Source organism: Argiope bruennichi, chromosome 7, assembly GCF_947563725.1.
Source record: "Argiope bruennichi chromosome 7, qqArgBrue1.1, whole genome shotgun sequence".
Classification (NCBI taxonomy): Eukaryota; Metazoa; Arthropoda; class Arachnida; order Araneae; family Araneidae; genus Argiope; species Argiope bruennichi.
This window is the reverse complement of record NC_079157.1, coordinates 93,229,676-93,373,854: the sequence shown is the minus strand read 5'-3', so window position 1 is coordinate 93,373,854 and position 144,179 is coordinate 93,229,676. Positions and strand designations below refer to the sequence as shown.

General features: G+C 28.1%; 3 protein-coding genes, 1 long non-coding RNA gene and 1 pseudogene across 8 annotated transcripts in view; 3 read left to right on the top strand and 2 right to left on the bottom strand.

Annotated features, from left to right (window-relative positions):
* Positions 1-20,323, top strand: part of LOC129975948 (dnaJ homolog subfamily C member 5-like) — a 21,993-nt gene extending 1,670 nt beyond the window's left edge. Inside the window, exons 2-8 of one of the 2 annotated variants that reach the window (XM_056089248.1) lie at positions 569-667; positions 4,685-4,766; positions 5,695-5,751; positions 10,451-10,603; positions 11,474-11,602; positions 14,098-14,163; positions 15,887-20,323. In XM_056089248.1, coding sequence (XP_055945223.1) covers positions 639-667; positions 4,685-4,766; positions 5,695-5,751; positions 10,451-10,603; positions 11,474-11,602; positions 14,098-14,163; positions 15,887-16,072 — 702 coding nt within the window. In that variant the 5' untranslated portion in view covers positions 569-638 and the 3' untranslated portion in view covers positions 16,073-20,323. Of the gene's footprint in view, positions 1-568; positions 668-1,869; positions 1,969-4,684; positions 4,767-5,694; positions 5,752-10,450; positions 10,604-11,473; positions 11,603-14,097; positions 14,164-15,886 lie in introns of those variants that run through there. The other variant, XM_056089249.1, reaches the window with a different exon arrangement.
* A 16,836-nt stretch (positions 20,324-37,159) lies between these two features.
* LOC129975694 (protein suppressor of sable-like) lies at positions 37,160-68,989 on the bottom strand. 3 transcript variants are annotated; one of them, XM_056088826.1, is made up of 11 exons: positions 68,785-68,989; positions 52,045-52,154; positions 48,214-48,335; positions 47,868-48,049; positions 46,529-46,688; positions 46,309-46,422; positions 45,441-45,551; positions 43,898-44,205; positions 42,739-43,007; positions 40,129-40,634; positions 37,160-39,427 (listed from the first exon to the last, which is right to left on the bottom strand). In XM_056088826.1, the coding sequence occupies exons 1-11, from the start codon at positions 68,862-68,864 to the stop codon at positions 37,574-37,576; spliced, it is 3,816 nt and encodes a 1,271-aa protein (XP_055944801.1). In that variant the 5' UTR covers positions 68,865-68,989; the 3' UTR covers positions 37,160-37,573. The 3 variants fall into 3 exon arrangements, with proteins under 3 accessions (XP_055944801.1, XP_055944802.1, XP_055944803.1); XM_056088827.1 differs by having other exon boundaries at positions 68,733-68,837; XM_056088828.1 differs by lacking the exon at positions 68,785-68,989 and adding an exon at positions 68,346-68,365.
* A 231-nt stretch (positions 68,990-69,220) lies between these two features.
* On the top strand, positions 69,221-82,697 carry LOC129976403 (uncharacterized). Of its 2 annotated transcripts, none has more exons than XR_008785140.1 (6): positions 69,221-69,288; positions 70,351-70,568; positions 73,696-73,820; positions 77,270-77,327; positions 79,556-79,646; positions 82,407-82,697. It is a non-coding gene; the product is annotated as an uncharacterized LOC129976403 (long non-coding RNA). The 2 variants fall into 2 exon arrangements; XR_008785139.1 differs by lacking the exon at positions 69,221-69,288 and adding an exon at positions 69,295-69,430.
* Positions 82,698-101,047: 18,350 nt separating this feature from the next.
* Positions 101,048-142,379, top strand: LOC129975477 (transcription elongation factor SPT5-like; annotated as a pseudogene).
* LOC129975646 (nascent polypeptide-associated complex subunit alpha, muscle-specific form-like) lies at positions 134,059-136,218 on the bottom strand. The gene is made up of 2 exons (XM_056088744.1): positions 135,537-136,218; positions 134,059-135,432 (listed from the first exon to the last, which is right to left on the bottom strand). Exon 2 carries the CDS (start codon positions 135,390-135,392, stop codon positions 134,064-134,066), a length of 1,329 nt encoding a protein of 442 aa, XP_055944719.1. The 5' UTR covers positions 135,393-135,432; positions 135,537-136,218; the 3' UTR covers positions 134,059-134,063.
* Positions 142,380-144,179: the final 1,800 nt, after the last annotated feature.

Genomic DNA, 144,179 nt, shown 5'->3' with positions numbered 1-144,179 from the left:
TTTATTTGCAATTTAAAATATTTTTTAGACTGATGGACCACAAAGTGAAATCTTGGTAATCAGTTAAAATTACTGTTCAACCAAAAAGTAGAAAATGATGCATATGATATGCGCTACATGAGATGGAAACTTGATCTATTAGGCTTTGAAGTTTTTGTTATATTATTCTTCTTGCATTAAGGCTATTTTGTAGATTATATTTTACTTGTTTTAAAGTATTTTGTTCTGAATGTATTATTTAAATAGATAAATGCAATGAAATCAATTTAGTTTAACCAATAAAAAGAATCAAATTTTAATATTGTTTTGATTCTTTTCTTTGATTCCTCAGGTATCATTTGATATTAGTTGCTTTTAATGATTAGATTTTAAATATTTACGCTGCAAATGCTTAATATTTGAAATTTTGAATAAAAATTGACTTAACATGTTGGAATATATATATTCTTTTAGATTAGTGCAAAAACTTCAATTTTATAAATTTTAAAATGCTGTTAAATTCTCTATCTTATGATGAAAAATTAATAAATATTATGAACTCTTAATAATTTTTTTTTTAAATCCTTAGATGAAGACATACCTCACTTGACTGTTGAATCTTTTAATTTCACTTCTGTATCTCTATATTACTATACTTGATGGCAGGCCATCCCTCTCGTAAACTTAGGTAAGTAGTCACATAAAGATATTTTATCATCACTGTATTTCTTAAATGAATTGTTTAAATTTTAATATTTTATGTACTTCTTTAAAGAGACACAATGCTTCTTTTTTAGGTTTCTTTTGTACACGTAGTATTGCTATTTTATAAAATGTATTTACTGTAATTTTTATTTCCTGGAATTAATTATAGAGTAGCAGATACTGGAAATTAAAGATAGTTCCTTTTTTACAGTAAAGGAAGGGGATGAGTTTTATTCCATTCATGTGGCAATATTTCAAATGTATTTTACCCTGTGGCTATGGCAGATTGAATGCTATCCACATGGAATAAGATATATTCTAAGTGCTGTTATGGAGAGTGAAAATTATAATTTCAAAAGTATATTTATATTTTAAATACAACATTGTTTTTTAAATAAAAAAAAATACTCTTATATTAAGGTGTTTTTTAATGGTATTATTAAAATGGATGATCACTTAAGCATTTCAGATTGGAATTACTCATGTCACAGAAATGAGTGCATATATTGCAATATTAAAAGGTTTATATTGTTAAAATTTCATGGCATTACTGAGTAAAACTGTTTTTATTTAATTTCTGTCAAAAATTTTTCTTAATAATATACCTATTTTAATAATAAATTGAATTTTTTTATATATTTGAAGTTGAAAGATATTTCAATAGAGTCAGAAACTGTAGGATTTCTGTCAGTATGTTTGTTTCTGATATATTTAAATGTTTCTGATGTTTGTTCAAAATGTATCTGATTTGTTTGTCTTCAAAACAAAGAACTTTCTGCATCTGAGTCAGTTGCCTGTTAATGATAGTGCTGATGGTAGATGTGATAAAATCCTTGTAGAAAGCTATTTCTATCAATTGTTAACATGTAAGAATTTGCATTAGATTTTCTGTTTCTGTTGCCTGATCTCGCTGCCTAACTTTGATAAATTTAGTATTTTTTAACAGACCTATATAGATTATATCTTGGGGGGGGGGGGGAAGTAGATGACAAAAAGATTTAAAATATTTCAAACATAGCCAAATGCTGTGTCAGTTTGAGTAGTTGATGTTAAATTTAAAAAATATTCTAATCATTCTTTGAATTTAATTTTATTGAGCTATAACTTGTTTTATGTAAACTTTTTAAAAAAGTGATTGAATCGGTTAACATGTTTGTTGAGAGTGAATGTTGTTAATTCTGTGCTTTAGGATATACAATGCTAGTATTTCCGTCTATTGCATAATTTTCTACTCTATTTAACATTCAAAAGAAAAGACTTAATGACGGACACACTATCATTAAGGTAAGATTCCTTCTCAAAACCTGGCATGAATCCATAGATTATTTAGTAGAATTTGGTGTTGGATCTCCCTAATTTATAATTTGGAGACTTCATTTTGATTTTAAAAATCTTTGATCTTATTGAATATTTAATGAAAACAAATTTTTACTAAACTTCATCAGGTTTTGGTATTGTGGTGAAAATATTTTCTTTATATTGATTCTCTTAGGGAGGAAGGTATAATTTTACTGTACAAATATAGATATCAAAAACTTTAAAAGCTATGTGTATAAATATTATGATGTTTAAAATAATTCTTGGTAATATAATCCTAATGAAAATATTTCTTATAAAGAATAATACAAGTTTGATAGTTGTGAGGTATAAATTCATTTTTACAAATTGTGATAGAATTGGATGCATATAAATTTTTCTTCTTGAAAGTAGATTTTTAAAAAAAATATTTTTTCATACTTGCTTAGAGCTTTTAATAGATTAATTATTTCAATATTTAAATGTAGATCAATTTTTTTTTCCTCTGGTGGAGCTACGTATGTATTGCAAAATCATCAGGATTTATTCTTCACTCCTCTTTAAACACTGGTCTTTTACAGTCTAATCTTTCTATATATACTTTTTAATCATGATTTTATATTTATCACCATTTACATGATAGCAGGGTCTATTACAACTTAAGAGAACAAGGATACATGCTTCTTTTCCTTCTATGCCACCAAAAGAGATGGCAAATCACACTTTCTAATGAATTGAAAAGGAAGAAAATAACTTTACTATTTCTCCCTAAAATAAACATTTTTTATAGATATTTTGAACATTTACTTATATTGATAATTAATGATTTAATTATAATCTTTCACTTGGTATGTGGAAAGATTCCAGTTTAGAGTTTCATATTGAAAGTATTTTATGGAATTTGCAGAACTAATTTGAAATATTGTTGAGGTATTTTGGCTTTAAGTTTGATAATCATGAGGTGGTTAATTATGAATTTTGATTCATTTGTTTCATTTTTTATGCAAAATATGTTACTATTTATTCAATATTTCATTTTGATGTATTTTATTCAATGGCACTGATACAATAAGCATGATAAATTTTCTTCTTGAATTGGTTTTTACTGCTTTTCTATTTTTCAATTGGAAGTACAATATTTATATTTTACTCATTTGATCTTGGATTGAAAATTTAAAGAATATATATTTTCTATTAAACTTTATTCTACTATGTTGACTAACTAGTTCTGAAAGATTTAGAAATAGCTTTTGCTAATGTAATCACATTATGAATTAAAATTATTTGTATGCTGTTTCATTTCTTTGTAGATGTTTCTTTAGAAATTTCTTATCTAAGATCATAAGCCTTTATTTACTTAGCTGTTAATACTTTATAAAGTCATGTCTGGTCAAAGATTTTGGCTTAGTGTTGAAATCTCAATTTCTAAGTTGATACTTTGTTGCATCCGAAATACTTCACTATGTACGCTGAGTTAATGCAGCATTGAAGTTCGAAGTATGGGATACCAACTCTTATGTCATTCTCATCATCTAACCATGATTATTTCCTTCATGATCAATTTTTTTGTATCTCACACCTATGTATCATGTTTGCAACTCACTTATATAGCTTCAAGTTGGTACTTAACCTATCAGAATCTAACGTAATTAAAATAATAAAAAAATCTTGAGTTATTTCTACATGAAAAACTAATATTTCTAATCAAGTCATATCAAGGTGAATATTATTTAATGGTTAATATAAATTAGTTATTAAAACACTGTTATTAAATAACTTAGCTTTGAATCTCCTGGAAATTGTATAGATGAGAAGTAAAAATGTAAGCAAATTGTCTCCTATTGTGTGTGTGTGTGTGTGTTTGAAATATCATGGTTATCATGATTTATTAGTTTTGAAGAATATGAGAATATTCAAGGCTTGAAAATATCACTGATCCAACACTAAATAATTTTATCCCTTTTTTTTTTTTTTTTTTTTTTTTTTTTTTTTTATTCTTCTATTTAGAATAGTCTTTATAAAAGTATTAGCTGTTGTTTTCCTCTAATATTTTTAGTAGAATAGTGCCTTTGCATGACTTCTATTTTGAAAGTTTTTTTTGCAAAGAAAAATTATGTATTATTTAAAGAAGTTTGAAACTGGCACAAGTTGTATCTTGATAGACATTAAAAAAAAAAAAGATAGATTTAAAGAAAGATAATAAAAAGTCTATTAATCAAAATAAATTGATTTCAAAAATTTATAAGAACTATATTAAAGATTTTATATATTACCACTATTTTCTGATTTTTGTTAGAAGTTAGTTATTGGGAACCAGCTAATTCCATTTTTGCCCTTGTTAAGTAATATGTAATTACAAAAGTGTTATATTTTTAAAATTTATTTTTAGCAGCATTTTAGGGAAAACAGTTTCAAGATTTAAATAAATTCACATTTTAATTCTTTTGTCATTTTTAATTTAAAATGTCAAAAGAAGAGTATAAGAGTAAGTAATTTCTTGGTAATATTGATAATTTGTTGCTCAACTGTATTTCTATAACTATATCATATTGTCAGAAATTGTCAATGAAATTTGTGTTATCTGTTTTATTTAATGGCTTATTTTTGTAAACATATTTATTGGTTTATTTATAGATTCCAAAAAATTTATATAGTATTATTTTTTTTTTTTTTTTTTCCTTTACCATCATTTTATTTACTTTAGCACAACTGGTGATAGTCTGTATCAGATTTTAGAATTACCAAAGACTAGTACCAAAGATGAAATCAAAAAGAAATATCGTCAGGTAATAATGACTAAAATCTATTCTTAATTATATAATATAAATATTCTATTTGGTATAATATAAATTTGCTTCTTTTAAGCATTAAATGCTTGTTAGCTTAAATTACAAACCATATATTTGTAATATTAAAATAATTGATATTACATTATGAATGATGTAATAAATATCAGGTTTTTCTCATTGTTTTATTTCTACTTCCTACTACCCATTCTGTTTCTTTTGTTATTAAACTTATTTGATTTGTTTACAAAATTAAAATTTTAATTATAGATGGAGAAAAACGAGCATTTAATTTTTTTCATGAGTGATTACATTTAATGAAATTTATTCTTGATATGAATGTCTTGTAATTTTGACATATATTCTGTAGAAATTTTATGTATATGATTATATTTCATTAATAGAGATTTTGCCAAATAATACACATTAGATTAGACGCTCTAATAATACAGGTTAGGTCTAAGATAAAACATTTTCAAACACTGAAACGTTTTTCCACAAATTCTTATGATCAATTTTACTTTTAAAAAAAAACTTATTTTTAATATTTTCTCTGAATATCTCAAAATACTATATCTGTTATTCTAAGTTACTTATTACTAAATTATTCGAGACATTTTCACTGTAAAAAATCCAACTTATAATGAATTTTAATTCTGCAATTTAATTTTCCACTTTGTAGAAATGCTTCTTGATTTTCAAAAAATATTTTGAATTTTCTTGTTTAATGTTCTGATAAGCTGGGGAGTTTTAAATAATTGTGTAAGCATTATTTTAGAGCATTTAGATGAAATAATGAATAAGAATGAATGATAAGAAATAATGTTCTAAGAATGATGAAATTTCACATTCATATTTTAGCAAAAGTGTTTGTTCTGTTTATATTTATACTTCTATTTTGCTATTAACTTGTTAAATTTTATTTCAGCTAGCTTTGAAATATCACCCTGACAAAAACCTTGAAAATCCACAGGTTGCAGAGAAGGTAATTTGGCTTTCTTTTTATTTACTATTGAAATTAAGTAAAACATTTTAATTGGATGTTTACTTATTAGATTATTGTAGTAATCTGAAAAGTATAAATTGCTTAATGAATCTATATGCAGTATATTTGCTCTTTTTAAAAATTTGGGAGTTTTACTGAATAATCTTTTAAGCTTTAGAATTATATTATATAGATTATTATAGATTTTCTTTTATTTGTGGTATTTTACTAGTTAATTTTTGCCTAACTTTCTATTATACAAGTAGCATCACCATAAAAGAAATATCATAATTATTACAAAAATGTGAAAACTTTATTGAGCTTTATTGAATTTCAACAATTCCAAATGCGAATTTAAAATACAGGGTGTCTATAAATGATGGACCCGATTTTAAAAAATCATATTTTCAAAAGTTCTCGACGGAATAAAATAATTAATTCGTAAAAATAACGAGAAAAGCACGAAGTTTTTTTTGTTACTAACAGATGGCAGCCATTTACGATCGCTGAGAGTAAGAAGCCCAAAATGGCGACATTGAGTGAGAAGAGTTTTTGTGTGTTGGAGTACGCAAGGGTTTTTTCGACTACTACTGTTCAACGTGCTTTTAGAATTCAATACGGTAAAGAATCACCAACTAACAAAAGCATTTTGCGATGGTATAAGCAGTTTAAAGAAATAGGTTGCTTGTGCAAAAAGAAAAGCAGCGGCCGGCCAAGCCTTACGAACGACGCCGAGAATTAGGAATGCCACATCAAACGGTATGGAAAGTTTTGCGTACAAAATTACAGTTTAAACCGTATCGTTTACAGTTGCTGCAACAAATAACAGAGAATGATAAAGTGTGTCGATTAGACTTTTGTAAACGCATACTAATGGAATTACAAAATCCAAATTTTGCCAAAAAATTGGTATTTTCAGATGAATCGACATTCCATTTATTAGGACATGTTAATCGTCACAATGTGAGAGTGTGGGGAAGTGAAAATCCTCATTAATTTCAACAGTTTACGAGAGATTCACCCAAAGTAAACGTTTTCTGTGCAATGTCGTGAAAAAATTTATGGGCCTTTTTTCTTCGGTGAAAAAACTGTCACAGGTGACAATTATCTCGACATGCTGGAAATTTGGTTATTTCCGCAACTGCTTGAGGACAGTCCCGATTTTATCTTCCAACAAGATGGAGCACCACCTCATTGGTCTTTGACGGTTCGTAGTTACTTAAACAATGTGCTTCCACAAAGATGGATAGGCCGTGTGGGTGACGATGATTTAACGTTATTAACATGGCCACCAAGATCTCCTGACCTAACCCCATGCGATTTCTTTCTATGGGGTTACGTGAAAGACCTTGTTTTCGTACAGCCAATGCCGAAAACACTCCCAGAATTGAAACAACGCATTTCTGCAGCATTACAAAACATTATTAGAAACATGTTACAAAATGTGTGGAATGAACTAGATTATCGATTGGACGTATGCCGTGTGACAAAAGGGTCCCATATCGAACATGTATAAGGTAAAAAAACTATCTGTTGGTAACAAAAGAAAAACTTCGTGCTTTTCTCGTTATTTTTAAGCATTAATTATTTTATTCCGTCGAGAACTTTTGAAAATATGATTTTTTAAAATCGGGTCCATCATTTGTAGACACCCTGTATTGTGCTCCTAGGGCAATATATGATGAAGCAAACCAAATCTCATTTTCATCAACAATTTGATTTTATATATATATATATATATATATATATATATATATATATATATATAATATAGAATTTTAAATGAAGTTTTTATATTTTTTGACTGCAATATTAATTCTTTCTATAGATAATATCTAATACCCTTCTTAGTGAGTTACATTTTTTTTTTTTTTCAAATATATTAAATGTTCAAAAAATTAAATCTTTAAATGGCAAATTAGAAAAAAAAATGCAGTTTTAAGATTGTATTAGTTTTATTTTATGATTGTAATATATGAATTATGTTTAAAAGGACAAGTAAAGTTAGTGGTCTAAATCATTATAGGAACAAATATAAAATGTTATATAAAAAGTTTATTGATAACTGTTATAATGAAAAAACCTTGGAAAATTACCATTTTTGTTGATGGCAACTGTCAAAAGATGTGTTTTTATATTGCATGTCTCTAATATTAATATTTGCTGTAAGAGTAAAAATTTATTTAAAAAATGAAAAATAATTGCTGGTTAAATTGTTCCATTGTAATACAATTTCAAAGTGATCTAAAAAAATTTGTGTATTATGATAAAAAATAAATTAAAAATGTCTATATAAGGTTCTGATCTTTATATGTAAGTTTTATAGCAAAGTTAATAATAAAAAAATAGAAATTAAAAAAAAACTTACCATGTAAGTTTATATATATATAACTTACTTACTTAAAAGAGAGAGAAGACACTCTTTGAAATTTAAGCTTCACTTTTATTCTATATTGGGAGGCATAATTTATGTACAAGAGTGCAGGAAAACTGACATTCACAATATCAGAAGAATTGAAAAAGGAGAAAGATTTATTACCAGTTTTTATATACCATAGGGTTCTAGTGAGGATTTATTTTATATCCATGTCAATTTAGAATTGGGAAATCTAGGTATCTTAAAAAGAATGTGCTTAGCTCGACAATTTCGTACAATTTATTTCATTGTTCAGACCTAAATGATTTTCATTGTTGCGCACCTTTAACCTTTTTTGATTAACTATAGATATTTAGGGGGGTTTTTTGGTTAAATTTATTTATTTTAAAGTTTTTACCCATTTGTGATAAATGAGGCATACTTATAATAAAATTTCAGAATGTTGTCACACTCATAACCAAGATTTAACTTCAGGAATAAGTAATTATGAATATTCAATTTTCATTCTTTTTTAGAGTATCCCTCTTTAGCTTGAAATTGTTTCTTATTGTAGTGTGCTTAAAATTTTTTAATTAATACTAAAAAATATTTTAAAGAAAGAATCTTTTTTTAATTTTTTTTTTTTATTGAATAAGCCGTTAATATATTTTGTAAACCATGAAATATATTCTGCAAAACTACAAAAATGACTTTTCTTTCTGTTTTTAAATTTTTTATAAACAGCTTCCATTTCCTGGATTTGATGAAGCTTTGTCACTTTCTTCATTTAAATTAAAGTACAAATTTTACCTGAAACTAAAAAAAAAATGAAAATTTAAAAGAATTATGCAGCATTATGAACAGAATGTGTGAGACTTCTAAAATAGTGTAAGATGCATGGCCATCAAAATTTGAAGTTTATAAACACTTTGCTGAAGAAGTTATGTATGAAAAATTAATTTGAATTTTTGTAGAAACTAATTCTGCCAAAAGAGGCTAGTGTATCTTAAATGCATGTTTATAGTCAAAGAATAAAATTTGATATTTATATTATTCACTTGTATTCATAAATAAATTTTATGCATCATAATAAAATATTAATATGCTTTATATTGTTTACAAATAGTATTTGAGCAAATATAATTTATTATTGATAACAATTAAAGCATGACTGAGCCAGTTTCATTATAACCAATTCTGACATAAAATGTTTTATATTCATTAATTTCAAGCAAAATTTAGCTTCAAGTTGTAGCTGTGTTTAAAATTTACTTGCAGTTTCATGAGTAAAAATACAATTTCACAGATAAAATTGCTTACCTTTCTAAAAAATATAATTGCTTCCTAAACCTCATTTTTAACCAAAATTTGCATAATTTTTTTAACCCATTCCTGAGATTTTTATCATATAGAATAGCTAAAAACTATCCCTTTCTTGTTTCAAAACATTTTTTATCTTAGCATACAGTTCCAATTTAAAGGGTGCAAAATTAAAAAAAAGAAAGAAAAAAATTTGTATATATATATCTGAATTATAAGCATTAAAAAAAAATGTTAAATGGGTACTATTATACATTTATTTAAATTTTTTAGTCTAAAAATTCAGTTATTATAAATCATTTATGTACACAGGCTAAGAATCCATTGTATAAGCATTAAAGCAGGGATAACTCACTAATATTAATTGTAACAAAGAAAAAATGAGATTAAATTATTGCATATGAACATGTCTAATTATAGATTGATGAATTCTTCCAATTTATTCCTGGAAGGAGTTACTAGAAATATTTAGGGTTAAAGCTATTCTATATATTATAGTTTGTATTCAAAACTAATAAAATTTTATTTTCTGCAAAAAAAAAAAAAAACTATTTATAGGTTGAAGATCTTGAACCAGAAGACACCTGCTGCAACAGTTAATTGCTTGTATTTGTATACATTTCTACAGATTTGTCATATGATCACTGAACCAAATGTTTTAACTTTTTTTTATTAGAATCTTTATAATCGTTTAAAAAAATTTAAAGAATTTTCCAATATTGTAATATTAGCATTTATCACCAAAATATATTGTCCATTGCAATAATCTTAAATGAATCTACTAAGATTTTCATTTCATCTGAATTTTTTAAAAATTTATAGGTATTAGAAATTTGTTAACTATATTTAAATGTTAATAGATAAAGCCTTTTTAGCTTATGCTATAGTCATAATTGCAATTTAAATAATCAGTATTAGTTATATGTGATATTATTTTTACTTTTTCAAAATAAGAATTGGATTACTTTCTACCGAAAATAAGTTTGAATAAAACATCCTATTTTAATATGAATATTTTTTTAGTTCAAAGACATCAATAGAGCACACAGCATTTTGATAGATGAAACCAAAAGAAATATCTATGATAAATATGGATCTTTGGGATTGTATGCTGCAGAACATTTTGGAGAATCAAACGTGAATGCCTATTTTGTGCTTTCCAGTGGTTGGTTCAAGGTGAGACTTAACTTCTTTTTTTTTTTTTTTTTGTCGTCTTTGTAAATTTTGTGGGATTTATTATTATTATTTGTAATCACTCTAAAATAAAGGAGCCATTATGATTTTATGTGCTTTAAATGTTACTAAAATTACAAATGGATTATGATTGTAAAGGATTATTTTGAGGTTCAACTGTGGCTTTATTCAGTGTGATATTGCTTCCAAAACTTAGCACTTCATTCCACTTTTACATGTATTTCTAAGATTGAAGATTTTGTAAACATAAATTAATAATGTGCAAAAAAAAAAAAAAAAAAAAAAAAAGCAAAGATTTTTTATTATTACTTTCTCCTGAATATATTTTATTCATAAATTTTTATTTTCTGATTGTCTGCATTTGAGTTAGTAAAGATTAAATACAATAGCAGATATTTAACCTCATTTGGATTTTGCTTCTAGCTTGCAAAAGCAATTTAATCAACTGGTTCTATAAAATTTTTAGTAAATATTGTGAGATTTTAAAATTGGTATTCTATGGTAAAAATTACAAACAATGGATTTGTTTTTATAAAAATTGCAGTTTAGTGGTAATAAAAACTTACTTTTTCAATAAAAGACATATTTTTTTCTAAAAAATAGTGCCGTCACGAAAGGCATTTAATGTGTAAAAATTTATCATTTGCTTTAGTTACAATTAGGAATTTAAAAAAAAAAAAGAAAAAAAAAACTGCTCAGATGAAGGATTGATTTTTCTGATAAATTTATCATTAACAAATAATGTCATTTGAAAAAAAAAAAAATATTTTCATGTGATTATAATGAATCTTAAAATGAAATGCATTTGTATCTAAAACCTTAAAAAATATAATTTCAATGGCTTTCTTTCAGGCATTCTGTGCACTGTGTGGAATAATAACAGGGTGTTATTTCTGTTGCTGTTTTTGCTGCTGTTGTTGCTTCAACTTTTGTTGTGGTAAATGTAAACCTGAAGTGGCCGATGAAGATGAATTTGAACAGGTAAAGTATGTTTATTGTTAGGATTAGGAAGCATTTTCTATTGAAATCAATGATTTATATTTAAAATGTTATTGATTAGTATTGTATCTTACTCTTTCATTTTTTAAATTTATTCTGAATACTATTAATTTGATAATTACTTCCTAAAGTATTTTTAATATCAAGCTAGTTGAATTTATAATCCTATAATTTATTTTCAATTTTAATATGAAAGATATTGGTACAATTACAAAATCTATTTTTACTAAGAAATATTCATGTAGTGAAAAAAAGAATACAATATTAGACTAATTTGTTTCTCCCGATCAGCAGATATTATTCTATTCATTATAAATGTAGTATTTGAAAATTTATTCATCAATTCTGGATTATAGCAGGAAAAAATCTTAGTTGAGACATCTTGTTTGTATTTACAAGTCTGTGTATAAATTCTTATCCCTCTCAATAAAAATAAACACAGGTTGTGTGTTCCTTTGCAAGAATAAAGCAAATGGAAGTTTATGTTTATGACTCTCTTTTTGCATACCAAAAAAATTGTCTTACTTCATGTATGTGTAAGCATTTTTTGGCTACCTTCAAATCATTTGAATAAATGTTATCAAGTGAATTTTATTATAATTAGACATTTCTGCCATCTACTGGCATAAAAGAAAAATGTTCCTACATTATGAGTCATTAACTTCTAGACTTTGCTATTTTTCTGAGCAATATAATAGTAGCAGGCATTTAACTTATATATGTAATTTAGCAATATATATATATAATTAACTTGAATATCTGGAGCATTTTTTAAGATTATCAATTGTTGTTATTAATACCAGATGGTTTTGAATTCATAGATGATCTAGACCGTCTCTACATTCAAATACTCCAAAAGGTTGACAAATAAAATACTCCAAAGGAATACAAAAACTCCAAAAGGTTGACAAATAAAATTTGATTCTTTACAATATTACCTTTGCTAAAACCCAAACAAAATATATGAAAGGGGAGGGACAGCTTTACACCAGCATTCCAAAAAAATATTCCAGTCTGCAAAAAAAAAAAAAAAAAAAAAAAAAAAAAATTAATTACTTTGCTGCTGTTTGACATTTCTAGGATCTTTAATAGAGTTTGACGACAAAAGCTAATTACAAAATATTTTGGCACATTTAGTTTTAAGAGAGGAGCCCTATATTGAATTTTTGATTTTCTTCAATGCTGCTCTATAAGAGATGAAATACAAAACATTGTCTGACCCCTTTAATATAAAATATGTTATCACTTAAGAATTAATTTATAGCCAGGCATGGTTTTTATTATGCATTACTGGTGATCATTAAACACTATAAAGTTTGATTTTTTGTTGTTGTTGTTGATGATGATGACATCTTATAGGTGTCATAATATATTTACTGAGAAGTAATAACTGACTTTTAAAACCACATTTTTTTTAATTACTTCTAATAGATATCGAACGACCACTCAGCAGTATATCTGAATGGTAATAATTTAAAATATGCTAAAAACTCTCAATACTTGGGATGCATACTAAATCAAATATTAAGCAGCTATTATATTGAAATTCTGGCGCTTAAATGTTGAAAAAGTTTTACAAACCTTAAATTAGTCTCCAGTTATGATTGGTATCTTGATATTAACATTCTACACTTATGTCTCTCTAGCAAAATCAGTTCTAGAATAAGGCTTTCCCATTTATTCTTATGTATCACACTAATTGGAATAAACTGAAAAAGGAAAAATTAAGTAATGCTTGAATAATTACTTCACTTATGATTGCTGAAGTAGCATTGTACTTATAAATGTGATATTCTACCCTTTTCATTGGGAAGAAGTTACTGCCTTTCAAAATATGCAATAAGCTTTCTAGTTACCACCATCAAGACAGAACTTCTGCTCGTCTTCTTTCTTAGCACAATCATTGACTAGTGTTTGAAAAGTCGTAGTCTTTTTTCTTTGGTGCCTTTAAGTAATTTGGAATGAAACCCCTTAAAAGCCCTTTTTGATCTTGGTAAAATATACTTCCATTTTGTACTTTTGGCAAGGGTGATTAAAAAGTTGGAGGACCCTGAATTAATCAAATACCTTCACAGATCCCTCAATCTATTCTTAAGATGTATTCTGTTCTAGAAGGACTGATGGTGTGTTTCTGGCAGTGATGTGCACATGAGTAAACTGGGGATATGTTTTGGTCTGGATAATTTCATACTAGCAAAATATTTTTAGTTTGATCTTCAAAAATTGTAAAAAGGGTTCAGTTATTTTATTGATGAAAACTTATGAATTACAGAACTTGTACACTTAGATTAGTGATGTTTATGCAATTTAAATCTAGCATATTTTTTAAATACCCTTAGGCTTGCTTATATTCATATTAATATGAATAAAATAACTAAAATATTTTTGATTCACGAATATTTTGTAAAATGCAGATAAAAATATACATTGTTATAAAAATTATTAAATAAAATATTTTAATGTATACTTTATTATAGCAAGAAGATGGAGATGCATCAAATAATGAAGAAGACCATGACGATTCCAAATCAAAGTTAAATGAGGTATTTATATATCCACATCTTTTCTGTCTTAAAATAAAAATTTTCCCAGTATTAATTCTTTTAATTCAAAACTTTTATTAAAAATAAAATGCTTTATCTGATTGAAATATATGATAAAGTATATTATTGAATAAAATATAGTATTGAAATATGAATTTGAAAGATATCTGATAAATAATGTTAAAGTAAAAAAAATTCATTTTAACAGTTTCTATAAAGTTCTAAACTTTGTGAAAATTTTATTTTTGGTATTCTAGTAACATGAAAATATTTTTTCAAAATGTAAACTATTAATGAATAATACTGTTCATATTTTGTTGGGGGGAAAAATAAATCATTTAAAAAAATGCATTAAATAAAAACTAAACTTCTTGCTTGTTTTTAAGCAGTTCTTTTTAATATTTGATTTGCAAAATTATCAGAAAGAGCAAACAATTTATTCTTCTGTTCTAAAATTTCAAGTATCCAATATTTGGTTCCCTGTATTGGCTAAAACACACACACACAAATTGTTATTGTTATTTTTCTTTATCTAAAAATTGAAAAAAAAAGTTTTTTTTTATAGATAAAATTATTTTTTCAGTTTATTTCAAAAGATCTTTGCTTAGTTTATGCATAGTTTATTATTTGAATCATATTTTTGTTCACACTTTTTTTTAATGGGGCTTTTTCTATTTATATCATTTTCAAGTACAAAAACCTTCTGCATTTTGTCAGAAGGTTTTGCACCAATTGGTTTTGATTTCACTGAAATTGTAGTAAGATGATTGATGTAGTTGGAAATATTTTTTTACCGAACATCATGGAGAAATCTTTCACAATTTCAAATTAGAACAAAATAATATAATTTAAATTACAAAAAAAAAAATATATATTGTGATAGAATGACAAAAATAGAAAATGTGTTTAACAAGGAATTCAGAATAATGATAGTTGAGATTTTAAAATGAACAATACTTTATATAACTTCTGCTAACATGATTTCTTTTATTCAACTGAGACTAATTCTACATTGTTAATATCAGTAAGCAGAGTTATTTTTTAAATAAATTTTTGACTTAACATAGTCAATTTGTAATAAAACACATTATTTGTTTAAAATTTAAATTAAAAATACTGATATTGTCATATACGTTTTAATAGTAGTCTGCAGACAAAATCATGTGCAGGGTTATTTTCATATTATACTTGAATATCCTATATAGTGTTTCTATTATCAGCATCTTTTTTTTCAATTATAGTCTGTAATTTCTGTAGGCATTTCAAGGACACTCGTTTTCTCAACTTTTCATTCTTTCTCCTTCTCCATCGTCATGGTTTCGACAAAGCTTGTGTTTTTCCCACGCCAGTACATTTCGGGAATACCTTACCTTCTTTAATACCTTAACAGCTGTGTAAAAAAAAAAAAACAAGTGACACTCTTATCTGCCTCAGCGTTATGAAGTAGAAAATGTGACCAACTGCCTACAGAAAATACACAGACTATAATTCAAAGTTTACAGTGCTGAATAAAGTATTGGTAGATATGGCATTTTATAGACTTCTGTTATAGCATACTCAGTGAATTTTAAAAATACATTATTTATAGGATTAGGAGAGGGAAATAGAAAATCAGATGTCTGAAACCTCAGTGGTGGGTTTACTGATCGAAATAAATCTAGTTTAAATAATGAGATCATTAAACAACAACAGCATTCTGGATGAAATGTTTCTTTTATTACAGGGTGCTTCTAGCTCAAATAATCCAATTACAACTCAGCCATCATCGTCTGATAAACCAGCAGCTATACCACTGCCCTACACCGATACTCCTTATACAGATTCACCAACTTCTGAAAAAACTAGTCTGAGCAAATCCTCGCAAAAGACATATGCTACCAATCAAAATACAGATGAAGGTGAGAGTTAAGATATACATTCCATGTATTTGTCTAGGACTTCTCATGTTTTACAAATATATCTGACTGGATTTATATTTGTAATTGGTATTCCTCTTTAATGATTTGTGATTTATTCAGTTTAGATTTATTTTTTACCATTCCTACTTGAATCTTTGAAATTTATTATATTTTAAAATTTGAGCTCTAAGATTAAAGAAGTGGTTTGGAGTTTCTTTTGTGGTTCTGCATGATATATATAGATGTTGCCATCTATCAGTTTTAATGTTTAGTCAAATCAAACAAAAAAAAATTTATTTTCGAGTGAAAAGTAATTGTTGCTGTATAAAAGAAATGTCTAAATTTATGCGCATGGACTTTGAATTAGTTCAAATATTTTAAGGCAGCATAAATAACATTTTTTGCTTATATTGATGATGAATTTTTTGCATTTTGCAACTTTGATTGATAATAGAATGAATGAATTATTTTTAACATTAATTTTTTTCTCATTTAAATTGTTATTTTTTTAATTAAAGATTTGCTGTCCCCGGTGTTCACCAACTAAATACTGAAATTTCCTTATATTATCATTCTTGAAAATAGTATTTAATCTTCTCCAGCTTCAAATTTTTTAAAGTTGTCATATTTTTTAAAAATCTTTTTTATTATGCATGTATGGTAAAAAAAATTTTTTAGACAATGGCAGATTAGAATTTTAAAGTTTGTTTTCACCTCCTTTCCCCTTTCCCAGTTTTATCAATCATTAATTTTCCGTGTTTTGTTTGTTATTTAAATATGACAACCGAAATATGCATTAAATATTCTACTGTGATCATAGAATGAAAATGAGCAGCTTGATTTCAATATATCTTGAAAACAAAAGGATTCAGTGTCTGTAGGTTATGGGCAACCAAAACAAAATTTGAGTCAGTACATTCTATTAAACTGGTAAACCAAATTAACTCTTATATATTTGGCATATCTAAACAAAGTGAGGAGATGCCTTAAATCTAATATAATCAATTTACAATTAGTAATATTTTACTTATCTTATTTGTATTTAGATTAATTAAAATTAAATATTGTCTTTTTTACATAACTGACCAAGATATTTTAAATGTGGTTTTTATAGTATTGACAACAGCTTATGGAGGAAATGAATAATTATTATTTTCTGTTGATCCATTACATATGATTGATTTTTGATTTCCAACCTATTGTATCAGAACAAAAATACTTCGATCCCAGTTTAAATGCCTTTTTGGAAAAGTGAATATTTCTTGCTTTTGATTTTTCAACTTGAATAACTTCCTCTTAATTAAATTTTTTTTTAATTGTCTTTTAAGGTCTGGCCATATTTTTGTCATAGTTGGTTTCACTAACCTTTTAATTTGCCAATATATGAATTTTACTTTTCTCAATTTTATGCATACACTTTAATTATTAATCAAATTTGGAAGAAGTGAATTTCAAATAATTTGCTTTGTGTTTAATTTTAAAATATTTTCAATATCAAAATGCCATTTTTATTTACATTCCTGAGACAAGTCCATAATAAATCCAGACATTTCCCTGAATCTGAATACATATCAAGATTTGTTTCACTGCCTATTTTTTTTTTAGTAATTTTTATATAATTTTTCACACAGAATTGGATTCCTATGTTTTATGATGAACATTATTGAAAATGTAAATTTTTTTGCTGATATTTCTGCATTATCACTATTTAAAGAATACATAAATTTAAATGCAAATTTCTTAAATGTTTGACCATATGTTGTGGAAATCTTTCTGGAAAAAAGCATTTCAAAATCCTTATGGATATTTTCACATAATATGAATAATTAAATTTGCATTTTCAAGCTAAATGTTTATATACTCGAAAAATCTGTTTTTAAATTTTTCTTCAGTAATGTTGGATACAAAATATCTTGCAATAGGGTATTAACAGAAAACTCAGTTATTTAATATTTTATTAGTTTTTCATATATAAAGATGCTGACTTAATCTTGAATTTATTCCTATTATTGTGTCATTTTAATGATAAAATGAATAAGATTGTCAAACTCTGTTCATGATTTATCCCTAGTTAAATCTGATTCAAAACAGCCACCTCTATAAAAATAGTTGTTCATGTGATGATAATTTTAATTCTTTTCCTTTTTTAATACTGTAACTCTAATACTGAGTAATCTTAAGAGTTGGAAAGAGTCCTTTGCTTTTCAAAAATAATATTTAAAATGAAATAAATTTTGTTTGGTTATTAAAAGTTTGTGTTCATGCTTTTATAAAGTATCAAATCTAGATTTTAAATTCTTTTTTTAAATTATTTGTAATTTTTAAAAAATCATATTTTAATTTGAGTTAATGTTTCAGGAAATTGTCCATATGTATTTAACTAGCCTCTCTATTCTTTATTTGTCTGCATAAACTGATTTTGTTTTCTTTTCATATATTTACACATATGTGAATTGTCATTTTAACCAATAGTCTTTCACTATGACGCCAATAGTAACTTTTCCAAAGCAACAGATGAAAATGTAGTATTTTCATTAGAATAAGAAAGTTATTTGCAACAATTTTCTTCACTGTTAACTTTACTAGTATATAGTGATAATACTCCAGAATAAACACGTTATTTTTCTATGTTATTTATAATGAATATTCTTAAAATACTATGCCTCACATGCTGCTATTTGGTGTGCCAGTTTGATTTTTGGTTTGCTCTTCTATTTCTATCTAAACAAGAATATTTTGCTTTTAGTCCATTAATGCCCAGTTTGATTTATTTCAACTATATTTTAAAAACCAGAATTGAAGTAATGAAAGTTGAATGAAATTCTGAAGAAAGAAAGAAAAAAAGGAAAAGGAAGAAATTTAAGTTTAGTAGAAAACCATTTTCAAAGTTTTTTTATGGCTATATATTAAAATACTTAAAATATTCTTAAAAATCACTATCTTATTACTTTTAAATTTCCTGTATTACTTCAGAAATAAATAAAGGAACAAAATTATAATTATTTGGTTTAATAATGAAGCTAATAGTTAGTGTATTCCATTAGGAAATGATTGGGCAAAGTTAAATAGACGCAATAAAATTTGTTCGGTTTAGCCACTGAAGTAAAATATAACTATTTTATAAATTAAACTCTGGGCATTATTGGGTCAAAGTTCTCTTTATTGACATGATATTACTATTAATTTTTGTTATTGAAACCCTAAGCAGCATTGTTGTACTTGTAAAAATCTATAATAAAATAGAAACTGAAATCAAATTTTCAATTTCATTGCAATTTTTCGATTATTGTGTGTTGTTATTATACTATTCTTTTTTTTTATTGAAAGTAATTAAAGAATGTATAAAATTATTTCAAAAACATTTTATAATATATTTATACATGCTATAAAATACTGTATTTTTCTGTCATTTTGGAGATCTTAAGAACGAACTAGCAGTAATGGATGTTATGTTTTGAAACTCTTATTCCTTAGTAATATTGTAATTAAGCTCTGTTTTTGTTTTTAAAGTCAAGTAAAAATGAAATTTTGATGGCTATCTTTAATTTGACTTAATTTTATTTGTTTTGAATATCTGTATTGGCTGTAAAACTTCTTTCATTGTAAAGTGCTTTTCAGTACATCTTTATGTATAGAAAGTATAAGTAACATTACTAGTCTTAGTTCTTGTATGAATGGTAAAAGTTTAGAAAGACATTACATCTAATGCATAAGGTAAAAACAGAAATTTTGGGTAATGAGATTTGCTAATATGCTTTCATTTTAATTGTGCTTAATTTTGCATTATAGCTAAAGAGAAAAAAACTGGCTAGCCAAAAGTCACCAACTTGTAGATCCTTAATAAATGTTTTTAAAATGCTCAATCTTGCATTTTTTTAATTGATTTATTAAGTACTTAAAGAGCTTGTAAGAATAGACTTCAGGTATGGCAGCGTTATTAGATCTCATTTCATGTTTTAAGGACTGTTCTCACTGAAGAATATAGGAACAATTCTTAGTTACTAAAGCAGTATCGTTAAATACCACATCTGCTTCTTGGTGCTTGATTTAAAACTTTTATTTGTATTCTTAAAAATGAAATGAAAGTAGGAGAGTTTTGTAAGCAGTAGCCATTATAATCCATACAGTCCACATTATTTTATTGTAAAGCTAATTTGTGCATGGATGTATATAAATGTTCAAAGATTTATTGTAAAGTGTTTTATATTTTTTAACTGTAGTGTTGTTCATATTTAAATAAAATTTTCTGTAATCATATTGTACTTAACTTGTACTTCATTTCAATCAAATGCATTCGTACACTAAACATTTGGAATCAAGGCTACAAATCTAATGTTAGTCTGCAAATTGGTCCCAGATTTTAACAACAATAAAAGAAAAAATCTGTTTTTGTTGTTTCCTCCTTTTATAATCTGTAGTAGGCTGGGATAGCCTGGTTGGTAGGGCGTTGGATTTGCATCCCTTGGGTTATGAGTTCGAAACTGCCAGCCAAAGACTCTCCGTGAGTGGTGGTGGTTGGTGCACATTTAAATCTGTCGTGGTCACAAAATCCTCCATGTCGAGATTAATACTACTGGGGGTACTGGATCAGAAGTAATCAATCTCTGGTTCAGGTCTAAATTACAATCTGTGGTTGAATGAATGAAATGCATGAATGAAATCGGCCTCGTAAAAAGCTTTGTTATTCATGAATAGCTAAGTCACACAGTCAGCGGGCTTGTTTATGACAAGTGTCATCAGAAATAACATAATCTGTAGTGAATCAGTTTTTCAGCCAGTCATGAATTCTTAATCTGAGAAAAAACAAATATGTTATTATATACAAAATAAGATTTTAAAATGTATGTAAAATAAAGAGAAGTTTTTGAAAAACTTTGAAGAAAATATTTTTATTAAGTAGAATTCAGTATTTTTCAAATTTTTATTTGATGAAATCTGTACTTGATGAAGTGCTCTTACTCAAAACAAAAAATTAAAACAAGCTCTTAACTCAATGTACATTTGTCCTTTTTTTTTTTTCTTTCAAGTTATTGATATTTTATCAATAATAATCAAATTGTTTTGATTCTCTATTGTTTGACTAAAGACTGTGAAATTTTTCTCAAACATATAAGGGAAGATGGGAATATGCTTCTTAGAACAACTTTTAAAAGATTTTAATTACAAATTAAGTAAAAAATTAATTGCACTTTTCTGCATTAACTCCTGAAAATATTGTTGCACATAAATAAATTTATACTTAAAATTAAAATATTTGTATTTCTAATAATGCCAATTTAGTTTTAATTTTTTTTTCAGAATTTTCATCAATATTTTTTATTAGTGCAGAAAAATTAGTGAGAAGTTACAGTATTATTTTCATCAATTATTTACAGTTGACGATTTTCATATTGGCAGTTTCACTGCCATTGTTAAGAAAGGATGGTTATGTTTATATTTTTATATAATTTGGTGTGTTTTATATAAGTGTCTTAATAAGTTTTATATAAGTTTTGTGGTTTTATATAAGTGTCATAATGAATATTTGCTTTCTTAATAAATGTTACTCATTTTTTTGTATGAATAAATAAAGCTCATTAATACCGGGTGTCTCATAAATTTGTAAATACTTTAAAAATTCATAAAAATTGAAGAACTGGGTATATTTGAATGCAGTTTGCGAAACTAAGTCTCATGAACTCTCATAAAGGGGGATTTTTTTTTGATACAGAAAAAAAATAATAATTCAAAAATTTGTCTATAGAGGGCGCTGCACTCAAGCAAATCAATGGAAATATGCACATTAAAGTCTTATGAAAGGCAGAGTGAGCGATTGACTCATCATTTCTAAAGGTTTGTATTAAGATGTTGACACTGGTGGATAAAGCACTATTGGCAAAGTTGTTTTATGTCAGCAACGAATCGGCGGCTGAAGCCTTACGAAAGTTTAGGACCCAGAAAAGATTGAAGAAAGGTTCAGGTCCGATCACTCCTGCTGGACTTGTTTCCCTAGTACGCCGTTTTGAAGAAACTGGAAGTTTGTGTCATCGGCCACGCTGTGGTGCACCTCGTTTAACAACAGTCCGTACCCCCGATGTCTCTTCGCAAATGGACACGCTAAGGGAACAGTCTACAAGTGCAGTCAGTAGCGCACGAGAAGTGGCACGAATAACTGGTATACCAAAGCTAGCACCATCTAAGGAAAAGAGTACGTCTTAGTTACTCATGCATCACAGCCTTTTTCACGGGGAGGATTTCATTCACAGATGATATTTTAGTCCTGAATCAGAGAATGATTGCCTCTGATCCAGTACTTCCAGTGGTATTGTCTCGAATTGGAGGACTTTGGGACCAGGAAAGATTTATACGTGCACCAGCAACCACACACACGGGGAGACTTCGTCGAACTCGCAATCCAAGAGATGCGAATCCAACGCCCTACCAGCCAGGCTATCCCTGCCCCTCGATTTTTTTTTTTTTTTAATTTTTACCTGGCAGTGTTAAATGTTGTGATATTTATAATTTAAATAATGTTATTAATATTCTTCCTTCGACTTGCCCGCGCTTTATTCACTACTGTCATATAGTTCTTAATAATTTCGCTCGGAATAATATTAAGGTCCTGAAAGTTTCTGTGGCATTTTTTCTTTCAGATTTTACATATTTATCAATGATAATCTTCTGAAACATTATTCAAATTTAATTACATTAAACGGTTATTTTATTTTATTTTTATTTAACTTTAGTTAGTCCTTGGATTTCTTATATAAATAGTTTTTGGACTAGTAAAACAGTTTTCCGCTCGAAAAGGCGATCGAAGTGCCGCTCAATGCAAAATTTGCCATTCCCTCATTAGCCCAGATGATGAGGAAAATAGCATTCCAAAACCGGGGGGGGGACCATTATGTAAAAACCATTGTTCTTTACAGCTTGTTTTAAGAATGATTTTTACCATTTGTTTTAGAACGAATTCTTTAGACTGTTGATAATGCATTTAAATATGGCATACGAAATTCGCTAAAGTATTAGTAGTTAATTTTATGCAATGAAAGCTGTTCTGAAATGTTTATATACGAATTATCCTTGGTTTGATGAGATTTAGTGGCATATCTAAGGCCATCCGAGAATTGGAGCTTCCAAAGACGAGATTATTACATACAGCCGCCTTTGGCGACCAGCCGGTTCGCCAATCTTTATGTTCGTTAAAATTTTAATAATTAAATATTTTATGCAATTTCTACTTTAATAGCTTCTTCATCAAAATATTTTAAAACTTCAAATTTTGATTATCATATAATTCATTCATAATATTATAAAGGCCTTCAGTCATAACGTAATATGTATCTCTCTCATTTTCTGTTAGCACCCGTAGAATTTATGCTTTAAATTAAAGTGGAAAGAATTTATCTTCAATTAATATAATAATATTTTTTACTGAAACAAAGCATTTTTTTATAATCTGATTACTGAAAATAGAGTCACTCAGCGTTTAAACTTTATGGGCACTAAAGAATATCTTTTTAAATTTATGTAATATCTCAAGAGTTGGTCAACAAAATTTTCTTAGATTCATTATGAGCAGATCGATTAATTAACAATGTTTAAATTTAAATGCATCAAACATTAAGAAAATAAAACGAATCGTTTAAAACAAACGGTTGAAAACGGTAGAATTTATGCTTTAAATTAAAGTGGAAAGAATTTATCTTCAATTAATATAATAATATTTTTTACTGAAACAAAGCATTTTTTTATAATCTGATTACTGAAAATAGAGTCACTCAGCGTTTAAACTTTATGGGCACTAAAGAATATCTTTTTAAATTTATGTAATATCTCAAGAGTTGGTCAACAAAATTTTCTTAGATTCATTATGAGCAGATCGAATAATTAACAATGTTTAAATGCATCAAACACTAAGAAAATAAAACGAATCGTTTAAAATAAACGGTTGAAAACAGGTTTTAAAAAAACTACTTAAAAAACGATGTACTTAAAACTATAAGCATATACAAAAATAATATAACATAAATACAATTTACTTACAAAAGCATGCAACTAACCCAAAAATAATTTAAATCATCCATTGATGACGTTGTCATGGCAACAATCAGAACAGAATGCGCATGCGTGAATTTTCTTCGCCGGTTACGTAACGCAAATACGTGATTTTTTCTACGCCAGTTGGGGTAACGCTATGCGGATTAGAAATTTTTAATTTCCTTTATTCTGTTTTATTTTAATTCAAAAGTACTTCAGAATGAATCTGAATGATTGATTCATTAACAATGTTTAATTTTAATTGCATCAAACATTAAGAAAATAAACAGAACCGATTGAAATAATCCGCCGAAAAATTTTAACCCTAGCCTCATTACTGTTGGGAGAAAAAAAAAACTGAAGCCTTTCTCGTTTGGCGCTGGGGATAATGGAAGATTTTTTTGGCGGAAAAGTTGGCGGTGGGGAAAATGGAAGATTTTTTTTGGCGGGAAAGTTAGTTTTTAATTAATAATTAAAATTCGAAAAAAGAAACCCCAGGTGCACATTCCCAACCTCCAAGGTATACATGTACCAAATTTGGTAGCTGTATGTCAAACGGTCTGGCCTGTAGAGCGCCAACACACACACACACACACACACATTGAGCTTTATTATAAGTATAGATTTTACATTATTAACAATGAATCTTTCACATTTCACAGCAGCCATTATATGAAAAATATCATGACAAAAATCTTCTTAAAGATATATCTGCGTCCTAAACATGCTTGCAATTTTGTTACCAGCAATACTTTGATAAAGTAATGAGGGTTGTCATTACATTCTTTTTATAGTTTAGTCTGCTTACAAAACGATATATCCCAGATCATCATGAAATAGACAGAAACGTCACACAGCATAAGATTAATTTGCGAGAGGTAACGCACATACGTGGGAAACAAGTTGTCTCTTAAATGGCTATACACATATGCATGTGTTCCATGAAAATTCCATTAAGTGTACACATTATATCGAAACAACATCTTTGCACGCGCAGAATTCTTGAGAAAGATGTGCATAATTTCTTCCCATATGAGATAACGTCCATCTTGTCAGATCTTGAAGAAAACTACCTTGGAAACGAAGATATTCGTCGAATGGTCTATTCTGTTAAATCCTCGGGCGACAGTGAATATTTGAACTGCCTCTTCAGAACAGAATGCCACCCCATTCCTTGAGTCTCTAAACATTCTGGTTGGTGATCATTTGATTTTGCATGAGATGGACAATATTAGCCAAACATCGCACAGGTCGCACAAACGCTCCGAATAGAGTCACTTGTCTTTCTTCAGACAAACTGTTGTTAGCATTTCCACTATTCAGGTTGAATTAAAAAGCATACTCCTCCAAGAATGGGACACCTTGCAACAAGATGCCATGTTCGAATGTATGACCTGTCGTTAGCATTCTCGTTTAACTTAAAGAGGTGATCGAATTTAATTTTAAAAGTTATTCTGTTGCTTTCTTTTTTTCATAATTTCTCCATTTGGCAATTTCTACTTAAAATTTTTTATGTTTTCGTTAATCTGTTATGATGAAATATTAAATACAAGATAATGAATTGAATATAAATTAATTATCCGGTTAATAGGTTAAATGTGAGATGATTCACTGATAGTTTCATTCCGCAAAAATATTGTTACGAAATTTCCGGGGATTCGTTTGGATAGTGGGAGTTATATGGTGTGGAGAATACTCAATCAGCAGGCGGCAGTAGAAAATGAAACAACGACGTTTATTTACACGAAGACACACAGGACAGCACAAAGACGACAACTATATACAGCACAGAAGACGATTATCTTCAGCCGAGACGTGCAGCATACAACAAAAATCTACTACAGACAGTAGCGCACAGCTTAGTTCAGCACTAGCTTGACTCCGTCGCTACTCCGCTTATCTCTGGAAGGCCACTCTTCACCGTCGATCCCGACTATTTTCCGATCTGGTTCACGACCACCGCGGCAGCTGTAGGCTGATCCTTTTATAGGTCTCAGGAGGCGGGGCTAGAAGCCTCTCAACCAATCAGGAACGTTCGAGGCGTAGCTCGGTTCCTACTGGACGGATCGGGAAAATTCTCGATGTTTCGGGAATAATCTATTTTGGCGCCAAAGTCGCCAAATGGTCGCCAAGCTCTGGGACCTCCTATGGAACCAACTATGCTGGGAAGCAGCATCACAGGTTCGTAACAATATTATTTATGCCCTAACATTATCTGGGATAGAAAATTGGCGATGAGTTTAAAATTGCTCCTTTCTTCATGATGTTAAGAAAAACGAGCAATTTTTTAAAAAGTTCTTCATTAAATTCATAACTAGAAAGAAACATACACCGAACAGGAAGGCAGAAAGTAAGAAGAGGTTTTGGAAACCCATTTAGAACTGATATAGATCCAAAAGGGAATTTTTTAACTAAGCTAAGATAGTCTTTTAGATATGTCTAGATTTAAGAGGGTAGGAAACAAAAAGGCGTGTAATTCAGAAGTTTGAATTCACATGATTAGAAAATAATTATTTTTATGACCACGATTAAAATCTAAGTAATTGTGTGCACATACATATTCATATATATATATATATATATATATACACAGGGTGTTCCAAAAAGACTGAAACGCTGTTTAATTCTTTACATATTAGAGATAAATGGGCAATGTAAATTACAAAGTTTTTCAAACTAAGGTACAAAATAAGACTACGTTAATAAATAAATTTTCCCGTTAATTTTCCAAAAGTTACACTTTTTAAATTTTATGCGGCCCCTCTAGACAAATTCAGTTAATTAGAAAGCTTTGATTTTTTTATGCAACAAAATCATTACAAAAAAACCGCATACTCGTATCTTTAAAAGTGAGTAAGTTACACTTAATTGAATATCAAACGCACAGACCATATACCAAAAAAGAAATAAAATTTGTTACAAATTATAAAAATATATAATAATATTCACATTAAAACCCTTTTGGCTTGTGTAGGGTATATTCGCAGCACTTTCATATACTCTTAAGTTTTTTTGTTTTTTTTTAAATGTTCAGACTGTCATTTTTATTTGTAAAAATTAAAATACAAAATAAATACATGTAAGTGATTTATTGTCAAATTTATAATCTTTCAAAACGACATTCTAACAAATAAATTCACAGACGATTTATTTTCTTTCATTTAACTATAATTTAGTCGTTTCAAATATTTATGTTAAATGTATTTTTAAAAACCGCACAGTGAAATGCCGACGATTTTCTTTTCTCATATGATTTTTCTAAAATGCATTTTATAAAACATCCTACCTATTTGTATGCATGATTCTCATATTATATACCCCAATCGCTAGACCGCATAAAATGAATTTGAGAGCCTCGTGCATCGCGCTTCTCGCATAAGCAGATCACTGTTTATCTATGTTTATTGAAGCTTGTGGTGGTATGTAGATTATTATGATCCATGCAGGAAGCAACAGGACGAATGTTTTTAGGAACATTTCTTTTAATAATCACATTCACACACTAAACAAACACAAAGACAAGACATTCACGCGCGTGGCTTCACAGTTCAGCATCACATCTCATTCTAATTACAATCGCAATGCACTATGGGATGGCCTAAACAGGCATCGCCATCTAGTATCCAAAAGAGAAGATAAGAGTAATGCAACTGCTAGAAGCTTAATTTAAGGGCATTTAAATTTTTTTTCACCCTATCGCATTTTTGATTTAAAAATCTGCACTATCAATTCGTATATAGCCTCTTCTGCTGTTTCGCTGTTTCTTCCACCGAATAAACAGCGTTTGACGTAATATGAGAAACGGCATAAGTCATTTTTTTGTATCATAATTCATTAACTTTTAAAATACAGTTATGCGGGGGTTTTTTTTTCTAATGACTTTGTTGGATGGAAAAGAAAAACTTTCTAATCGCCCAAATTCGTCTAGAGGGGTCGCATAGACATTTAAAAAAACGTAACATTTCGAAAATTAAAGGCAAATTTTTTTTTATTAACGTAGCCTTATTCTGTACCTTATTTTGAACTATTTTGTCCATTGTCCACTTATCTCTAATGGATAAAGAATCAAACCAGATTTCAATCATTTTGGGACACCCTTAAAGTATTCAATTCTCAATTCTGGTATATTAATTTCATTTAAATTTTCTTTTCTTAATAGGAGACAATGTAAATATTGTTATGAATGAGGGTTTATTTTTACTAAATAGAAGAAAATCAAAAATCAGTACTATTACGAGAAAATCACTTTATCCGATGGTACCACAAGTAAGCCAGAATCAAAAATCAGCGCTAATCCAAGTAAATCACTTTATTCAAAGGTACCACAAGTATACCAGACTCAAAAACCAGTACATCTGCATAAATCTCTTTATTTAAGAGCTTCAAGAATATCTCAAAAACAAAAACTAGTATATTTTTGACGTTAGTTGTTCCATTTTAATATTTCATCTCCAAAGTGATGCATCAAATGGCGTATGCTTCATAATTTTTTTGTTCCTTTCTTGTTCTATAAAAATGTAAAATAATAATAATAAAATAAAAAAATAAATAATTAAATACACTTTTATTTTATTTTTATGGTACTAAAAAAATCTATACCCTTCTTCCAATCATAATCGCAAAATTTCTTATCTTTTGCTTTTATAGAGTAAGATGTGCTGGTACTAAAACCAATACCTTCCGAAACAGTCGACTTTATTACATAGTCCGCATGTAATAAATACAATATTGTATCTTGTATATGATAATATTAATAAGTCAGCCCAATTTCTTTTAAAAAACTCAACATCAAAATAAAATGCCACCCAAATACAATGCACTTGCTACTTGAAACACAGAACATTTATAACAGAATGCACAACTGCTGATAAATTAATTGTCAATCATAAAAAGTTTCACTTCGTAATTGTTCTCATCTGCTATTAAATGTGCATTTCCAACACAACACCCAAGCCGAAAAGTCAGAGTGTGAACGAAAAAATGGTATAATAAGTCTAGACTCAATAGAAGCTTTTAAACTAACGAAAAGAAACATGAATTACTTGCACATGCTTAACACGCATACATCGAACTCAAAGTCGACTGGAGAGCCTAGAAATACTGGGCCACTCCAAAAAGTTGCTATTTTGCTCCTATTTAAACAAATGCCAAATCTTCAAATCTTAATAGAATTGTAGCGGATTGTTATGAGCGAAGATAGAACCTAGGACCTTGTGGTTCGCAGCCCAGTAACATGATCACGATACAAAAGCAATTGCACGGGTAGCGTAGTTAACTGGCTTAAAAGCTATTCACTACAGACTCTCCTTCCAGTGAGACGAACGATATGACTGTTGAGTGGTGAGTATTAGCTGTTGATTCTAATGCGCCTGTACCCATTTGAGTAGCACCAAGCGTTATGGCGAACTTGTGTGGGTGAGTGGTTGCAGATGCTGCGTCAAGGGAGTCTGACGACTTTGGGTTGTTGTGGGTAGATGGCGCCACAACTGTATGAAGTTTCATCGTCCGAGATCACCAACGTGGCGGATTGTTATGAGCGAGGATAGAAACTGGGACCTTGTGGTTCGCAGTCCAGTAACGGGACCATGATAGAAAAGCAATTGCTGGCATAGCGTAGTTGTTAACTGGCTTATAAACTATTCACTATAGAATAAAGGGGGGGAGGGGGATATTTGCAGCAATAATGAAAACGATTTGAGTTTCACTTCAGCGTGTTGTGACTTATGGCACTTTACAAGCTCGCTGACAGTTATCTGTCAGCGATTTAAGCAGAGTGAGAGACAATATTTTAAATAGCACCAAGGAAGGCCAAGAGTAGGATTTAGCTATTTCATGCGTCACATTCGCTTGCACAATCCCTTTTTACAGGGGGGTATACTCACACACCTGACAGATAGAACACAGAAGAACAACCATGCCCGAACCGGGACGTCCAGACCACAGGGAATACGCGCTACACTTATGCCAGGATGCCGCCTTCACTTCAATAATGAAATATATTGTTTAAAATTCTTAACTGATAAAAAAAACTTATTAAAAAACAAAAAAGGAATGATAAATGCAATAAAAAATTAATATAACTTAAAAGATAATTTTTTTGAATCGTATTAAAATTAATTTTGTGCTTTAATATTTTTAGAATTTATAGCAAAAAAAAAAAGTCAAAATTTCGTTCACTTTTTAATTAAAATTCGTGATTAAACTCAGTTTGGTCTGTAAAACAGCTACGCAATGGAATTTTCTTTTTATTAACGGCAACAATTGTAACAGGAATTATGTCCAAACTATACAAGTCATGTACACATTCAAGACACGAAATTCACTGTCAAAAGTCACAGTATTGAAATTTGATCGATTATTCAATAATTTGTATTCATGAATTTTTATTTACAGACACGCGGAATCGTAAAAACATCGTTTGAGAAAAATAAGGTAGACATAGGAAAAGCTTTAGAAATCAACCAAGTAATTCTGCTTCTTCGGCAGAAAAACTAAATTATTCATTTACAAAATTATGATTAGGGCCGTTATCGCATTCACTCCTGAATCACTGACAAAGATCGAGAAAAATTAAGGGACTCTTGCTGTATTTGAAAGAGGAATTTTAAGACGCATATTTGGTGGAATTAAATGTGTGAAAAACAACCAACTTGCAACTTTACAACTTATTTAAAAAACAAGTTATTAACCCTTTACACTCGGATGGTGCCTCTCGCTCACCATTGAAGACGGTGCATCATTTTGACGTTTTATTTATTTATTTTTCAATTTTGATTGTTGAAAACGCCTACAAAAGGAAGTAGATTCATTTTTTAAGAGAAATTCAATATATATATATATATATATATATATGTAATGATATTTTAGACTCTTAATTTAATCCAAATTAATTTCCAAAACTTTACCTTAATTTAGCCCTTCCTAACTTCATTCTAAAATATTCTCTTATTTCGTGATCCAATTCCACTTTCGGTTTAATTAATCCCTTTGTAAAAATAATGCGCCATCAGAACTACGTTTCAAATGAGAGTGATACTTCGGTACCCTTGAAAAGGTGTCAAAGGTCATTCCCTCGGCACGTGGCAGGAAATCCTATGTTATATAAGGCAACTCATCATCCGTTCGCCCCTTTTTTTTGCTCTTCTTACTTCTGCTTTGTGGCACACTGTATTTTCTTGTATATAATCATGCCTGCCACTCGGAATAGAATAAAAAGATAATTAAAAATAACAAGTCTCTTCACTGTTTCGAACCTGCATTCTACTTCAATCAAAATATGTTACATATTATTTAGTCGACAGGGTTCCAATATATATATTTCGGAACAATAAATAAACCCTTCCATTAGATGAAAAATTTTGCATCGAATTATTTTTATGAGTGGAAAGGGTTCAATTCTACAGAAAGCAGGGCACTTTATAAGATTGGATGATAATTCAGTCACCAGAAAGATGTTTTTGGATAAACGATTTGGTACCCGAAAAAGACCAAACCTTGACTCGATTTATTGCCTGGAAAAGCCTTGAAGACTATTAAGGTGGCAAATTAAGAACATTTTTGCCAAGAAAGGAAGGCATAGAATGAAATTCCGAGGATGTTTAGAGCTGTTGTGCTAGTGAAGAATTCTGTTTCTATTAATTTATTGTGAGAAAATATACAATAGTTTTATATTTGCATTCAGGGGACGATTGTATTTTACCACTAGCCGCTTTTGGAGACTAGTTATTTTCTTGGGAGTTATGATTGATTATAGCTTCAATTAAAAATCTTGGATAACATGGTCTTCATGGTTTTATTAGCAAAGCATTCTTAGCCTCACATTTTAATAAACATGTTACAGATAAGAATTTTAGGTCCTACAGCGTTATGTTTATGATGCTTTGCATCACCCTATTTTTCTATTGTCTCGCATAAAATTTGAATCTGAATTTCAAATGAAAATGATTAACATCCAACACAAAAACTTTCGCTTAAACGGAGCAGCAAAATTTTCACCACACATTAAGTAAAACCTTAATTGTAAGGTAAGTACAACGAATTTCCTTAACTTTATTAAAAACGTGCTTTAACAAAAATTGACTTACCGCGGAAATATAAATTGATCTTCATGCTTTCAGTATATCCACTTTGGAGTTTGGATTCTTTATCGTTGATACTTTCATCATCAACAAGGGAAGAAAAATCCAAGATAAAATATATGTAACAATAAAAAAGATTGGCGTTTCTTTACAACACTGAAATATATTGTTATAAAATAAGATTTTTTTTAAAAAAATTAATTAAAAATAGACAAAATATTGTACAGCAATTAAAATGGCGGAAAATTCATTTTCAGCAGTTATGGTAGTAAAACGTCAAAATGTTGCTTAATTTTTAACTAAAATTTCGAAAAAGAAAAAAAAAAATCTCCGAGATGCACATTCTATCCTTCAAAGTACATCTCTGCCAAATTGGTACGTGTAGGTCTAATGGTCCTATGAAACTTCAACATACATACATTCTCCTTTATTATTAGCAGGAGATAAAAAACTAAAGGTAAGACCGGATCAGTAAATTCTTAGTGCATCCATCCAAACATCTACACAATTCTATAAACTCGATTTTGTAACAATTAAAATTATATTTTCTATATGAGAGGCAATGTTTCTAAATAGAAAATTCAAAATTATCAATTAATTATTAAATAATAAAATTATTTTTTAAAGTTGATTAATTTTTTCAAATTTTTGTATCAGTATAAAAGATCAGAAATACACATATTTCATAAAATAGTAGTTATCTTATAAAATGTATATTTTCTGTTTTGTTATGAGGAAGAAAAATTCCAAAGTATAGAAAAACAAATAAAAAGTATCATTTATTGAGAGAAATATATGCAATATAAACCCATTTAAATAAGTTACATACACACACACATAAAGGAATATTTATATATGTACACAATTGAGCACATTATTCCAAAAACCAGTTTTGGTGGTTACTTTGCAACAACAACAGTCAGCTTTAAGTATATTAGATCACAATGGGATATCTGAGTTTTATATTAATAAGTACAAACGAAGTTGGGTTTTTTATTTAATGAATATGTATAAAAAATTAATAAGCTGCAATATTTATTACATGTCAATAACACATTTTCATGCACATATACAATAAAAAAGATATTCTTTAACAATAACAAATTTTCTGAGAGAATTTCACAAACTATGTGTAAATGAAACATTCATTTTCAATTATCAATGAATTCAAAAGCATATTTACATTAGAATGGTTGTAATCAGTTTCCTTATATACTTACAAGTGAAAAAAAATTAGGACATTAAAAAAAAAAATTAACATTCCATTTATACCATTTTAAAAGAATTTCATGATTTCCAAACTCGTCAAATAATGAAAAAATTATTCCTCTTCTACCTAATACAAAGCCTGAACTTTATTATAAACTTTATTCCACAAAAATATTTTATATAAATCGCTGCCTCGTGTTTCATAGCACATTATAAAAAAGGAAAGACTTTATTCTTTTTTAAATTATGCTACAAAATAAATACATATAAACAGTGAAGTATAAATAAAGGTGCCCAGTTTAGTGTGGAAAAAATAATAAAAATAGCAAATGATTACTTTACAAAATCTGTATTTTGTAAAATTTATAATCTTTGATGCCATAATATTTGGAAATCATGAATTACTCATTTTTGAAATTAATAGATTATTTTTGTTTTTAACAAGATCTTCAACAATAATTTCTTCAATAAAAATATCACTGCACAGTTTTTTTTTTTTTTTTTTACAAAAGTATACTTCCTTATTGGTATTAATTCTAAAATCAATTCCCATACATGAAGTCTGTTAAAATCCTATATAGTTAGAATTTTTTTTTTTAGTAATTGGTTCCAAATTTATTAATATTTTTTCCAGTAAAAAAACAAAGTCTGCAATTCACTTGTGATAGTTTAGAAATGTATAATATATCCTCTCAATATGTATATATATATTTTTAAAAAGTCTATAACTAATATTTGTGACTCACTCAGTATAAGAACAGTTTAAACTTTTTCATTTTATGATCCCATTAAAAAAAAAAAAAAGGCAATGATATCAAAGTTATAAAAATAATTAGGAGTTGACATAATAATTAATGAAATTTTTTCAAGAATAATTGTGAATTTAGGTTATTTAAAATGGAATCTAATATCTCCTTCCATATTTCACCATAGGATAAATTTTTATAATTTTTTAAAGTCATTTTTGCACACAATTGCTAAACGGAGAAAATAAATATGAGCTTCCATGATTTTTTTTATAAGACCCACTGTTTAAGAAGCTCTGACATAACATAAAATGAGCTGACAAAAACTTCCATGTATTTTCCTCCAAATTTTTTTATAATATTTAAACTCTTGTCATAAAATTATAGAAAACAGTCAAAAACAAAAATTCACAATTCATACAGTCATATTAGTTTGACCACCAATTCAACCAATATTGAGCTTTCCTTTCAAGTTTTGAAGCAAAATTTATAATTGAAAATTCTGTTCTTCTTGTATTCATAAAAATAAAAATGTCAACATTCAAAAAGTAATTAGAATAATTCTCTATATATTAAATATTATATTCCACGAACATAAATGTTATATATATATATATATATATATATATAAATAGACATGATACAATAAATTAAACTGTGAAAAAAAATCAAACAAAAGCATTCAATATAAAAAAAAATGGCCTTTACTCTTAGAAATGTAAATATTATATATAGCTAGAAATCTAAGTCTTCCTATTAGAAGTAAGCTAAATGTCCCATCAAGTTTATAAAAACCTCATTAACATTTTCAGGTAAAATGTTCGCAAGGTTTGTGGAAAAACTCCTATAGATTTAAAAGAGAAGAAGATGCAGACTAAGCAGTCATGCTGGCACTTGTTGTACAGAGAATAATACGAGGGCAAAAATAGGTCACAAACAATAACAAACATGAGGGGTGAAAATAAAAGTACTTTTCTGAGTAGTTGGAAACTAATATTCCTAACATAGTGCTTAGGCAACTTTTCTTGATACAACTTTTAAACTGAAATGAAATATGTTCCATGGTCAGACCTCACTTAAAATAAGCAGCAAACATGTTATCACAATATTAGAACACAATGCAAGAAATGAGGCAGATTTTTGGATTTTGGTATGTTTTGTAGTCAAAGGATCCAGAATTCGATAGCATAGATTCTTTTAATCAATTAACTTTATTTGATGAATACACAAATTAAACCTAAAATCTAGTTTTACATGCTGTTACTACTGTGCTAAATAAGAATATCATTGAACATTTCAGGTAAAATCATTATATCTGATTACTGTATCTTACTTACGAATGCTACTATTTTATTGCAATTCTGAAATATTTATTTTCTAACAATACATTTTTAATGCCTTTAAATAATAATGCAAATTGGCATTATTTTAATTTGATTGTAACATTTGCCATATAATTGCTTGATTTCATCAACATACTTAAAGAGATTTTTTAAACTTAATTCTAAAATGTAATACTTATTAATGCCATCATTTCCACTGAGGTTACAAACCATGGAAACATTTATGTCTGTGAAAACTGCTGCCAGTACTTACTATTTCCACACTTCTTAAAACTGGATTTTAAAAATGAATACAGAAATGCTTCATTAGTTGTGACCTCAATTAAATTTTTGCCTAAAAATCCACAAAAGATTCTTGATAATATTTGACTAGCACACTAATTCATTTTTAGGGGGAAAAAAAAATGCAAATTTTAAAAATAATAGTTTTTATTTATTTATTTAATAAATCTGTAAATGAATGTAGAAAATCTGACTAGCTTTCTACTCAGTCTTGTTTTTAATTTTCAGCTAATAATTTTGTATATCAAATATATATCAAACCTAAATGTCATACCATTTTACTTTTATTTTCCCATATATATATATAATATTTGAAATGAATGATAAAACATTTTTATTAAGTCAACTTATCATTTAACAAATATTCCCCATTAATTTCTGCTATATGAAATTAATGTAGAAACTTTGCCTCCAAGAAAAATATTTAAATTTATAAAAACATGTTACCAATTACTCAATCTTTTTCGACAATGATTTTTTTAAACCATGATGGCTTAGTCAAATTTATGTTAAATATTTATATCAAAAGATTTTCATTACCAACACAAGCTTTTTCTCATATCACAACTGCAAAAATCTTTTTAAAATAAAAAGTTTTAATACAAAATTTTTCATACATCCTTAGAATTAAAAATACATTTCCTGTCAGATAAATAATAATTTTTATTGAGAACTTGAAAAGAGTTGAAAATTCAAAATAGCTCCACTATCCAGTTTTGTATTTCATGTATAAATATAGATGATAAATTTTATGCTGATCTGCAAAACAGGTCATAATCTTGTACTTGAATTTAGTCTGAAATAATCTTTAAAAGTATTTTCTATGGAATAAAATCCTTTTTAAACATTTACCAATTCAAGTCTAAATTTTCAACTAAAATTTTGGTCAAATTCTTTTTATACTTAAAACTATGAAGGCTCTTTCTGTTTCTTTACAATGTCATCTCTAATCAACAGAATGCACTAATCATAAGAAAACAGCAAATAAATGTTAAATTCATATTTTAATTCTTGTGTTTATAGCTTAGCTTTAAAGTATAAAATGCACATAATGACATATGGTGGAGAAAATAAAGCCATTATAAAAAGATCAGTTTCAAATTACAATTTAATGTAAATATAGGATTTGTAAAAATAATAGTTGATTTTAGTTCATTTCTGCTGGAACAACCCAATAGAGACAGAAAATTAAAATACTTCAATTAATAATTAAAGTAGATAATTTATCCAATGAACCACTTGAAATAATCCAACAAAATGTTTTAAATTTTTTTTTCAAATATAACTTTCTCTTTTTTTTTTTTCGAATTGAGAATAATATTGTCAACAACATCGATAAAATTAATTTTTTTCAAAAAAAAAAAAAAAAAAAAAAAAAAAAAAAAATTAATGACAAAATTTACATTACATAATCAAGGTCATTATGACATTACATAATCAATGTCATTTAGAGGATTCCAATTAATTATAATAAGAGTAGGAATTCATAATAATCAGAACCAAAAGCTTCACACAGCATGTATAAATAACAAATGATTTACTGACTACATACTACATTTTTGGAAGAGACTACATACAGGTTTAATATAATTATTATTAATTAAGTCATCCAACAATAACATAATCATTACTGTAACTTCAGAGAATTCAAAAAACTGTGATCGTGTTTTTTTAAAAAATATAATTAAGTTTCATATCACAAACTTGCACAACCTACAAAGTTTCTACATGGACATAAAAATATAAATGGTATAAAAATTAGCTTCTTTTGTTTTTTAACAAATAATTTATATACATTATACAACAGAAATTAAATGAATCTGATTCTGGTGAGGTCAGCAAAATGGAGAAGCAGTGGGATCAATTGTTTTAAACCTATCTCGTAGGTTCACATCACTGCTATTATCACATTCAAGATTGGAACTATCACTAAGGACAAATTCTGGCATTGAATTGTCTGACATCTCCAAGAGTGATGACGACACACCACTGTTAGGAGATAATCGTTCATTATGAGGTGGAACAGTACGTTTTGGGCGTTGATTGTAACTGTTATAACCAGAGCTTTTACTATCCTTCAATGCATCGCAAGAATTAAGTGGTGAGGCATAATCCATACTACTTTTTCTATTACGATGCACTGTCTTTTTCTTTTCGTCACTCTTGTCTGAAAGCCTACGCTTCTTGGGTATACTTTTGGCAGACTTTGGTTTTTCTTCCTTGGATGCTTTTTCAGAAGTTTCTTCTGGACTTGCTTTTTGTGATTCTGTGGGATTCACAGTTTCAGGAATTTCAGAAGAATTTGAAGACTCTGCAAAAGTATTAACTATCATTTTCGTCGATTCAGTTGGTACAGTTAATTTCTTGCGCTCTACTATGGATTTGGAATTAGTATCAGATGAAACAAGTGGTCGACTATTACGATTATGAAGTCTAGCCATTCGAGGGTCAGCAATGGCTCTAGGAAGATGACTTGCAGGTGGAGTTGGCTTTACTTTCTTGATAATCAGAGGCGGAACAATAGGATGAGCGCTGTTAGTAGTCACTGGTGATGGTTCTTTTTTTATTACAGTAATAAACTCTTCTTTGGTTGATGGTGGTGGTGATGGTGATTTTTTAGGTGGAGATTTCTCACTAGTTTCCAGTTTCAATGGTTCTTCACTGATTTCTTTCACTTCAGTTTTTTCTACAACAGATGTCCAGCTCCTCTCAAGAACAGGTGGAGCCCAATTTCTTTCCAACACAGGAGGAAGCCATTTCTTCTCTTCAACAAACTCCTTCTCATTTTCTAGAACAGGGACTGATTTTTCCTCTGGAGCAGTATCAACTATTGTAAGATGTGGTGGAGTATCAGAGCCAGAATTGCTTCGAGAATCTCTTCTTATTCTACGTGGATCATATACAATTGGAGGTTTAGGCTCTTCAGTTTTTACAGCAGGTTTAGAGGAAGAACTTTCAAATATATTAATGGCTTTGGATGGCTCATATTTTAACAATAATTCTGGTATAGGTGGAATGCCTTTGGATTGAACGATAGGTTTTGGGACAACAGAATCCTTCCCATTTCCAATAACTTCATTATTTGTGTTAGGATTGAGGTGTTTACGAAGGCGAGGATCTTTGAGTAGGCTGGGATTAGATTGACTAGCATGTATTAGTGGTGAATAATTAGGCGGCTTTGCACTAATTCCTCTTAATTTGTAAGGAATACTTTCCTTGGAAGGTTCAGAAGAGACAGCAGAAGGTTTAACTGCGGCTGCATTTTGTGGCAAAATTGGAGAAGCACTAACAGAATCATTCTTTTTATCCAAAGGAGTAATTTTCGGAGCAGGCACAGGCACATTCACAAGTTTACGAGGATCACGATTCTTCAAGCGAGGATCTTTAATTTCGGGAGCTTCTTTAGGTGCTACAGGTTCCACTTTTGTGGAAGGTAAGATAGGATCCGGCAACAAGGTTCGTCGTTTTGGCTCAGAGGGAGGAGGATTGTTAGAATTTTTACCAGGTAATGGTAAACTTGGAGGCTTGCCACCAAATAAATTTTCCCAAAACTGATTTTGTGATTGCTTCTGCTGTTGGACTTGACCATTTGAAGATTCCTGACTCTTACCCTTGCGCTGAATGTGCTCAAACATGTCTAATATTTTTAAAGAAGGCTTTGTTTCTTGAACTACAGGCTTTGAAGGTGGCTAAAAGAAAATAAAACAACAATTTTCATTATTTAACATTAAAAAGTTAACTAAAAATTGTACATTAATATTTAATTGTAATATGCATCATTTGCCCAAAATGAGATTTCCCTTTTTTTTCTTAACACTTCTTTAAAGGAATTATGCAAATGGAAGATAAAACTATATATGTAATGATATTTTAAACTCTAATTCAACTGAAGCTTTGTAAAAATTATTGTGTCAGCAGTTCCCACGTGCCGAGTGAAAAGATAGAGAATTGCTGATGTAAACAGATTCTTATAAAGGATCTCTCTGTTTCTCTTGTCAAGGTTGACACATGTGAGAAATTCCAATTGGAATTGACACATGTCAGAAATCTTATGTTATATAAGACCAAGTATAAAATGTTCACCAGCTTTCCATCAATTCTTTTCCTTTGCTGTGTGTTGTATGTGTGCACTCGTCGCTCCTGCTTGTATATAATGCATGCCTTTCCATAATGAAATAAATTGATGTCAAAAAAAAATGCAAAGTGTTTTCTCTATCGTCAAACCTGCCTTCTGCTTTTAAAAATTATTATGTTTACATTATATATATATATACACATAAGTATAGAGTTTATGTAATTATTAAATAAATAAAGCACACAGATTTTTTTAAATGTTCAAAAAAATAATAAGTAAATAAATAAAACTTAGTAACAACTAAATTTCACATACATCTTGCTGAATCCTTTTCAACACAGCTGTCAATGGCTGGACAGTATCATCATCATCGTCCTCATCTTCACTACTGTACCATTTATATTCTTTTGGTTGAGATTCCACCTTCTCTTCAACATCCGATTCTTCCTTTTTAATATCAGTTTCTGTTCCTTCAGTAGCACTAGGGCTACCAGGTGCATCAGAAGTTGTTTTTTTCTTCTGATTGTTATGTAGAACACGCTTTAAGAGTTCTCGCTGCTTTGGTGGCAAATGACTGGGAATGACAATTGGAGGTGCAGGAGCTTCCTGATTGGAAGAATTAGCTTCTTCATCAGAAAATTTTTCCTCCTTGATCTTGATAGATCCTTGATTCGAGGCTTCATCATTATTAAAATCTATAGTAGAAGTTTGATTAGGAGATAAATTTGGAGGACAATCAGTGGAAGACTCCATTTCGCTAAACTGTGTAGTTTCATCAAATTTAACATCACTTGTGAAATCCAAATCTTGCTGAGAATTTTCTGAAAATTGGAAAAAAGAAAATTTAATAAAAAATATAAAACTTACATAAAGAATCATCTGATAAAGTTAAGTATACAAACTATAAAAAGCCACAATTTCATTGTATCATATCAAATACATATATTTCTAAAAAATCAAGCTTGAATAATTCATTATTAAACTAATTACATTTTACACATACAATCCAAATGTATGAACTGCAAAATGCTAACAAAATTGAATGCAAAATCAGAAAATATAGGATTATTCATTCATATTATGTAAATCCAAACAGAATAGCAAAAACCATACATATCTGAAGTGTATTTTAAATAATAATAATAAACCCCAGCAATGGACTAAATTAAGCATATTTGTATTAGTAATTAATATTAAGAATGCACGATAACCGATTAAACTCATTGATTGGAGATTATCTAGCATCTAAAATTTCTCCGAAATAAAGATTCTTGAATATAAAAAGAACAATTTTCTACATTCCAACCATTATTGATGAAATTCATTGGGAAGACTTCTACTTCCAGCTCGTTAAGGCATTAAACATTGTAATATGGCACAAATCAATAATTTTTTATAACAAAGACTAATCAATAATTTTTTATAAATCACAATAACAGTTACATCATTTATAAATTTATCATTATTTAAAATATCCTATTAATTGCATTGACTTGTATACATATAAAAATTGCAATAAAATGGATTTATACATAAAAAATATTATATAACTTTATGTTCTAATAATTAATGTGCAATAATATGAATTACATTATTATTATTTTAATATCAGTAATACAAATATGTAAATAATTCCATTAAGAATTATTATAATATGCTGCAAATTCTGACTGCTATTTTCATATAATGGTATTTTTTTATAAACTGTAAGAAACATAAAGCAATAACAAATCTTTCACATATACATAAGGAAAAGATGAATTAAATAACCCCATACTGTATGATTTCTAATATAAATTCATAAACTTATGCTCTATTAGCTACTTTACACAGGAGTATATTGCATATTATAACACCAGAGGAACCGATTTAAAAACTACCACTACAAATCATTTTGATCATAAATGTGGAATAGCATATTTTGATAAAAATATGAAATAAAAATAAGATTCTTTAAAGATTACACAATTCAAAAGATTAAATTATGTTTAAAATTTTAAAAATAAAATAAAATAGTAAATTTATTTGAATGCAATTTCTCCAATTTAAATCAAGAGACAAGGTTTGCTTTTTAAAAACCTGATTTTACAAACACATTGAAAATTGTTGTCTTCTGGCTTTGGCTAACAGGTAAACCAAGTAAGCTCAGAACTTATACGTATACGGAGACACTGCTCATTCAAAAATTCTGAGGCTCATTATTTGAAATGTAGATCTAAAAGGAATCAAAAGCAGTTGCTTTCCTGATCACTGAATTAGTATCATTCCTGCTCATACTAAGACTAATGAGTAGAAATAAAACAAAATATGATTTGAAAGATTGACTAAGGCCACTCAGCTAATTTAACTGTCAACTAATCAGCTGAAGTGAAACAGACCCCGACAGACTACTAGATTATTCTTCTTATGCTTATTTACTGCAGGCTCTACAATAATGTTTGAAAAGGGTATTCATAAAAATATTATTAAAAAAAATTAATGATTCAAGGAAGTTCTTAATTTTTTTTTTTCAATCAAAGTGTTATATAAGTAGTATTGATTTTAAAAAAAGGATATTAAAAGAATCAATTATTCTGAAATGCTGATTTTTTTTCTCTCAATAAACTAAAATTAGGCTCAACCCTAGTAAATACTAAATTACAATTTAATTTCTTTTGATAATATTTTCTAATACAATTCTAATTTCATAGATAATTAAAGTTTCTATAGTTTAAAATCAGCACGTTCAAATAACATTTAACTATAAATTCATCACTTAACTTATTTTTGGAGTTTCACAAAATAAAGAAATGCACTAATTATTTTACTTGCTTAAAGTTATAAGTTAAAGTAAAATTATGATTAATGTTATGCTTAAATTTCTTTAGCATGTTTTGCATCTTAGAATGAAAAATATTTATTCATATACTAAAAATAAAAACATACCATGAAATGGTTTTAAGTGATTCTCTTCATGATGTGTCATGCTCCGAACATTATCCCAATGGAATTCTTCAGGAGGTTCTTGTTTAGTAGTCGGAGGAGGCAAATCAATTTCTATAAACTCGTCATCATCATATATATATACTTTTGATGGAGATTCATGATTATAATTATTGGAAGTACTGCCATGGAAAGAATTAGGAGCTTCTGAATTGGGTGGCCTTTTTTTCGGGCTGGGAGAATTCAGTAAAGTTTCTTGATAAAAATTAGGCCTGCAAAAATAGGCAAACATTTACAAAAATTCAAGACAGAAGTACATAAATTTATTAAAAAGTAAAAGTACAAAAAGCATCAAAACACTTAAAATGCCCACCAGAATAATTAAATTTCAGAAAACAATTGTATAATATATATTTGATATAAAATATATGTTTCTAATTAATATAGGATGAATAATATTAATATTATATAAAATTACAATAATTTATCAATTGTACAAATGTTAATAATAAACTAACATTTTATTAATATAATTGTGGTAAAAATATATCAATATGAAATATTGCTGCTTATACTTAATTAATACACATTCTTCTGCAATTTTTTTTTACTCATTACCACTATTTAAACAGTAATAGAATTTTTTAACTTCAAATGTCCACATAAAGAATGGTAAAGCAAACTGAAATATTACAACAGAATTAATAAAAGCAGCACATCAAAACTGAATTCTTAAATTAATAATACCTAAGACAATGATATTTTGATCATTTTAATTTTTCATGAAAGTATCTCAGAAATGGAAGTCTTAGATGTTAAATGTCCATACTGCATTAGCATTGCATAAACAACACTTATACAATTTTAGTAACTATCAAATGCACACTATACAGAATTTAAATAAATGTAAATAATTAAAAAGCGATACACTTTTATTGGACAACAAGTAAAATAATATATGCCAAAAAAGCACCATTTTACTTAGCAAACATTACTAGTTCCAAATCTAGCAGCTTTCCATTGTGAATCATGAGAAGTAAAATTATTAACACACTTTAGAATATTTCAGCAGCTGGTATGTTAATTAACTCTTTTCAAAGCAGCATTAAAGCTTATTAAGTAAAAGAAGAAAAAAAGATACTGACAAGAAAACAATCCTTACTTAAAATGAGCTGAAGAGCCTTCTTCCCGATCAGGACTTAAATGTATTTCAAAACCAGGTTGTTGCTGCTGCAACATTTTCATCTCCTCTTGCCAACGCTTTGTTTCTTCAGCTTCTCTAATGTGCCTGGGAGGAGAACCTAAGAGACAAGTACGTTTAGGTGGCTGAACTCTGGGCTCTGGACTACAGCTGCGACGTCTCTTTCTATCCCTATCACGATCTCTTTCTCTATCATTTCCACCTCTTTCATCGTCTCTGTCATCATCACATCTTAATCTCACATCATCTCCATGGGATATTCTCAAGTACTAGAGTATAAATCAATTACAGTTTGAATTTATAACTCAAATAATACATATTTAAAAAATATATATAATAAAATGTGTTCACAAGATGGGAAAGCTACAAATAATATAGCCATATGGATTTAAAAGTAATTGATGTATTTGAATAGAATGAGACACAAATATTTGGAATTCCACATGCTAAAATTAATTGCTATTCTATGCATCAAAATGAAATCTATATGCTAAATTACTGTAAAAAGGATGGAAACTTTTAAGATGGATATATCATCATTATGCTATTAATCATCAGTAATGCCACAAAAGTTTTGCATGTGTTGACAATTTGATTACAGAATTATTTTCTTTTGAAAAACTAATCTGAGTTAGGTAGACAATTAATAGGGTACATAAATATAATTAAAATGAAAATAATGTATCGCATGAAAATCAGGTAAAATATTAAATAATATATGAAATTAAACTTCTCCTTTAACTTTGCAATTAATTAAATACATGTTTACATTTACATACTACCATATTAGTTAATATAGTAATAAAAGGATTTATAATAGTTACAAATAAAATATACTGGTTGGATTAATCTCAAAAAACATAATGAATGCCAATTAAAGTAACAAATTTTCAGAAATGTTTCAAAACTTTCTTTCAAAAATTCTCAAACTTTTTATTCAATCATAGCAGGATGAAAAAGATAAAATTATTATTATTATTAAGGTATGCAAAAACAAAAATAATAAATATTCAGATCAAATTCTTTAAGCTGAATTAAATGGAAAAATAATCTACAAATTGAAATAGTTGAAATTCATCATACTTATAAGAGAAAAACTAAATATTCATAAATATAACAGTTAAATTCCTTTATTCTAGTACATATTAATCTTTGAAATAATCAATCATAAAAGCAGTATTTAAAACCTTAAATTATTATATTTATAACTAAATAGTATTTATTGATTATTACAATTGCCAAAGGGTTGAAAATAAACCATTCTAATTTTACTTATATCAAATTTTTGACAAATAATTATTTGCTTGCTTATAACTAACTGAATAAACATAAATGAAAGAAAGAAATCGTGAAACTCGCATGATTACAAATAAAAGTAATGAAAGTTGAGAATTAATCTAAAGTTCAGATGTGTTGATTATTATTATATAACCACAAAAATCTTACAAAAGCATTAAATCTTTACATCAAGCATCTCAAAAGCATTAAATCTGCTTTTACTTACATCATGTAAAACTCTTTTCATTTCTTCATTAAGGGGAGCATGAGAAAATCTGCAGTCTTCCTTAGCATAGCATTCTGATCCAGTGTGATAAAACTTGCAGGGAAATTCACTTAAAATAAAAGTTAAAGAAAAAAAACAGAGCAAAAAAGGTTACATGAATACATAGTTATATTCTAAGCAACAGCTATATTATAAGAGCAATAAAGCAGGCAACATAGTTTAAGAACATATATACTATGATAAAGATTTAGATTAAATATTTATAGCACAAAATGGAATGAAAATTTATACTTTAAACTATTTGATAAAATTTAAGACTAGACCATATAGCTTATTTAGTTAAATTAACATTCTGTTTTGAAATTGCATAAAGGCTATTGGGAATATAAACAATTATTAGTTTGAACAATAGATAGTCTTCTAGACAAATTTGCATAACACACCAGCTGGAAAATCTTTAGCTTTGATAGATTTAATATACATTAGGCATTTGCACACAACAGACAGTTGGAGGAGTTATTTCTTAAGCAAGTAACTTTCTGGTGCTAAAATTAAAACTGTTACAAAATTACTCCCCTTTAAACATCAAGATCTTGTCACTGAACAAGAATTTTAACAAAATCCGTATCAAGAAAATCTACAACTACAAAGTATTAAAAAAGAAACTTTCATAATGTGAATAACTTTGAAAACTTTTAGATGTTAATTCCAAATGTTAAAACTTAAAAAACTTCTAACACTGTAGCTGATTAAAGATCTGGTAAAAATATTAATAAAGAATTCATGTGCGATAATAAATATCTATGTTTATTTATTAGGAGCATAAATTTTTCATAATATTCATAATAAATATTTTTAAAAGGATATTGTGCATATATAGGCAATCTTTTCCTTTATTGCAGTGACCATTCAAGTAGAACTTGCAGAGCTCTTTTTTCTTAAATGGAGGAGCAGAATGATGAGAATACATACAATCAGATCCCTGTAAAGAAAAATTAAAATAAAAACAAACTTTAATTATCAATGAAAATTTTATCAATCTCAAATCTTTAGTTAGTTTCAATGAAATTATAAGATTTTGATTTTACCTTTGCACATTTTCCTTCCTTGAAAAATTTGCAAATTCTACCTCTGGCAGCATCCTTCTTATACTTTGCAACTCTTACACCTTTAATGTCCTTTCGTCTGATTGTTTTCCTAGTTTTCTTTGACTTTTTTGAAGATTTCTTTTTTCTAGACTTTTCATCACTAAAAAGATGTTTATAAAGTTAACATTAAAAATCATCAACTGGTCGGCTAAAAAAAAACATTACATCACATACAAAAGTAGAACTTGATATCAATAACTGATACAAAAAAAAAAAAAAAAAAAAAAAAAAAGATAATTCAAGTTATAAGATCTGGATAATCACAAATAAGTAATTAACATAATATACTGAATTACAAAGATCACATTTAATATTATAACTTTCATAAATGTAACTATATTTTTAATAATTTTCTATTAATTTCTTTACAAAAATTACTAGAAAATTAGAAGCAACTAAGATTTAAAAATTCCTCTGCATTTAAAAATTAATTCATTAAGTAAATATATAAAGATTTTCTTTTTCAGACTAAGGATTAGGAAAAAAAAATCCTACAAATGTATGTTTTAACTTTTTAATCCATTAAAATAATGAAAATGAAATAATTGAATAAGTGAAAAGTTCAATAAAAAACTAATAAGAAAGAGAAAAAAGAATATAACAATTTGGAATGCTTAAAAACAGGCAAGAATTATTACTATTCTTTTAAGAAAATCATATTGAGCAGCGAGTTCAAATTTTGAAATGCAAGAACTTGTACTTATAATTAAACTTTTTTACATAAAATACTGGTGCAATTTATTACTGATCTTTAAAAGAATATTATATACAGTTTAATTTCAATTAATAAAATAACTTAATTTCAATTAATAAAAATAATTATTAAAATAAATAATAATAACTACTCATAATATTTAAGAACGATGTTTACAGTATATTTTTCAGGCATTCAAAATTTAGTTTTTATTCAAATGAGGAATTTAAAATTACAATGTAAAAACAACACTACTCCTGAAAAATATATCACTTTGTCATAAAGGGAACTGCAAACATTTTAAAATAGGCTCATAAATTTAACCAATAATATTAAATATCAATGGATTAACAGGACCTTGTAACTGTAGAATGCAACAAAATGTTTGCCTACTATATTTATATTAACAGAATCTGAAAAAGAAATGTTGCCATCTGTATGTTTGTGTGCGAAAATGACACAAAGTTACAATTCTTATAGACAAATACATTGATGTACGCATGGTAAACATTAATATCTCCAGAAAGTTATAAAATAATGTATATATGTCCAAAAAAATTAATATATGCAATTGAAATAGCTAACCGTCTTTTCCGTTCTGGAGAGCTAGGTGGAGTACCTCTGTACGCTTCGAGTTCCATTCGATAATCAACTGGTTTGTCATTATATTTAGATTTATATTTTGGAGATCCTGGAAACCAACCATCTTCTTCCTCTGACTCATCATCAATTCGATCAGGATCCAAGTAATTAGCAGCCATTTTTTTCTGAAAGACGAAAATTGTAACTATGTGATCAATATGCAAAAACGAAAACAAAAAATTATGTCTAATAAAAATTATCACACTAAAATACATTTACAAAAATAATACTTTTTAACTATCTTTTCAAGAAATAATATTAAAAAATAATGCAGGAAAAATGCAATTACCTGCTTACGAGAAGGCGCTGCCTTACGAATAGGACTCTCTTCAGACTTTACATTTCCTTTGTGATTTGCTAGCTGCTCAATATTCTGAACTAGACTTTTATCCAGTGCTTCTTTTAAGGAACCTTAAAAAGCAAAAAATATATGCTGAGTACAGAAATAAATACATTCAAAGAATTTCTTCCATTATACATACATTTTAAAATCTATAAATAGAATTTTGTTAAAAAAGCTAGTTCCAGCAATAGTATTCACTAATCACACATTTTGGTGCAGAATATTTTTTATTTAGAATAGTAGCAGAAGCAGCTATATAGCCACTAGTTTTCCAAGAAAAGGTTTTTGAAATGTTAGGCGAGCTTTTTGCTGAATCTGGTGTACAATTTTGCTTTTGTGAAGCAAATGAAAAGCATTAAAAAAAAAAAAAAACTATTTATATTGACAACAGATAATCTATAAAATTAGAATATTAGAGTATAATGAGGCATCTGAATTTGGAAAGATTTCCTGATTTAGCTATGCTAGTAATAGCAAGAAGTACTTGCCATTTTAAACATGATTTTATAATGAAAATATCACTTTTTTAAAAATTTAGAGTGAGTGTTAAGAGTCACCAGCTTCATTTCATCTTAACCCTACACTGCATCATGTTGCCATTTGGCTACACTGGCGATTTGTCATCTTCATGACCAGAAAAATGTAGCCATGAGGCAACACTGTGCATTAAAAGTAAGTTTGGACTTCTTTGATTCAGTTATCACCATTTATTCTCAATAGATGGCGGTAGGTGTCCGTGGATAACAGTAAATGGAGACATAGCAGTAGACTTTTGCAATCACATAAATGGCCATATTTTGAAATTTTTATTTACTATTAAATGTTTTCCTAGGTCCATTAAAAAAATCATATGCATAAAATGAACTATTAAAATTCGTTTATTAGGCTTTTTATGATAAAGCGAATATTTAAAAAAAATTTAAGCCACAATATGTATCTGTAGCCATTTGGCAACATCATGCAGGAAGGATGCGATGAACAATTCAACTCAACACTGTAGTTCAGAAAGCATGTGCTTTGTTTATACTACTTATGTTACATTTTGTCTTTCTTTTTTGTCTTTGCAGTTTTAATTATGAGTTTTGTGATATAATTAGAAGCAATTTATTTTTTCTTTGAAATTCTATAAGCTAGAATAATGGAAGAGCATAGGTCTGTTTACTTTGTTGATACAGATGGTAAAAAGAAATTATTGACAGATGAAATATGGAATGCTCTTTCGAGTGGAAGCGATGATGATTTTGATGATAGCGATGAAGATCCTACATTTAATCCTAATGTTCTCTTCAATAGAAATTCAGAAGATATTTCTGACAATAACAATGATTCTGAATCATCTGAAAATGAAGTGAATATTCAAAACGAAAGTTCGACTTTAGGTAACAAGACATTAGAGGAAAAAAGTAAGAAAGTTAAAAAGGAAAAAATTAAACTTGTATGGAAGAAAAAGTCTTTGCAAGTAAATCCTGAAATCATAACTTTCAGTGGAGATACACAGTTACCTCAAAATATTTTGAATTTGGAAACACCTTATGAGTTTTTTTCATATTTTTTTCATCCGGATCTCATAACTTTTATTTCTGAACAAACTATTCTATATAGTGTACAACAGACACCTGAGAAACCTCTGAATGTAACATCATCTGATATAAGAAAATATTTGGGAATTTGTATATTGAGTTCTGTATCAAGTGTTAAAGATTTTAGATTGTACTGGAATCCTGCTGTTGGAATATCTCTCATTCAAAATTCTATGCCCGTTAACGAATTTGAAAAAATAAGAAGATATCTTCATTTCAATGACAATAATGCATTTTCAACTGATTTGCAAGGAGGCCAGGATAAGTTTTTCAAACTGAGACCTTTGATTGATGAACTTCAAAAATCTTTCCTTTCCATTCCTATGGAAGAATGTTTATGTGTCGATGAACAAATGTGTGCTACTAAAGCTAGACACCATTTAAAACAGTATATGCCTGACAAGCCCCATAAATACGGTTACAAACTCTTCATTTTGAGTGGAGTATCCGGATTTGCATACAATTTCGAGATTTATGGTGGCAAAGAACTTGATGTTGCTAATATACTTCAAGAGCCTGATTTAGGAGCTAGTAGTAATGTAGTTATTAGATTAACTCGTCCTGTTCAAGAAAATGTTAATCACAAACTTTACTTTGACAATTATTACACTTCTATTCCTCTGCAAGTATATTTGAAGAAAAAGGGAATTTTATCTCTTGGAACTATTAGAAGAAATAGAATTCCAGACTGCAAACTTCCAACTGAAAGGGAGCTGAAGTTACAAGTTCGTGGATCCATCACTGAATTTGTGGCTGAATATGATGGCTGTGAACTGTCAAATGTATCATGGAAAGACAATAAAACTGTCACAATGCTCTCTACATTTGCTGGTACAAACCCGGTAAGTGAAGTACAGCGCTTTGACAGGAAACAAAAATGTCATGTAAAAGTAAATTGCCCTTACGTTATAAAAACTTACAACAAGCACATGGGAGGTGTGGACTTACTTGACAGTTTGATTGGAAGGTATAAAATAATAATGCGAAGCAAAAAGTGGTATTTTCGGTTGTTTTATCATTTATTAGACCTGACGATTATCAATGCTTGGTTGCTGTATAAGAGAGTGCACAAACAAAAGCGTAACAGTGAAAAGCCTATGAAACTTGTTACTTTTAGATTGCAGTTAGCAGAAACTTTGTGCTTACATGGACAAGTAAAATCACTAAAAAGAGGGAGACCATCAAGTGCAGAGGAAACAGTTGGAAAACAATCAAAAAAAGCTTGTCGAAAAGAGCCTCCAAAAGATATTAGATTTGACAGAATTGATCACTGGCCAGAGCATTCTACAAATAAACAACGATGTAAAATGTTGAATTGTAAAGGATTTACAAGAGTACAGTGCATGAAATGCTCAATTCCTCTATGTTTTTATAAAGAGAAGAACTGTTTTAGAGACTATCATTTACAGTAATTTTTCTCTCTGGAATGCATGGTGTAGCCATTTGGCACAGTTTGTTTTTTTATTTTTTATGCTTAACTGCATGATGTTGCCACTTGGCAACAAACTAACATTTAATTAAAAAATAATGAAAATTTAGACTTAATTTTTTTTAAATATTTTTTCATGTTTTATCATTACACTCTATTACATATATATTTTTTTCAAGGAAAAATAAAAAATCATGCAGTGTAGGGTTAAGATGGATATGGATGAAATGATTTCAGTTAGCACAAAGACATGAATTTCAATCTGTTTTTTCAACATCTGGTTTATATTAATAAATATTACTTTCAAGTATTTTTTTGCATCAATCTAATGAGAAAATGTCATAAATTGATCCAAATAAAAATGCAACAGTTCTGAATTAATTAAATTATTTTTAAAAATCAAATTATCCTCATTTTCAAAAAATAAATTAATAAAATAAAGCATTAATAATGTATAAATATAAAAAAATGTATACTCAGATTGATTAAGAAATTTTTCTCAAATTTCATTTTACAAACATTTCATTCAGAATAACCAGATAAGAAAATTTACATAATAAGACTTTTTCTTTTTAAATGATGAATTTACCAAAATAATTTTTTAAAGAAAACATCACAAAAGGTATAATGAAATTTTGATAACAGACTTCAGAATATATTAATTTATATTATCATGACTAGCTTTTCAAAATATAATTAAAAAATTCTATTTTAAGAATTTACTTTTAAAAATAGACAAAATAATAAATACAGTAAATAATTTTATACTTTTTGAAAAATCTTTCTCTTCTTCTTCTTCTTCAGCCCCAGAATCCAAAATTTCTCCTTCTTCCAGATCCATAGTATCATCTGTACTTTGAGAGGACTCATTATCATCACTAAAATATAAAATGAAATTTAGATATATTATAAAAAAAAGAAAAAAAAACTTTAATACAGGTTATTTTAATATAGGTTAATACTTTATTTCTTAATTAATTGCAATAAGAAGTTTATTAATCAAAATTATATAATTGCAATAAGAAGTTTATTAATTAAATTTATATTTCATCCAAGTTCAAAACAGAGTAGAAAACAGAATTGAGAAGAAAAGTTGAGAACAGAGTTGAGCAATTGAGTAATAGTTCTTAGGAAAATATCTACATATTTATGATGCTACAACTATCCTATTAAACTAACCAATAAAATGGTTTTAAAGGATAAGAATTTTTATGCAAGCGTCAAAAAAATGATATTTGCATATTCACCGTACACCCGCGAATAATCAACTACCCGCTTCTAAAAAAATGCCTCCAAATATCACACGTCAATAGGTTCTTTCATAACTAAAAATTCATTATGTTCACCAGTGATATGCTGTGGATTTTACAGTTTGCAATGCTATGACACATAGTTAATAAATAAGCATGAACTGAATAATTCCTATTCTATCTACCATCCTTTGCAATTTAAAAAAAGATTTCTGAGCTCTCCGCATAAAAGTGCACAACAGAAAATTATTTAAATAAAGTTTCTTGCTTCATAAGACTCATTGGCAATTTTTGTCACCAAGCCAAATATCATATCATTAATATCATTTAACTGAAACACACCAATAATACTGCCATCCCTATAACAAGGATGTACTATAAAATTAAACAAGGTTTTTAATCATTGTAAACACTAGAAACTGAACATTTAAACTTTGCTAAACACATCTATTGCTATGAATACAATATCTCATATTTCAAAAACATTCCTTGAGAGTTAAAATTGAACTTGCATATCAATTTGGATGGTTTGGAAATATTAATAGAAGACAAGAGTATATTCACATTTTTCTTAAATAAATTGTATAGAACAAGCACAGTTGCTAGAACTATGTTGTTTTTAGACCAAATTCACATACTGCAGTCACTATGTTAATCTAGATATTCAATTTATTTTTATTGAATTACATAATGTATTTGCTTAAATTATAGCTGTTACTTCTTAATCAAAATTCAATTTTTAAAAATATAATCAAAATAATGATAACCCAAAGAATACACCTTAGCACTATAGGAAACTATAATAGTGCAGAAATTTATATAATCTTCATAAGTTTATTTCAACTTCAATTTCAATGGTTACCATGCAGAGTTGGTGCAAACTGATAAGTGCAAGTTTTGATCAATGCTCCAGACTCTATGCATCTAAATCAATACAGATAATTGTCTACAATAACAGTACTTTACCATTATTTGGTTTTTGGATTTTACTGTCATAGATTGGATTCTAGTTTACTATAACTCTTTTGTGACACAAGTAATTAAATGGACTATTTTTTGGGGAAAAAAAAAGCTAGATTTATCAGACACCAAGTATTGTAGTAATATTGCTCTTAAAAATATCCTTATGATTACATTAAAATCAATCAATCAAACCTTAATGTGTTTTGTATACATATAATGCATTTTCACCAAAATACTATTTTTTATATTAAAATCATGACCAGCAAAATGATTAAAATAAATAATTCCATTCTGAACCTTAAAAATTATTTTTAGAATTTCAATCTTCTCAAATAGTGTTGCCCAAAATTTTCACTTGAAAGCATTTTTAAATCATCAATAAGCCTTGAATCAATACAGACTATTATATAGTTACTAGGGAAGAAAAAAATTCATTTATTAATGCAAATATAATTTTTTATTTTCAAATGATTATTGAAATACATTTATGACCATCACACATTATTCTGATCATCTTTCAAATAAAAGTTATTAAACACTAACAGGGAAATTAAAAACAAAACAAAATACTACAGATTAGAAGTTCATAATTATAAAAAATTGAAAGTACTCAAATGATTTAAATTTAGTTTTCTAACAGATCATAAAACTATTAATGAAAGGATGAAAATTTCACTAGCTACATAATTTATTAAAATTATTTATAATAAAAAACATTCATAAGTATGATAATTTATAAATAATGTTTCTGAAGTCCGAGAACCAAAACACATCGATAACTATCAGATGATTAGAATAATCCCAGTAAGGCATGAATATTAATAAAAATTTAGTTCTACACTGAAAAATAAGCCACATTCCAAACAAACATTAGAACAGGCATGTTCTATTGCGACTTCCAATCCAGTAAAATGCACGTGCAACTGACAGACCGGTAGAAGTAATTCTGATGAATGACTTTGATATTTATGCCTCTTCTTAGAGAATATCACGTTAAAAAAATTATCAGGATATTAAAATCTCGTTATTTTTTTTTGTTACACGTAAGTATATATGATAGTTAGTTTGTTACTTTGACACCTAAAAACATACACTACTGACCACGAATTTGAACCAGAACAATTCGCAAATAAAGTAATACTATCCAGGTGTGATTTTTGTATGCAAGTTTTCATATTTATAATTATTATTGTCAGTTTATTTGTAAAAAAGGTTAAAATTTAAATTAAGCCATTCTTCCAATGAGTTTTAAGCTAACCACAATAGACGAAACGTCCAATGACTATTGTAAATTTCCCAACTTGGTACATAGTTTTAGAAATGAACCGGCATGTGGTGCCACCTATTGCCGAATTTCAATATTTTTTTCCTCTGTCTAGGGAAGAAATTTAATATATAGAATTAATGCATTGGGCAAAATTATTTTTGTTCATAAAAAGGCTTCCCGGATTAAAAAGTTTTGCCAAATTAATATTAATAAGAAAAAATGTCTTCATTTATTTCAAAATTAGATACCGTAATTTTAAGGAAGTGGAACAATTATGTAAAGGAAGCAAAAGTAGGTCAGAACAATAACCCAATTAAAAGTTTTTTTTTTAAATATTTTAATGCAGGTGCATTGCATCTGCTTTGTTACTAAATATTCAATCAAATTTGAAAGATGAATCCGAAATCTGGAATATAAGTTCCATCGCCGTTGGTACGAAGAGGCAATAATATAGCGACTGGGAAGCAATGGAGGTATAGATTTCTGACCCCAAGGTAACAAAAAGCTAATATGTCTGTATCATCTTTAAGGTCATATATGACGAGAGGACGAAAAAATAATATCAATGATCGGAAGTCTCCCAATATAGATCTGGTATTGCTTTCAAACGAGACTTAGTTAATATAACTCAACCGAACGAAAACCTTTTTATATTTTCCAGGCTACTGATGAGAAATAGTAGCGAAAAAAATAAAATTATATAATGAAAGCTACAAACTTCGCTACAGATATCCCAAGTGATTCAGGGCAATAAACATTAAAAAAATGACAGTATAGAAAGAATGAAAGTATAACGGCATTTAATATTCAAAAGTATTTAAATTATTGAACTGTCATTGTGTATTGAAACAAAGGGATCCAAATCTATTAATCGCTGAACTTTGAAAGAGTATTTCATAATCTAAATTTTTTTAAACACATTTTAGTTTTTTCTTTTTAATTTTACAAAATGATCTGTTTACTTATAAGTAAAAATAAAACAATTCAGAACATCTCATTCAAATATATATATATATATATATATATATATATATATATATATATGCATGCATGCTAACTACCTAAATTACTCCGATAATTTGGGACTTTTATAATGTACAATATTCACCACAAAAAAAAAAAAAAAAAATTGCGTCTCAATGTATACAGTACGAAAAAAAAAATTTATTAATTCTTACCTATTTCCAATGACCTATTTTTTATGAGCCCACATTACTTATAATAAACAGAGGGGAAAGGAGTCCCTTCCAATGTACGGTGACAATATATTTCGTGTAATAAAAATTGGGAAGGACTATTCTTTAGAAGTTATTTTCTTGAAAATTCAATTTTGTTAATATTTCTACAAAATTTTTATTACATATAATTTTAACAAAAAATGTCAAACTAAGGCATTTAAATTAAATTCCCAATAATATGGTCACTTTAACAAGATAAATTTGAATAAACCCGTTGGAAAAAAATTACTCATGAAAAAACAATAATTCATTGACTAATTATTTAATATATTGCTAAAATTATATTTAAAATTTTAAAAAAACCATAAAAATAAATAAAAGTCTTGCATTATAGGATGTTAACCAGATGTAGTATGTTAAACAAATTATATTTTTGTTGTAGGACAAAAGAATATTTCCAGACAATTAAATTCCCGAATATCTAAAACAGCAGTTAAAATCTTAAATTAAACTGAAACAAAATACCAATCTTTTCTTTTCCTTTTTTTAAAAAAAGGTCTTAATAGTTTAGGATACCAAGTTCAGAAATCTAATAAACGTTCTGCTTTTAGCATCTTCTTTCACTTCAGTTTCGATTGAAAATCACAGAACTCTCCAACGTAAATACACTACTATTATAACCTTGAACCCGAAAAGTCCAAATTCAAGTAAATACCAAAAGAGCCTGATTTCAGTAATTATTTATTTGTAAACTTGCATCAAATTCCATACAATAAATTAAATAATAGTTGATGCGACCGGACATTTCGGATCAGTCGGAGAAGACTAATTTTCGATCCTATGCCAATCAAGAAATCAAAAAAAAAAAAAAAAAAAAAAAAAAAAAAAGTATTTCAAATAATTTCATTTTTATTGATCCGTATAGAGTTCAAATTAAAATAAATAATTTCTGAAGAATCCTTCCGACCTTTTCCAAGGATTATTTGGTAAAAGTCTCTCTGACAGCGCTAAGCCGGTTTTTCTTTCTTTTCAATGTTCTCTCTTATTCGTTCTTTTAGTTGAAAATACCAAGCAATGTGAACACGTCTTTTATTTACGTCAAGTTGGATTCTTTGTTTTCAGATACTTTTAAGAGTGCTTTTATTGTTTATGAATTTATTTTATTAATTTTCCTATCCATTTTTTTTTTTTTTTTTTTTTTTTTTTTTTTGTTCTTCAGCCAAATTTCTGGTCATTTTAAATGTTAATTAAGACCACTTTTGGTAAAAGAAACGCAGAGATTAAAATCGAGGAAGTGGGAAAAATAAAATTCAGCATATAATAGAATTAAAAAAAAAAGTACACAATAGCTTTTGATTCTAAAATTGTAATCGAATTAGTCAATATTTCATGTTACCTGAATAATTCAAAACTACTTAAGATGCCAAAAGAATAATTACAAGCCCATGATATGAAAAAGAATTAGGTGCAATAAGCTACTAAAGATTTCATGAAAAATCGAGACTTTTTATAAGTAACTGGGATAAAATGGGACATTTAATAATTCTAATAGAACCGGGGAAAAAAAAAAAGGATATTCGTAATTTTTAAAAATATTGTTTAAGTCAAATGGTAGAATTGATAAGCTGGGTTAAACATCTTTAAAAAAAAATCTATATACAATTATTTTTAATAAAATAATTTTGTTTTCCACATTATTTATACTGAAAAAAAAAATGCAACTTTTATAATGCTGTTCAAGAATTTGGTGTTGAATGGACCGATCTTTCATTTATTTAGTTAAAAAAGATAGTTATAAGTTTAGTTATAATATATATAGTTTAGTTATAAAAGATAAAACTTATTTTCAAAAAAAAAATTACGTTTGTTTTTGATCTATTACTTTAGCCCATATTAAGTTTACTCTTAATTTTACTCTTTTAATTTTAAATTTTTACTCTTGATATATAATTATCAAAATCAGAACTAAAAATGCCTAAAGAAAAAAAAAATCGATTGGAATATTCAGAGGGCAAAAGTTGGTATGGGAATCAATAACAATTCACTTAATTAGAACACAAAAAAATCAAGCAATACTTAAAAAACCATATTAGAAAACATAATGAGTCAAACTAAATGGAATTTGTTTTTAGACAGCAATTTAATTATCGACATAGTAGTATATTAATCATTGAAGTCATTTCAAATGTATTGCAATAGAAATACTTTTAACGGTCCTTGATTTGCATTATGAAAAGTTTCACTAATAATTTATACTAATAAATTTAATCACCAATGTAAAATTTAATATTGACTTTTCGTAAAAGTCGCATTTAATAATATTCATGACTTTTTTTAAAAGGAAAAAATTAAATGCGACAGCTGAAATTTTGCTTCTCCAACTACCAATACACCACAAACATATGACTCAACCAGACTTGACTAGCGAGGATATTTACGGAGGAGCAGCACAGATGTATAATTTAGCACAGAAGTACATCTACTGCTGCTCAAAGAGCATGCGCAAGATTCTTGGAACATAGCCAAAATGCTGAATCAACCGATTTGTCTGCTTTCTACTTTTTACTCCACTGCTGGCGGAAAATTATTCCGATTCTTTTTTTTTTTTTGTCTTTTTTATTATTCCATACATGATCAATTGTGGTGCATTAACGGAAAGAGGGGAAAAAATCCCCCAAAACAGATTTCTCTAGGGGATGGGAACAAAAAGATAAACTAATTGTCGAAAAGGACTTCCGTTAAGAACTTTGAAGTAAGGGTTCAAATAATTATAATAATAAACAGAGACAAAAATTATTTAAGTTATCTAAATGACAAGTAGATGTATAAGGATGTGATAATTTTTACAAATATTCCCAATTTTAGAATTGAATTTTTTGATCCTATAGATTAGTTATTTGATCACTCATGAAGAAGCAATTTTTTTAAAAAAAATTCTCCATCAGTTGTGGAGACCGTAATATAAGCAGACATATTCGATATTAAGGTGAAAAGGCCCCAGAGCAGATTAAACCGACAACCAGAAAATTTCGTTGCGTAAATTCTGTAGCTGGAATTCAAATATTGCATGAGATCAACTTGTTATTTTCATAAAATTTTAAAGATGGGGCAAAATATAATACATTTAGAATACATTCAAAACGAATGCAAATATACCAAAAAAATAATAATAAAAATAGGAAGATTTTTAAAAATAGTATTCCATGGAATTGTGCAAAAGAAAAAGAAAAAAAATGGTGGCAGCAACTGCTCATATAGACAGTGCAATTAATTAATCGATTAAAATATATCTATTTTCCTAAGCTCATAATTTACTATCCGAACTGCAAAAAAAGAAAAAAAAAAAAAAAAATCTATGAAATTGTAATTTTTTGAACGATTTTTTAAGGTACCCTTTGAAGCTGAAATTAGCACAAGCACAGCTAAATTTCGCTTTGAAAATTTGAGTGTTCTATTTTTTTTTTCCCCTCACTTTCTTCATTTTTATTTACCAACATTATATTTCTAGAATAAGTAATATAATGACTTATGAAGCAGTGCAAATATTTCACCAATATCGACCCATTTTTTCTAAACCAAAGAAATCAAGATTTTAAAAACCTTTTTAAATTTATCAAAATAATGATTAAGGGGGGGGGGGGAACGAAATTAAGTAGTGAAATATACTACTTAAAAATCAATAAATGTTCATTATATTTTAAAGGAACAAAGCACCGATAATATTCAAGCTCGGGGGGGGGGGGCAGATGATTTTTTGTAATATATTTCATACTAATAAAAATCTTGTAAACAGGAATTAATCAGAAATTATTAAATTTTACAATTACGGTGTTTTCTTTATTTATATATTTTTTTAATTTGATATGTTTTGTGTAATAACTGCTGAATAAAATACAAAACAAGCAATTAACCAACCACTGGAGTATGTAGAAAGTGCAATAAATTAGTATGTAGTAAGCATACATTTATTATTTTCTCCGATTGAGTCTGACCAAAATGACTAAGATAAAATGGATAACAAAAAGTCAAGAGCAATTTCTGCTCAATTGATATTTTGTTAAAAACATTTAGATGGAACAACGAATCGAATTGACCTCAAAATCACACGAGCAAGCCATAAATAAGGCTTTTTAACCCTTTAAAGGGCCATTTTTTTCTAGTCATATTATGTTAAAATATTTTTAGTCTTGAAATTAGAATAAGAAAAGGGATTTATTTAGCTTATTAAATAAATTTAATTTGGTTAATTAATAATTAAGTAACAAATCAAGACACATCATTTTGTGTGAGATAAAGAACTGAAGCATCTAAGTTTCTGTCTTTCTAAAAAAATTTGTCAGAACTTATGCTAACCTACATAATTTCATACAAAGATTGATAAATTTGGTGGGAAGCATACATCTCACGGCCCTAGAAAGGGTTAACTTGCAAACGGTCAATCTACAATTCTGAAGCATACTAGCTACTATATATATGCAAGGCTGATATTCCAAATTCTCACAATGCCTTTATTTATTTATTTAGATTTTCTATTTCTGTTTTTTAAAAGCACACTGACAGTAAAATTCTAAAATCATTTAATAATTATGAAATAAATTTAACAGTGTCTTAATAATTTTCCGTACAGAGCCCGTAGAATAGCGCAAAGTTAAATATTATTTCTTATCGAAAATACCGCTCTTTCATAAACATTCGATGTTAAGAAAATAATTATTTTATCAATAAAAAAAACTTTGGAGGTTTTATTCATTCCATAACTTTTGTGGGGATAGTAAAATCTACTTCCTTATGCAAACATAAATAAACTAGAATGTCCACAAAAGTGAATTTAAAACTTTCAACTGTCACATAGAAATTGAAGGACGGGGGGGGGGGGGGGTAACTGGTATAACCTTAATTATCCTGAATAAAGTACAAAAGATACATATGAAAATTTGATTTCAACGCTTCAGATCTCCTTTATCCCCCCCCTTCCAAATATGAATTGGCCTTAAAATATCACAACTACTTGCCATTCGTCCATGCTACTAAAGCGCATATTAACAAAATTAGAAAAGATCTGCAGACATAATGACATTCCTCAAAATATTATACAATTTAAATATGATATGATTATTATTTATTTGCATTTTCAATGGGCACATCGAAATTTGTTCCATTTTAAAATTATCATAATTTTTCGTATTTAACACTCGTAAAGATTCTTGAATAAAATAAGAGCATGAAAAATACCCAAATATTACATAGGATTGAAGCTACCCAAATCAGTACCAATAAATGAATATACCCATGAATATTTATTCAAAAACGGAATATAAGGCAAACTGATGGGAGAGGTATATACGCGCACTAACATTTTCTTTGGAGCCGTTCCCTATAAGGCAGCGATGTTTTCGCACGACCTTATCATTCAAATGTTTTTATTTTGTTTTGTTTCTTATCACACGGAAACAGATGCGCCAGTTGTTCAATTTCCCATCAGCATTTTAGAAGAATACTTCCTTAATAGTATTTGAACTAACCAACATATAAATAAGAATTTATTCATATATGAAGCACCGTATGCATTATATTATACCAAAAAGGGGAGGGAGAAATGGTTTTCATTGGGGAAGAAATAAATCGTCTTTATGAAAGTAGGATGGTAATAGATTTATCAAGACAAATAATAGATTATACAAGAAAACTTTTGATTTTGTTCGATGCATTTGATTTCAAAATTTTATATAATTTATCTTCAAAATAATACTATTCTATAATTGTATATAATTTTTTCAGATAACACTGAATTTTTAGTAACTTTCTACACTAAATATCATAAGTGAGGAACGATGTAGTTTGCATTTAACATCATTATTATTGTTATTTTTGCACATACGAGAACTATCTTAATTCAATCAGATTTAAAAGTAATGGAAATTTAAAATGGCCGATGTCTTGCGATTTTAATAAATCTAAAAAAGAACCCGCGTATAAAGGGGAAAAAACACCTTATGTAATATTTGGAAAGGTGATGAAAAATCACTTTTGGAAAAAAGCGTAGACTCTCATCAGGAAATTGTTAATTAGCTGATATATACTGTTTTCTTACAGTCGAATATCAATAATTTCAACATCATTTAGAAAATTGAACTATAATAAGTTAATACAAAAAAAAAATTGTACAATTATTGGTTTGCACAAAAATTTGTTTGAATTATTTATAATCAAATAATTTATAGGCGATGAGATTTTTTTTCCGATTAATTTTTAAAAACTGGCCGCACAAAATTAAGCTGAGATATAAAAAGTTGAAAAAATACAAGGCTAAAGAGTAAATTCATTTTTAGATACCAAATTATTGACACACAATTAGCTGAACAAAACCAAAACCTGAAATACATAGGTATACTTACAACAGTTTCTTTAAAAAAAAAAAAAAAAAAAAGAGGTAGTGGGATTGTGCGAACAAATTTTCGTTCTAAAAGACTGCAGAAAGTATATTGATACTGTTTCTCAGGTTAAATAAATATATTTTCCAACATGCACGATTGAAATCACCTTTCCAAGATGGTCAGAAAAAAAAGCTTTTAAAAGAATGGGACAAAATTATTCACAGTATACATACAGTTATTCCTTACCAGACCTAAATACAGGATGGGAATCCTTTAAAATAATTTTTAAAAAAAATGCTTTGCTCTTTTATGAAACCGAAACGTTTTATTATTATGAAAATATTGTTTAATATGATTTTTTTTTTTCAAGTTTCGAATTTTTTTCAAAAATTTTACTGCACGGAAAACGAAAAGACGTGTTAACAGATAATGAAAAAGAATGGTACAGAGGAAATTGTCTCTTCATAAGTATAACACTAAAAAACCAAGAAGAAATAATTAAATTCTTCTCTGAAATGCCTCTTCACTCAAAATTACGAAATTTCCAGGAACGGCGATTTACAATAGGATTGCCTGACATCAGAATTATTCTTATGGCGTTTTTAATTTTTTTTTTTTTTTTGTTATCCGTTTATATAATACTTCAGAAGAGGGTTTGTTTGTTTGTTTGTTTTGTTATATTAACGTCCCGTTTGAAGCAACACTGGGGCTATTTTGGGACGGACCTCGTAATTTTCAAGAAGAGGGAGGAGAAAAAACCGGATTTAGTTATGTATCGAATTTAATACCTCGCTCATGAAAATCTAAGTTTGTTTTTCTACTGTTTGCTGCAATGTCAACACAACATGCGGTATCATTAATTTCCAATTCGTCCTTCACTTATTGCTTTTTATCCTTTATTCTTTTCTATTTCAGAACAGCAAATTAAATTATTCGCAAATATTAGGAAATAGTTTAACTTTCTTCGAAATGCAATATAAATTGAGAAATAATCATTTTGTCATGTCGCTCGTGTCCTGTAAGCAAAAAAAAAAAAAAAAAAAAAAGATTGTTTATTGTTCAGCTTTTTACTAATTGTTCTTATCAATGGCCAGTCAAACCAGTTTTCGTGGAAGACTTTCTTTTTCTGATATTTCCTCCGGATTATTTAATTTTTCTCTAATTACAAACAATATATAACGCAGACGAGAATGAAATAAAAGAGAAGAGTAAAAATACAGAAGAAAAAAAAAATAAACGGATAAAAATTGCTATTATTTTTAAAATAAATGATAAGTTGCAATCTCGATAATGTTCTAATAAGGACAGAGAATAAATGAAAGAATTTTAGGGCTCTATGCCGCTATCGCCCGAACTTGCAAACAATAACTTCAAAATAAATTTAAATTAAACAATAGGGACCAAATTTTCTGAATTTCAATCCGGTATTTAATTGACCTTCATGGACCATAAGTAAATGAAAACATTAAGAGGAAATAAGATTAATTAAATAAAGAAAAGTAAAAAAAAAAAAAAAACATTTTGCTGTCAATTCAATTATTCTTCCTTTTGATTGCTTCACTTACTTCAGCCATGCTAAGGAGGTTCAGTTTTTTTATGGAGTTAAAAATTGGCAAAGAAAATTTCATAATTTTTAAAAAATATAATTATTTTTAATATAACTTATAAATTAAATATGAAACTGGATAATCCATGTCATAATTCAAACAAGGAATATTTTTTTCAATCCAAGAAGATTTTTATACAGAAGAAAAAAATTTTTTAACCTGAAGTATGCACTAACCATTGACGATGTCATTTAATATGCATTGCAAAAGTTAGAAAGAATTCTTTTAATACTTATTTGCTTTTTTAATTAGTCTTCTCAAATATCTAATTTTGAGAATTTTTCTTAATCAACAAGGTTGCTTAAAAGCTTACTTCAAGTTCACTACACTTTCGACCTGGGGGAAATAATAAAAAAAACTGCGATTTTCAAAATGAAGTAATGTAAACCTACTTTTATCGAATCAGGCTTGATGGAAATCAACTGATTTTTTCCTTACTTGGAAAATGCACCTTTCAGCATACAAGAAAAATGCAAGATAAAGTTAAAAAGATTTTTTTGGATATAAGTTTATTTTTTTTAAAAATTTTATGATTCTAATAATTTAAATTTAACTTTTAAGAGTTCTTATAATGTGAGTACGAGCGAAGGAGTGGATCGATTCGGAACAAAATTCAAAATTGGGCTTCCCCGGCTAATTTGGGACATCTTACTTAACACTGACAATTCAAAAACTGAGAGAAAATATTTTTTTATTCACGTTTGTTCATCCAAATCGGTCATATTACATAGAGAAAAATTCTTTAAGTTGGTGGAAGAATTCGTCAGGAGCTAACTTTAAAAGAAAATTAAAACTTGTTAGTATTTATAATTTTTAATTTTTACTGACAATTGAAAAAAAAAAAAAAACGACAATCTGCTAAGACATTTAATTTATGTCTGCGATTTTTTTTATTGGTGCAAATATTGTCAAATATGCATTGTCTTCGCCATTTTAAACGAATAGCAAAATTTGAGAATTTCAAATCAACTTGATCTAATCTAATCAATACTTGTTAATATAAATTACTCATTTATCAATAAAATTTGGGACAAATCAGGATCGAAATTTAGAGCTCTTGCGTTTTATCAAGAGTAACAGATAATTTTAACTATTTCAAGGGCTCATTATAATGTGAGGCAATTGTCATATTATATTTAAAAGGCAATGTATAAATATGTATGCTGTAAAATAGGATGAAGAATTCTCAAGAACTATTTTTTTAAATTTTAATCTGAACTATCAGTAAATAAAATATAGCAAAATCCAATACTCCATGTTAAAACCGGGATAGTTAATTTGCGATAACTGTCAAATCAAACACGTTTCATCCAATGAAGATAAGTATTCTTTTCAACTCTCACTTTTTCTTATCACAACATTTTTTTCAAACAAAGAAAAAATGAATATGACCTAAGACGGCTGGAAATTTTACATTTTTCTCTATGCCAAGTAAAAGTGATAGTATTCTAAGCAGAATAAAAGATGGGAAGCAAAATTCTTCAGAAGTTAATTTTTTTCAGAAATGAAATCCAATCAATCATTTTATACAATTTAAGGGGGAGGGGGGGGGAATTAGGATAATTTAAAATCTAGACAAGTGAAGAATCCGGGATGCCTAATCACTTTAGAAAATGTCCATTTAAAAACTACGAACGTAACCTTAACCAAAAAGACCTTAATTCAACTTAGGGAAGAAAAAGAAGGGAGAGGAAAAAAAACCGGGCACTAATTAGTTTTGATAAGACTCATCTATTTTCAACATTCTCTATATAATAATTAAACTAACAAAACAACGAGCAAAATACCAGTACAATCTGTCTTGCGCTTTTATATGAAGAAAAAGAGTGATAACAATAAAGAGGAAACGTGGAATTTCGCGTCTGCAGAAGCTCATATTTATGCCGATACACGTAGATGATCGGTATATTTTTGCATGAAACATTTAAGTTGAAAGTTTCATATTTACACCAAGAAAAAAAATCAAAGGGGTAGAAGAAAAATATATTATATCTTAAGATTTTTATGCATCGTAGCTTAAAATATCTAAAAGGCTTTAAAAAATTTTTTTAATGTTTAAATCCAAAAGGCTTAATTTTTTTTTTTTTTTTTTTTTTTGATGTTTGAACCAGCTCATAAATGTTTTACAATAGTATGATAACGTAACTTAGTAATTAATATTTAATATAAGATATAAAAATTACTTTTCTATTGTTAATATATTTCCGAAAACCTGAATCCAAAAGCAGAGAAATAATCAATAGTAATTCGCCGCCAAAGGTAAAGAAAATTTTAAAAGTATAGATTTTATATTGAATTATTTTATGATCATATAGGTTATGTAATCTGAATTTTTCTTACACGTGACCCTGTCGAGGCAGAAAGAAAAAATCTAGCAATAAAAAAACTAATCAATGGCAAGTTTTCAAGACATAAATGATAAAATAATTTTTAAGGTTTTACAGCCACTTTTTATGAAATGCTGCGTAAGGGCTTTATCTATACGTATATTCTTTTTTTTGTATACCAAATTAGTAGACAAATTTTATTATCTCATCTGCTTTATCAAATTAAGAGCTCTTCCTTTTTTCTCTAAAAATTAAAACGTGTAATCAAAATTACAATTTTTTGTAAGGCAGCATTATTTGATGGGCAATAAGTTGCCAGCAAGGAAAATGAAACTAGATGTTCACTGAAATGATTTCCAACTTTCGTCCTTACCATGACGTCACCAACAATCCAGAAATGCACCTATAAAGGGGCATCTAGTTTTTCTAAATTTAAGTGTTAATTTATTAATCAGCAGGTCTTTAGTACTGACTATATTTTAATAAGTATTTTTTAACCAATTCATTTGAGTGTTTTTTCTTAATGATAATTACAATGCTGCACGGTAACGTTAATTACCGTGCTTGCTTGAAAAGCTTGCTTTTAAAAACTCTTGCTTCATTTATCATATAGTACGAACATTAATAATTTTGATCATTAATTGCTCAAATAAACGATTGCATGAATGGATGAAAAAGTGGGAGCACTAAACTAATCAATCCTATGATGGTTTAATCTGATAGAAAAGGAAGTGGAATAGGTAAAAAGGGGTGAGAATCGTTATCTGTAATGGACAACTAGGAAATCAAACAGTTTCGAATCTGCTATGATAATCTTGAATCGTCTCGTTAATACATCAACATCCATAAAAATAACTGTGACGCCTTTCTCGAAATACTTTTGGAAGTCTTTCAAGTGAAATTCTATTTGTCAAAATTCAGGAAATGGATAAAATATTAAAACCAAAGAGTATTTCAATTACTAAGTTTTTTTTTTTTTTTACTTTAATATATTTATATTTTACTATCGTTTAAATGGACATCTCACCTAAACATATTTTCAATTTCTAAATGCACATTAGAGTCGTTCAACTACAAAATGAAGGAATGCTACAATATTTATTATTTATTAAACTGTATGAGAATAGTTTAATGGAAGACACATTTCCGATTATTAAGAAATGAAACAGAAAGCGAAGTGGGATCAAATTGACAGTGAATAGCGTACTCTAACAATTACTTTCATTAATATTTAAGTGAAAATTCTACGTAAAAGATAAAACCAAATTATGTTACATTTATAGACCAAAGAAAATGACTTAATAACACTCAAACAGGACAAGTAGTAGGAGGGAAAAAAAATCTTATTCTGAAATACAAATTCCAAAAAAAGAAAATAGAAATACAGAGCAACGAAACGAAATTGGTGGTGCATAAAACACAACTTAACCATTCGGTTCATTTCATCTACAGGTACCGGCAATTAATCAAAGAAACAAAATGAATTAACGAATACATAAGAGAAATCAGGAAGCGGAGCTTCAAAAATATAAAACAGAGAAGTCAATAAAAAGACATGAAAAATGTTCACTGAAGTAAAAAAGAATTAACTACAATCAATCAAATACAAAATATTGAAACAACATATGGTAAGCATCAAGGCCAAACCATTGCGCAATACGCAATAAATATTTCAATGAAATTTTAGAAAAGCATCAGAAAAATCATCAAAATGAATTGCATTGTATAAAAAATTCTGAAGAAATTTATCAAAGATGAATTCAATACATTTCTCAATTTCAGAGAAATTTCTACTCATACAAGTATTTACATGTACATATAGTGTACAAAATAAGCAAATTAGCTACGGGGCTTACAAAAGTACGTACAAGGAAGAAGAGAACGACTTACGTCGTTAAATATTACTGTTGGAAAATAAATTTACAAATAATACAATCCAGTTCATAAAAGTACATTTAAAATAATAGTAAATAAATAAATAATTTTAAACTAAAATATCGAAAAATTATAAGTAAACACATAATTTTATCGCGATTCACTGTCGCAATAAAAAAAGTACTTGACTGAAGTTGTTAAAATTTGTAAATTGCTTTTCGTACTTACTCCATTCATTAATGCACAATTTGCGTTGCATCGTAACTGGCGACTTCACCATAATGGCTGACGCAAAATGCTGTAACCAATCGGCCATATTTATTATTTCTCAAAATCGTTAACCATTTAAATTATTACAGTTTTCAATCCCTCACTGATATGGGATATTTTGAAATTTATAAAAAAAAAATTTTTTTTAAACATAGGAATATTCCTTATCTGAATTTTTAAAAGATACATGCATTTTCTTTTACTAGAGATCATTAACATATAATTTTTATTCTAATAATATTCATTAAATCAGCCGATTGATTTCTTAACTTAAGCATTACCTTAGTATTGAAATTTCTGCTTGTAAATAAAATCCCAAGCCCACCCTTAGAATAAAAAAATTACCAAAGTGATAATTTTGATAAACTTGTTGTCATTATGTTTGATGATACTCGACCTTTTTGTTTCTCCTTCAATCTGTGTATCTTTGTTAGGATCCCCTACTATGGGTGGGGACACCTCACTCTGTAAAGCCATTCCCAAGATGCTAATGTAGTGGATTAACTAGCAATTGTAAGTAAGATTTAAAATAATTCCACATATATCCAATATAAATCTTCACAATTTCACAAGCTACAATACATTGCGTCTGTACCCATCAATGGCGGTCAGTCGAATACGCCTATGACGTCACCTTAGCTTATCTGGCAACTCATTCTGCCTCCTGATTGGTTCAAAACTGACACAAATTACTAAGAAATTTAATAAAGCTATTTTTAATTTTATAAAAAATTTTGAAAATCAAATTTTAATTTTATATTTCTTCAAAAATCTTTAAAATTTTTCAAAACTTCCAAAATTATTTTGAATAATTTAGAATTGTAACCTATCGACCAAAATGGCGGACATTTTCTTCTAACTGAAAATTTTCTGTAGAGGGAGTGTATTTTTAAAATTACTGGTAAAATTTCGGAAAATTTCTATTATGTTATATGTGCATTTGACGAAAATGTGTGAACTAAGTCGTATACTTACTTTTTGCCTACTTATTTACTTTATTTTTAAAATATAATTGGTCAGTTTTTTAAACCAAATATCGTTCTGTAAGTAATGTAATTGTTAATTTGTCCTCTCTCTTAATTGCAAATATAAAGAACATTCATATTATTTTTGAAAAAAAATTATTTATTATTATTTTTTTTTGCAAGGCATGTTTTATGTGAATGTATGTCTGCGATGTAAGTTTATTACGTATAGTAATCGGCTTTGGTATTTTCATGATATTGTTAAATATTATCGCCTTGTAAATATTTTGTATTGTTTTATTGAGGAATAACTCAACTGTATTAAAATTCTGTATTATTTTATACAATAGCACTGTATATGCGCACCTAATTACAGTTGGTTTTGTTAAATTTATATATACTCAAAGGCAATATCAGCGCCAGGCGATTTTTTTTTTTTTCTCGATAATCAAAATTATGATTTGTATTATTGTAGAATAGACTATTATATTTCAGTGTAAATCTTAACCAACTTGCAAACAATAATTTCTTAATATATTTATAATTTTAGTATTTTTTTTAATCTACTTTTATATGCTTGATTTGAAATAAATTTAATGTAATTCTAAGAAATAAAACATTGTATAATGATCAATATATAATATTACAAATATATCTAATGATGGAATAAAGACATAATATATTATACTGCTACTGTGTTAGTTTTTTAATAATCAGTTATGTTTATGCATTGTATTTTATTATTTCTAGTAATACTGTTAAAATCGTTTGTCTATTTAGTTAACCATAGTATCAAGTGACCATTATATCTCTTATAATATTGAATATTCATTGAATAAACTATTGATATTGCAAGGGATATAATATGTAAGAGACTCATGCCAAACATGAATACTGTTGGAAAGAAATATTTTATGCTTTAATTATTATTATTTATTTACTTATTTTTTTAGAAATAAATATGTAAAGATAAGTAATATTAGATTCCATTGCATTAGATGTCCTTCTTGCGGTCTCCTAGGAAATAAGAAGTTGATGCATAACCAGACTGTGACTAATTAGTTTCTGAGAATATGGAATAATGTGATATAAATCCTTTCTTTCCGGCTTGGGTACCATCTTCAATGTTATTAATGGCTCCATTTGTAATATAGATACACTTCCTTGTGAGAACTCCACGTTACAAATCCTCATAATAGGATCTAATGCATGATTGGTATGTATGATTTTGGAGGCTTTTGTTATTATTTGTGTTGCTTCAGTAATTATTTGTTGAATATTGTGGCTTTGCTTTTACTCTCACTACTTTTGTTCTCTAAACAGTGTTTTTTGTACCTTTTTTGCTTCTATAGCGTAGCATGTGTAATTTTTATATTTTTGATTTTTCAGTATGTCAACTGTTATAAACAAATTCGACTTCCAAAATGGAAACCCAGATTTTTTTTTTTCTCTCTTCCTTTCCAATATATGCAGAAATTTAATCTTTCTTGCATTCCCACCTTTTTCCCAATATTACAGGAAGGAAAGGTACTTATCACTTTATGCACCCTGCATATTGATTGAGTTTAGTTTCAATTAAATCCTTTGTACATACTTGATTCTCATAAAATTATAAAAAATATTAAAGCCATATTATTTTAAATCCCTTCAATACCCTATTCTATTCAGAATAAAATGAACAGTGATATGTTAGGGCTACCAAAAAATATAACTGTCCTGATAATCTTATCTAATTTTTGTAGTACTGTAACTTTACTTCACTTTATTTCTTATGTTTGCAGGTCTTGTACTGAATCTTTTCTCTTTAGCTTGCAACTAGAGTAAATAGTGATTTGAATTTCAATGTAGTTATGAAATTTGTTATTGAAAATTATGCCAAATAATAATTTTAAAAAATGTCAAATATCAAAAATAATTACATATCTTATAGGACTTTTCATTAAAAAATTTGCTCCAAGATTCCATTGTTCAATGTATATCTGCATCAATTTTGGCAGTGTTAAGTCAAGGTTGTCTTGCTGGCATTGAATCTTTTCATAATAAAAGTAATTATACAGAAGAGCAATGGTTGTGTTGTAGAGTGCCAACATATATCAAGCATTCACCTTCCTTTATTATTTGTAGAGATGATTCTTAATTCTTAAATAATCATAACAATTTGCAATTTGAAAGTTTTAAAGGTAGTAAATGATTATGAATAAGTTTATTTAAATTTACATTATTTGCTAATAAAAATAAATTTGTTTTTAGTGGATATTAATTTTTAATATTGACATGTATACGCTGTGATCTAAGTTCAATATTTCACTACATTGATGACAATAGTAATTTGTTTCAGTTTGATCTCATTTTTGTGATGAATTTCACCACAATTCTTTATTGCTGTAAAAATTTCCCAAAATTTGTCTTTTAGTACTGAATCTTTTCATAACAAATTAATTATACAAAAGTGCAATGATTTATGCTATGAGACATTACAAATTAAGAACTTGGAACATTGATATTGAAAATTAGGACTCGGAAGTGTTCCGTTTACTTTGGAGGTCCCATTTGTGTATCTTCAACATTTTAGTGTTGAAAGCTTACAATTTGGTTTTCTAGATTGGAATTATAATAGCATAAATAAAGATATGTAAACTTTACTTGTTTTTCCAATGGATGATAAACTTGAAATACATATTATTTACATATTAATCAGAAAAACAAAAGAATCTTGTTATTTAAAGAATACAAAATCTACAAAGCATTTACAAAAACACGAATGAAATTTTGTTTACTAAATTATGCTTAAACATTATGTATTTATAGAAGTTTAAATAGTAATTTTTAAGTAAAATTATTTATGTCTGCATCAATATATACTACTCCACATTTGTGCATCTTAATATTTTGGGCAGTTGTTATGCTTAGTGATTATTGGTACTTTATTTTGAAATTTTTTTTTTTTTCTTTTTCCAAATGGTATTTAGAATTATCCCAAAGGTTCTTATATTTTGTCTTTTGAAATTAATATATAATTATAGTTATGATGACTAATTTTATTGATCTCTAATATATTTTATCTAAAAATTTGGTTCGGAAATTAATATTGCTTGTAATTAGAATAAACGTTTATAAATTGTTAAGGGTAGAGTTGATATGAGGACAACAGCATCTGTGGTATTGCCTTCGCCTCTCACAAAAATTGTTAAAAAAGGTGTCATTTTTTTATCATTAAAATGTTTTGTATTTGCTAATCTTGCATCCTTTTTCATGATTTTATATTGTAACATGTAATATGATTTTAATTTATGGATGAAAAATGAAATTGCATTCTCTTTTATTAAAGCTTTCTGCGAACATAAAAGGAACAAAAAGTCATCAACAAAATTAAGAATTGACTATCAATTTGCTCTTACAAAAATCCAACTAAAAGATAGTAACAATAAAATAATAATTGCAGAATTGCAAACAAGACGTGAAAAGATATTAAACAGACACAGAATGAAAGATTTTTCAGTTAAGTTAAAACAACAAGACTGCTAGGTGATTTTTATATCAATCAAATCTACACCAGCCCTGGAAGTTTTGGGAAATACCAGGTATAATTCTTCTATAAACGAATAACAAGTGCCAGTGGACACATAAAAGATTCAGTTGAAGGTTCTTTTTTTTTTTTAACGTCTCATCTGAAAAAGAAAGAGACTCTTATTGCCAGAAATATGGAAAAATTTATGCATCAAAAACTTTGCTAGGTTCTTTCTGCAGTTTTGTAAACTCGCAAAAGAAATTGTTTACCAAACCATCGCAACTAAATTCAGCCAAGTAGATCAACCTTACTAATTTCAACTCCAACTTATTAACTTGCTTTTATTTATTTTAAATTATTTGTATAAACTTATTTTACTACGTAACTTAAAATTATTTCTTAATGGCTTTATTATTTATCAAAATTATTTATTATTTTCTTCTACATAAGTATTGCTATTTTTTACTTTGTTAATGTATTTACTTATTTTTGTTATTACCTACTCTATTTATATTTTTTATTTTATTTACATTCACTGTATGGCATAATTTTTTCTCTAGATGTTATGGATGTTTAGGCCAATCAGTTTCTTGATTGAATTCCTGTTTTTGAATTTCTAGATTGTTTTTTTAATCAAATTTATGGCTGTTACTGAGTTATTCAAAAATTTATTTATTTACTTGTGAATATTATGTTCTTTTATACTATTAGCTGTAATTCGTAAATATAAATGGTACACATAAATATATATTATGAACAAGATTTAGTTTTCATTCACTTTAATATATTAATTAGCCGTATATCTAATTTTATGGATTTATATTAATCTTTATAGGGATTTTATATTTCTGAGAAATGGAAGAACTTCTGCCGAATTGTGGTCAGACAGATGTTGAGAAGTTATTTCCGAACAAATCTGACAAATTGTAGAAGATGGAATCTCTTTGAAATAAGATGAAGGTGAAATGTTTTAATTTGATTAATCAAAAATGTATTTTTAGAACCTTTCACAGATAGTTGGATTTCAAATAGTACATATTAAAAGAACTGAGCATTTAAAATTAAAATGAGTGAATGGTTTCTTCCAAATTTTCTCACATGCTCTTAGAAAAAAAAGTAATATAACTCATCCTCGCACATACAATTGTGAACCTTGGGTAAGATGATGCATGTTGGAAGTGCTCTGATTTTAAATTCCCGAGTCCTGTATATGAATTTTGTGAATTGAATATTATAACGAAATCTGAATTTACATTATATATATATATATAATATAATATAATATACAATATAATATAAAATCTGGATCTAAATTAAACCTTAATTATTTTCTAATTTTTATCTTAATTTAACCCATATTAACTTCGTTCTAAAATGTTCCCTTATTTGTGATCCAATTCCATCTTTTTTATTTAATTAATGATACACAAGCTCTAAAATTGCTGAAATTGACAAATCCCTACACTCCGAGTAAAGAGATAAAAATCTGTCGAGCTAAGCGAATTCTTTTTAAATATATCTATTTTCCCCTTACCTAAAATGGCACATATAAAGAAATCCCTATCAGAATCTCGTAGTATATAATCATCTAGGAAAATATTTCTATCGCTCTTGTGTCGAGTTACAGATTGATGTACCTTGTCACTTCTTGCTTGTACATAAACTATGCCCCCTGGGATGGAATAAAAGCAAAGTTTAAAAATTCAAAGTGTCCTCTCTCTTTGGCCACAAAACTCCTTAAAAATTTTTATGCTTATATAATCTGTTAAAATCAAAATTTAATAAATTTGTTCAAAATTTAAATTAATCAGTTCTGTGTATCATATTTTATCTCTCTAGCTTTTTATAATAACTTACAATGAAATCCATTCACTTAACTCCTGTGAATGGATTTCATTAAAAATTTTATAGAAATCTACACATATGGTCTAAACTTCATAAACCTAATTTCATCTGTCTAGCTCAAAGTATTTTTTCAGTTATCGTGTACACAGAGCAGCAAATGGATATAATTTCAAAAATGTGTTTTTTGTACTCACTATAATCTGAAACATGAAGATTCATCAGAATTTCAAGTTTGAATTTTTTGATGAATACATTTCTTTCTATTTGTGTACAAGAGAGTAAAAATTTGAGTATCTCTGTATTTGATGGCTCAGTTTTAGGCTTCATTATTTGTGCCGGGAAAGGTTCTGTTTCTGCAGAAGATATGTGTCAGATGGAGGTATGCAAAGATACCTTTTGCTATATTATCCAATGTTTTATGTACTGATAAGCATTTTTACTATCTTAAATGCACAGAATATCTGTTTAGAAAATAATTTGCAGATCTTTTAATGAAGAAGGTGATCTAAAATATTTATTTCTAATGAACAAAATGCACACGCATACAATTCGTCACCGAATCAAGAAAGTTTCGAAGTTTTATTTTATGCATTCAACCCTTTTCCTTTTGTTACGGGACAAAAGTCAAATTATGAGTCTGTTTCTTGCCATATATGAATTAAATGGTCTCTTATAATCGAACGTGCTGCTGTAAGAATTGAATGTTGCAGATCTTGGAAAGTAGTGGTATAGAGTTTTTAAGTGTATGCCATACCTTTGGTTTTGAAATTTTAAGTTTTCTACCTATTTATTTCCTATGATTACTTCCTACTTTGGATATTCTTATCATTTTCATCTGACATAATGAGAATGACTAGTGCTTTTTTCCCTTTCATATATACCATATTCTACGAATTTCTTGTATCATCTATAAATCAATATGTAGGAAAGCATCTGTTTGTTGAATTTCTACAATCCACACTGCTATACGACAACAAATTCACTCTTTGCATACTGCAATATTTCCTGGCTTCCTGCAAAAATGACTTCCTGCCTATCAACTTTTCCTTTAAAATAGAAGGCTGTGCAAGAATTGTTACTGGAATCATACTGCAAAATATAACATCTTGAACTTTTCGGTGTCCCCTGATGAATCATGTTCTTCTATGTGTTGTTGCCCATTTGAAATATTCTAAGTATGTACTCTGTCTATTGTTATTCATTAGAAATCTTTTAAATAAGCTTTTTCTTTTTGAATAACCTTTTATACATATAAAGCTTTATAGGAAGAAGAAATAAGTTGCATGTTTTATTAAATTAAACAAAATGAGGTGCTGAATAATGATGGTCCAAAATGCTAAAATTTGCTTTGTAAAGTGAAAGGGTGTTAAAATAATAACAGTTTTTCTACTTACATTGACAATGAACCATTTATTTATAAAAGGTGTGTTCAAAATAATGAAGAAGTGTGGGGGGAGGGGTGAATTGATGATCTTCTGCCTGTAATATTGAAAGCATAAAAAACATCTAACGTAGAGATGTTTTTTATCGACCTCTCATCTACTTTCATTGTGAGACGTAGATTGAAAAATAACCAGTTAGTCTTCATCTACTTTGTTGACTTATCATTTCTAACTGTTGTATTATGTATTTGATATATTGTTAAGTAAATTGCCTAATAAATATTCATCCCTTCTTGAAGGTAATAATAATGATTGGTCTGGTTCTTTGCGAGTATGTAGATAATATACATATTGCAAAGTGGCAGACCTGTCTTTCAAAACTGCTCATTTGATAGAAAAAATGCCTCAGAGAAAAAAAATAATAATCATCTAATAGTAGATATGCATATCAACAGTATAAATATGTTTTTAGATTTCACAGATATGTTTAAACACTTTTAATTTGAAGTGAGTAATGACTGAGTGGAATAATAGCTGTACAAAGGGTGGGGGGACTGATCGTATCATATCTGTGCTACCTATGTGTAAGGAAAAGGCCAACAATTTTTAGTATACTTTATTTTGAAATAAATAATATTCCTTTTTAGATTATTCTAAAAGTGAGTTCCTGACTTTATAAAATCATTAGTTATCAGTATAACCAAATAACATTAAATATTTGAGTAGCAGTGTTTAAGTAGCATTAAATATTTGAGTATCACTTTTGCTCAATTTGGAATGCACAAATATTTACATTAAGAAGATTAGCAGTTGTAACGTTTCTTAATTATCTTTCAAATCTGTAAGTACATTCTTTTAGTAAACTTGTTAATTCATTCATTTTGATTAATATTTTGAATCTTTTCTGATATCTGTTTCCTTTTGAAAATTTGTGAACCATTAAGTTTCAGATATTTCTCTTCATTTTAATTTTCATTATTTCATAAAAGTGAATTTTTTATTGTAAGAATTTGTATTTGCAATGAAGGGAATGTGCTTATTTCTTTAACTTTTCTTTTTATTCACTGTCTAATGTTTTTCTTTTGGAAAAGATATGTTTTTCAATATTTATAACATTTAATTTTTAAATATAGCCACATAATGTTTTCCTGTTTTTAATATTTGATTTTCATTTTATTTTAGTCATTGCTACTATATCTGTATTTAGTTATTCCATGACAATTGCAATCTTTCTATGAAAGTAAGTGATGGTTTCTTTTAATAAACTGGATGTATATAATGTATTTTGTTTTAATTTAATTTTTTTTCCCTTCAAGTAAAATTACTTGATTATGAAATAGTAAATATTATATTTTCAAGGAATTTTTTTACAATTTCAGTAACTTTGATAATTGCATTATTTCTTGCACTAATAAATAAGTATATTTATTTATCCATTTTGTAAAATACAGACATGAAGATAAATAATGAAAATGTGTTTATTTTATCAAGTTTATTCTATTAATAAGTCAACCAATACTTTTACTTTCATTAAATTTCAGTGAAAATTCTTTCAAATGATAAAATGCAAATATAGTCAAAATATTTGATTTTGTCTTTTTTTTTTTTTTTTTTTTTTTTTTTTTTGAAAAACAGAAGTGGTTTTGTACAATTTGAACAAGAAAATTTACAAGGTAAACCTAGCTTTGAAGCTAAAAATGAAACAGGGAACCTAATGATATAGAAGTTGTAACTTCAGCATTTTAAAGAATCTGATAGAGAAATTTTGGACTATGATGAAGATGTGATATTTCTTTCTTTATATCAGTTATACGAGCTTTTTTATTGCTAAGTCATATGATAATATGTGGTATTTTTACAATATAATCTTTAAAACATGCAATTTGAAAAAAAAATTGTCGATTTCCACTTTAAAAAAAACTGTGCAATATTTTCTCTTTTAAACAGGCTTGATTACATTTGATTAGACATACTTAATAAATCAATTGCAAATTTCCTGGTGCATTAATTCAGGGAGTTCATCAAAAGTTCATATTTGCTTTTTTCTAAAATGTATTCTTTTTATATTATTTCACTTTAACATCTAACTATGTAATGTCACATTTATTAATAAATACTGAATTTTGAATAAATAATCTGAAGTTTTTACAAATAAATAATAGTTTTTAAAATAATTGCAACCTAATCAAAAGATTTCTAATGTGTCATGCCATAACAAAAATAAAAAGATTTTTACGTTTTAACAAGAATTTGTTTTGCATAAAACAATTCTGACATATTCTAGAAAGTTTAAAATAAAAAAAAAATTCTTGTTTCCAAAAGTTATTCAGCATCTGTTATTTTTAATGCTTACTTTAAAGAAGTTTATACTGCCGATTTGATATTTATATTGCTAAAAACTCCATTTCTAAGTCTTTCTGAATACATGATAGATGTGAATTGTATTGTTTATTTAGAAAGTTTATATATTACAGTTGTTATATTCAGAGTTTTTTTAGATTATTACAATTGCTCTTTATTACTGAAATTAAAATTCTTTTAATAATGATTGTGCTTATTTTATTTATTGAAATTACCTTTTATGTATTATTTATGAAGATCAGAAAATTCATCTTTACTGCTGTTATCTGTTTAAAAATTTTAATTATTCTTTAATTTTTAGATCCAGTTAAGTTTTTTGGTTAAAATGAATAAAATTTTTATTATGGTCATGCCTGTTTTAAATTAATAAAATCTTGTGTTTGTAAATTAATCTGCTATCATTCGAAAATTCTAATCTACATTAAAAAACAAACATGATAAAATAAGAAAATAAGTTTTTTTTATTATTATTATTATTATTTACCATTATATTGGTAGTATCACAAACAGAAGAATTAAGACTGTTCAGGAAAAAATATCAATGTGTCCCACAGTTGACTTTTTTTTTGAAGTGTTTAGAAATTAATGATATGTCATTATATAGTTGTATATGAATGCAGTTGTCATGATGTTAGGAGCAATAATATATTCATAATTTTTCCCTCTTGAAACTTAAAAGAAATATCACTTTGATGATTTTTAAATAAAAAAAAAGCATTTCGGATATAAAACTTCAATATATCACACTTAAGTTTAATTAATTATATAATTTCTATATTAAGAATTTGTGAGTTTGAAGTATTGGAATCAATGAAAAGCTGCTGACTTTTATTTCCTTTACTATTGGAAGTGGTATTGAAAACTTTAATTGCTAGTTGCCAAAACAAAGACTAATTTTTCTAAAAAATTAAAAAATATATATTACACTTTGTTTTATTAAAATAGGACAATAAACCTTTAGAAGAAAGTAGGAATTTATAATTTTGAATATATGTACATTTCAGAATCTGGTTACCTTTCTTGCCAAAAGATGAGAGACACCTCTCGCAAAACCTTGGTTTTATTTATGGTCGATTTACTTATATTATTGATACTTTTCTTTTACAGACTGTGCTAAGTGCAAACTATATTCATTTAAATTTGTTGGATTTCGTCTGCAAGTTCTTCATTGGAATTTTTTTGACTGTAATTTTTTCAAGTTTGTATGATAATTTTTTCTATTTCTTTAAATCTTCTTTGAATTTTAATGAATATGCTGAAGATAAAATTAAAAGTTTCATTTCTCAGAATAAAAGACTATATAGTGACTATTATATTAATAATTTAATGAAAAGTTTAAATGCAAATCTTTACTTTATCATGTACTTCACCAAAATATTAATAGAATTTTGATGTTATTTTGTTTTCCAAACATCAAGTATACTTGATAATGCAATTGTTTGTAAATTTTATGAACACAAAATTATGCTGAGATCTTATAAATAAGAGACAATAAGAGTTTAAGTCTTAAAAAATAGTTTAAGTGGTACTGATTATATATGAAGTATAAATAATATAAAGACTACTAATTACATCTTAAAGTTACAATAATTTTCCCCCCTACAAAAGCAGCATTTTCGTCACTATTTTTTTTATTAAATTTGTTTTATTATAAATGCATTAATTTACCATATTGTCATGTAATTAATTTTTTTGTTGTCATTTTTATGCAAATAACTGTGTAAATGGCTTTGGATGAGTTATTTATATACATGTGAAGTTGTTATTTATTTCTGTTAATTTGAATTGCTATTGGATACTAATTACTGCAAATGTTGAAAAATGTACACTTGCATTTTGCTTATATTTAAATTGGTTTTCCCAAGTTCTAATTATATTGATTAAAAAAAGCATATTTTTCATGAAAAACTATTTTAAATAGATAGTAAAAGAAAAGTTATATTTCATTAAAATGTTTCTTAAGCAGATAATATAAATTGTGATGTTTTTATATGTTTATCAAAAAAATTGTTAATGTTTTACTAAGTAAAAATGGTTTAATATTTTAACGATTTGCAAACTTCTATATGGAGCAATAACTGTTAAATACAATTAACTGTATACATCATTATTTGTAATTGATATTAGTGATATATTTCTTATACATTCTAGGATGTATACTTTCTGAGAACCTGCATTACTTTATTCTAGAAAAGGGAAGCAGGAATAATTAATTGCTTCTGTGCATCATATTTTGCAGATGATATAGATAACTTAACTTGTTATTAAACTAATATAACAAAAAAAACCAATAATAATTATATAATATAACCAATAATTATTATATATAATTTTTATAATAATTTTCTTATACACTGCGTAAAAAAAGTAGAAGGACAGTGTCTTTTTGCCAATTAATATCTCTTATTTTCTCCTAACTACCAGATATTTATGCAGATTTAGTTTAATGACCCTTGTTTTCATTTTAGGCAAAAATTAAACATCTACCACTAATATTATTAAAAAAATTAGTATATATAATTTTCGATGCGTAAAAAAAGTAGAAGGACACTTGGTAATATATTTAATTTAGTGAGTTGTTCTTTATTTAAATAGTGATTTTGTACTTCGTTTATCCTTTTCTGTCAAACAAATCTAATTTGTTTAAAAGTTACGTTGTTTCTCCGTTCTCAGAAATACCTAAAGGAATACCTTTGAACGATTTGCAAAGAGGGCAAATTTCCGCCTATCAAAATTATGGTAAAAGTGTCAGAGAGATTGCTCGATTTTTGCAGGTGAGCCCCAATACAGTTTCAAACTTTATCAGAAATCCTTATAAAAATGGAAATAAAAAGAAGACTGGTAGACCGAAGAAGTTAACACCACGTGATGAAAGAAAACCTGCTCGTGTGCTGAAGAAAAACAAAGGAAGTGTTTCAAAGGCAAGAAATCAAGCAGGACTTAATCATGTGACGAAACAAACAGTTTACAACTATATTAAAAGATCTAAAAAAATTCATTTTCAAAAAACGGAAACATCATCCTAAGTGGAAACAAGCTCACATTGATAACCGTTTAGCGTGGGCTAAGGAGCACATGTCGTGGACTACAGAATGGACTTCTGTGATATTTTCCAATGAAAAGAAATTTAACTTAGACGGTCCAGACGGATATCAGCACTACTGGCATTGTCTGGGGACTGAAGGCAAATACTATTCAACACGACAGATGGGAAGAGGGAGTTTAATGGTTTGGTTGGCTGTTGGATACGGAGGAAGGACAAGTCTGGTTTTCTTAAATGGTAGGCAAAGACATACAGACTACATTCAAGTGCTGAATTCCGAGCTTCTTCCTTATGCCTCTGACATGGGGGGTGAAGAGTGGAAGTTTCAGCAAGACGGAGCTTCCATTCACACCGCGACTGGAGTCAAAAATTGGTTCCTAACAAATAATGTGGATGTTTTACCATGGCCAGCCAAAAGTCCTGACCTTAATATAGTGGAAAATATCTGGACAATGCTAGTTTGTCGAGTGTATGCTGATGGAAGGCAATTTGATTCGCAAACTCAGCTTCGAGAAGCATTGAATGACTCGTGGGACAATTTTTGTAAAACTGAAATTCAAACTCTATACAATTCACTTCCAAACATAATATTTGAAGTTATAAAAGCCAATGGGAAGACCCTTCCTTATTAAAGTCACTATTTTTTCATTCATTATAACGCTGTCCTTCTACTTTTTTTACAAAGTTTCAAAAAAGAGAAACTATTTTTGTTGTCATTAATATTTTATGTTTGAACATCATAATTCTGATGTTAAAATTGTATTTTTGAAATATTTGTTAAATGTTTCTAATAAAAATTTTTAGTAAAAATAAAATATTTTTCGGTTATTGTTAGAAAATCAAGTGTCCTTCTACTTTTTTTACGCAGTGTATTAAAAGAGTTATTTATAAATAAAAGGTTTTTATTTTTTTCAGAAGAAACCATGAAGATTACCCTTGTCATGGTTATATTAATTCAGCTTCCAATGTAGAAACTGCCTTGTGATTGGAGAATAGTTAAAAACTAGATGATGTTTACTTTTGCATGCTCAATCTGACATCAATTGCAAACATTTTTTAGTTAAATCTGTTCCTAGATTATTGAAGGAAAGAAAGCCTACATATATTGTCAAATTTTTATATCCTTTTGAGTGTAAATCTAGTTAAGTATTTTTTGAAGATTTGCCATGTATGCATTTCTTGATTAAATTAAAAACAAGTTTATTTATATACAAACTAGCTGCTTTTGATGACCAAACATTTCACTTGAGTTATTAGTTATATTTACATTTCATTAAATCTCTTATGCATAATATTTGTTATCGTCTGATGAAAGTCTCTAATTGTGACAGATTAAAGCCATGTTAGTTTAATAGCTTTGCACCTGTTTTATATATATTGTATATGTGATCCATTTGAATGGAATCATATTCCATGGTATCATAGCTTAATGTAACTGTCTGATTTATCTAACCTCACATTACAGTATTTTTTTTTTTATTCATCATGTAAATTTTACACATATTAATCAGAATATTTCCTTACCATTTAGCAAAGAAAGAAAATCATACATTTAATTATTTAATAAAATAACATAAACAGAATTTCAGTGCAATCTGTTGTAGAAAATTAAGGAGAAATACTTTTTTTAACTGTCAAAATTGATTAAAAAGACTATTCTTTGAATTTTAGATAATAGAAATCAATTTTGTACTGTCTTTGGAGTGCCAGTGCATATACATATAAATATCTTTATTATTAGTAGAGATTAGAGTGGCTTTTAAAAATTGGTAAGAATAATTTTCAAATATGTTGTGCATAAATTTTATCATTTTAAAGTAAGTATGCTTACAAAATTATTTGGGAAAAAAATACAAATTTGACAGGAAAGAACTAGGATATTTTCTCATTTCATTTTTCTGAAATCACTTAACATTTCAAAATAATTTATTAAAGGTAATAGGATCCTTATTACTTCTGCATGAATTAAGCTTTAGTTTTAACAATTAGAATGATCAAATAATGTATGTGGAATTTTATTTCTTAACATATAATTTTCCTAAATTCAGTGTGCTTTTTTTTAAAAATTTAATAAACAAGTATAACTTATGGTTGTCTGCTAATAATAAGAGAGAATATATGTGTGTGTGGGGGGGGGAGGCTTTATACAGAACAGATCATTAAAACTGGAGCTGACAAATTTCACACAAACATTCTTTAAAGAATAGAAATGTTCATTTTGGAGCAATTTTTTTTCGAATTTATTCAATTAACCATTAAATGAAATGAACATGTTTTTCACTTTTAATTTCCGAGCATATTATTGCACAAAATTAATATAATAGTTGTGTAATTTTTCCTAAACTTTGTCATTATTTTAAATTAAAATAATTTTTTTTCTCTAATTTTCAATAATATTTTATTATTATTCTAAAATTCAAACCATTTTTATTGTTCCATTAAGTCTTTATTCATGATTTTCTTCCATTGTTGAAAATAAAGAATTCGGTTTAAGGAGAACAAAAAATGAAGCTATAGTATCTCAAAAATCAGAACAATTATGTTTTTAAGTGATTTGATGTCATGGAATTAATTAAGATGCTTATGTGCACAATGATCATAACAGGTGTTAGTCTATTAATATATTTCTGTCATAATTTGATGCTTAAAAATGTTATCTTGAAGTAAATATGAATATTAATTTTGTATAAGAGATTCAATTGAAAGTAAACACAATTAAAAACTGAAAACTAAATATGAACCAACTGATTACAGAAGGTGGCTAGTGTTATGATATATCAAATCATGAACTGATACGAGACATATTTTCTTATATAATGAAATGAGCTTTGTCTGATACTCTTAAATATTTCAAAATTTATTGTTTTTTTTGAAAATTTATTTAAGATTTTATAGAGCACAATTTATCAGAGTGCATTCTTATTAATCAGAACATTGCTAAAAATTTAATCTACTAATTGAATTTTTACTCTAATTTAAAACAAAATGGTTGTCTTGAACACTTATCACAACACTGATTTTGTTTTGCAAGAATGTGTGCTCAGAAATTTTCAAATAAAAATGCAAACCATACTTTGCATGAAGATTATATTGTGCATTATTGTATTAGAATAGTTGACATTGTAATGATATTTATTTTTACTAACTGTGATTTTGCAAAGGTAATTGTTGTTAGAAGTTTAAAAACAGTTACCTTCAAAAACTGACACATAAAGAATGTTCAATATTTAACTGGTTTTTTTTAACAAAATATTTAATATTTATCACACATTGATATATATATAGTCATATTATAGTTCCTTCAGCAGCTAAGAATGTTTTCTTAACTTTTTATAAGATTATTGTAACTATTATGATTGTGGAATGAAGACCTGATTTTTCTCAATTTGATAAAGGCTTAAATTACAGATATGTACTTAAAATCCTCATTAATTTTGATAAATATTTTTAATGAATGTTGACGGATGTGCATAAAGGATTATAAATTTTAGTATTAAATTATTTTTTTTTCCTTAAATTGTTAATTTTGTTTACAAAGGGCTGAGATATGTTTATCATCAGATTATTTTAAAAGACATGTGAAAAATTAAACCTGTTAAATTCACTTGATGCCTTTAAATGTTAATTTCAGAATTCAAATGAACAGGTTTGCTGTTGCAAAAGTTTAATAATAGGGTTGTGTCAGTCAAGTGTTGACGTTTTGTTTGCTGCTCCGGGACTTTTTGGGGAATTAAATATAGCTTTTAATGAAAAATAGATTTTACTTTTTATTGTTTTATTTTTGATAAGAAATTATAATTCCACATTTTGTTCTATGCATGTGAATACCTTGACACCTTTATTAGGCAAAGTTCTTAGGGGGGAGAAATCCATAAATACTGTTTCTTTTTAAAGTTATGTTTAGTTAACTAATCATTATATATAAAGATGCAGCAAATTATAGAATACAATTTAGCTATAAAATTGGTGAATATTTCCCTCTTTCAATAATCTATCTGAGCGAGTTAAATTTAAAGCTTTCATTATGGAATGTGTCATGAGTACTTTGTAAATACACTGCTTGACAATTGCTAAGGAACAAGTGATTTACGCAACATTACGTCTCAGACAGCTGACCAATAAAAATGAATTCAAGTTGAGAGGGCGTGGTAGACCAAGACTCGTTATCTGTATAAAAGACATTGCATACAAGCTCATGATTTATACGAAAATTCAGGCTGTTTGACCCAAAGTAATGCAGGATGTTATAAAGCGTTGAGGTATCGGACACACTGCAAAGTGAAAATATTGTCCGTATGCAATGGTCTGCTTACTCTCCCGACCTAAATCCCATTGAACATGCCTGGGATGCTCTTGGCAGACATATTTCACAAAGAACCATCTCTCCCCGAATAGTGCAAGAGCTCAAAATCGCCTTGAGAGAGGAGTGGGACAATATCCCCCAAGAACTCCTCGATAGTTTAGTGGAGAGCATGGAGAACAGATGCAAAATGTGCATTAGTGTCCGTGGTCATCACACATCTTACTAAGGTACTTATGTCTGCATCATTAATACCTGAAGATCAATTTTTGTGGGGCTGTTTGGAAATCATCCAAGGAGCATCTTTTTTATTTTTAAGTTTTTCATTCTTCGATGTGTCGATATCAGCACCATTTTGCACTATAATAAATGCACATTCTCCCTACTAAATAAGTACTTATTTTCGTTTCTTCAATCATTGTCTGTACTTAATTATTCCGAAAAACGTAACTGTTCCTAAGCAATTGTCAAGCAGTGTATTAATCTTCATTCTCAAATAGAATATCGTCTTGCTTGGAAATATCTTTTATTTCATTTTGCTTCGCTGGATCAAAATATAGTTTACCATGTAAAATATAAACAAAATCATTTTTTTTTCTGGGGGAAATATCAAAATTTTGCACATTATTGACCATATCGGATAAACAGTATAAAAGCTGTTATGGACCAAAATACATAATTGAATTAATGTCCATACACCAAACTAGTTAATCGCCAAATATAATCATGTTATTATTATTTTTATTTGTTATTATTTTATATGTTATTTTTTTTATGTACATGAATGATTTAAGCGTTTATAATAGCCATCTTTTTTTTACTCTCTCGTATACAATAATGTAATCGTCAAAAAAATTCGAACTCGATTTTTTAACGAATCTCCACGTTTTAGACCTCGGTGAATTCAAAAAACACATTCTTGGAAATGTCCGTCTTTCTCTCTGTGTAAAGATAACTCGAACATGCTTAAAGCTGAACGGTTAAAATTTCGCATGCGGTCTATACACCAAATATGCAGATTTCTATCAAATTTTGCGTAAAATTTTCAGTCTATTCGAATATAACACGATAATTATAAAGCGACGAGAGCTAGATAGATAAAATGCGGTACACAGATTTAACATCTATAAAGTAGACACGTCTCAGATTTTGAGCTAAATCTAACTAGGAATTGACTGTTTGTCAGTTCGTGCTTTCAGAAACATGTAAACGCGGATGTTTTGTGGTTGCAAGTGTAGTTCTGCGTCAAATTTTTGTTTCAATCGGTTGAAAAAAACATGTCTAAACATAAATTAGATTTTTGGACACTAATAACCACATGCCAGCGATTAATCAATCGCTAATAACCTCATCAAGGAACATACGATAGATTTAGTAAAAATATAAAATTCGCAGCAGAAGTTAATATTATTGTGTGTCTACGTCATGCATGGCGTTCTCTGGCATGGCAAGTTGATTAGAGAGTATGCGAGAAAGTTTTGGGGAGACAACCCCCACTAGTTAATTCTAGATATATTTAGTTTAGTTAGGTTAATTCTAGATATATTAGTGCGTTTCATAAGATGTTAATTTTACTCCATTTCTGAATAAATAGCCTAAGGAATTACTTCATTCTTCCCTTATTTGTTATATTTGTTGAAATATACATTTATAATTATAATATTATTTTATTAACTATTGCACCTTTTTATATAAGCCTTGTTCTGTTTTCATCGAAAAATTCATCGGTTAAATCGATTTTTGCGCATTGTGTGAAAGACGTTGCTATGACTTGACGACCTTTCTGGCAAAAAAAAAAAAATGCCAAGATGGGAAAAAAGGGAGTAAGAGAAAAGAGCTGGAGAGCCGCGAAAAAGAGATGATCTGAGATATTTCATGCGCTTGTATGTGTAATTAATTATGTTGTGTCACATAAGCGAAATGCGTTAACAAATATTCTTGGGATAAAAATCATCACACTTTTTGTCTCCGATCATAATCTACAAATATGTTGAGTTAAAAAAAAAAAAAAAACATTACACTATGCATTTTTTTGATAAAATTTCACAGTTTAGTTGGAGAACTATAGTCAATAAAACAATTTTCGCCCAGAAAAAAATCTAACAGCTACCAAATATTTTATAATTACTAAGTAATGTCCAGTTATTATAAATTAAATTAAATTCAGGCTTGACTAATGTGATTAATAATCCCATATTTTTTTAAAAAGTCAGTTTGCATAACGCTTTTTCGTCATTAAATATAAGAACATAAATATCTCTCATTTGCTACAAAGCGTTTAGTACTTTCTTATTTTGTTTATGCATCAAAATTTCATTCAAATAGTTATGCACGTTTGTGCAGGTTTTTTTTTTTTTTTTTTTTTTTTTTTGCTTTATAAGGTCCATTTTATTTCTTAATTTCTGTAATACTTTAGTAAAAATAAAATAAATCGTGAAATTTAATTAAAACTGACATTATGAAATTAATACAGCTGATTTGATAGGTGAATCAGGTATCATTTTAAATATATGTATGCAATTTGTGTTTATAAAAATATATAGAAATTCTGTATTTTTCAAATTAACACCTAATATCAGCATTTTTTTTTTTTTTGTTCATTTGTCAAAGAATTGGAATAAACCGTAAAAGTCTAATAAAGATAAAGACGTGGATGTGAGGCAGGGCCGGCCTTCTGGAGGATGCGGTGGATGCTCTGCATCGAGGCCTTGAGATTGAGGGGCCCCCAAATGATCAAGAACTAAAATAATATTCTGAACTATAATTGCGGAATAGTAAGAAGAGAAAAAGAAATTTAACTCTAAAAAATCGTTATGTTTGAAAATATACGGATACAGCATATTACAAATCTAAGGCCATAATTTACCGTCATTTACCTCACCTATTAAGTAAGACTGCATATAGTGTTTGAAAATTCATTCTATAAAATATTTAATATTGTTAGATCTAATGATGTTCATGGCAAGAAAGTATCCTTCTGGTTGTCAAAAAAGAAAATTAGCAGAAAAGGGGAAGAAATAGAAGAAACAATTAGCAAAACAGAAGTTACAATTCAACTGGAGTAAAAAGATCCACACAAACTACACAATATTGTAAAGGAAATGCAAAAACTGAAATTCGTCGAAGAACTGTATAAATATACAATTCTTCGACGAAAATGTTCGAATAAAAAAATAACGATAACATATTTTAGTAAGTGATTCATATTTAAGGCTAAGTACTATTAAAACGAATAAATTTAAAATGTTGTGTAAAAACCGAACCTGTATAACACAAGGATGTTTTGAGAAGAATCCTGAAGATAAGTTATTTTCCACTACGTATTATTTTAAAAAAGGAAAAAGAAAGGAAAAAAAAAAAAAATGCCAAATGGTGAAACTTGCTTCGCAGCTGGTTAATGTATTCAAAAACGTATTGTATACTATTTTCGAAAATATGTGGAAATGAACAATCTACACGATTTAGTAGGGATTATAATAACTGTAGATAGCTATCAAATGTAATTCAACATCATGAACGTTCTATTGTCCATTTAATTGTTTAGAAAGAATTACTGAAACGACTAAATTTATGTTCGACTATTGATAAAAACAAATTAAATTAATATAAGTAAGGAAATGGGAATACTTATTTCAATTTTAGCATGTAATAATTTTCCACTTCGAGGAACTCAAGAAATAATAGGAACCCCTAATAACGGAAATTTTTATTTATTTAATCGAATTATTAAGTAAATACGATTCTGTGCCAATGGATTATATAAACAGAATAAAAAATTCAAAAAATAAAATTGTGCATCATTTAACACATAGATCACAAGAACAAATTATTTCTGCGTTGGGAAATGAATTAATAAAATTAAAGACAGTATAAAAACATCCACTTACTATTAGTATCTAAACGTACTCTTGATATTACCCATAAGGAACAAATTTCGGTTATTATTAGGTATACAAATAGTGAAGAAAAAGATTAACTATAAATGAGTTATTTACAGGGTTTATAGAAATAACTGATGTGACTGAAGAAGGACTAGAAAAAAATACCATTGAAAAGGTTAAGTAAGCTTAATTTAGATATTATGAATTGTAGAGATTGATTTAATGTTAGTTAATAAAATTAAAACTGAAGCCCAAAATTTAATACATTTCTCGACGAAGCGAAAGTGATAGTGTGTAATTTGAATATTTCAGAACATTTTTCTGAAAAAGATTATATTCCGAAATAGCAAGTTAGAAAACCCGATTGAGGAATTTAGATGTTATTTTTTAACAATATAACTGATACCGTTATTGCACAAATAGAAGATAGATTTAAGAGTATTTCAAATTAATTCATATTTTTCTGCATTAATTGTTTTAATTATTAGAGAGAGTGCCGAGTATCTTTTCAGCAAATTAAAAATTAATAAAGAATTGTCTTCGATCAAGCATTGTGTATAGAAGGCTTAAATGTACTTGCTAAATTAAGAATCGAAAAGGAAATTGAAAAAAAGAATTGTAATCTCAATAAATTAATTTTTCCGGAATAATTAATAGCAAAAAATAAAATCGCGCATTAAATAAACTTGCAACAGTAAAATATGTTCGTGTTTGTACTGTTTTTTTTTAATTTTATTTTTTACAAAAAATTTAGGGCCCAAATAGTTTCTTGTACCCAGGCCCCTTTAAAGAGAAGGCCAACTCTGTTGTGAAGTGAGTAGGAATGCACGCGTTTAATAAGTTGAAGTCACTTTCTAAAATCAAAGAAAAACAGTCGACACCAGTGCTAAAGCAGGAGACACCAAGAACAAAACGTTTAATGTTGAAGTCTTGGATGATTATGCAGAGTCGAGAAATTCGATTGATTAGGCTGTCGAACCAAATAGGAGAAGGAAAAAAAAAAAAAAAAAAAAAAGGTTTTGGGGAGAATATATATTAACGATGGAAAATTGCAAATACATAGAAGTAACTTGTATGACTTGATTTTGAATATTTATATGAGGTACTTGTAATAATATGCGTTGACTGGAAAGTTTTCTATCGACGGCAATGAGAAGACTGCTTCTATCATCTAAATGTCTGTCTTGACGAAAAAATCTTTTTTGGGAGAAAGACTTTATCTAATGGTTTAAGGAAGCTTTCTTGAACTGCAAGGATTTGAAAGTGAGAAAAGGTTCTATACTAAGGAATTTTTGATTTGAAGCCACGGAGGTTCAAATGGACGAAATAAAGGTTAATGCTCTTGAACTTGAAAGCAAATGGAACTGCGGGGGAAAAAAAGAAGAAACTTGGTGAAAACACAAAGGGAAGAGTAACGCACAACAAAAAATAGGAAATAAAAGAGTATAAGGGGGCAGTTCTTTAGAGCAGCGGTTCTTAACCTATGGGTCGCGACCCAAAATTGGGTCGCGAAGCATATTTCTTGGGTCGCGCTCAGTCGAACCAAAAAAGTTAGTAATACACCAAATTTCAGACATTTTAGAAATGACGACTTGAATAAATATCAACAATCGAAAATGAATGTGATTAACAAGATCAAAAAATATCAGCTGATTAAAAAGCGAGAGCAAAAAAAGTACGTGTGATGATAATAACGGTGAGAACTAAATGGAGCAAAGCTGGCGAGGGCGTACAAGAGAAGGTTTGAAGATCTTTCAAAATGTATTCAAGCACAAGGTTCTCATTAAAACTGTATGACTTGCATTTAAAATTTAAAAGACTTAACATATGTAATGATATTTCTTTTTTTTTTAGGAATAAGTTAAAATGTCAATTATTTTCAAAAAGTTATAAATATATTTTAATTTGGTCAATAAAAATTATTAAAAAAACTTGATTATTAATTAAATTTTCCTTGGATCGAAAAGTACTTTTGTTTATCTGTATTATTAAAAAAATAAATAAAAAATTTGTAAGTTAAAAAAAATCATCATCGTAGGATTGAAGATTTTTTTAAAAATACGATCTAAAATAAAGCAATGAAAAAATTTTGACTTTTTTTTGAGTCGCGACATGAACATATTTCTCAAATTTGGGTCGCGGCTTAAAAAGGTTAAGAACCACTGCTTTAGAGGACATGAATGTATCGTTGACAGAAGCATGCTTGCCGAGGAAGGGTTTAATTTTCCTCGGTCTTTTAGATTTGGTTTTACCATCGTCAATTTCTTTAGTGAGGTTGAAAGAAGAAATAGAAACTAATGCATAACATCTTCAAAAGATGCTTGAATTTTGCTCTTTCAGAATCGAAGTTATTAGGTTTTCTGTATTTTTCATTTGTTGAACAAGTATGGTGGAAAGTTCAAATTTCGTAATAAATTTGTTGTAGTGAAGAGTCTCACTTGCCTGCCTTGTAATATTGTCGTAAGAAGATGAACTTCGCGATTTCACTTGTTATCTTCTTGCCTCTGTAAAGGTTAAGTTGTTGACATACAGTAGACTCCCGATTATCCGCGGGCGAGTTATCCGCGGTGCGGATTATCCGCGCCGGCCGCACAAAGTTTTTTTTTTTTTTTTTTTTTGACTGATTTTTTTCAAAAAGGTGCAGTTTTACAGTTATACTTTTGTAATTACATTATACATTACAGTATTAAAACAGTACATATGTATTCATTTTTCTGTGTATCCTTGACGCCTCTCGTAAATACAAAGCACTTTTCTGTTTTCATTAACAAAATGCATTTTAGGTCAGTTTTGAGTGATATACTAAAATATTAAGCGTTAGTTAAACATTTCCTGCTGTTTATTTGACGTTTTATTGTACATAAAACGATTTTTCAAAGTTGGAATGACTGTTTTCTTTTTTGCTATACCCGTTTTTAGCTTTTTTCGGATTATCCGCGATTTTTGTTATCCGCGGCGGCCGCGGATAATCGGGAGTGTACTGTACTTAAATCTGACGAATTTTTTCTTTTCTTTCCAGTTTAGGATCCAGTTTTTCTTTCCAGTTTGGAATCGGTTACTTTGTGACTGCCTTTAAAATTAATGCCTTTTATTGCATTGGTATTACAAATGGATGAGAAGCTTTTGTTACATGCAGCGCGAGTAGATATGGAATTTTTGCATTGCTTGGTTGGATAGCTGAAAGAATAAGACTTCTATCAAAGTCTCCAGTTGTCGATAAGGAGGGATATTTCCTGTCGAATTAACCATATTTTGACGAAATGCGGGAATTTTTGTGCCGAAAATTGTAATTAAAACATTTTCAAAAAGATCTTTGTTCGTAAATAACGTCGCATTTTGACTTCATTATCTTGAGAAAGTGCTTCAAGAGAACTATCTATCGGTATGTTGTGAAGTAAAAAGCATTTTGCAATATCTTCAGTGCTCAATTGACAGAAATCTAAGAAAGGGTTTGATGTAGCTTAATTCCTTAGTGCTATTGGGATATTGAGTAGTTGACTCCAGAGGTAATGGCTTTTTCCATTTGGGCATTAGGATCTGTGCAAGAACTATAAGGAATTTGAGGTTATGGTGAAAGCTTATAAGCCAGTTAACAGCTACGCTACACCAGATCAATTGCTTTTGTATTGGGGTCATGGTACTCGGCTGCGAACCACAAGGGCCCAGGTTCTATCCTCATTCATACCAATCCACTACAAAGGTAAAGAATCGATGTCCATGATTGGTGAGCGAACCCTATTAGCTCAAAGTACCCAAAAACATTGTTACAATATTAGCTAACATTCAGAATATCGCACAACATTGCAGAGACATCACACAATATCTTGTGATAATAGGGAACTTATGTCGCCATTCTCAAAGAAACAAAAACAGTCAGCTGAAACCAGAGCAGAGTACAGTTCTCGGTGGATACGTTGTAAAAATGAGAAAGAATTACCTTGTCTCTTGAAAATATACGAAGGTCCTTAATAAAAATGAAAGTTCATATGTAAACTGTAAGAATGATTTTTGAAAAGAAAAAAAAAAAATCAAATAATACGAAAACCGTTGTACTGCACTGAAAATAGTTAAAATGAAACTACTTTTATTTGATTGTTCGTTTTAAGTGAAAATTTTCAAAGCAAATAAAATATATCTCTTCATCTTTAATGGAACTCTTGTATCTACCCGATGCATTTACGGCTGTCGATTCAATTAAAAGACGCAATATTTGCTAAAAAAAAAAACAGAACTGTACAGCCCAGCTTTATTTTAAAACAACAAGACATATATATATACTCATGGAAAGAGTGACATGTCACTAGACAGCAGCGCAATTGGAAATAATTATTTAACTCATTTCAGTTCCAAACATCTTCCCCCCTTTTAAGCTGACAAAAGAAGGTTCAAAACCTCTGGGGTTTCTTTACGAGGCCGTCCACTTCTAGTAACTGTAGTATCATTAGGAAGTGCTTCAAATTAAAGTAGATTTCGAATCCAATGTTTCCTTTGAAATTTCTACTTCCAATGCATTAGCACACATGGTGAAAGACGCTCGAAGACCCTTTCGTTTAGTCTTTAAAGCTTTCATATCAAACCTAGATACTGCTGTACAAAATATAAAATTCAGCCGTAAAGTTTTGCCCCACGATGGGCGTCAAATATTTTAAGTGAAAATCTTCAAAGCAGATAAAATATATCTAAATAAATCTTTTCATCGTTGATGGCTCTTGCATCTACCCGATGCGGAAAAGACTACCGATTTAATTAAAAGACGCAACACTTGCTTAAAAAAAGAACAGTACAGTACAGCTTTATTTTAAAACAACAAGGCATATATACACATGGATATAGTAACACGTCACTAGGCAACGGCGCAATTGGAACAATTATTTAACTCATGTCAGTGCCCAACAGTTCGATTAAATTCTACAGCAATAATATTAATGTCGCCTACTTTTAAATGTTAATTAAAACAAAGATTATAGATAGTCCAGATGTTCAATTCAATCTTTTAGAAGAATACAATATTTGTCTTGTGCGCCCTTTCCTAGATATTTTCAGACACTCTGTCAAAATGTTCTTTTTAAATTTTTGCTATGATACCTTCTGCGAGATGAGAAATAAAATACAAGTCTAATCCGAATGTTTTTGCTTAATTTTCTAGTTAAACAAGTCAGAAAATCGATTAACTACATTAAAATTGCTACCCGTTGAATAAAACATCTGTTGTTTCATTGCGGTCTCTCTCATTTATGAACTTCTAGGCAAGCAAACACAGATAACAAGTGAATTACTTTAATTCAAATCTAACAAGTATTGCAATTTTCATCTGGCAACTATGATGCGATTGGTTACTTCTTTTTTTCAGGGTAGAGATGGGTGAAGAATTGTATTCGTTCTACATACGGATCCGTAACGGCGATTCATTTTTGGAAACGGATCTGAAGTCAATTCTTAAATCCCTAACACAGAAGTTATTGGTGGTAAGGCAAAGCAATAATATTTTAATTTGAGCAGTGAATTTCAATCAATTTATTGTTTTAAGAGTCCTTTGAGTGATATCGAATTCAGAATACACTTGGCAATATTTTTTGTAGCTCGTTGAGAAAAAGGCTTTTAAGAATAATAAAATCCAGAGTATTTATTACTTGATGTGAAAAATGCATTATTTCATTCGAAACAAGAAAGATAAAAAAATTTGTTACTAAAACAATTGTTGATTATTGAGGCATTTACATTTCGACATTTTATTGGTATTAATGTCGCTTACAACAATTACTTGTTGGAAAAGTTGAAGACTATATTCAGATCTTAGTAAGTACTACTAACTAGAAATCTGGTATTTTATTGAAAGTTAATGGACCAAACCCTTTGTTTGAATGAGGGGGATTTAGGGATTTTTAGCTACAAAGGCTGTCATCCCAGCGTTCAACAATATCTTCAATCAATAAATGTCAAAAAATTTCAAGTGTTGAAGGAAAATATGGAGAGAGAGTTTATCTGCAAATGCTTTGCTCGTGAGTTGTTTGAAATTACAGCTTGAAAGAGAGTTGAGGCCCAACTTCGACCACAGGCAACGTCTTACGCTTGAGTATTTTCGGCAGTGCAGTAAGATATGATCCAAATTATTCAAAGAGTGGCATGTTTCGCAATTTGGTTCATTCGACAGGTTAAAACGATGTAGAAGGCCAGGTGTAATGAGTGTTTTGGTAGATATTCTAGCGCAAATGATGTCTTCTCTTCTATTTCTTGTCCATTTAGCAATATTTTTTATGTCTGGAATTTCACCAAGAATTTCATAATATTTGCTCTGTCTATAGCTGTCTGTTGTTTTTCTTTTTGAGATTTGTTTGATGCGTGAGATGATGTCTTCCGATGCGATCCATTCAATGCATGGGCTGATTTCTGTAACTGATTTTGCGATCAAGTCCGCTTTTTCATTCCATAAAATTGTCGAATGCCCTGGGATCCAAAGAAAAGTAATATGTTGGTTAATCTGAGATTTTTCCACAATTTTGGCCACAATTTTATGAATAATGGATGGGGATTTATATGAAAATTTTTGAAGTGCTGTAAGAACTGAAAGACTATCTGTAAGAAGAAGTAAATGTTTCTCAGGAACGGAAAGATAGTCCAGAGCCTGGTAAATTGCAAGAGCTTCAGCTGTAAAAATTGAATTGATGTTGTGGGTTCGAAAAGCAAATTGAGACAGATCCGAAATGCCGGCGATTGAAGTTAAGTTTTGTGATTTCGATGCATCAGTTGCGATAATGAAACACTGTTTGAAGTCCTTTTGAAGCGTTTCTTGAAAACTGCCATTAATAGCTGAGTGTGGGAGAGATTTGTTTTGAAAAGGGTATTTTGAAATAATAATACTGCAATTTTCTCTTGGAAGTTGCAAAAAATGTTGATCAAAAATAATGCGATTCCAATTAATGTTTAGATCAGAAAAAATTTTATCCAGAAAAATTTTGTCCTGTTCAATAAGAGCAAGATTGAAATGTTCTAAATCTAATTTGTAGATGGCGGAGAAGGAACTGATAGAAATCTGCTTAATGAGAAATTGTAAGGATAAACGTTTGATTTTTTCACTGAGAATTTCCTGATTGGAGATGTAAAGGAGAGCTTTATTTGGTGTCCACTGTGGAACACCAAGTGCAATGCGAAGTGCTTTGGTCTGAATAATATTACATGCTTTCATGTGAGTTTCTGGAAATTTGTTGATAATGGGACTGGCGTAAAAGAATAAGCTGCAAATGCTATTGTCTGTGATTGTGATTAAATCTTTTGTTCTTGGGCCATAATGTTTATATGCAAAACCCTTTAATGCGTTGATTTTTTTTAAAGCTTTATTTTTAATTTTATTTAAGATCGATCCGTTTTGATTTCTTTTTGAAAAAGGAATTCCGAGGAATGGAATTGAGTTTTTCCATTGGATGTTCGTTCCTGCTAGTGAGATATTTGGGTGGGTAAAATTAATTTTGTTTGAAAGATCGGCTATGTAACTTTTCTCTGCATTAACTGAAAGCTTCCAATACGTACACCATTGATGTACGTTTTCCATTGTTTTTTGTAATTTCTTAGCAATAAGTTCAATAGACTGGTGCGAGCAAAATATAAATATGTCGTCCGCAAAGATCAAACAATCAACTTCATTTTCAAGAGTTTCAAAAAAATCCGATATAAAAATTGCCCATAAGATTGGCGAGAGGACACTACCTTGTGCCAATCCTTTGTTTGTAATTCTTATGTCGGAGAGTGTTTGTCTCCATCGCACTTGAAACGAACGGTGACTAAGGAATTGATGCAACCAAGCGCATATCTTCCCGCAGATGCCCAATTCCAAGCATTTATATATCAATCCGTCAATATAAACCGAATCATAAGCTTTTGCGATGTCGAGACTAATACCAATGAAATGTTTTTTTTCCCTCTTTGCTTTTGAAATGCTGTAATATAATGAGTAAGTGGCTGCCCTATTGTCCTTGTATGGTAAAAAACCAAATTGTTTTGGATGAAGTTTTTTGTTCTTTGTAAGAAAATCAGTAATTCTTTTACATAAGATACGTTCAAAGATTTTGGAAAAAACAGATGTTAGAGCTATTGGCCTATATGATGTTATCTGAAGCTTGTCTTTATTTGGTTTTGGAATGGGAATAATAAGTGCATGTTTCCATGTTTTGGGAACATATGCTGTGTTAAAAATCTGTTGAAATAATTGAAGGATGTAATAATTTGCATTTTTGTTAAGTTTTTTGAAAAAGGATGCGGGAATATTGTCTGGACCTGGGGTTGTTGTTTTTGATTTTTTAATTGCGAATTGTAATTCTTCCATTTGAAGTGCTCCGTTTAATTCGCTTTCCTGATTGTCCGTAAACTGGATTGGTAATGGCTCGTGAGTACTGGAATTGTTGGCATAAAATTCTGCGAACAGATTACTTTGCGCGAATGGGTTTGTGATAAAAGAATTGTTAACAGAAATGGTGTTGAAGGAGTTATTATCTTCATATTGCTGATTCATTTTTCTTAAGATAGAATAAAATAAACGAGGATTTCTTGCACTATTACATAAGTTATCCCAAAATTTTTGTTTTGCTTGTTTACTATAAAATTTGAATCTGCTTGCGAATTTTTTGTGAAGAATCCAAAATTTAGTTGATATGCATTTTAATGCTTTCTTCCGATATATGATTTTAAGGTTGTAAAGTTTGTGACAGGTTTTATCCCACCAGGGTGGGTATTGTTTGTTATTCAAAGGTATTTTTCTAGTATTATTGGATATGATTTCTGAAATGTTTGATGAAACTGAGTCTAGGTAATTTGTATCTTCAAAATTTTTTTCCGATTGAAAAAGAATAGATTGCCATTTAATTTCTGTGAGGAACCTTTGTTTGTTGTGTAAAACTTTGCAGGTGGAAATTATGGGGAAATGGTCGCTATCAAAAGATGATTCAGCAACAAAACAATCTGAGCTACAGAAGAGTGATTTGGAACAAAGGGTAAAATCCAGAAGTGATTGGTTACCTGCAGGAGTAATGTGCGTCGGGTTCGAAGTATTTAAAATGACAAAATTTGAATCCGTTAACCAATCGACAAAATTGTTGCTGAGTCTGGAAGAAGTGGTTGAGCCCTAAAAAGGGTGATGTAAATTAAAGTCACCAAAGATGAACGTTGGTTCAGAAAGTGAGTTAAAAAAGTTTCCGAAAATTTCAATGTCAAAACCTGTAGGAGCGTAAATGTTTACTATACAAAAGTTTAGAAAAGCTGTAATGATTTTAACGGTGAGTATTTCCACGTCCGAATTTTGAGGTACATCGTAAGGGATTATGTATGCCGACAAATGATCGGGGATTCCAATTAAAAGGCCCCCTCCCAGTCTGCCTTCCCTGTGAGATCTAAAAAACCTTTTTTTATAGAAACTAAAATCTTCTTCAGCATAAAGAAAAGTTTCTTGAAAAATCCAGAAATCTGAAATTGAGAAGGGAGGAATACCAAGCCAGATTTTTTTATTCCTAATACTACGGCAATTCCACTGAACAAAACGCATCCTAATAAATTAAACCAACAGAAAAGGAAAAAGCAATCTGCAAACTCTGCAAGAGGTCAACCAAACACCGGGGTGACGTACACACACAAAAAAAAGCAAAAAACAAAAAAAAACCCAAGCATTTGGGAAAGATAAAATTGAAGCAGTGCTTTGCAAAGAAGAGAAACAAATAACAAGCAGTAAAGTGGGAGAGGAAACATAAAACAGCAAAAAGGAAACAAAGCGCAAAAAAAGATTATTAATCCGAAGTCCCAGCAGGGCCACCAGCGTCCCATTGCATGGGTTGACTAGTAGAACTAGCGAAGTTTTTCGAAGCATTAAGTAAAGCTTTTTTCTTCCTGGATGGAGATTTAATTTTTTCACCTTTGTCAATCACATGAATTAACTGTTGCACCATAGACTCGACCGTCTTTTGAAATATTTCCAATAGAGCATTGAAATGTTGCTCCATCTTTTTGTTGATGTTTTGGATGATGGATTCCATTTTGTCGTTGAAATGTTGTTCCATCTTTTTGTTGATGTTTTGGATGATGGATTCCATTTTGTCGTTTAAAGATTTTTCAAAGTCAATGGGTTCCGTGTTCGATCTAGTAACAGTCGCATAAGTTGTATTAGAAGATGCATTAAATATGCGTCGTGCTTCCCCCGTAGTGAGGTGGTTACGACATTTTAGATCCAAAATTTGTTGTTCTTTGACGTACAAGGGACATGCTTTAGATGTTGCTGCATGAGAACCTTGACAATTAATGCATTTAACTGGGTTTTGACAATTTCCAACGTGTTCTGTTCCACATAATTGGCAAACTTGGTCTTTCGAACATATCCTAGATGGGTGTAGGAAACTGTAACATTTTGAACACTGTCTAGGCCGATCAATAAAAGGTCGAATTTTCTGGATTGTAAGCCAAAGTTTAACTGAATCTGGAAGAGAAGTACCCAGAATTGTAACGAGAATTGGAGAAGTTTGTTGTGTCGAATTTTGTTTGACAAAACGTCTCATCTCTCTGATTTCAATATCGTTAAACTGTCGCAGTTCATCTGCAACTTCTTTGAGTGGAACACATGTGGGCATATCAATAAGCAGAAATCTAGAAGTAACTCCTTCCCAAATAACGTTTGAAGTAACCTTAGTATCGTTAATCTGCTCTAAGCTAAGAAGTTGTTTTGCGCATCCCGGATCCTTTGTAGTAAAAATTAGTTTCCCTTGCCGGGTAAATCTCATGTTCATGATATTTGAGTGTCTGTCGATATTTTGCTTTATGAAAGTTTGCATCAGAATGGGGTTTGTGCGCGGTATTTGAGAAGCATTCGCATTAGAAAAAATAACGTTTATTTCCTCGTAATGTTTCTGACCTAAATTTAGCACAAGGTCCTTGGCAGGTTTTTCATTCAAAAAATAAATGTCAGTAATTTGAGGCATCGTGTTGAAGGCGAGAGTTTCAGAATTCAATTGAAAGGACTCATCACTAAAGTCTTGCACTGATACAAATGTGCGACTCAGCTTGCAATGAAGAAAAAATTCACAAAATATAAAGGAACAATCTTACCTCGTACAAAATGAATTCAGCAGAGTAGAAATATGAGGAGAAACAAATAAAAAACTTGTCTAAGCTTGAGAGTAAGATGCAAAAACAAAATCCACCGTAAAGTATTTTTAAACGCAACTTCGCTTTTTTATAAACAAAAGACCGTTATATCTTTCAAATCAAAAAAGAAAATTTCACCAAACCCTTCTAAATAGGATGTGTTGTTTCAATCACGATCTTCAAGTTCGTGGTTCAACTAAATTTCGTTCATTTTACGAATACGGTTCAACACTAACGTACTGTAAGGAACGCCTCCCCCCATTTTTGTGTCTGCCTTTTTCAAAATTAAAATTGCGTTGCAATTTTAAATTTAACATTTTACGGAATTTTGTTTAATTTTTTGACACGTATCTTTTATCTTATAGCCGTTTTTTATTTAGTTTAACTATTTTACACATATAAAAAAAATCAATAAGATTCATTTAATTTTTAACTACGTCACCCCGTCTTGAAAGTAAGTAGATCGTAATTATTTTTTTCTCTTAAAATTAAAGATTATAGCATTAAGAAAAACATAAGAGTTATTTAAAAAATTTCATATTATTTATAAAATCTGTTTTCGCCTCTTTATGCGAGCATTTATATTGGATACTATTTTCTAATCAAAGAAGTGTTTTTAATATGTACCATTTTTATATTTTAACTAATGATTTTAATAGTCGATGTAAACATTTTTAATATTTGCATGACATGCATTGAAATCTTTCCTTTGTCAGAAATATTTCTCATTGTTTGATGTCATAAGAACCTAACTTGTGTGTTAACATAGCCATTTTTTTTAATTTGCATTTATTTCAATATCTATTGAGTAAATATCTTTTGCTAAAGTTATGATATTTTGCTTTTAAATAAAATCAGACTATGTTATGTTTTTTTTTTTTTGTAATTAAATACATTAAATCATTTTTGTTTAATTTCAGTCATGTCTGACAGTGATGATTCCCTGAATGCAAGTACAGACAGTGAAGTATGTTTTGTAGATATGCTATTTAATATCTAAAATTTAGTAAAGCTAATTTAATAAAATTCTTTAAAAAAATTAACCTTTAAACTGCAGTGCAGTGTCATCAATATAAATCTAGAAGTGTGATTGAAATAATTGCTGTCCTAAAATTTTCTGATTCTGAGTTTGTTTTGTTGTCTTAAGAAATGCCATTTTCTCAAAGCATCTGAATATAATTAAAATGGTGAACTTTGTTTAGAATAACTTTATTGATATGAGTTGCTTTGCCATTTTATATGTTTTTTTCTTTCCTAAAAAATATTTAACATTTTCCTAATTACTGAGTATAGATGTAAATGGATATAAGCTCTTTTCTTCAATGAAAATGAAGTTCTTTCATTAGACCATGCATACGACTACATTGCTAATTTTTATAAAAAATTATTTATTGATTTGATATAAAAAATTATTTATTGATTTGATACAAGGCGATAACTTTTTAATGACTTAAGATATAATTCATAGTATATCATACCCAATTTTATTATTCATAGAATATTTTATGTTTTTTAAACTGAATCAAAATCCTCCATATAATTTTTACATGCATTGCATAAAAATCTTTACAAGATGAAATTTCTAATGCAAAGCATTTGTACATTAAACCTATTATATTTGATACTCAAGACATGGTTTTCTATCTTCATTCAAAAACTGCCAACTGTTGATTAATTTCTAAATAAAAGAAACACTCATTTACTTATAATGATTGTCTTTTGCAAAATTTTAATATAATTGATAAGTATATGTATCTGTTATAAAAGCAATAATTCTTTAATGATAACTGTCTTTAATTAAATGAGTTCACTAAAATTCCAATTTATATTTATTTATTTTATGATATGTTAATAATTTTTCTGAGTTATAACAAGGGAAGATGCATATGAAATATTTCATTTCAACTGTATGAATTTTATAAGCACAGGCATGATTTTATCTAGATTGAACAAAATGATGCAAGTAGTGTGACCAGTTCTGACGCTGAAAGTGAAAATGATGAAGGAAAAAAAGTAGCAGCTAAAGAATTTGGCTGCAAAAATGAAGATAAAGAAGATCTTGAAGAGAAAGAAGATGTAATAATGTTTATTAGTTGTTATTTTATAAATAGTATATCATATAACATAATACATCCTAACAAGGCTCAAAAGTATGCCTTGGTAAGCATATTTACAGATTATTTAAAGAAACATTTTAATAAAACAAAATTTAAAAAAAAAGTTTTACTCAAATAGTATGCTATTTTAAAACTATGGAATGCAAGCGTGGTCACATATTTTAAGTAAAAAGTTATTTATTGAATTAGTAGAGGTTTGATATCTTTTTTATCTTGAAATCGCATAATCTCTTATTTTATTATTATGTAACATATTCAATGCCACAGTTTATGTATGTAATTTGGATCATCTATCTTTTCAGAACATAACTACTTAATTACCTCTTTACTGTAATAAAGAAGAGTTTATCTAATTAGACATGAATTAATAAAACAGCAAGAGTGTATCTTAATTGCCTCTCATGGCAGCTAACATATTATAATATACAAGTAATACCCTGACCTATCCAGAGGCCATAATATTCATAATCTAGTTTCCTTTTGAAAAATATATATTACATACATGGCATATTACTAATTTGTTAATATAACAGGCATCTTTTGCAAAATTCTTACTTGAAGGGTAAGTATTTGTATTATTGATGCTCTTTCAGTTAAATCATTTTCACCCTTAAATGACTGAAATGGATTTCAAAAAAATATCTATTTTATGATATGCATATTCAGTTTTGATAATTATGATGAGTAGTCCTAAAGAGGATTCTGCAAGAAAAATTCAAACTGTAATGTCTTAGAGAATGGCAATATATAAAGACTGCATGCATATCTTGAGGTTAAATATTGAGGTTAATTAATAATGGAAGGTTAAAATTATTATTCAGTAATAAAAATTCTTATTAACTAAAGTGAGTTGAGTAAAGTTCTATAATATACATTTTTTCTTTTTTCATCCCAACTTAACAACAATTCTTTGAAATTGTAGTAAGAGAATGGTAAGGAAATTTTTTGTGAAATTTTTCATTTCTCGAACTTTATAAAAACTAAGTTTATTTCATGTAGGTTGAACAAAGTGATGAAAAAAGTGAGTCTGATTCTGATACTGAAAGCGAAGTAGAGAGCCAAAATAATGATGAAAAGATGCAAGATGATGAGTCAGAAGAAGGTCTTGATGAAGAGGAAGATATAATATTTTATTATGTTTCTTTTTTTTAACTGCTATATCATATAACATATTGCATACATGATGTAAAAGCTTTATTGAATATTAAATTAAAATGAAAATAATGGATTTTTTTAAAAAAATAATCAAATTCATTATTTTTATTTTGCTGTGATTTGAAAAATCTATAATTTTTATACTTGATGTTCGTGAAACTCAAACTTGAAAGATTTTCTGCCCATGGCATCATTGCAAATTTGAATAAAAAATACTTTTCTCATGTTAATGTTGAGTATCAATACCAAGACTGTTATATAGTCATAAAAATTATGCAGACATATGTTGTTGAAGTAAAGGAAGTTTTAAGTTGTTTTTTAAATTTCTTTCAATGTGCTTTATTCTAAAGCTAATTTAAAAAAAAAAAATGTCATGGTTAGATATTCCAAATAGATTTATGCAGAATAATATTAAATTGATGGAAATTCCTATTTTAGCTAAAAATTTCATTCAAATGGTTGAAAGTAGCAATAAATTTAACAATGATATTCAGAGCTATTTTTTATTTATTTATCATTCATTAATCTTTCATTTCCTTCCTTATTTTTAAATTTTTGTCTTTTGAAAATAAATCATATAAAAAGTTGCAAGTAAAAAAAATCATTAAAACCTTTTTTTTAACAGCAGTGACATCTAGAAATGGACAGCTCAATATATATAATACACCTATTTTATTAACCTCAGTAATAGAAAAGGAAGGCAGAATAGAAAAGAAACAGAATGGTAAATTCATAAAATAAATGAAAAAAAGTATAGAGGAATATATTATTACAATTTTTAAATATCAGTTCATGATTTTTTTATGCAGTTTTATTGACATTTCTTCAGTAACTTGTACATTGCAACTTATATAAACTATAACTGATATAAACATAGTGTTCTACTTGGAAAGATGAGTGCTTAAAAATGTAATTAACATTATTTTGATTGATATAGAATCAAATAATCATAAAACCATAAATATTTACTGATGATTTAGTGGTATCTGACTATATTTAAAATATTTTGTTTTTTTATGGATGTTAATATTTAAAAATTTTAGGATGAAGATGATGAGAATAATGATAAGAAGAAAAGAAAGAAAAAGAAACCAAGATATGGTGACTTTATTTTAGATGAAGCTGAAGATGATGAAGAGTGGGAAGAAGGTGCAGAGGATATAATAGATAATACTCGTTCTACAGAAGAAAATACTTCACAAGACATAAATAATCATCGTCGTCTACAAATGATGACGTAAGCTTAAAAATAATTCTTATTGAACACAGAATTTATGACCTAAGTATAAACAGATAAATTATGTAAATATTAATATGATTTGGTAAAGAATATTTAGGATTTTTTATTTAGCTTTTATTTATCAAAGATTTTTAGAAAACATGTGATAATAAATAAGAAAAACCTTTTTATATAAGTTATTTTATTGTTAAAGGCATTCTTGTTAATAAATTTATTATTAATGTAAAATTAAACTTCTTCCTTTCTTGGATAGTTCTCAAAAAGAAGATGAAATTGAAAATTATTATCGAAAAAAAATATGCTGAATCATCTGCTGTAGAAAAAGATTATGGTGATGGAGGTGATCATGAATTACCTGATGAAATTGCTCAGAAAAGTTTGCTGACCAGTGTGAAGTAAGTAAAAATAAAATTAATTATTTTTAACTATCATGTTTTAAAATATCAACTTAAGCATGTTAGGACTATCATATGTTTTTTAATAAGAACATTCAATTTGTTTAAGATTTAGAATAGGTTTCCAAACTATGAATTTTAAATATTTTCTATGAACAAAATCTTTTATCCAAAAAGGCTCATCTTTTACTGCACATTGGTTAGTCATTAAAATAAATATATGGATTTATTTTAACTGTATTATAAGTGTTGAGAATATGATTACAATCACCACTTAGTACAATTTCCAGAATCACAGTGCTTCTGAATTTCTCTTTTAATGTTGCAAAAATTAATACAGGTTTTGAAAGAAAACTGTGCTTGCAGCGACTACCTTAATTATAGAGAGCTTGGAGATTGTTTTAATTCAAGAAATAATTTTTTTATGATTACCTTAGACATGATAGTGGGAATAGCTGCTGAGAATCCAGTAGATATATGGCCTAAATTATTGGCACCTCCTTAATAATCTGCTTGTTCTTAGGATACAGTCAATTTTTTTACATACCAATAATCTTATAAGAGTCTCTCTCTCTCTTTATTTCCATTCTGTGTGTTCCTTTTATCTTTTTTTTATCCACTTTATGTACCTTTAAAAGAAGATAAATATAAGAGTATAGTTCATATATAGTTAATTACTCAAAACTAATTTATCTCATTATTAAGTCTAGAAGAAATCTAATAGTTTCGTTGACCCATTGAAAGTTGGAAATAATCATTTCTGACCTACAAAAATATTGAATACACTACTTAAGAATCTGAGCATGAGTATTTGAAATAGCTATTGAGCAGTGTTTTAGGTTTAAATAAGAATTTTAAAAAATACAGCAACGCTTTGGTAGACATACAAGTATCCTGTTAAAACAAGATATGTTATAATATCTTCGCAATATTGTTCAATATTCTAAATTCTACAAAATATTATAGTAATACAAACACAATACATATGCTCCAAGCATACAGAAGAATATTTTATGCTAAGAAGGTAGGAACCAATTAGCACAGTTCAATATTGTGATGTAATGAACTCAATAATGAAAAACAATAGCAATTATGTCATTAATCATATTGAATGATATCATTGGTATAATGGAGTATTTATCAAAATAATTTCTTCACCAAACAACAATGCCACACTGACCATTAATTTCTTTTATTGTAAATTGTATATTCTGATGTATTTTATGAGATATCTTTTAAGTTTTGTTGAATTTGAAGTTTTAAAGAATCATATTCTGATTCAAAATATTGCAATTATGTGATATATTATTTGTTATGTATTGATAATATGTTATACAATATCTTGTTTTTGATACATAAATTTTAATTTAAAATATTGCAGGGATCCAAATCTGTGGTTAGTAAAATGTCGAATTGGAGAAGAAAAAGCAACTGCATTAAAATTAATGCAAAAAGATATTGCTAAACAACACACTGATGATGTAAGGAAAAAAATATTGATTTTTTTTTCAAAAGAGATTGCATATTAGATATATTTAATAAATATCATCTACAATACAATTTTATTTTATTCAAATAAATAAGCTGTAAATTGACAAGCTTTTAAAAATGCACTTTTTAGTATCTTTTGTACTTTTCCATTAGAAGAGCAGCAATTGTTCTCAAACATAAACAAATGTAACAAAATATAGCCATAAATGATATGTCTTTAGTGTATTGTTAAAGAACTGCAAGAGTAATTTTATTGCATAAGGTTGGATTACTTGTCACTCTTATCTGCATTTTAACTTCTACCTCCCAAATGGATTTTTTTCAAAAGTAAACAATTTGTTTCAACTGATGACTGAATTAGCAAAAATATACTATATTATTAGCATTTTATTTGTATGCAAGTACATACAAAATATATTTTAATCCATTTATATAGCAAATAAAACAAGAAAAACTTAAAGGTTACAGATATAAAGGACCAATTTTAAATGGCAGCAAATTACTTCAGTTTCTGCAAAGTTGGAACAGTCATAAACTTGGCTAATACAACATACTAAAATGTTAACTTGATTTTTGCAGAATTATTGATAATTTTTAGATTTTCATTTATCATCTATATTAGCCAGTTACAATATGTTATCATTAGAACTAATTACAAAATCAGCATTTGATAAACAGCGAAATAGTCCCAAAATGATCCCTGGAAATTTTATCTTGCTATTATTTGAAGGTTTGAGATTAAAATGTAAAACGAAATCGATTACCACATATAAAGGTCTTTCCAAATTATGAACTCTTAGAACATAATCATATGAACAATTAGATAATAAATTAAGCAAATAATAGATAATAAATTCTGTTTAAGAATCTCGTCATTTCAAAACTCGTCCCCATTAACTTCTGTTAACATTTTATTACAAAGAATTTTCTATTTTTTTTAATTCCCCTACCTGCTATTGTAAGAGAAATAATAAGACAGCATTAAAGAAAGCAATTTTTTTAAGACCTTTGCCTTGAAAAATTCATTTATAGTACAAATATCTAACTAGACAGAAATTTAAAAATAAATTCTTTCATTAAAGGTGAAATAGTTCATTGCTTATTTTCTAATTGCGATACTAAGTATATTTATCTATATTCCCATATGTAATCTCAAATACTATTTTAAAAATAAAATTTCTTGTTCTATATTCTGATAGAAATATTAACTTTCTAGTTAATTATAATTAAATAAGATTCTGATATTAATGTTTTAGGAAAAAATCATTAAATATATTTTATATAATCTGAACTATTAATAAATATATAAATTTTATATAGCCATTGCAAATCAAAAGCATTATAGTCCCTGAAGGTGTTAAAGGCTATATTTACATTGAAGCTTACAAACAAACTCATGTGAAGGAAGTCTAAGTGGAATTGCAAATTTAAGAATTGGACAATACCAACAAATTGTAAGTCTTTCTTACATTTTAATATTTTTAGTTGAAATACATCTGTTTGCTTCAGTATATTGTTTATTTTTCCAATTACTATTTACTTTAATAATGATTTTTAAAATAATGTTTCTTTAATCATCAACTTTTGTTTCTTAAAAATATGTACTCTAAATTGTAAAAAATATATACAGGTATAACTTGCATTGAGATAATTATATAATGTAAAGATTAAAAACTTTATAAGTATTGAATTCATGAAAACAATTTAAGATTTAGTAGCACTTATTTGTTATATAAAATCAGGAATTAAAGCATTAAATGTTAGTTAATTGTAAAATGCATATTTGATTTTTGTGAATCTGTCTTTATAGTTTTGAATTCTAATTACTCTATTACTTTTTCCTGTATCAATGAATATTCTTTAATTTGATGCTTCTTATGAAACAATATCCTAAAGAAAATAAGTTAATGGAAATTACATGCATATAAATTATTAAAATTTTTCTTTTACAAAAGGTTAAAAAAGCTTCAAAAATCTTAGATAACAACTTCCAAAATTGCTTAAATAACTTTTAACCGACATTGAAATTAAACTATTTTTTTTTGTACTGTTTAATAATAGATGGTAGCCATCAAAGAAATGACAGAGGTTTTAAGAGTTACTAAACGAAGATCTAATCTGAAACAAAATCAATGGGTAAGATTAAAGAGAAGAATATATAAAGATGATTTAGCACAAGTAAGTCTTAGTACTTTTGTATACTATTTTTCTTATTATTTGATCCTTTTTGTCAGACTTATTTTGAAATTGTATATAATAAATATTTTCTTTACTTAGGTTGATTACATAAATGTGTCTAATAATACTGTGCAATTGAAGCTTATTCCCAGGATTGATTATACCAGAAAACGTGGAGCATTGAGAACAAACGTAAGACTTTGGTTGCCAATCATATTGAAAAAAAATTATTTTTTAAAAATATAGTACTGGTTTTATAACTTAAGTTAAAAACACAGATTAAGTGTCATGCAAATTTATTTATCTTTATTAGAAACCAGAGAAACGTAAAAGAGAAAAAAGGCCTCCAGCAAAATTTTTTGATGTTGATGCCGTCAGGTGTGACATATTACCTTATTCAATGGAAATGTGCATTTATTGATTTCTTTAAGTAGTATAGATAAAAGAAAATTCTTCATTGTAACCTTAATTTTTTAGAGCACTTGGTGGAGAAATAACTAATGGAGATTTACCAGTGTTTGAAAATAATCATTACAGTCATAAAGGCTTCCTTTACAAGAATTTTGCCCAATCAGCCTTGGTAAAGAAATTTTAAAAATCTGTTTCTTTTGCAAATATTTTTGGTGAGTATTAAATTTTGAAATCCTATAATTAAATAAACTTATTTTAGATCATTGATGGTGTGAAGCCTACTCTTTCGGAGCTCGAGAAATTTGCCGAGGAAAAGGATCCCTCACAAATGTTATTTGAATGTATCCTTTGAAAGTATTTTGCAAGTACTTCAAAATATTTAAATATGTTAGAATGTCGAATTTATGTAGTAGCAGAAATATCAAAATATGGAATTATAGAGAAAACTGCATGAAAATGTATTTCTACCTTCTTACAAAAGTTTTTTTTAAGTCTTTTTTTAAAAAGTAATTTATAAAGAAAAACCAAATAAGATATTATATATATATCGTATAATATTTATTAGGTATGTATACATTGTATAAAAATTCAAATTCTTTCAATTCCTTTGAGAGTTGAAAGAATTTGAATCCCTTTTCATCTTAATGGTGAGGCTTTAAGTTAGTTTGTGTTATTAATTAATATTTTATATTATTGAAAATTTATTTCATAGTTTTTATATAAAATTAAGTTTTTTAGAAAGAATATATTTTAAGCAGTTATTAATAGAATGAAAAATGATCATACTAATTTGTACAAGATCTGTACAAGCAATCATACTAATTTGTACAAGCAATATCTATATCTAGATTGTTAAACGATTTATTTATAGGGAAAAAAAATAATCATTAACTATGTAGAAATAGATTGAAATAATGATTTAAATCTATTAATCCATGTCTTTATTTTATTTTTTTATTTCACAAATTATTTTGTAAATTTCTAAATAAAAAATATGCAACATGGAAAAGTTTATTTAAAAAAATGTTTTTTTTTTTTTTTTTTTTTTTTCATTTTAAATGGGAATATTGAATTTAAAATTTAATTTATCTCAGATTATGTTAAAGGTCACTGAAATCTGATGTTAAAAAATTTTCCTAATTAAAATAGTGTTAGTAGCTGCACAAAATATTCAAATGAAATTTTGTTCAAATTAAATTGAATATGTTTCCTTAATTTGATGAAAATATAGTCAATGAAAATGGATCAAGTCATAGGTTTTCTCCTGGCGATAATGTTAAAGTATATGAAGGTGAATTGATGCAGCTTCGAGGGAAAGTTATAGCTGTGAATGGTAACAAAATCACTATATTAGCCTGTCATGATGATTTGAAGGTAATTATTAACTTCAAATATTCTCTTTATATTTAAAATCACAAAATAATTATTTTTGTTGTTTAAATTGCATTCATTTAAAATTTATTCATGTTTTATTTAAAAGCAGTTTAATACAATTTTAAGGTAGATGAAATCGTTTTACATGCATTTTTTCCATATATTTTTGAGAACTGTTTTAATCTTCTGAAATTTTATTTTAAGACATATACAGTGGCTCATTTAAGATAAGAATGTTCTTTCCTTTTATTTTACTGGTTAAAGGTAAAAAATAATTTTTAAGAGAAAAAATAATTTACATAACTTATTAGTTTAGAATGTTATTTTTGAGACCTTATACTTAAAAATCTATTGTGCTAACAAATTTTCCTACAGCTTAATTAATAATTGGTTGTTACATTAATTATAATATCCTGTTTAAATAATTAAGGCCAGCGAAAGAAAATTTTTAACTTCTATTTTGATGAATTTGAATACTCTCAAATTCAAAAATCAATTAGAAATATTTATTTTAATGTACTTCTGAACAGGGCTCGACTTAGTCTAATTGGAACCTGGGCCAAAAACTTCTTTCGGAGCTCCCCTCTATATTTACGAAATATAGATTTTCGTAATAAATCTATAAAATATACATTTTTTTTGTGTTCATACGATAGATTAAGAAGCTAATATAAAACTGACGGATTTTACACTACACTGATATTTTGTTTTAAAAAAGTTCATTAAAGAAGGAAAGGTAAAATAAACTTTGTGGGCTCTGATGTAGGGGGCTCGGGGCAACTGCCGCATATGCCCCTGCCTTAGTTAGGCTTTGCTTCTGAAACTATTTCAAATTATACTTTTAAAAAATCATTTTAAGTAGATTGAAGATAATTTTTTAATTGTTTTGCAGGATCCTTTAGAATTTCAATCTCATGAATTGGAGAAATACTTTGAAACTGGGGATCATGTAAAAGTTATAGCTGGAACCTATGAAGGAGATACTGGTTTAGTTGTGAGAGTTGAAGACCATGTAATTTTACTCTTTTCTGATCTTACTATGCATGAGGTTTGTATTCTTGTGTCAAACATTTTCATACTTACATTTAAAAATTTCTGGAATTATATATTTTTCTTGTGAAGTGTTTCAATTTTAAATTTCCATAATTCATTTTCAATCGTTTTTTTTTACAAAATATTTGTTATAAAATAGATAATTCTCTTTGTTTCTAGAATAAACATTGGAAATTAAGTTACTTTTTTTGCTTAGAGTGCTGCAAATTTTATCTTAAATTATGTGGATTTTCAAACATTTTGAAAGATTAAGCAACTGTATATGAAATTTATTGTTGTATTTTATTTCAGCTTAAAGTTCTTCCACAAGATCTGCAACTATGTACTGACATGGCCACTGGTCTTGATTCTATGGGGCAATTTGAATGGGGAGATTTAGTTTTGCTAGAGTATGTAAGTTTTGCTTTAAGATATATATATTTTTAATTGAATAAAATAACATAATTCAATTTATAAAACAGTTGTCTTTGCTTTTTAAAAAAAAATAAAATGTAGCTTTTAAATTTTATGACCATAGTTCAAGATGGGATTGAAGCTAATTATAATGTATAAAAAAGAATATAACACATGATTAAAAATATTATTTTAAAATTAGGATTATTTTTTTAGTTGCTGCATTTTGTATTTATGATTAATCCTACTTAGTTTTTCATAAGCAAAGTTCATGAACCAAAGATTCATGATAAAAGGAAGATGTGACAGCTTCTGTTAGTCAGAGTGACCTGAAGCAAAACTCAAATGGGTATCTGGAATATTTTGCTAGTAATGAGATAGAAATATGACTTAACTCCAAATGTGATATTAGATTGCCATTCTGAAAGTCTTTTAGGGGGAACTGTCGCATATTTGTGTTTTGTTTGGAAGAAAACTTTTTAACAGTCAATCTTACCAAAACCAAATATTTGACAAGTGCATTCTAATTTGCCAGTTTTTAAATAATGCTGTTTAAGAAATCAGTCTATAGGCAGGATTTTTATCCTTCTATTTCAATATTAGTTTTTTAGTCAGATATTTCTTTAACACAACTTTACAAAAATGTGGGTATTGGGGGTTTTTTTTGGAAACAGAGAGCATCTTGGCACACTTTTCTTTCTTTCTACTAGAGAGAATGGCCATGGAAAGATGTCTCCATTCCTCTTTATTATACATTAGAAAGTCAGTCCAGATAAAAATTTATTAGAAAATAAAGAAAGTTTGCCAGAAAATAAGTTTATTATTGTGAAGTACAGGTAATATACCTTTAAAAATTATTCTAATTAAAATCTAAAAATATTTTATTGAATGTTTAAAAATGTTATTATACAAAGAGAACATTTCAATCATGGCCCAACAAATGATTTCTAAACCATTAGATATAGGCATAAATTTCAATTGAAATAATATTTAAATTGATGTAAGGTATTATATTTTGTATTGTTTGAGTCAATATATATGATGCTGAAAATTTTTGAAGTCTAAATTTTTATAAAGTCTCATCAGTCATATTTAGTAAAGTTCTTCTGACATTCTAGCATTTTAAATTAAAATAAGACCAAATATGGCTTTTAAATTTATTTAGAATTATATTTATTGACTTATTTATTAGCAATTTAACACAAAATTCTTTAGGCCATTTAAAGCATTTTTTCAATAGGAAATATTTGTCTAACTGTAATAGTTTAGAAAACAGCTACTTGGTCATGAAGAGAAGACAACCAGTAAAACCAATTATATATTTATAATTCATTTTTCTTGTATGTTCTTTGGTGGTGGTAATATATATTTAGATAGAATGAAAAAAAATTGTTAAGAAAAATTTTTTAAGTGATTCAGGCAGATATGTTAGCATTAGTTTTTCATATGTGGCTTAGTACAAAACTGTTTTATTTGTTTACAGTTCCCAAAATGTTGGTGTTATTATTCGACTTGAGAAAGAATATTTTCACATCCTTAATATGCAAGGAAATGTAAGTTTTGGGGTTCTTCTTTTAATAAATAATTTTAAGTATGAATTGTTTTATGAATGGAATCAATATGCAATTAATATTTCTCACATTTTAAGGTTATTAAAGTAAAGCAACAGAGTATCTCAAAGAGAAAAGATACTCAACGAGCTGTTCAAAAATCTGATAAACATATCTTCAAAATCTGATAAACATATTTCATTTTAGAACCTTTACGCTGCCCTCTTCATTGTAGAATGCATTTCTCTAATTTTCAATCCATATCTTTAATTATACCATAATTAATTATACCATAAGAAAGAGCACAAAATGAAATAAAAATTTGAAAATGGACACATTTCTAAAAACTTTTCATCAATGATTTATTCTGAAGTTAAATCTTGATATGCAAATGCATATAATATATTGTAAATGCAAAAAGAAATTCTATTAAAAGCATACCATATATTGAAATCTACTGAACATTTAAATATTAGCCAAATCCCTAGTAGCACACAAATATTGTACAATATTGTATAATATTATGCAATAGGATGTGCTACCTGGGATTTTCATATTTTAATCAATAACAGGGGGAGAAAGGATAAATTAATAGTAGCAATAATGAAAATTATTTGAGTTTTGCTTTAACAATGAAATAAATCGTTGTAAAATATGCTCAAAATATTTTTAAAAAATTGATTAAAAATTGGAAATAAATTATAAGAGGAAAATGCTGGTATAATTGAAAAGATAATTTTATTGAATTTCAAGATGATATAAAAATAATTTTAATGATCTAATATTTTAAAAAATTAATGGGAGAAACAGTGAAATTTTGCTTAACTTTTATATTAAAATTTCAAAAAAAAAAAAAAAAATTGTTTGGAGATGCAAATTATATATGCTCTAAGCTCTGTTCAAATGGTTCGGTTTTCAGAACACCAAAATTTATCCAGACACACACACTAATCTTTATTATTAGTAGAGACAGAGAGAGAAAAATCATGAGATAGTTATCCAAGTTAGGAAACACATACACACACATTCATCTTTATTAGTAAGCATATCAAGGGGAGAGGAATCACAAAGCAGTTATTCAACAGACTTCAATGAAATTTTTAAATCAAACCAATTTTACTTACAAATATAGAAATGGAAAAAAGTATTTTAAATATTCATAATATTCTTACAATCACCTTTTCAAAAACTCTCTCCTATTATTATGCAAACTCATAACCATTTAAAAAGATGCTGAATTATTTCAAGTAATTTTGAAATGATTTAAATGTTTTATGAAAAGATAAATTCTTGATTCGTAAACAGAGATTAATTTCATGAAGTGAAATGTATTAATGTTAGAATTTATTTAAAATTTTCATATGTTTAAAATATCTTTTTCTATGTTCTGTTTGGTCACATTGGAATTGTGAAAGATTGCACTGAAACTACTGCTCGTGTAGAGCTCCACTCTAAATGCCAGACTATATCTGTGGATAGATCTAGACTAATTATTGTTGGGTAAATAATGTTAATTTCTCTTATTTATTATACTAGAAACTTATAAATTTACATAAAAATATAAATAACTTATAAATTTACTTAGAAAATATAAGAAACATATATTTTCTAACTTAAATATATGTATTAAATTTATGAGTTATATGTATAGAGATTGCTATACTTTATAGTGGTTCCACCAGAGGAAATCTTTCAAACTACAGCCAAACTCCAATGTATAGTTCAAGAACACCCATCTACAGTTCACGCACACCTCAGTATGATGGTGAGTTATAACATTTTCTTTTAATGGTTTAATATGAGAACAGAAGATAAAACAATAAATCTGGAGTTATTTTTGTGTAATTGTTTATAAGAATTTGTTCTATTAATTCTGCTCAGACATTAAACATCTTTCAAGGCTTAAATTTTTTTAAAAATATTTTTTTACATAATTTTCATTTATTTCCTGTTTAATTTCTTATTTTTGAACTGAACATTTTTTAAAAATTTTAGTTGGCAATCGCACACCACACTACGGAGGTCAAACACCCTTGCATGAAGGAAATCGTACACCTAGCTATGGGAGTGCATGGGATCCTACTAATGCTAATACACCTGCAAAGTAAGAATATTGAAATATTCATATAAATTAATTTTCTAACTTAAATTTGTTCCACTGAGTAAAATATGCTTTTAGATTGTCTTACATAATTAAATCTATAAAGAAAATTAGGTACCAATAAGGATAACTAAAGTTGATTTTAGATATACTATGAATTGTTTCTAATATATTTTTATAAAGTTTGATTTTGAAATTTTAAGTAATTGCTCATTGAAATTTATGAGCTGATATTAAACATACATAACTTTTTTTAAATCTCGATTTTTTCGATTTACGTGGCAGATTCTGTTTTGTGAATTAGTTGCTTTGATTCATTTGCAAATCTATAGGAAATCTGAGATATCTAAATTTATGCTTAAATTTACTTATAGTGGATTGGAATGAGAATCAATGTTAATTTAACTATTTTCATGAGTAAATAATGTGTAATTTGTAACTTAATAACATGTTGATATATATTTTGTATAGCCGTGACACCTTTGATTATCCATATAATGAATCTGCTTCATCACCATCAACTTTTGAACATTCAGATGGCTCGTTATTGACACCTGCAAATGCATCATGTAGTTCAGATGCTACATATGAGCCATATCAACAGACTCCATCTCCAATAGTTTGTCCATCAGGTTTTTTTTTCTTTCTTTTTTTCCCCTTTTTATTTTGATATAGTACTATTGTGAAAATATATTTAAAATTATAAATCATTCATTTGATGGTTTGATAATTAAAATTAGGTGATTAAAGTTATATTTTTTATACTGTAGGTATTAGAAAGAAAGCCATTATTAGTGAATATGCATTAATTTGACATAAACTATTTTCTAAAGCATATTCAATAAATGTTTTTAACCTTTTGTACCAATATCAAAATGCAAGGGTTGTCAGTCTTTTAATGATATATGGATTTTCAGAGATGTTCTTTCTCGAGCCTTCTCGAGAAGCATACTAATGGGAAAATTAAATAACAATCAGTGTCTTTCAAAAGGAAAAGAGAATTAAATTACATACTCTATACTGACCATTAGATTCAATTTGAATTATACTTTATTCATTCAAAAATGTAGTCAGATTAACACAAATATGATACAAATATCAAAATAAGAAAAAAACTAGATTCAGGATAGAATAGGTATACAAAATATTTCAATAGGGAGATCATAAAAATGTATACAAAATATTCAGAATATAATCTTGAACTAAATTAAGCTTCAAAGCATTGCCAATTATTCTAAGTAACTCTCAAGCCAATTATAAACATTTGTAACTTGTAATGTTGTAAAATTTAAGCCAGAAATGGAGTAGAGCTTATGGAGTTATGTATTAAGCAAGAAATCTTGGAACTTCTTATCAGAATAAAGTTCAATTTAATTAGAATTTATAATGGCATGACAAAGAAATTCAAAAATGTATTTGTTAAGAGAGGGTGTTTTCTTATTAAATTTCAATAATCAAGAAGTACATTGTTCAAAACAAAAATAACTAAAGGATCAAAGATTTTTAACATTCCATAAATAGATGGATTCATATTACAACAATGGCAAAAGAAAAAAAAAATGTTGGCTTTTCCAGAACGATAATCCATTTGATTTCCATCAGAAGGCGGAACGGTTTTTTCTTAAATTTTAAACATTCCAAGGTTGAAATTTCATAGTAGTTGTGGAAGAATCTTTTTATGTGACTTCACATACTGAAGGACTTAGAAAATTTGGTAACAATAAAAAGAAATTTTTACTAGAAAATCAAAAGTTAAAATATTTTATAGATGTTAACAAACATTACTTGAAGACCATAGTAGTTAAATGAGTTGATGAAATGAGTTCCAAGTGCTTTTAAATTCTTTCAATTATCTTTGCACATATTTGTTAGTTTCTAAACTATTTTCTTGAGTATGTGAAAAGTGCAGTATGCCAATTCCATATAAAAATTAATTTGTTCACTATTTAGTAGAAGTGTAACTGAAAATATTTGCACAAATATTCAAATAGAACTGTATTAAATTAAACGAATTTTGAAATTTATGTGTCAAGAAAAGTACTCAATGATTTTTCAGAAGTTTTATATTTGAGTGAAATTTAAAAGAAAATTCAAATTATTAGCAATGATTAGTTGCATAAAAAATTAACTTAAAAATATTGATTCATGATGTTAACAAATTTAGATTGATTTAAGTGTAGATAGAGATATACAAATCTAATTAAATAAGATTAAATTACATATGATCTCATAAAATCAACACATACATCAATAAATTTTAAAAATATATCATCTGTAGGTTTTCTACAATTTTAACAACTATTAAATGCATATTAAACAGTTTTATTATTAGCAACTTTATTATATAGAGATTTTATTTCATTTATTTTTAAAACTCATTTAGTATAAATGCCAGATAATCACATAATATCTTTCATTGTAATAGTAGGGAAGTGTTGGGAGGAGTGGGACAGATTTTGCATTTTTTTTTAATTCACTAATTTAGACTTATTAAGAGAGCAGTTTATAAAAATCTAACTGTATGTTCTTTTATTTAAAAAAATACAATAAGAAGAACCATCGTGCAAGGGGGTCTGTTGCACATTAAATTCGTCACGACCAAACATCCTCTCCCTGGTGTGGTGTGGAGAGGGGGGGTGCCAGATCAGGTGTTGTCCTCGTCATCTGACCGCGGTTCAAAATTATGAGGTCCGTCCCATGATAGCCCTTGTGTTGCTTTAAACGGGACGTTAATATAACTAAACATCCTTATATGAGGGAGTTATGACTCATGGCGGAATGGGACAAGGTTTGAGAAAATTAAAATTAATAAATAGCATGGAAAATGTGAAAAACTTTCATTTTCTTTTACAACCATTTCCACTGATTGCAATATGTCATTAGTTAATATATTTTTCTCTTTCTGGGTGCTTTTTCTCCCACATTTTTGGCATTTAAAAAAAATATAAAACTAGTAATTCTTTTTAATTTAGGGTGACAAATGTTTTAATAAATAACTTTTATTACTTAGTCTTATTTTTTCATTACTTATTTTTTTTATTATATTGCTTATTACTTTACTATATTAACATTAGAATGTCCCTTAGTTGAAATTAAGATACAAACATGATTTTGTTAAAAAAATAATTTTTTATGTAAAATGTTACAGAATGATCCACAGTATGTATTCATACTTTATAAGATACAGTTATTAATAAAAATAAAGAATAACAAAACATGTTTAGAGACAATGGTACTCTTAAGAAAATTTTTGAAAAAGAGTGGAATTTTATTTTGTCTTGGTTAACTAATTGGTTATTTTGCTTTGGTTTGGAAACTCAGCTTTTTTATGCTGTACATTACTGCTTTATATATATATATAATATAAATTTAAACATAATAATGTATACTTTTTAAGTAAATTTAAAATCATCAACTTATTATTGCATTGTAACACATCAACAAATAATTTTATTAAACAATATTAAGACATTAAGAAAAATTAAAATCATTCATCGCTAGCATATTTAGCTATTTAGTAAATGTATTGAAATGTAACTGAGCATGTCTTACTTCTCCCTAACTGTTATTGTCCCATTTCTCCCACTTTATTCATTTAAAATATTTTATTCAAATTTTACAAATAATACAACAACAAAAAATAGTGAATAAGTAATATATAAAACAAAATTTTTTAAATCAATTCGTTCTTAGGTCAACAATTTTTTTTTTATTTTAGTTACTTTTTATGAAATACTTACAAAATTGGTGAAAAAATTGGCAACGGATTTGGCGACCAAATAGAAATTATTGGTCAAATTTAATTAATTAATATTTGAAAAAAAAATCTTATTAACATCAAGTGTCATTCACTACAAGTTTTAAAAAATGTATTTGAACTTGAGTGGATGAATAAAAAGTATTTTATTAACGATTGAAAATTTGAACAATATATATATATATATATATATATATATATATATATATATATATATATATATATATATATAGGGAGAGAGAGAGAGTGAGCTAATAGTAGGAATTGAAAAAATAAGAATTTGTATTTAGTTCTGAAGCATAAAAATCATATTTTTTATTTGAAACACAAACAATGTTATAGTTAGCATAACAATCAGGATCATGCAAGGAGTTATTGCTATTATATCTAATGTAGCAACCAGAAGTAAATTCTAATCTTTTATTTAGACGTAAATGCATCTGTCCCATTCCTCCCAACTCCTCCCTAATCACTAAACAAAACTTTTATTAATGAGTAGTAAATTATAATTTATTAATAACCAATCAATTTAATGGCAATTTGAAAAATATTGTGGGACAAAATTAATGAGTAGAAATTGAATGCTCTTTCATTTTCTGGTATAAAAATAATTAATTTGAGCTTATTTTGTTTAAAAAAGAGGATGGAAATGAATTTAAAGAAAATAAACATTTTTTTAACTTTTTATTTATTTGAATTAAATGAAATGATGAATCAATTCAAAAAACAAATCGAAAAATACTTATTATTATTATTTAACTTACACAAATATTCTAATGCAATGCAAGACATTGTCATTAAAATTAGTAAATAATAATGCAAAATAATACTTACAAACAGCTGATCATACTGCTAATATACACTGATTGTTAGCAAAATATTGAAAACAGTTGACAATATGAAGGGAATTTCATATTAAGATACAAGTGTAGTTAGCAGTATTTTTTTGAGTGAAAATAGAGCAAGGTAATCGAATCATTATCTACCTGTTTAGGAACTGAGGACTTTATGGCTCAGCTTCCTTAGAGCAAATCGTAAATATCACTGCAAGATCCATTGAATGTGCAGCCTGTGCCGCGCTTCACAGTGTGTAGGGATGCCAACTCCCGAACATAAATTTGAACATTTGCGCAGTCTAATTTGAATGAGTTCAAATATGCGACCCTTGCAAACTGAAGGAAAGCATTAAAATTGAGTTATTTCGAAAATATATTAAATAAGTAGGCAGATTAATCTTTCGACTACATAAAGTTGCGGTCTACTAGGAAATATCGTACTTTGACTATTTAGTAATCCGGTCCTATGCCAAAGAAAGTGTAGTGGAAACTGGGAAAAAATGTGAAATCACTAATGTTAATGACTACTTAAATTGAATCTGAGGAGATAAAAAGAAATGGTTATGAACGACGGGAAAGGTAAAAGCAAGGTTATACTGTATACTGAAATATCTATATTTTAAGTAGGTATTTCTTTTTCGTTGTTATTAGTTATCATATATTTTTCAGTAAGGATGGTATATTCAGTCCATCTGCTTACGCCATACCAAGTCCTTCAGCTTGCTTTGGAACATCTTCTCCGAGTGAATATGTCCAAGTTGTATGACACTGGGACCACATGAATCTCCAGATACTATGACACCGGCAGTGCCGCCAACTCTTGGAGGAATAAACTTTTCAAGTATGGATGAAACGAAAAATGCATGCTTTTAGCATTTCATTGGTTGTGTGGGACAGTTTTACCATTTCGTAAAGGCGTTGCGTTTATTCAATGCGTTATTGAATTTTTTAAATAGTTGAATTATTATTTCCAACTGGGTTGTATAAATACTCTAAAATAATCTTGACTCAAAATATTTCATTATATTTCGGAAGTCAGTTTAATACCGAATCATTTTTTCCTCATAGAATAAAAATTTTGGAGTTAAAAATAGACCTATGAAAACTATTCTGTCCATAAAGGGATCAGAAGGCGGGTTCTTGGCGAATCAGCGAAGAAGCAAAGCTTCTCCCAGCGAACATTTGCGGAACGAGGAAGATTGGAGGAAATGTGTACCCCAGAATGTGTACCAAAATTCACTTTTCTTTTGACCAATCCCAGTTTGCGGAAGAAAGCCGCTACGTATATCCATGTATATGAGCAATGCAATCGTACATGTGATTGGCTAACGTGCAAACGTGATTGATTGTGTATGTTTACATTTTGGAAATGAAAAGAAAAGTGTGTCAGATTCTGTCTGGTTAATCTTTGAAAATTTACAGGTGGTTTGAGACACAGAAGTGTGAAAGAATTTATGAGCAATTGTTGATATATGTGGGATAGTAAACATAAAAATATAGTTCTTTTTATCATGTACATAATGTTATTCCATTTACATTAACTTACAAATCTTCAGTAACATGTGGGATGATTATGATTTAAAGTATATTTGTATGTATCACCAAATAAGTAGCATATTTAGATAAATGATTTTTTTAAAAATATATTTCAAAGATTTTATTTTCTAGTGATTTTTTATTTTTCGTGCAGAACATGCAAAGAAGGCTTTCTATTAGTATCATGTTTTCACAAGTATTGAGTCATAATTTTTAACAATGATTATCATGTTCATATTTAACTATCAGAACTTTATTGCTGCAGATATTCATATTTCCTCAATTTTAAATACTTTCATCTCTTTACTTTTTGTTCCCTTTTGTTTCAATAATACTTAAGCCCAACTAATTATTGACATTCTTATTAAATACTAATTTTACCTAATTGTTACATGACAAGTCGTAATAAGCATTGCCCTTTTTTTGTTTATTTATTTATTTTGCATTGAAATGGAATATGTAGGGGAAAAAATACTCATATATTGAACATATTCAAAGTGAAAAGGAAAATTTGTTTTTTAAAAATATAAAATTGTTTTTTTTTTTTTTGTTTTTTTTACTTCTTAAAATCAACTACATAGACTCAGACATTGATTTCTATTTATATAGCAATTTCAGCAGAATTAGTCAAACAAATGTCTTCCTCAAACTATAATGTTACGACAATTTGTGCAATTCTTAATTGCTATTCCTTCGATATAAATTATGAAGATCAAGCAACTCATATATGTGTGAATTTTTGAATTGTTTGTGTGTGAATTTACATTGAAATATTTTAATGCCATCTGCTTTTACTTTATTTCATATTAACCATTTTAAAATATATCCAAATTTCAATAAAAGACATACTTCTAATAACACGTTTTCTGTATTTTACTCAATATTTTGCAATACATATATATATATAATGTAATTTTAAATAGCCATGTTATATTTCTTCAAAAAAATTTCAGCATATTTTTTTCTGAATTGGTTTGAATTAGTTCTTTCAATAACATATATATCCAATACAAAAACTTTCATATTCCAATGAAGGTAAAATATGCCAATCTATTGAATATCTTTTTTCGTGTAAAGGTGAATATTTTAAAATCCTTTTATGGAAGGCTTTATACAGATGTATGAGGCCTCATATAATGCACTTACAATTTTAATACAATATTTTACTCGTTAAAGAAATGTAATGATCATCGTATGATATTAAAATGCATACATGTTACATTTTTTTTAAAGGATTGAGAAATTATGTATATTTAAAATAAGCTATACAGAAGTTTCATGCAAGCATAATAAATAGTACTTAGTTAGCTCCTAATGAATTTGTTTAATTATTAATGAATTAGTGAATTTGTTTTAAATACAATTAAAGTTGGTACCATTCAGCAACTACATTTGTTGACGATTATCTCAGTGTCAAATAAATGTTTTAAGATTTAAGTTCTTAAAATATCTCTAATTTTATATAAACCTTGTCCTGGTTTTATATTAATCTTCAGTTTCCAAACTTTTACATTACATTGCAACTTCATCTCTTCACATAATATAGTGAAGCAAAAAAAGAGTAATATTTATTTTTCATTCCTTTTAACAATTTGCTATTTTGTTAAAATTTGTTTTTAAATTAAAATAGCTTTCTAACAAATAAGATGCCAAAATTCTTTCTCTTGAAACTTAGCAAAAATTAAATGCTTTGCTATTTCATTTTCTGGAAATATTTAATTTAAACAATATTAATAAATAAATGTTGTATAATCCTGGTTCAATGTAAACTGATTTTATGAAATATCTCTGATATTGCAAATTCAAAAAACAAATACTTATTGTAGGGAAATAATTAAAATTCTTCCCATGAAATTGCAAAATTGCTGATATTTTAATGAGTAATTGATATGTTATTATTCATATACTACAGTTTAGAATTCGTTTTGTATTCAAAACATTTCAGATCCCCCTTCCCCCCCAAAAAACTTGTATTGCTTGCCTATATGCCTCTACAGAGTTTAATTTTGACCTGCTATCCATTATTAGGTTCTAATCCGTTCAATTTTTTTTTTTTCATTTACTGCTTATTGTGCTAACAAAGAATATAATATTAATAAAATAAAAATGATACAACATATAACACAAATTTAATGAACCCAAATGTGATACATAGTGCAAAGATTTGGATTATATTTCTAACATGATAGCGTTTATAGACTTGTGTACTGTTATAATTTCACCATGCATGACAAAAATCATTCAAAATGGTTTACAGAACAGATCATCGCATCTGCAACTACAAAAGTTACTTCTTACGTTGCTGATGCTCATTAACCCTTTCAAGAGATATGGAAAATATGCTTCCTCCCAAATATTTCAATTTTTGTGTGAAGTTATGTAGGTTTACTTAAGTTCTGACTCGAATTTTCTATAGTATGGTATGGTATAGTTTAAGTTTTCTGGTACAAGGTACAATTTAGGACAAGTTGTGTCATCCACAAGGATATTTAAGCAGTTCCATCATAAAGGTGTAAATAAAACAAGGATACATTGTAAAACGTCAAAAGTTTAAAAGGTCTATGATTTATAATGATTTGGCACAAGAATAAAAATAAATTTTAAATGCTATGAAAGAAACCAGTAGGTTTTAAAAAGTAAAAAATTTTCAGTGAGGTTTCTCACCCACCAGGTCCTGTAAATTTGAAATAGGCGAATGAAAGTGAGTTAAACGATCAGAAGTAAAATTAGAACATTGAGTAAGAATATGTGCAATAGAATTAATCACTCCACAGTTCGTACAATGAGGAGCTTGTTCACCAAACAGCAAATGTCTATGTGTGTCCAATGCATAGACGAATTAATTTCACATCTGCGCATCGGTGTGGTAAAACTGACCACAAAAGTAATTCGGTCTGAGAACAAGTACATTTTAATGTTGAACTTATGGCGGCACTATAATAAGGCCAGGTTTGGGTGTTCTGTCTAAAACAAATTTTTTCGCTTCTGCGTATGAAATATTTCTTCTAACTTTCAGGTTTTGAATTACTTTTTCCATTTAGGACAGTCACGGGAATAAGCAGGATGGAGCCCAGAGCAGTTTAAACATTTGAAGGTCTGTGAGCTACAAACTGAAGTTTCATGAACATCAGCTGAGCATTTGGCCCATCGACGGTTGCCATGGCAAGTTCCCTGCGAATGTCCGAATCTCTGACATTTAAAGCAACGTAGAAGATTCGGTACATATGGTTTAACTTTGGATTGTATATAGCCAGCACGTATAAATTTCGGAAGTTCTGGACTACTGAAAGTTAGAATGACATGTTTTGTTTGGAATGAATGAACCATTACGTTTAATTTTTATGCGATGAGCTGCACAAACTTTTTGGGAATGCAATTCCCGAATGAGTTCATTCTCCGAACAATCAAAAAGATCTAAATCAGAGATGACTCCTCGAGAAAAATTCAGTGTCCTGTGAGGAGTTACCTCTACAGGGAAGTCTTCAAGTTTTGTTAATTTCTGCATCGTAGCAATCTGTGTTTTTGATGAGGTCTCAATAAGAAGATCCCCGGATGGAAGTTTTTTAGTAGATTTCACATCACCAATAAATGAAGAAATCAATCTTTGTACTATGAAAGGTCTCTGGTGTGTGTAATATTAGAAATCTAGTATCTTCAGTGATAGGTAAACATGGCAAAGTGTCTGAAAACCCATGCAAAAAGGGGGGAAAAAATTCGGGCCACGACGACACCGCCTTCCACGGAGCCCAACAAGGGAAGGCAGCCACTGGCTCTGCCCATTCCCAGCCTTAGCGCTTATCATGGCGCTAGCTGGAACCTATACGCTGAGAGTCACCCCCGGGGACAGTGACCACCCTTAACGCCAAGCCCAAGGAGTAACCCCTTCGCTTGATCCTCCTGAGCAGCCCAGTCAAATATCTGAGATACCGGCCGATTGATGCATCAGAGACCGAAATGTACCACCCGTTTAGACGGGTGGTACATTTCGGTTTAGACCCTTAGAGGGTCGCCACGCACGGCGAACACGTGGGGTTTTTGGTTGTCCATGCGAAACAAGAAGCAAACAGAGCGGCGACAGCTTCTCATGGAGAGCTCCCTCGCTTACCGTCCAGAGATGGAAGAATGAAGAAAACAGAAGGGGAAGGGGGGATTTTAAGAGAGAAGGGGATAAAGAAGAGAAAAGGGATAGAGGAGTAGGAAGAGAAAAGAAAGAGTAAAGATCCCTGGGTATCTCGGGATTGGAACACCTGTACCCACCTAAAGAAGGTGAGCCCCTGAGGGGACAAATTTTCTATAAGACAGGAACTTAGATGTTTCAGTTCCTTATTTCACATAAAATAGTGTGTCTTGATTTGTTACTTAATTATCAAGAAATCAAATTTAATTAATATAATTAGCTAATTGAGTCACTTTTCTTAAGCCAAATTCAATCCTAAAAATATTTTAACAAATCATGGTTGTGTAAAAAAATGACCTTTTAAAGGATTAAGAAAGAGATTTTCAAAATTTGAATTAGATTTTTCACCTAAACATTATTTAAAACTTTAAATTTTTCCTTCAATAATTTTGAAGCATATCAGACACAAACCATTTTTTAAATTATTTTTAAAATACAAAAATGAGTTTTCCGATGAAATTTATTTTATTGCCGTGCGTGTTTTTACCTGTAATTTATATAAAATTTTAAAAATATTTTTTAATATACTTTCTAATTTTTTATCTGTAGTAACTGGATTTATACTCACACACATTCCAAAGATATTAAGTATATTCGTTAGTAATTATTTTCGGTACAATAAAATCAGAGGAATCAAACATAAAATATTCCAGTCGAATGATCATGAAAAGTACCAAAATGTGGAACAAGTTCGGGAAAAAAAAAAAAAAAATTAGGAGCAATAATCCCCTCTTTTTTCAACACGTCTCTGATCACAATGTATTCTTAAAGTCGAATTAAAGGACTTATTTGCAATTCTAAAAAATTCAATTGAAAGCGATTTTCTATCATTGGGGCAATTGTGTTCTTTAGTAGTCAGACAGAATAACGTTTAGAGATTTAGAATGAAAGTCTTTAAAGGAGTGCTATGGAAAAATAAACCCATTCATCATAATAAAAATTCTTATAAAGAATATTTCCAAGTTGAAGATCTTAAGTCAGATAGTGAACCGGACTAAAACGAAGTCTTCGAATGCCAATTATACCCTCAAGGGGTCGTTTCTCTTTTCCTCTCCTCAACAATATCTATATAAACAGTTTTAAGAAGAAAATTTCATCAAACTGAAATAACAAAAATTTTTATTGCGGATCACTTTCTAAAGTTCAGTATATCGCAATGCCAAATTAAATTTTCGAAGAATTCAACACAAAATAAGTTTTAAGACTTTTTAAAGACAATCTAAATAATATTTAATTATAGATTTGATATATTTATTTTAAATTATAATGCAGCTTTTTTTTTAATTATCGAACAAAAAAATATAAAACTTTCGGTAGAACAATGTTCTAAAAGTAAATAACGAACTGCTAGAAAAATATTCTAAAATTAATATCAATATTTATAATAATAATTAAGTTTGCACGGCTTTTGTACACTAGGCGACAGTACAAAATGAAACTATCGGAAGTACCACACACAAAAAAAAAATATCTAGAGGGACCTAAGCAGTTGTCTATTTAATAAAAAGGTCATATTCAGGCACTGCAGAATTGTATTCAGACTATCAACATATGCTCTGTTGAAGATATTTTTTATTAAAATGAACTTTTTTTTTACACGAATAAAAACAATGCAAGGAACATAAGTTGCTAAACTATCAGACGTGAAAAATTATTAAAAGAAATAACCGCATGATTGACTTCTTAAAAATAAAAATTGCTTAATATTTCAGTGACAAGCTATTTCATTCATCATTTAGATAAAAATAAATAGTTTGTCTTCAATATTAGGATATAAATTTCTTGGATAAAAAATTCATACAAGTATTAATTCTTTAGACTGTTTATGTGTTAAAAAAACTTGTCAACACTATAATGAAACCTCATTTCTTAAAAAATGAAAAATACCTTAATTTTACAGAGTTTTTTAGATCCAATATATTTAATTCACCCCAAAAAAATTGCATGCAATAATATAGCCTTCAAATGAAATTTGGTAAGGAAAAACTAGTCCAAATATAGTGTTCATATATTATGAGAGACTTCTTTTTACTACAGAATTTTAACACAGTTTAATTATTTTTTTTTCTATAAATTTGGTACTCATTCTTTCTGAATTTCACAGAAAAAACGGAAAATCAGCTCTTCCCTTGAAAAGAAAAAGAAGAAGAAGAAAAAAAAAAAAGAAGAAAAAAAAAGACAAGAACTTATTTTCTCAAGCTGAAAGTTTAAAAGCAGGAAGTATAGTCATAAAATCCAGTATTCACATTCTACCTTTCTTTTTTCCATTGAAATTTCCCACTCACACCCTATGAGCATAAACAATCAATATCAGCATTTGGTAGGAAAAGTTTTATAACTGAATGAGCTGATTTTTTAGTGATTCATTTGTCACTACATTTTAAAATTAAAAATAGGTATGTGATACATTTTAAAATTAAAATGTATCACATACCTATTTTGCTTATAAAAAATCTTAACTCATAATTAAAAATTTTACAATATTTAACAAATATCTTCATTACCTTATGAAAAAAAAAAAGACTAAAAAGATGTTGAATATTTATTCTTAACTTGATAGACATGGCCTTTTACGTTGGATATTGGCAATAACCTAGTCACATTTTCCAAAAAATATTCAGTCAACTGACTCCAAGCAAGACACTGCAAAAATGTGCTGTGTAGTAAATTATATAAAACATAAAATCAGGAAACAGTACTTTTTTTCTTCTTTTTTTTTTACCTTGCAAGATAGTTTATTGCCACTGTATAATTCATTTTTTTAAAATACAAATCTTCAAAATCATAAATAATTTTGTTAAATATAAAATTTGTTTCTATTTTGACATTTTTATTTTATTCTTTCAAGTTATAAATATATGATATTCTCTCAGTACTCCAATGTGCCAAAGAAATAGATGAATTTTATTAAGTTCACTAATTTTATATACTATTCCAAGCACTTATAAATTTGTTTCATTTGCAAAATGAAGAAAAGAAAACTGTATCTGGGAGACATTTATAAAATTGATTGATAACCAAAGATTAATTATATTTATTAACTATGTAAAAAGAAATCATTAAGTAATAGGTATAAGTGGAAAAATAAAATAACATAGAATCATTAAAAATCTGTAATTTGTGAAAAGTAATAATGTAATATATTCTCATTGTTTTGTTTCACTTCAGAGTGTGAGAACTATACATCTTTATATGAGCTGAAAGAAGAAAAATCAAGCTCAGCAATATCCTTGCAGATTTTTAACAAGCATGGCAAAGTGATGAAATATGCAGACAATGAATAGATAATATAACATTATAAATTTCTACATATATTTCAACCATCTACATCTAAATAATTTTTATACAGATTTCTATGCCCACCCTCTTATAAGAATGTACACTAAACAAATGAAATATAATTCTTTTCATATTATCTATTTTAATTTTAAATACAACACAGCTATAGCATGGAAAATGTTCCATTTCTTAGCTGTCACTTACTGATTTATTTCTTGAATTCTTGTTTGGATACATTTGTTAGTTCAGAGCCAGGGTCACCAATGAGGAAGAGGAGCAAACTCGTGACGTTGGGGTTTGTAGCCGAGTAACAAGACCCCTGGACAAAAATGTACACTGTTTCCAGAGGCTGTTATCTGGCTTATAAGCTTCACCACAATTTCTGGTATGGATTTATCCTGATACTAAATTTTTTTTTTTTTTTTTTCATAAAGGAACTTTCTAAAAGTTAAAAGCTTAAAAAGAAAGCCAGAAATTTCTGGACAATCTTTTCAGCTAAACCATTGGGAATTTGTTCCTTTATTTTAAGACAGGAGAAAATAAATAAACAGAAATATATACAATATAAACTGCAGTATAAAAAATTAATTTATTTTTCTTATAAAAATATATACTATTTTGGTCACAGTGAGCTTTTATTGATATACTGATTCAAATTACATTCACTAAATAACAAACAACATTTAATAAACCCATTAAAATGAGACAAGAACAATTTAAAGTAACACAATCATATACTTATATTAAGTCGTTTTTAGTATATTGCTTCCATTATGAGCTTGTTTCTTCCTGTTTTAAATATGTGATTAACTTAAATTTTTGAATTTAGTCACTTACCTTTTCTTGACACCATCAAGGCACTCCATTTCCAAAATTATCTATTCTCACTGAGATTAGCAATCATAACTTGCATTAAATCTTCCATGAAACTAATAATAAAAGAACTTCCTAAAAGTTAAGCTTAAGAGAAAACTAAAAAACTTGAGACAATCACTTAAAATTAACCATTGGGAATTATTTGTTTATGGTGTTTAAATTTAGAAGGGATAAGGGATAATTCCCATTAAGTAAGATTAACAATTAATCAAATTTATTATTTTTAAATTAATATCAAAATTAAAATTTTCACAATAAAAGATTTAAAAATTTAAGTTTTTAGTAATCTGTTCAAACATTAGGGCTCTAAATGAAAGTATGTTGAAGTCCTGAGTTAAAGAAAATTTATTCAATTTTTGATGTGCATAAAAACTTATATAAACTCCACAATTAAAATCATCAGTTTGTTTTATATGAGGTGGAAAAAGTATCTGCCAGTGGCTTTCTGAATTAAGTAATTTATTTAAAATCTTAGACCACTTCCTAATCAAAATTGCAGTATTATTATCTGGTCTGCCACCAAGTGGATCAAAATATTCAAATGTTTTAAGTTTTATATTAACAATAATCAAAGTCCAATGACAATTTAAATTGACAGGGATAATTAATAAATCTAGATTTGGCAACTCTTGAATCCAAGAAAATTTAAGAATATCCTTCTGATTAAAAATTAAAACTGATTGCAAGGATTCTATTGCTTTACAATTTTTGAATTTCTCGGTTAACAGGAAAAGAAAAGCATCAATAACAGAATCATAAAGCCAACCCTTTTTAAAGCTCGGTGACACAGACTTTAGATAATTCTCTTCTTTCTGAGTAACAAAAGGATCTAAAGATTTTAATATATAAAAAGAAAGATTGATATTATTAATAGTTACTACTGTTGCAGTAGGATTATCCGCATTCATCTTACTAAATTTATTGAATATATTAAGGCTAGTACATACAGAATTTTCTCTAGCAGAATAAGCTTTTAAAGGAATAATTTCCTTTTTATGACCATCAGGATCATCATTACTTTTTTCATCACGACTAAAGCATTTAGAAATTTCTCCCGCAGGATACGATTGTAAAGGTGCAATCTCATCTATAATACTGCCAGGTTCATCAATATTTTTTTCATTTAATTTTTGCCGTTTCCCCATTTTTTTCCTGAAATGATTTTCTCCTCTTATGTCTTTGAGAAGTTTTATAAAATTTAATCTGTGGGGGAATTTTTTGATTGGGAGCAACATATAACCGAGGCGTGACAGGAGCAGGATCATCTTTGTGACAGACAACTCCACGCACACCAGATACTAAAGTATTTAAACAATTTACTACATTAGTTAGCATAGTTTCTTGAATACGAGGAATTTTAATTAATTCCAAAATCTCGGAGCATAGTTTTTTGCATTCAGCTTCTTTTGTGTTAAAACATTCAGACGAAACATTACCTTTCAATTCCAAATTTAAGATTTGGGGGTCAATTCCTTGTGCATTTGTTTCATTTTCAACAGCATAAAAATCATCTGTTATGCATGTTTTTATTTTAGAATACAATAAATGTACTTTATGAATATGTTTGCAAAGGTTACTATTGTCTTCACAAGAACACACATACAAATGACTACATAGTACAGTACAGTTAATATCAGTACATTTAAAACAGCAATGATCTAATAAAAGACAAACATCTGTAATTTTTTTTACTGAGTATACTATTCCCTTTTTCGTCTGTGAATTTACTAACCATTGATCATCATGTTTAACTATATCATTAATAGGAATTTTTACACCCATTTCATGCTTTTCTTTAATAGTTTTATTGAAATTTGAAATTAATGGAACATTATTTACAACATTAGAAGAATATTTTAAAAACCTATCTGTTTCCATCTTTAAAAGAGTTAAAATTAGCTCATCAATGCGCCTATTAAATTTACGCTCAAAATATACAGTTTTTAACTGATTATGAAACGATTCACAGTAATTATTTGTATTGGTATCACCATGTGGAAACTGTCTATAGCAGGTAGCCCATAATGCTTTTCTAGCAGAATAATTTTTTACAAAATAATCAACAAAATTTTGGCATTCATTTAATTATTTACTAATGAAAATTGAAACTTTATTATCAAAATCCTCTAGAGACTTTTCATTCATTATATTTAATAATTCATACGACATCTTCATACGGAGACATTTATCATGGACTTTAACAGTCAACTGCCTTTTCCAAGCACGGTATACATGCCATTGACACAATAGATGCTTGATATCGGGACCAAATACAAAATTAAAAGTAAAACCATCATCATCAGTCATGACTGTATGAACTTTCAAATTAGGAATGCGACAATGTAAACTAGAAAACAAAGCCACTAATGTACGAAAATCTAAACCATTTGTAATAAAATGCGCAACAGGATATCCCTGACCATATTCATCTTGCACATGCAATGAAAGAAAAAAATCATAATGGTTTGTGCCATGGGTAGCATCAATACAAAGGATTTTATGGGAATGTTTCATAAGCATGTCTTTTTGAGCTTCAGTTTGAAAACCTAATGCAAAAGAATTTTCACAATTTGGTAAGCTATCCAAATAAGAAGGTCCAAAGATAGTATCCGACTTTTGTAATTTGAAAATTAAAATGGGATTATATTTTTCATTTTTTAATTTCTCCACAGGACAGAAAACAGACATGGCATCATTAATCGGCTTTATTGTATTATGTAGATGCCTTGAATAAGACTGTATAGTCTTCCGAGAAATAAAAACTTCTTTTGTTGGGCAGAAATTTCTTTTATCCCGACAGCCTGCATCACCACGAATTAAGCTTACTATTTTTGAAACAGGAAATGATAGCAATAAATAAGATTTAATTAAATTACGTGTATTTTCTTTAAGTGGGTGGTATCTTGTATTTTCATACCCAGTATGATGATTGTGAACTGGATAATATGTTACTGTCACTAAATTTTTATGTTCGCACACACAAATTCTAACCGGGCAATTCAAATGGAAAGGTATTACTCCTTTTCTATTTTTACGATTAGCATGTCGTTCTAATCTTGATTGAATCCTTGACAGATATGAAGGATAAAAAAATTGGCAAACATAATAATGAAATGTTTTATCACCCAAAACTTTTTTGCCTGTTGATTTCCGGAAAAAAGTATAAGTAGAAGAACTTTCAGCTTCTAACCAAATCTTAAAATTTTTAAAAGAATCAAAAGAAAATGTTTTGACATTCTGAATTTGATGCACAGCACTATGATATTTATTTAAATGCCATAGATTAGAAAAGACTTGATTGCACTCAGATTGTACACAAAAAAACAGTTCATTTTTCTTGGTAAAATTGCAGGTTTCTTAATGACCTTTAAAAGGTTTTACAGGAATAATGCTACCACATTTTAAACTTTTTGGGGATTTTTCATAATTATTACTGATAAATTGAGAATTATGTACATTTTGATTTATTCCCACATCTGCAATGGGGTTTATTATTGATTCCTTGTGAGAGTTATTATCCAATACAATACAGTCACTTTTAACTGGCAAACATGATACAGTTTGAACTGCAGATTTACAGCGATGCTTAAAATGATAGCTAAAAGAGGATTTAGAAGAATAAGACTTTAAACATAATTTACAAATTCTAGGATATGTATTTTTAACTTTCGAAGGACTTTTAAATTTTTGACAAATATCTGAAACTGAAGATGTTAATTTAATATCTCTACTTGCTTGTAGATCCTTTGCAGGTCCTGCCACCAATTCTGTTAGACATGCATTTGTTTCCAAAACCCTACTGTAATTTTTTTCAGATGGGGATAAGAAAACACGAGTTTTTGATTTGTTGCATTGATTTAAATGGTTTGAAAAAGAAGATTTAGAGGAATAGGACTTCAAACATTTTTCACATAGTTTAGGATAACAGTCTTTGACAGGTTGAGGGCATTTAAATTTCTTCAGGTGATTTGAAAACGAGGACCGCGTAGAATATGTTTTCCCACAATAAACACAGTTTTTAGAATAGGAACAATTTTGAGGGCCTCCACCATGCAATATTTTACAATTCGTTGCCAAAACTGAAAATTTATTTGATGTGGGAATACTACTAAAAACATTTTCACTGAACTGATTGAATGGAATGCATGGGATCACAGGCAGTACAAATTGAGTATTACCTTTAGAAGATGGCAGGGAAGAAATATCTTTCGTCAGCAGAGCAGCTGACTGTTGCACGGGCCTAGGAACTGGCTTGGCAGACTCTTGCTTTGGCCTAGCAGGTTGCACGGGCCTAGGAACTGGCCTGGCAGACTCTTGCTTTGGCCTAGCAGGTTGCACGGGCCTAGGAACTGGCCTGGCAGACTCTTGCTTTGGCCTAGCAGGTTGCACGGGCCTAGGAACTGGCCTGGCAGACTCTTGCTTTGGCCTAGCAGGTTGAACGGGCCTAGAAACTGACGTGGCAGACTCTTGCTTTGGCCTAGCAGGTTGCACGGGCCTAGGAACTGGCCTGGCAGACTCTTGCTTTGGCCTAGCAGGTTGCATAGGCCTAGAAACTGGCTTGGCAGACTCTTGCTTTGGCCTAGCAGGTTGAACGGGCCTAGAAACTGACGTGGCAGACTCTTGCTTTGGCCAAGCAGGAGAAACAAATGCTGCGGGAAAAGATGACAATAGAGGAAACTGAATCATCAAATGAAAAACCAGAGTTGGAAGACTGAGTCTTTACAATCTGCGAAAATAAAACAAAAACCAATTATAAATTATCGACTTCAGGCTTGCATAAATTTTTAAACTCATTGTGAAAAAAAAAAAAAAAAATGTATTCATACATACCTTTTTAGATGCTGTCTGCTGAAATGCATCCTATTAAGGATTCAAGAAAACAACTTGCAAGCAGCTTATTACCCCATCCGTTTAAATGCAAGCCATCTCTTGCAAGATAGTTTTTCCAAGATGGCTGGTAAGAACTGCAAAAGAAATACATTTGAAAATAACATAGTTCTTTTAGTGCAGAGTTTATAGCTCGAATCTTATAGTTTAGTGTCTGTAAATAATACTCCGATTACTTATACTCCTTTCTGTGGAAATCAAAATCTCTTGGAACAATACTCGAGAAAATTATTCTTGCACCTGGGTTATGAAGTAATACCTCAGAGGCCAAAGCTCTATATTTTCTAAGTATTACTTCAATAGTATCCAAAGATGCATTATTTGTGCCAACATGCACTAAGACCCAGTCATAATTTTTGTGTACAGAAATATTGCTAGCTAATCTTTCAATAGTTGCACCAGGATAGGAAACAATGTCCAAATGAAAGTCAAGTGATTCAATAGATACATACTTATGCAAGTATTTGATCATGGAATCGCCAATAAAGAGAGCCCTCATTGTAAAACAGTGAGATAAAATGGAAAAATGGAATTCTTTCAAAAGCTAGTAATAGTAACAAAATTCTGTACAAACTGCCAAAAAAGCACAGAGCAAAACAAAAAACAATTATAAGATTCAATATACAGAAGATGTTCCAAGATTTTTATTAGATACCACAAATAAATTTGAAACTATCAAGTTCAATACACCACTGAATAATTAAAAAATTGAAATAATACACAAATTAAATGTAAAAAACAATCAAACAGTTTCCCAAGTTAGCACTAATCTGGAAATTAAAATCTTTCAGATTATAGATAATAATAAGATTAATTAATCTAAGGAAAAACAAATAGTAAAATTAAATATAAAAGTATATAATATAAAATACAAGCACAAAGAAACTTTTTTGTTTCCTAGCTAACCCTAATTAGTATGTTCAGTGATACTAATTCTAATTCTAATTAAGGTAAGTAAAGTAAAAAAAAAACTCTAAATAATATGAATAAATAATGAAAGATAAATAAACAATATAGATTAATAAGATATAAAAGAACAAAAAGAATTCTTATCTCCACAAGCAAACAAAAGGTGTAAGAGATTCAATACACACGTCTCACGTACAGCAGAGCAAAAAGAAAAAGGATTAGTCATTAAAAATTGCTAGATAAAGACCGCGCTAAATGACCAGTATGACGTCAACAAAGTGTTACGTCATATCCGATGAACTTTGGTTCACATCCGGTAGAATCAGGGGTATACTTCCGGTGGCAACGACTTACTCCAATCTGTAAAAACCACATTTGCGACTCGTCGCAAAAATAAATAAAATATAAATTAAGAGATGTATTTTGATCGTTCTTGTTTTAAATAATCATATAAGGAATAGAGCCACAATAAATAAAAATATTTAATTGAATTCCAAATCAGAATAAAGATACTAAAGCCATTTACTTGTTAATACCATTTTTTTTTCTTACAAAAGGAAATTTTTGAATTTAGAAAATTATATCGAATTTTATCAAAGAGATATACAGATTTTACATATTTTTAAAAAAAGGTGAAATTCGTATACAATCCCACATGAGCCATTAAATTACTTTTATAAATATTTTAAGAAAGTCTTGTTCGCATTAAAAAATTTAAGTCCATAATTTTTTTTTACATTTTCGTCAATCGCTAACAGTATCAGATTGCTAATTATCAAATTCTTTCAACAATGCTTTACACTCAATTCTTTTCTTTCTTTCTTTTTTTTAAATTTTTTTTGTTCTTCTATATTTTGAAGTTACTGAATGTTCAGAAACGTATTGCATTCACAAACTAACCTGGATTAAGACAATGTACATTTGTTTTTCAAGTTTTGTTTTCAGTCAATAAAATAAATTTAACAAGAATATTATTATTCATATTATATATAAAATTTCGTGTTTATAATCAAATTAATGCTGTCGAAGTAAAGCTAATTGAAAGGAAGAGAAATTTCTTTACCAAAAATTTTATCTTTTATTAATTTCTATATTTCTTAATATTTTTTATAAAGGTTTTGATTTATCAGCTACGGAGTGGCAGAGGATAGATATTGAAGTTACAATTAAAAAGTCGTGTGGAGATGATAGATTGAGTGGACAAACAGGAATTATACGAGGAATCAATGTAAGTAATATTATTTGTTCTTTAAAATAATATGTAGCAATTGAAATGCCGTGTAAGTTGCATTTAATTCGTAATATTTTTGAAAACAAGACCTCATGATGCATATTTAATTTACATGATTTAACATTATATTTTTCATAATAAAATGTTGCTACTTTATACTATTTTTTCCACCCATGTGGTAGCAAATATATTAAATTTATCTAATCAATAATAAATATTAAATTTCTTTTCTTTTTTTTGTTTTATTAACTATTTCTTTAGACATAGTAGTTCTTTAGAAAAGTTTTTTTAACTTTTGGCGTTTTTATAATGTTTTGATAATACACTATTACGGTGCAGGGACTCAAAAGAAACGCATATGTAATTCTATTTTTGAATCTGGTAAAACTTTAAAATTTTTCTCATTCAAATTTTAATCAATTAAAGACAAGTGCTAGAGAAATGGTTGTTTGGAAGAAACGCGTGCAATATAGAATTTATTTTTGAACATATAATTACAAAGTAATAATATTAAATCATAAGTATTATATATAATGGAATTATTTCTATGTTGAAAAAATATATATAATATATATTTCCATGTCGTAATTTTAATTTCGGAGTTTAGGGCATTTTACCCACGGAACCAAAATGCTGTATTGGCAAATTTCTTTCAAAAACTATATAAGCTCAGAATACTTTCTAACAGCCACTGTTTTTTGCTTTCCGATTTCAAATTCGGCTCTCCGTGGCTTGGGCAACGAAATAAATATTGGACCATTACGGCAATAAAAAGTGGAACGTTTCCTTTAAATATGAAAAATAAAACTGTTAAAGAACTCCGCGATTGTTTTTTCAAATATGTTATATATGTTTTTTTTTAATCCAGAATAGCTCATCATCCAAAGTCTATTACAAAATTTAAGATCCTTTTTCAGTTGAGCTAAAATCTTCATTGAAGTTTGCAGCTGTTATTTTGTTTTCTGATGTATCTAGATCTAATGTATCAGCTCCCTATAATAGCAATTTGATAATGTGTCAGAAAACTCATCTATTCGCGCATCTTTTTGCTTTCAACAACTTATTGGCGCCATTGCTATCAGCTTCCACATCTAAATTAACACTAATGACACCTTATTCCAGTTCATGACTGACTTGATCAATTCCTTGCGTTATCCCTGGTTTGTTTTGAAAATGAGTAAACAAACACTATCTGAGATTTTTGCAAATCCAGATGTTCCAGTGTTGTTCCGATAACTGAGACATTGAACTGTTTCTAAAAGTCTTTGAAAGACATCTGATTATTTTATTTCATAGAGTTATTCAAATGCGTTGATTACATGCCGTTTAATAAACCTTGAATATCTTGATGAATCTGATTCGGTTGAATCAAATTGGTTATGTTGATAAGAAGGAGGGAAAATAGCAGCAGCAAAAATTGAATAATTATCACATTTAAGTCAAAATTAATTAAAGTGATAAATAAAAAGGTTTATTAGAAGATGTGTTTTTATAAGGGAATTTTAGATTTACAATATATTTTTCAAAGGGAAATCTCGGGGCCCCCTCTCAACTAAACTTTCAGATCCAATTTTTATGGATTTTAATTTCATCTTTGCCCAAGCAGTTTTAGTAACAAATTTTGACAAACTAAAATAGCAAAATTATCTTTCAGATCACTTTCTGAACAGCTGGTTTTAGTATATGGTGTATTAAAAAATGCATAATTAAAATTTAAAGATAATTTTAAACAATATAGTTTTAAAAAATGCCAAAATTTCTCAATATGATTTCAGTAATATTTCATAATAGTTTAGATATTTTTAAAATTTATAGAACATTACGTTTTTTTAGAACTATAGAATAACATAATATAGAACTTGCAAATGATAATTTATTAGAATGGTTACTGGAATAGTATTCCAAAAAGAATTTAAACAATACTCGATTTTAATTTGAATGAGTTCGATTGCACTTTCTTTATATAAAATGAAAGCAGAAATTAAATAACTTTCAAAATACCGTTGCCAAATTTCGAAGATTTGAACCTTCTAAAATTGCGAGGCACCAAAGCAATTGCCTATTTAATAATCCGAAACTGGCATTACTTCAAGTTCACATAAGTCGAGCTATTACTGTATTTAAAATATTTAGGTAATATTCTTTATTTTTCAAATGTGTCCTATCTGTGTGGGCATATCAGATATGGGGGGGGGAGGTGATAAGCTTCCAGTACGGTAGTTGGTTCTTGCTTTCCATGCGGGTACATTAAAGTTGCCGGATCCACTTACCACCACGTCCGCACATTTTGGCAATCAGAAGCAAATCTCGTATAATTATTTCTGAAATGTATTACTTTTTTTTTTGCTGAAAAAACCATACATACATTTTTTTAAAAAGCTCAGTTTCCAAAAACATTTTTTTTCTTCTTTTGTTTATGAATATTTGAAAGCATTGATTCTGTTTTTTTTATTTTGTGTTGCATGCGTTTTTTTTTTTCTATTATAGAGAAGAATGTGTTCAATGTTTTTGCCAGTGGAAGAACGAGTAATTAGCATATTAGGAAAACACTTGGAACCAGTTTTGCCAACTAGAGGAGACAATGTATGTTTATTTAAAATTAACTTAAATTTTTTTTTCTTATCTTTCTGTATTTTTAAAATTATGTTTTTTAATGTTCTGCTTCTAGCACTTAAAATTCATAACAAAAAATTGCAATGTATTTTAAATTCATGCTACTGCTTTTAAATTTATTTTAAAGGAATATTAATTTTTAATACTCCCTTGACTAATTTTCGGCATTTAACCCCATTTATGTAATCTGAATAATTCAGTTATGTTGTTTTTAAAAACATAAATGAAAATGAATGAATGAACTCTTTAGAAAGCGAGCATTAGTTCTTCATTAGACTATGCTATTTATGCTTCATATTAAAAGAGACGATCTCTCATGTCAACCACTATTTTTCACTTTCTCTTACAGGAAGTATATAAAGAGAAAGCATTGTAACTATCAAACAATTTGAACTCGAAATTTTAATGAATCTCCATGTGTCAAGCTCCATTAAATTCAAAAAACACCTTTTCGCAATTATGCATATTTACTCGTAAATATGATAACTCAAAAAACGCTTTGCACTTGACGGATGAAATTTAGTATATAATTTTTACACCAAATTTGCAGATTTTGAACTAAACGGATACAAATATGTTTATCTGATTTTCCTACTATGGATAAACATGATATGAGAGAGCTAGATGGCTAAAATTTGGTACACAGATTTAGCATCTAGATGTCAGATTATAGCAGATAATGATCTGCATCAGATTTTGAATCAAATCGCACAAGGCATGACCATCTATCGGTTTATTCTTTCATATGTATGCAAATGCTATAACTGAAAAACGCACCGACTTGAATAAATGAAATTTAATATGTGACCTTGTTATTAAATATGTGCACAATTTTTGTTTCTATCGGTCGGAAAAAATATCTTTTAAATGCAGATTCGCTTTTCTTCAGTATATTATGAAGCATAAAAAGATCATGTGCAAATGAACTCTTGTGATGTTCACGACTCTGGCCAGTGTCCAAAATTGTATGGGAAGGGATTACATCCTTATTAAATTCATGAGAAAGTTTCGGAGACATAAATCTCGTTGATTCATTTCTCATTTTATTACCTTTTATAATTAAATATCTAAAATATGTTCAGTTTTGTACACTTGATTTTATTTCATCTTCACTACAAAAACAGACTCTAAATTTCTTTCAAATCATTCTCATCATATAACTTGAAAGGTTTAGAAAGCATCGTGTAACTAGAAAAAAAGATTTGGCCTAAAATTAACCTTACATGATGTTAATAATGTGTTGAAATGTGAAGCTAAATAGACAGCTTTACAAAAGAGAGCCCTCATAAGTATTCACTATCTAAAGCCCAGTTTCCATGGCCTTTTTACTTTTGCGGACATGGCTGTAAATCTGCAATAAACACATTGCAGGACCATTATCGCCTGTGGACCTCTGCCAGGAGCTTTCCACAAACTGTCGGTAAAATGAACAAACATCAAAGAGACACGGATAACCACAAATGAGGGAAAAGAGGGCAAAATGTGCCGAACTCAAGGCGCGCGGTCCATGGGAACTGGGCTTAAGATCGCCAAATTCCTGACTCAACTTCTGATGTTAATTTAACTAAATCCAAACATGAAGTGCTCTTTATATCATTTCTAAAATCTCTTAAGTCTTGAACTGTGACTTATACATTTTACTCTATAATCAATAATTTATTATTTTAGGTCAAAATTATTATGGGCGATGAACGTGAAGCCACTGGCACACTTCTCAGTACAGATGCAAGTGATGGCGTACTGAAGCTTGATAATAACGAATATAGGATGCTGAATTTAAATTTCTTGTGTAAAATGAAATAAATTTGATCTCAAGGTTTTTAATTCTTGTGTTTTTTAACGAGAAAATGATTTTAATTATTTGTACCAGTCTGTTCATTTGTTACTTTTTAATTTCATGTAATTGACGCTTTTAATCAAGAGTATATATTCATTCAGTTAGGAGGACAATTTTATTGACATAATCTAAGAAATTTTAAATTGTTGTATACATGACTGCTTCCTTCAGAAGAACATTTTGTATGTACGTACGTATGTATGTATGCATGCATACATTGCCTTACAATAAAAATCTGTTTAATGAATGGGTTTTTTTTTCTAGCATTATTAATACAAGCAAAAAACTGAATTTATGGAAGACGTCTATTAATCATGAAAAAAAATCATGCTATTTTTATTTATGCTCGTATTTTGAAATTCATTTATTTGTTTCCAAATAAAAAAGTTCATCTCAGGATTTAAATCTTCAAAGAATATATTTTCCAATTCCTACTATAAGTTCACACTCTCCTTATATATATTTATATATCTTGTTCAAATTTTCAATCGTTAATAAAATACTTTTTATTCATCCACTCAAGTTCAAATACATTTTTTTAAACTTATAGTGGATGACACTTGATATTAATATAGTTTTTTTCAAATATTAATTCATTAATTAAATTTAATTAATTAATGTTAGTTTTATATGGGAGAAAAAATAGACAATAGATGGCAGCCGATAGTGTCATGTTGACTAAAAATCATTTTTGTTGTTAACATTATTTTAAAACTAATAATAATAATAATAATAATAAAAAAAAAACGCATCAATGAAGGACATATCAGTGGATATGACCTTTTTATAAACTTCTGATATAGCTTATTCAGTTCAAAAAATTTCACTTAAATAAGATATTTAGCAGGGTATAAATTTAGGAATAAATACTGTCAGTGGCGAAGCGTGTAGATAGCTGTAAAAAAATTATATAAAATATTAAAGGGTAATTATTTAATAAAAATTAACTAAAATAAGATTTTTCTTTGTTGACCTAAGTAGGAATAGATTTATATAATATATTACTTGTTCTGGATGTTTTACAAAATGATAAATTGTATTAAATGATTAAAAAAGTGCTGAACTAGGTACTTTTTAGGTATTTTTTTCTTCTTTTGCAAATCTCATTTTTTTGAAACAATAAAAGAAATATTTGTTATTTTCCTCAAAATGTTTATAAAAAAACATAAGTTTTTTCTTTTTCTATTATTTTTTTATACATATGCTTCCACCACGAAATATAAGAAACTTTGAATTATAATCAATATCTTAAAAAATACCTAAATAATATTACTAGGCATTTAGTACTAATAATAAACTGTTAATAAATCAATAAACTGTTCATTAAAAAGTGCGTATGTATAATTCTGAAATTCTCACAACAAATTATTAAGTATTGATGATGAAATAACAATAATACACAGTTTATGAAACATATTAATACTTTTACAAAAATTAAAAAACAATATTTTTATAAATAATGCTAAATATTAAAAATAATACTCTTTTTTGAAACTTGTGTAAGCATTTTCAGTTTCGATTTGAACATTAAACTTATCGACAGGTCTCTTGAATTCCCGAGAAGCAGTTTTTAGATTAAGAATTCTTACCTTTCCGATAGACATAAATCAATGCACGCTTAACATAAATCTAAACTTCATAAAATACAAGGTTTTTTTTTTTTTTTTTTTTTTTTTTTTTTTTTTTTCATACGACATTCAAATCCATGATGACTATTCTTGATTTGTTTTGAATTTGTTGTTGAGCTAAATAGTATTTGAACCATCGTTTCCAATTTCTTAGAAATTTGAAAGATCAATTTCCGATTGGATTCAAATTTCCATTTGGTTTTAAATTGTGCTTTTAAAATTTCAACAGTTAAAGTGGCACCAAAAGCGAATATCGAAACTTAGGATCACTTTCTCAATTTTTTAAAAAAAAATATTTTCGCCATCTAAATTTTAGGTTGATGATTTTAAATTTTCTTTAAAAATATTTAAATAAAGACAAAAATATA

Excerpts from the sequence above, each read along its gene's own strand:
- LOC129975646 (XM_056088744.1), bottom strand. The coding sequence starts at position 135,392 with ATGATTCAGTTTCCTCTATTGTCATCTTTTCCCGCAGCATTTGTTTCT.
- LOC129975694 (XM_056088826.1), bottom strand. The coding sequence starts at position 68,864 with ATGGCTTTACAGAGTGAGGTGTCCCCACCCATAGTAGGGGATCCTAAC. Across the intron at positions 52,155-68,784 it reads ATTGAAGGAGAAACAAAAAG|TGATGATAATGAGTCCTCTC; the intron begins GTCGAGTATCAT and ends TTTATATTTTAG. Across the intron at positions 40,635-42,738 it reads TCACTTAAAACCATTTCATG|AAAATTCTCAGCAAGATTTG; the intron begins GTATGTTTTTAT and ends TCCAATTTTCAG.